The sequence below is a fragment of the Aquarana catesbeiana genome, linkage group LG03, assembly GCF_042186555.1.
Source record: "Aquarana catesbeiana isolate 2022-GZ linkage group LG03, ASM4218655v1, whole genome shotgun sequence".
Lineage (NCBI taxonomy): Eukaryota > Metazoa > Chordata > Amphibia > Anura > Ranidae > Aquarana > Aquarana catesbeiana.
Window position 1 is genome coordinate 634,358,375 of NC_133326.1, and position 144,179 is coordinate 634,502,553.

Sequence of the window (144,179 nt, forward strand, 5' to 3'; positions counted from 1 at the left end):
AAAATGAAAGTCACTCTTTCATAAGTCAGACCCATAGTACGCAGTGGTCTGAGCTTTCTGCAAATTTTGCAGAATAGGTGGTCACCCACATCAAGTTTTGGTTTAACAGTGAGAGCTAAAACATATTACAGAGACATATAAGCAGAATTCTTGTGGCTCAATAATTGTGTGTTTGGTCTGCAGAACCTCAGACAAAGAGCACAGCTGAAATCCATGTAAGTAATTAAGAAAAATTAATATATGCTTTATCAATAATTAAAAGACAATATTGGGTTCTTATATTCTAATGTTAGATTCTTAGGTTCACTTACTAGAATGTGTTATTTTCAGAAAGAGGTTTTTAGAACAAGTGCCCTTGGAAGATCTTGTTATGCAATCTTTAGAGAGAGAGTAGTCCAACTTTCTACAGTGCTCTCAGGCTGATTAGGTCTTTCAAAATAAGAGATTAATGAGTTTTGGAATTGTTGATGTGCGGCTTGTGGGAATTCTGTATAGGTGTTGATATGTAAGATGTTTAGGGAGGTCTTGCATGGCAACTGTCTTGAAAGTCCACATTTCTGTAAAGACACTAGGTTTTGGGACAATGAACTAAATCTTCTGATCTTTTACTTGTAAATGAACGTTCAAATCGTTCACTGTGGGCAAAGGTTGTTGTTTATCGTAAATGCTATGTTTCAATAGATTTGCAAGTCTATTCAGAAAATTTTGATAACTAGAGTGGCGGAATACAATTTCAAATCCTTTACCACCTAAAATAGTAAACATATACAGTATCTCACAAAAGTGAGTACACCCCTCACATTTTTGTAAATATTTTATCTTTTCATGTGACAACACTGAAGAAATGACAATTTGCTACAATGTAATGTAGTGAGTGCACAGCTTGTATAACAGTGTAAATTTGTTGTCCCCTCAAAATAACTCACACAGCCATTAATGTCTAAACCGCTGGCAACAAAAGTGAGTACACCCCTAAGTGAAAATGTCCAAACTGGGCCCAATTAGCCATTTTCCCTCCCCGTTGTCATGTTACTCGTTAGTGTTACAAGGTCTCAGGTGTGAACGGGGAGCAGGTGTTTTAAATTTGGTGTTATCACTCTCATACTGGTCACTGGAAGTTCAACATGGCACCTCATGGCAAAGAACTCTGAGGATCTGAAAAAAAAATAACTGTTGCTCTACATGAAAATGGCCTAGGCTATAAGAAGATTGCTTAGACCCTAAAACTGAGCTGCAGCACGGTGGCCAAGACCATACAGCGGTGTAACAGAACAGGTTCCACTTAGAGAAGGCCTCAGCATGGTCGACCAAAGAAGTTGAGTGCACATGCTCAGCATCATATCCAGAGGTTTGTCTTTGGGAAATAGACATATGAGTGCTGCCAGCATTGCTGCAGAGGTTGAAGGGTTGGGGGGTCAGCCTGTCATTGCTCAGACAATACACTGCACACTGCATCAAATTTGTCTACATGGCTGTCGTCCCAGAAGGAAGCCTCTTCTAAAGATGATGCACAAGAAAGCCCGCAAACAGTTTGCTAAAGACAAGCAGACCAAGGACATGGATTACTGGAACTATGTCCTGTGGACTGATGAGACCAAGATAAACTTATTTTGTTCAGATGTTGTCAAGCGTGTGTGGCGGCAACCAGGTGAGGCGTACAAAGACAAGTGTGTCTTGCCTACAGTCAAGCATGGTGGTGGAAGTGTCATGGTCTGGGGCTCCATGAGTGCTGCCAGCACTGGGGAGCTACAGTTCACTGAATGTCAACATGTATTGTGACATACTAAAATGGAGCATGCTCCCTTCCCTTCAGAGAATGGGGCGCAGGGCAGTATTCCAACATGATAACAACCCCAAACACACCTCCAAGATGACCACTGCCTTGCTAAAGAAGCTGAGGGTAAAGGTGATGGACTGGCCAAGCATGTCTCTAGACCTAAACCCTATTGAGCATCTGTGGGGCATCCTCAAATGGAAAGTGGAGGAGTGCAAGGTCTCTAACATCCACCAGCTCCGTGATGTCATCATGGAGGAGTGGAAGAGGACTCAAATGGCAACCTGTGAAGCTCTGGTGAACTCCATGCCCAAGGGGGTTAAGGCAGTGCTGGAAAATAATGATGGCCACACAGAATATTGACACTTCGGGCCCAATTTGGACATTTTCACTTAGGGGTGTACTCACTTTTGTTGCCGGTGGTTTAGACATTAATGACTGTGTTGAGTTATTTTGAGGGGACAGCATATTTACACTTTTATACAAGCTGTACACTCACTACATTGTAGCAAAGTGTCATCACATGAAAAGATATAATAAAATATTTACAAATATGTGAGGGGTGTACTCACTTTTGTGAGATACTGGATGTATATCAACTATGTAGAAGCTGTTTGCCTGCAGTTCCACATCAAATTTTACCCATTTCCACAGTGAAGGCAACCATTTGGGGAGTATTTGTGGGGAAAGGCATGCAAATCACTTTAAATAAGTAAAATTTCCCAACACAGTACTACACAAGCATGTAGGTCGTTGAACTTCTTCACACATGTGAGATTTGAATGCTATTGGTGGCTGAGAGAAATGTCTTAAACCCCTTTCACACTGAGGAGTTTTCAGGCGCTTAAAGCTAGAAATAGCCTCTGAAAAGCACCTGAAAACTGCCTCCCATTCATTTGCATGAGTACTTTCACACTCGGGCAGTGCCCTTGCGGGACGTTACAAAAAGTCATGCAAGCGCAGCATCTTTGGGGCAGGTTTGGAGCAGTGTAAAAAGCGCTCCAAAAACACCCCTGCTCATTGAAATGAATGGGTGTTTTTTGTTGGATTTTTTTTTTTTCTTTTTTAAGGTCACAACGTGAAGTTGCAGCTGAAGTTGGCCCATTATGCAAGTGTCCACCAGGACCTTGACATCAGTTCATTGGGATTTAAGATAAGTGAGGGACCGCAGATCCCTTAACCTGATCACGGATCCTGCGGACATTCCATGTCACTGGAGACCTTTAACTCAACTGTATTGTACTAGCCCCAGTAACAGCGATCCCACTCTCTCAGGAGTTTTGATGGCCTTAAAATACCCATGACATTTTTAGCATAGGAGCTTAAAATTTTGGTTGCAGTCAGGTTATGTATTCGCAGTCAACTGTCCTGGTAGGTCTGCTGGTGACTTAAGTGAATTTCTGTGCTCACCTTAGCAGGTAAAAGGTGTCCTAGGTTCACAGAACAAATGCCCATGCCCAATTTCATGTGATCTTCAGAGTTTCTCATAAGCCAAAAACCATGGATTCTCTGTTTGATCCCAGGCCAACCCTCTCTCACAGCTTTCTATTGGCTGCCAATTACAATAGGTAGCCTCACTAGCCAACAGGAACGCACAGGTGCCAGGCCAAAAATGAACCATGGAAGTAACTTCATGCAGAATACCCAGTTTTAACTTGTGCGTTCATCTGCTAATGATTGTAGTAATAAAAGTAGGGAGTATAAAGAAGCCCTCAAAGAATGGATCATTATTTTATCTTTAACTGGATTTTCATATTGCATTTTACTGATCAAAATGTGAGGATAGGGGGAGGCCCATGCTAAGTGAACACTTTATGCAGCTTGATACTAGAGCAAATCTCTTAACCTAAAAAAAAAAAAAAATGACTCACTGACCGGTTTCTCTATGAAGATTGTTGGTCTGTAGCACCCGTTTCTCCTTCAAGCTTCTGACATTATCACCATCAGGTTTCCTGTTAACTGATAAGCTTTACCTTTTGTTCCTGTTTTTGGTTGCGCAAAAAAGGGGTTTATCTCAGAAAACCAACCAAACATCTTACTTCCCCATCCATAAAGTTAAGAGCATAAGGCCAATCTGGAGTCACCAATTTATTATTCACGTTTTTTGTACTCTGCACATTTCACCCAATCTGGAGTCACCAGCTGCATCATTACAAAATGATGCTCAATATATTCATCAGACAAGAAAACACAGCACGGCTTTGCTCTTGGAATTAGAGAACTTTAGAAATGTCAAGCAGTTACAATACCAGCTTGAGTAGATAGGAAATGTGGTCATTTAAAGCGGGAGTCCGGTGACCAATTTTTTTTTTTTTTTTAGGTCATTGAGACTCTTTGCGAATCCCAAAATAATACTCACAGTTTGGGTGTAATATTTCCGCCTCTGTCTGTTTTTGTACTGAAGAATAACTTAAAAAATGTGATGCTGGCTGTTTCCATCTTGCTTGTGGGCATGTGAAGCCAACAAGCATTGATTTCCTGGATGCGGTGACAGCTTGTTCACATGCATGATCATTGTTCCCGCACTGAATCTTGGGAAGCCTGACACTAAGCTGCCAGGAGACAGTGCGGCGCCGGGGAAAGGCAATAAACACGCCTACTCCCATGGGAGGAGAGACAGTAAGTGCCACAATAAAGTACAATATAAAGGTAATTACAGCAATAAAAAAAATTTTTCGTGCGGCATTTGAACATCTATGCAATTAATTGAAGCGGGTAAGATTAAGTTAAAAAATTTGAGTGGAACCCCGCTTTAAATACCACAGCCAACTTCAGAAGCTTCAGGAATTCAACTCGACATCAATCATGTGACCCAGGCTGTGCATCCCTCCAAATCTCCAAAGAAAAGAAAAAAACAGACCTTTTTTTAAGAACCGAATTCCAAAATCGCCATAGGAAGACCCAATGAGGTCCAAGTTTCCTACTCAGTTCCTCTAAAAACACCAGGGGCCATATATAAAGCACCATCAGAAAAATGATATTCGTGCCCCCCAAGGGTACTGGAAGTATGGCACACAGCGATACAGGCATACCCCACTTTTAAGTACACAACTGGGTTTATTTACTAAAGCTGGAAAGTGCGAAATCAGGCTCAATTCTGCATAGAAACCAATGAGCTTCTAACCCCAGCTTGTTCAATTAAGCGTTGGTAATAAAACCTGGAAGCTCATTGGTTTCTATGCAGAAGTGAGCCTGATTTTACACTTTCCAGCTTTAGTAAATAAACCTCATTGTGTACTTAAAAGTGGGGTATGCCTGTATATAGTATGGAGTTGGGGTTGGATACACAGTGCAGACGTCCTTCTTAAAGCCTTCTAGAAGACAACAATCAAGGGTAGGCAACATAGAAAGCTGCATTGTTGAAGCAGGAATTAAGTTTAGCATGTGCCTGACTGTAGAGCGCTACAGGGGTGCAAAAATCACACGACTGGATTTACTAAACAGCAAACATGTAAGTATTTAAGTATGTATTTTGAGGTTTATCTGCAGTTTAACTTTTTCAGACAGCCATCAATAGCTTTCAAAGGCTTTTCTGGCACTACAAAAAAAAAAAAAATCAGCTGTGCATTTTATGACAGAAGAGGGTAGAGACTTAATGTGGACCTTGCACAAGAACAAAAAGGTCTGTTTATTTAGTGTGCCTCCCTCCAATCCAAAAGATAACCTACTTGCCTTAGCCCCGTGGCACATCAAGGATGAAATCCGGTGGAGAAGATGGTTCAACATGTGCTGTGGCATCTTTTCACCAGATTTGGGCTACTCGTCATTCCCCGGGCTCTCACTGGAAGGAGAGTACCTCACTACCAGAGTATGGAAGCCAATGGCAAAGTGACTATATTGATGCTAAACTGGATGACGGGTCAGTCGGGACCTTGGGGATTATTCTTTTGGCTGCTACCGGTGGAGACACTTTTTTTTTTTTTTTTTTATATTCCCATCTGAGGATTGACTTCTTGAGATGGAGCCTGGAGATGGATTTCAATTATATCCTCAATCACTAGTGGTGATAGAAGAAGTGATAGATATAACCATCCGGAGTTAATGTTTTATATTTTATTTGATAGCTCACCAGATTGTACAGCACTTTTTGAATTGGAGTATACCCCTTAGGTTCCATTTACTGAGGCCTTTACCTATGGCCCACAGGTGTAGAAACATCTCACAGCACCCATTATTTTTATGGATTTTACCTCCATACATCCCTGGAGGTCTCACCTCCTCCCACAAGCCAGGTATGGGGTCTTCGTAGGAGCTCCATTATCACGCCTGTAGCAGGTAGAAGGGTTGTATAAAGACTCGCTATTTTGTGGTACGATCACATAACACAAGCTGGTCATATTTAAAGTCCATTATAAAAGGCAGAGTCCTACTTTTGCATGCATGATTATGCGAGGATGATGCCCTCTAGTGTTAATTCTCAGACCATAATACAGGAATCCCTTCATACCTATGTATTTGTAACTATACTAACCCCACCACCCCCTTTTTTTTTTGCAGGCGGCGATAGTAAATAAGCAGACCTTGCTTTGAATGCTTTTAGATGCTCCCATCATTGTTTAAAGTGTATCTGAACTCAGGAATAAAATGTAATATACTGCAGCTTACCAGGCCTAGATGTGGTGGCTGCCTTTTTTTTGTCCTTTAATTTCACCTGGTGATCCTGCCAATAACACTTCCTGCCCTGGGGTGACAACACTCACTAACTTTACTGCATCAATGAAGCATTGTCTCCCAGGGACAGAACTACACAACTCTCCCCTCTCCATTACAAGAGGTGGTGATCTGTAGTTCACAGAAGATAGCTTGAACAGGAGACAACATTATTTGGTTCAATTCACAGGAAGTTACAAGGACACTGATATTATTTTAGAATCCACAATGTTCTGTACTTGCTGAAAAGTGTCTTAGCATTAAGCTCCAACAAGCAGGGCTCTCTGATTCCTCTTGTTCCAAATTATATTGTATCTGTAATGTCTGCCTTCATTTTGAAAACTGCTGCACAAACTGTTGGCGCTATATAAGGCTGGGTTCAGACCTATGCGAATTGGATGCAGATTTTTCCGCATTCGCATAGCAGGAGAATGTGACTGTCTCTCTATGGAGCCGGTTCACATAACTCCGCAGCAAGTCTGCTGCATTTTGCAGGAAAAACGCGTGCTTTTTTGGTCCATTTCAGGTCCGAATTCAGCCCAAAATTCAGGCTGAAATCGGACCTGAAAACGGTGAACTAGGACGCACCGGACGCATCCTTTGCGACGGATCCGTCTTAGGTGTGAACCCAACCTAAATCCTGTATAATCATATATTATAATAATAATACAGATAACACATCTAAAAACGGGAAAACTGCAATATATTACATTTTTATTCGTGGGTTTAGATACACTTTGTGTCCTTGTGCATAAATGTTCAAGGACTTTCATTTTGTCAGTTGTTAGGAACCAGTAAGTAACACCCAGAAACAATTGTTGGGCTGCAACTGACCGATAAAAAGTAGCGTCATTAAAGTATACCTAAAGGCAAAACTTTTTTTTAGATTTGGATAGAGTGGAGAGGGATTAGAACACCTGCCAGTTCTACCAAATTTTGAGGTGTCCCCAGAAAAGTAAGAGGGGAAATCTTCCAATGGGGACACTAGTTCTGGTGACCTGGGGGTCCCCAAGGAATTACTTTAATTTGCAGGGATTTCCTCTCACTTCCTGTTTGACTATGGGATTGGACGTGAAGGGAAATCTCTGCAATGGGACACAGATGGTGGAAAAAAATAAAATAAAAAAAAAAAAATCTGACAGGGGAGATAACCTTCCCTTGCTCGAAAATGAAAAAAAAAAAGTTTTGCTTATAGTTATACTTTAAGGGTTTAGGAACTCCACTGTTAAACTTTAGCTTCCTTACTGCAATAACTGATTGCTTAAAAAAACAAAAAAAACAAAAAACAAAAAAACAGCCACATGTGCAGGAAGACAGGGGTGCAAAAACCTGAGTGCTCAAAGTCCGGGGACACGGACACACTTTTGGGACTGCCCTCATTAAGAAACAATAAATGAGACAGGTTGGGGTTTTCTGCTGACCGTGTCAAAATCTGAGATTGAACACTGCCCTTGTGGACTGGAGCTGCACAGCACTGACCTAGGACAACCTATTTTTTTATGTTGACCTCCTGGATTTCATTCTACCCATCATGCCCCTGAACAGGAAGCTTTATTTTAGGGCTATTGCCATTTAAAGCAATTCTAAAAAAAACAGTCCTGCTGCTCTTTTCTGCATCCACAAAGATGCAGCAGATGGGGACTGTTTGCTCTTGCAATTACATAAATAATTAATTATTATTATTATTAGTATTAACCCCGACCTCATAAGAAAAAAGACCAGGCCTTCCCCAAAGATAGCTCTGCTCCCAGCTGGGCCGTTCCATGTGAAATCAGCAGAGGAGTAGTCGGTCATACAGGTGCGCATATCTGCACGTTCTTTGGTCTGTCACAAAAGGTCCCATAGCCTCACCGTTAGTAATCAAACAGCTCGCCCTGCACACAAAGCTCAGATGCTGGTTGGGATTGTGGACTTGGTGCTGAGGTCATAGCTCGTCTCGGGCGGCGCTGTCAAACGGGGAGCGGAGAGACGGGGTGTTTATGGCTTCACTGCGCAGCTTCTCCTGTTGTTGGGTCTTTTGGGACTTGGCTCTGTCCCAGTCAGTGGTCTCAGTCACGTTGTCCCACAGTACAGAAGTCTCCGTGTCACTGACATAGCCTTCGTCTCCGGTGTAGTGGGTTGGGTATAGCAGCAGAGGCTCCACAGAGAAGGCTTGCAGGTCCCGCGGTGAGAAGTGAGAGGAGTAATCCAAGCTGTATGCAGACAGAGAAATGAATGAAGAAAACCTATTATTCTCACTCCATGTTATCTTTTTAACCACTTCAATATGGATTTTGCAAAAGCATTTGACACAGTTCCCCATAAACATTTACTGTACAAAGTAAGGTCCGTAGTTACGGACCATAGGGTAAGTAGATGGATTGAAAACTGGCTACAAGGGCGAGTTCAGAGGGTGGTGATAAATGGGGAGTACTCGGAATTGTCAGGGGTGGGTAGTGGAGTTCCCCAGGGTTCTGTGCTGGGACCAATCCTATTTAAATTGTTCATAAACATCCTGGAGGATGGGATAAACAGTTCAATCTCTGTATTTGCAGACGATACTAAGCTAAACAGGGCAATGACTTCTCCGCATGATGTGGGAAACCTTGCAAAAAGATCTGAACAAATTAATGGGATGGGACTACATGGCAATAAGGTTCAATGTAGAAATATGTAAAAATGCATTTGGGTGGCAAAAATATGAATGCAATCTATACACTGGGGGGAGAACCTCTGGGGGAATCTAGGATGGAAAAGGACCTGGAGGTCCTAGTAGATGATAGGCTCAGCAAGGGCATGCCATGCCAAGCTGCTGCTAACAAAGCAAACAGACCACTGCCATGCATTAAAAAGGGGATCAACTCCAGAGATAAAACGATAATTCTCCCACTCTACAAGACTCTGGTCCGGCCGCACCTAGAGTATGCTGTCCAGTTCTGGGCACCAGTCCTCAGGAAGGATGTACTGGAAATGGAGCGAGTACAGAGAAGGGCAACTAAGCTAATAAAGGGTCAGGAGGATCTTAGTTATGAGGAAAGGTTGCGAGCACTGAACTTATTCTCTCTGGAGAAGAGACGCTTGAGAAGGAATATGATTTCAATATACAAATACCATACTGGTGACCCTACAATAGAAATTAAACTTTTTCACAGAAGAGAGTTTAACAAGACTCGTGGCCACTCATTAAAATTAGAAGAAAAGAGGTTTAACCTTAAACTACGTAGAGGGTTCTTTACTGTAAGAGCGGCAAGGATGTGGAATTCCCTTCCACAGGCTGTGGTTTCAGCGGGGAGCATCGATAGCTTCAAGAAACTATTAGATAAGCACCTGAATGAACGCAACATACAGGGATATACAATGTAATACTGACACATAATCACACATAAGTTGGACTTGTGTCTTTTTTCAACCTCACCTACTATGTAACTATGTAATAACGGACACTTTCACCCCCTTCCTGCCCAGGCCAATTTCATCTTTCAGCTGTCACATTTTGAATGACAATTGCGCCGTCATGCAACTCTGTACCCAAATGAAATTTTAATAATTTTCTTCACACAAATGGAGCTTTCTTTTGGTGTTATTTAATCACTACTGGGTTTTTTATTTTTATTTTTTTAAAAAAAGAAAAAAGACCAAAAATAGAGAAAAAAAAGTTTTTGTTTCTGTCAGTAAATTTTGTAAAGAAGTAATTTTTCTCCTTCACTGATGTGCGGTGATGAGGTGGAACTTATGGGCACTGATGAGACAGCACTTATGGGCACAGATGAGGTGGCACAGATATGTCGCACTTATTGGCACTGATAGGCGGCACTGATGGGCAGCACTGATGAGCACTGAAAGGCAGCAGTGACTGGCATCACTAATGGGCACTGCTGGCCATTTTACTGTAATCAAGGCACTGATGATCAGTGCCCTGATTACCTGTCCTATTGTCCCCTGCGAGGAGATGCTGCTCTCCTCGCCACACAATCTGACACAGCCGATCACATGGTTAAAGAGCTGCGTCATCGGCTCTTTACAGAGATCAGGGTCGGGTCATGTTCTAGGAACATAACACGGGAGCAATCAGTATGCGAGAGCGGTTGTTCTGGGGCGACGTCATACGAAATCCTCCCAGAATGAGAGCTGCACTGTTCCTCCGTCATTTGGCGGTGGGCGGGCAGCAAGTGGTTAAATTCATATAAATAAAAGAGAAAAAAAAAATTGTGTTACAAACACTTTAAGATTTGTGACCAATTTTTGTTTAGAGAACACTGCAGTGTTCTCTGCCAGCGGGGCGGAGTAACAGCCACACCCTTCAGCAAGTGTCCTCACACAGACTTATATTGCAGGGAAAAAGAAAGGGCATGTCTGAAATCACCAAGTCTAAAGCTAGCTAGTTATCCAATTTTTTTTTTTTTATTTCCTTTACCAAAATTTACCTCCAACTATATAGTGCAAGGGCCTACCTGATTGCTTACAAATGGAAAGTGACTGACCTCATATTATATGGTTTTGGTAAATCTAAAAGGAAAGGACAAGAAAATTGTATAAATGTGTAGCCAGCTTTAGGCAAGCCATAGATGAATCAATTTTCTTTCATGCAACACAGTCAGTGCCTCCCACAGAGCTATTGTGTTCTCCCAGCAGGGAGCCCTCCCTGCCAGCAGAACACAATGATTACTGCTGGTGGCTACGGCTACCCCACTAATCTAGTATGTAAAGAAATTGACAGGCTGGTTGTACCCAAGTCAATCGATGGATCAAATGTTGGCTGGTTCCTGTAGACCCAGACAAGATCCACTTATGGCTGGATTAACTCTCGTTTCAACTGGAACAGGGCTTCATTTTAGGACACCCTGCCCAAATGTTGTAACAGGGAAGTGGAGGCAAACTATGAAAATTGAGCTGGTTAGTACAATCTCCATCTGACGGAATAACAGATTGATAATATTTCTGTCAGTTCAATTCGGTTTTAAAGTATGGCAAATTGTGGTTTTCTAGATCCAGAGTGCTCTTGGAATGGTTTAAAAATATTTAAAAATTGTCATTTGTAGAGAAGAATTTTTGACGTGATTTTAGGGAATACCTGTGTAAAACTGAGGTCTATGGACCTCAACTCGCATCAAAGTCGGACCAAAGTAGTGCAGGGACTTGAAGTCGCACCGATATGAATGGTACTCATTGGAAATCATGGGGTACAACCTGTCATGTGACTCTGCAGTCCCAAGTCGCACAAGTGTAAAAGGTGCCTAAGAGGATCTAAATGCCTGGAGGTGGAGTTGAGCTTTCCAATCATGTGACCACTGTGATAGGCTGTCATGTGATTGGAAGCTTCCAATTCTAAGCGATGATCTGAAGCTGTCCATGACTGGTTATTGGAGCATACTCTCAGATCAAAAAAGTAATTCCCCGTGGATGCATACTGTATTTGTTATGGCTCGGTGTTCTAATAAAGCTCATCTGTAGGTTCAAGGAATATCTCCTAAACGTGCACCATTTAGGAGATTTTCACTACTTCTGCAGACAGTGACATCACTGGTGGCATGCGCACTGAAGGGAAGGCATGCCGTTCCTTTAAAGCTCTGCATCGCGGCAGGACACCCGTGCGCATGCGTGAGAATGACGTAATTGCGGCTCGGCCATTCAAACGACTGAGTCCGCAAACCCGGAAGGAAGATGGAAGCCCTGTCAGCGTGCCGCTGGAGGGCTTTGTTATGAAAGTACGTCTTCCATAACTCAGTTATTGGTTGAACTGGATGATCTTGTGTATTTTTTCAACCAGACTAACTATAATGCGATGCATACTAGCAGATTATGCTCTTAACTTGCAAGGGGAAGATTTTTTTTTTTTTTTTTTTTAATAAAAACGGCCTTTACTACCACTTTAAAGCCCACCCACAACATGCATGCGGCTGGCAGGAATAGATTAACGCCGACTGACTGGGGACAAGTACACAGATCAGGAATAGCTGAGCAAAGTCAAAAGTTCTTATCTGCATACTAGTTCTATGTTGGAACTTCAGAATACTGATGCAAGAAGGTCATCATGTCAGCCAGGCAACTAGCATTTTCAGAAGTAGAGGTCCACAATGGCAACCTTGGTTTCTCAACCACCAAGTGATTTTTATTGATCACAGTAAAGTCACTATAGCAGCAATAAGTTTGCAGACCATGCTGGACCCCTTCCTTTTTTGCTGTGTGACTGAGAAGTCCTGTGCATCCCCTAAATATGGTACTAGTACAGAGACTAAAAAGAAAACAAAAATCACTTGGTTAAGGTGTTCTGACAAAATATGTTCTTTCATGTGGGTGGTCTGATTGCTGATGCACCCACTGCTACAAGGTCCGAGTAAGCAAACAATTTAAGAATTCCAGGTTTAACCCCTTCCCACCAACATAACATATATGCGGCCCCACTGCACTGGGTTTTTTTCCGTGGGGCCACAAATACACGTATCTCCCTTTGTGCTGGGAGTGCGCCGCATTGAGAGCCCAGAGCCCTGTACTAACGATTGGAACCTGGAACTCCCGATTCTAGGTCACCTAAATTGCTGTGATAGCCTCTGATTGGCTACTACAGTGATCAGTCACTGTGAAGCCCGCCCTGGTGTGTCTCTTTCTGTGCATGGAGAGGAAAGATACAATGCATCTTTCTTTCGTTGCAGAGAGGAAAATGTAAAAAAAAACATAAAACAAAAATAATAATAAATAAATAATACCTAGATCAAGGTTAGTGTCAGGGTTGGTGTTTGGGTCAAAGGTCAGGGTCAGAATATTTTGAGCAGGATTTTTTTTTTTTTATTAGCATCAGTGTGTTTTAGGTAGGCCAAAAAAATAAAGCAAAAATGTGCACTATTGCTTCCAGGCTGTACTACGGTTACAAATCACAAATAACATATGTGGTATTGCTGCGATCGTCAGGAGAAGAAGCAGAAATTTATTTGGGTTGTGTAGGGTTAGTAAGTTATCTAATAACAAGAAATATACATCTAAAAAATGTATTTTTTAATATTTTGTGCCAGATTTGCTCAATAGATAAGAAAAAAAAAATCAGGAGATATCCATAACCATTTACTACTAAATAAAAGCCCAATTTGTTCTGAAAAAAAGGGGGGATAATTCACCTGGATGCACAAAGTAGCAAAGTGTCAAAGTTGCAAAATTGTGCTTAGGCGTTACGATTTGTTTTACCCTTAGGTGGGAAGGGGCTAAAGAACATTACAGTACAAAATAACTTTTGCGACAATTATATACACATTACATCAATTAAACATATAGTATAGCAAAACAAAAAAGTGTACTGCAAAGTGAAACTGCTGCACTCACATTGGATGCTTGTCATACATGACGGGCAGGAATTCATCCACAGGAAGCATCTTAGTCAGAGGTTCGGCGTTAATCAGCTTTTTTGCTCCCTGAAGAGAGATCAGGTACCCCAGTGTCCAGTATGAATAATCGGCAATGACCAGGTTGCGGACCCCTAAAACGGACTCTTCAGGTTCCTCTACCTGCATTCGTTTCCGGCCCATATAGCTGCAAGACAGACAAGAGGCTCAGATCAGTGCAATTTATGGAACAGTATTACTGCAACTTTATAGAGGAAACGGGACAGGAGAAAGAGGGGCAACTCAACACAACACAATAGCCTATGTACAAGGGGGACAAGAGGGACTGATCAGTGCATTGTGCTGAACAGCTCCAATGTAAATATACTGAGGTGAGGGGGGGGCTGCGCTGATTGAGAGATCAACTGATCGGCTCTCCTCTACTGTCAGTGCAGGTGGAGGAAACGTTGATACACGGCTCTTCCTGTTTACACTGTGATCAGACACAGCAGTTCCAGCACCTCCAGCACTGAATGTATGTAATGGCAAGGGGTGCTGGATTGTCTTACAGTGTCTATTAATGCTGGCTGCTGGGGGATCTATTGTTACTGGAGGTGCTATTTTTTTGCAGGGGTTTATTGTTGCTGGGGAGGTTTATTGTTGCTGCTGGGGGACCTATTGTCTCTGGAAGCCATTTTTGCAGGGGGGAGGTCTGTTGTTGCTGGTGGGGGATGTATTGTTGCTGGGGGGTCATTTGTTGTTGGGGGGGATTTAGTGTTGAGGGAGCAGTCTATTGTAGCTGGCTGCTGGAGGGTCTATTGATGCTGTCTGTGAGGGGGAGATCTGTTGTTGCTGCCGGGGGTCTATTGTTGCTGGAGGGGGGTATTTTTTGCAGGTGGTCCATTGTTGCTGGGGGGGGGGGGGGGGAATGGGGTCTATTGGTGGCTGCAGGGGATTTTTTTTTACTGCTTACTGCTTTTCTTATCATCATTAACAAATTCCATACAAATTACTTGGTTCCACCCCCTATCTACCTCCCAATACTGCCCCTTTTAGAAAATAGAGAACCAAGGAACGGTGCTCGGAGGTGGGTAGGAGCAGAGACAAGGGCTAACTCCGAAAGGCGGAGTTCCTGCACCTATTCTCTGAGAAAAAAAGTCCTGGTAAAGAGCCCACGTCCGAGCCTTTTTACCGAGACGGGTTTTGCGGTGCGTCAGACTGCGGGTGCTGCTTTTCCTGCTGGACATTATATGACGTCCAGTCAGGATAACTTAACCACTTTGCACATCATAATGCTCTGCAAGAAATCGTTGCAGTTTTTGGCAACATGGTGTTTGAGTTTTAAGCAATACCTGCATTCTCATTGGGTAATATTATCATTCCTCTCTTAGTGACCAATCTCAAGTAAAGGAAGGGGGGGAAACATACCTAAAGGGACAGCAGACAATAAAAACCTGGCAGAGACCCATGTCATTTCGCACTATCAGGCTATTGCCGTTCTTACTTTACATTTGGGGACCAATATTTGTACAATCTGTATTGATACTTCATGTTTCCGCACCGCTTTTACCTCTTGTTTTTTTTATTTAAAAAAATCTCAATAAATTTCAGTAAAAGAAAAACCTGGCAGAGGACTTTCTGGCTGGAGTTCAGCTTAAACAAATCAAGAGTATGAGAGCCATGAAGCAGGCTGTAGGAACATTGCACGCATTCCAACTGGAATTCCTCTATTCATGAAGGTTGGAAGACTGTTCATCGGGACGCAGAATAAAGTGACTGTATATACAGTGATGTGAAAAAGTATTTACCCCCTTCCTGATTTTTTCTTTTTTTGAATATTTGGCACACTTAAATGAGTAAGATCATCAAATGCTAAATTTACACAAAGATAACCCGAGTAAATCCAAAATGCAGTTTTTAAATGAGAATTTCATTTATTAAGAGAAAAAAGCTGTCCAAACCTGCCTGGCCCTATGTGAAAAAATAACTACCCCCTAAATGTAATAGGTTGTGCCACCCTTGGTGGCAACAACTGCAATCATATTTTTGAGATAACTGGCAATGAGTTTTTCACATCGCTGTGGAGAAATTTTAGCCAACTTATATTTGCAGAATTGTTCTAATTCAGCCACATTGGAGGGCTTTTGAGCATGAAGAGATTAAGGTCATGCCACAGCATCTCAATCGAATTTAAGTCCGGACTTTGACTAGGCCACTCCAATAATTTAGTTTTTTGAAGCATTCAGAGGCGGACTTGCTGGTGTGTTTCAGGTTGTTGTCCTGCTGCATAACCCAAGTCCGCTAGAGGTCACAAACTGATGGCCAGACATTCTCCTTCAGGATTTTCTGTTAGAGCTCAGAATTCATGGTTCCATCAATTATGGCAAGTTGTCCAGATCCTGAAGCTGCAAAGCAGTCCCCAACCGTCACAATGTTTGCCTGTTGGCATGATGTTCTTTTTATGAAATGCTGTGTTTGTTTTATACCAGCTGTAATGGAACGTACACGTTCCAACAAGTTCAACTTTTGTCTCATCAGTCCACAGAATATTTGCCAAAAAGTCTTGGGGATAATCAAGATGTTTTTGGCAAATGTGAGATGAGCCTCTGTGTTCCTTTTGGTCAGCAGAGGCTTGCGCCTTGGAACTCTCCCATGGGTGCCAATTTTGCCCAGTCTCTTTCTTAATGTTGAATCCTGAACACTGATCTTAACTGAGGCAAGTGAGGCCTGCAGTTCTTTGGATGTTGTTCTGGGTTCTTTTAGGACCTCCTGGATGAGTCACGTTGTCCTCTTATGCCCCGTACACACGGTCGGAATTTCCGACAGAAAAAGTCTGATGGGAGCTTTTCATCGTATATTACGACCGTGTGTATGCTCCATCAGACTTTTTCCTTCAAAAATTCAGACGGACTTTCTTCTATATATATATGTTCTATATTTTTGCTGACGGAAAAAATTACTATGGGAAAAAACGCTCATCTTTATGCTGTTCCGACGCACCAAAAACGAAGCATGCTCTGAAGCAAGTACAAGACGGAAGTGCTCAGTCTGGCAAAACTAGTATTCATAGTGGAGATAGCACATTCCTCACGCTGCAAATTCTGTGATCTTTTAATGCAGCGCATTCTTTTGTGCTTTATAATGCTAGAATAAAGAAGTTGTTTTGCTGCTGATATTCACACAGAGTTCTGACAAACTTATTTCTTTATTATTTCCTGTGATCTCATGAATAATCTTTTATCTTATACGATCTGAAAAGCGCAAATCGTCTCTCACCAAACTTCTAACACCAGATAAAAAACGAGATTAGTAGAAGGAGCCCAAAGGGTGGTGCACTGGGTATTGAACTTCCTTTTTCTAGTCCCGTCGTATGTGTTGTATGTCGCCGCGTTCTGGACTGTCGGAATTTGGTGTGATCGTGTGTATGCAAGACAGCTTGAGCAGAATTCCGTCGGAAAAACCTTCAGGAGTTTATTCCGACGGGAAAACCGGTTGTGTGTACAGGGCATTAGAGTAAATTTGTTAGGCTGGCCACTCCAGGGAAGAAATACCACTGTTCCAAATTTTCTCCATTTGTGGATAATGGCTCTCACTGTGGTTCCCTGGAGTCCCAAAGCCTTAGAAATTGCGTTGTAACCCTTTCCAGACTGATACATGTCAATTACTTTGTTTCTCATCTGTTCTTGAATTCCTTTAGATCATGTCATGATGTGTTACTTTTTGAGATCTTTTAGTGTGCTTCATTTTGTCAGACAGCTTCTATTTAAGTGATTTCTTGATTCAACAGGTCTGGCAGTAATCAGGGATAGGTGTGCCCCCCCCCCTTAATAAATGAAATCATAATTTAAAAACTGCATTTTGTTTTTACTCAGGTTATCTTTGTACAATATTAAAATGTATTTGATGATCTGAATCATTTAAGTGTGAGGAATATGCAAAAAATACATAAAAAAATCAGGAAGGGGCAAATACTTTCACAGCACTGTATGTGTTACTAGAAGGAAATTATAAGAGAATTCCCTACTACTGTACACATTCCAGGACAGCCATGTTTACTATATATTATGACACTACTAAATATTTACTATGTATTACGATACTACTAAATATTTACAACACAGTAAGAAAACTGCTGTTCTTTCTTGATGACTGTCCTAATTCCACTTGTAGAACTAATGAATTCATTACATAAATAACTTTCTCTGTCCCTTCCCCTCATTCTGCACTCAAACATCTCTCACATGAGGTCCCAGTCCAGCTGTGCCTTCTCCACGTCCTGCAGCAAATTCTCCAGACGCCTCTTAAAGAAGATTTCAAATCTCAGGTCATCTTCCAATACGGCAGAGATGGCGAGTGAACGTTCCACAATCTATGAGAGTGGGTGAGATTACGACGAGCATTAGGCTGGCAATTTTCAGAAAGAATTACATTTTTGTAAGATTAAGAGAAAATTGAGTACTGTCCGTGATACTTTTTCTTTATTTGCACTGAGGCACCTTTCACACTGGGGCGGGGGCATTGTCGGCGGTAAAGCGCCGCTATTGTAAGCAGCGCTTTACCGTCGATATTCGGCCGCTAGCGGGGCAGTTTTACCCCCCTGCTAGCGGCCGAGAAAGGGTTAAAACCACCGCAAAGCGCCTCTGCAGAGGCGCTTTGCTGGCAGTATAGCCGCGCCGTCCCATTGATTTCAATGGGCAGGAGCCGTGAAGGAGCGGTATACACTCCGCTCCTTCACCGCTCCGAAGATGCTGCTAGCAGGACTTTTTTTCCCTTCCTGCTAGCTAGGAATTAAAGCAGCGGCACTTTCGGGTCGGTTTGCAGGCGCTATTATTAGAGCAATAGCGCCTGCAAACCGCCCCAGTGTGAAAGGGCCCTAACATCCAATTTTTCAGGACAAGCTTGCGGGGTATGTCCCATTCAATAAAGACAACTGTAAGAGTAAGAATATATATACAGTGGGATCTTGGTTTACGAGTAATGCGGTTAACAAGCGTTTTGAAAGATGAGGAACTTTTTTTAAATGGAACTTTTCATGGAAAAAAATGCAAAAATTCACCAAAAACGCAGTGGACCACACCAAAAGCGCATCTGGAACGCATCCAGGGATGCGTTTCTATGGTGTAAAAAACCCAAAAAACCCCATACATAGCTTTTAAACTACTACACCATCACCGGCTTTCTGTTGGCTCTTTGTTGAGCTCCATCTGTTCCAAAGGGAGTTGCCTTTTGCTGCTGGAGTGATTTTGGAGCGGAACTGCATACAGCTGGGGAAGATGTGCCTGAGAAACAATGCTGCGTCCGCCGTACCTGCTACAGCTTATATTCTGGCGAGCGTGCCTTTGGTTAAAGTGTTTGTTAACCCTAAGAATACAAACACTGCCAGACCTTCTGTTAGAGCCTGGCAGACTGCAGTAGTCTTTCATAAAAACGAGCGTTGTAAATACTCATGACCGCTGTATACATCGGATGGATGACTTTTGCAGGAGGGGCTGTGATCTCCCTCTGACGTCAGCCGGGAAGATCACGCCTCTCCTGCAGTAGCCCTGTAAACCTGGCCGAGAGACACGTGACCGGCCTGAAGACAGCGCTAAAACAGTATTTACAGCGCTCATTTTTATGAAAGAATAATGCAGCGTGGTATGCTTAGATGTCATAGAGGGGCTGGCAGTGTCCATTTACAATTTTTAAATTTGCGGCGGGGGGGAGACATACAGACACAAGATGACAAGCAGGAAGGAGAGGGTGAGGGGAGAGAGAGGAGAACAGAGGACAGCGTCTGACGGAGAGACGCATTTTGATCACAGTGATCAGGGCGGAGCAGCTCTGATTTTCGTGATTTTAGAGAGGTCATACAGGAAGTGGCAGATTCGGGGTTTTTTTTTTTACAGTTTAGAGGGGGCAGATTACAGAGCACATGCACTGTGCAATCTGCTTTAAGGCCCCTTTCACACTGGGGCGGTTTGCAGGCGTTATTGCACTAAAAATAGCGCCTGCAAACAGGGCTTTCACACTGGAGCGGTGCACTGGCAGGAGAGAAAAAAAAACTCCTGCAAACAGCATCTTTGGAGCGGTGAAGGAGCGGTGTATTCACCACTCCTACCCATTGAAATCAATGGGGCAGCGCGGCTATACCGCAGGGCATAGCGCCGCTGTAGCGGCGCTATGCGAGCGGTTTTAACCCTTTTTCGGCCGCCAGCAGGGGTTAAAACCGCACCGCTGGCAGCCGAATACCGCCGCTTAAACGACGGTAAAGCTGCGTTAAAAATAGCGCAGTTTTACCGCCGACGCCCCCACCGCCCCAGTGTGAAAGGGGCCTTAGACCCCTTTCACACCAAGGTGTTTTTGCAGTGTTTTAGCGCTAAAAATAACGCTATTAAAACGCTCATAAAACGCTCCCCATGCATCTCAAAGGACCCTTTCACACTGAGGCGTTGCGCTGGCGGGGCGTTGAGAAAAGTCCTGCAAGCAGCATCTTTGGAGCAGCTTTTGGGTGTTGAACAAAGCTCTTCAAAAACGCCCCTCTCCATTGAAATGAATTGAAAACGCTGTAAAAACGCCTGAATAACGCCTATAATCCGCCCTGAGCTGTAGAAAAGTCACATGAACTCACAAAAAGGTAAACATGCAAGCAGAAATGAGAGCAACAACTACAACAACAGGACTGAAATTGTGGGAAGGTCAGAATGATTAAACAGACCATCAAAGTGCCCAAAAAACAAAATTAAGATGTCAAAAAAAGAATTAATCCCAGAAAAATGAAGATTTGAAGTAAAACAAGACACTGCTTGTTACTTTGCAAGACACTGCTTGTTCTGGTTCTGGTTTTGGGACTAGTGGGAGCGGGATTAGGGATTTGGGACTAGTGGGAGCAGGATTAGGGACTAGTGGGAGAGGGGTTAGGATTAGGGTTCTGGTTTTGGGACTAGTGGGAGCGGGATTAGGGTTGAGATTAGGGATTTGGGACTAGTGGGAGCGGGATTAGGGTTAGGGTTCTGGGACTAGTGGAAGTGGGATTAGGGATTAGTGGGAGGAGGATTAGGGTTAGGGATTTGGGACTAGTGGGAGCAGGAATTAGGGTTAGGGATTTGGGACTAGTGGGAGTGGGATTAGGGTTGGGATTAGGGATTTGGGACTAGTGGGAGTGGGATTAGGATTAGGGTTCTGGTTTTGGGACTAGAGGGAGCGGGATTAGTGGGAGCGGGATTCTGGGACTAGTGGAAGTGGGATTAGGGTTAGGGATTTGGGACTAGTGGGAGCAGGAATTAGGGTTAGGCATTTGGGACTAGTGGGAGCGGGATTAGGGTTAGGGATTTGGGACTAGTGGGAGCGGAATTAGGGTTCGGGATTTGGGACTAGTGGGAGCGGGATTAGGGTTAGGGATTTGGGACTAGTAGGAGCAGGAATTAGGGTTAGGGATTTGGGACTAGTAGGAGCAGGAATTAGGATTCTGGTTTTGGGACTAGTGGGAGCGGGATTAGGGTTGGGATTAGGAACTAGTGGGAGCGGGGTTAGGATTAGGGTTCTGGTTTTGGGACTAGTGGGAGCGGGATTAGGATTCTAGTTTTGGGACTAGTGGGAGCGGGATTAGGGTTAGGGTTCTGGTTTTGGGACTAGTGGAAGTGGGATTAGGGATTTGGGACTAGTGGGAGCAGGATTAGGGTTAGGGATTTGGGACTAGTGGGAGCAGGGTTAGGGTTCTGGTCTTTGGACTAATGGAAGTGGGATTAGGGTTAGGGATTTGGGACTAGTGGGAGCAGGATTAGGGTTAGGGATTTGGGACTAGTGGGAGCAGGAATTAGGGTTGGGATTAGGATTCTGGTTTTGGGACTAGTGGGAGCTGGATTAGGGTGGGGATTAGGGATTTGGGACTAGTGGGAGCGGGGTTAGGGTTCTGGTTTTGGGACTAGTGGAAGTGGGATTAGGGATTTGGGACTAGTGGGAGCAGGATTAGGGTTAGGGATTTGGGAATAGTGGGAGCGGGATTAGGGTTAGGGTTCTGGGACTAGTGGGAGCAGGATTAGGGATTTGGGACTAGTGGGAGCAGGAATTAGGGTTAGGGATTTGGGACTAGTGGGAGCGGTATTAGGGTTGGATTTAGGGATTTGGGACTAGTGGGAGTGGGATTAGGGTTAGGGATTTGGGACAAGTGGGAGCGGTATTAGGGTTGGATTTAGGGATTTGGGACTAGTGGGAGTGGGATTAGGGATTTGGGACTAGTGGGAGCAGGGTTAGGGATTTGGGTTAGGGATTTGGGACTAGTGGGAGCGGGATTAGGGTTAGGGATTTGGGACTAGTGGGAGCAGGAATTAGGGTTAGGGATTTGGGACTAGTGGCAGTGGGATTAGGGATTTGGGACTAGTGGAAGCGGGATTAGGATTCTGGTTTTGGGACTAGTGGGAGCGGGATTAGGGTTGGGATTAGGGACTAGTGGGAGCAGGGTTAGGATTAGGGTTCTGGTTTTGGGACTAGTGGAAGTGGGATTTGGGACTAGTGGGAGCGGGATTAGGGTTAGGGATTTGGGACTAGTGGGAGCAGGAATTAGGGTTAGGGATTTGGGACTAGTGGGAGCAGGATTAGGATTCTGGTTTTGGGACTAGTGGGAGCGGGATTAGGGTTGGGATTAGGGATTTGGGACTAGTGGGAGCATGGTTAGGATTAGGATTCTAGTTTTGGGACTAGTGGGAGCGGGATTAGGGTTCTGGTTTTGGGACTAGTGGAAGTGGGATTTGGGACTAGTGGGAGCAGGATTAGGGATTTGGGACTAGTGGGAGCAGGATTAGGGTTCTGGTCTTGGGACTAATGGAAGTGGGATTAGGGTTAGGGATTTGGGACTAGTGGGAGCAGGATTAGGGTTAGGGATTTGGGACTAGTGGGAGCAGGATTAGGGTTAGGGATTAGGGACTAGTGGGAGCGGGATTAGGGTTCTGGTTTTGGGACGAGTGGGAGTGGGATTAGGGTTCTGGTTTTGGGATTAGTGGGAGCTGGATTAGGGTGGGGATTAGGGATTTGGGACTAGTGGGAGTGGGGTTAGGGTTCTGGTTTTGGGACTAGTGGAAGTGGGATTAGGGATTTGGGACTAGTGGGAGCAGGATTAGGGATTTGGGACTAGTGGGAGCGGGATTAGGGTTAAGCAGTGTCTTGTAAAGTAACAAGCAGCGTCTTGTTTTACTTCAAATCTTCATTTTTCTGGGATTAATTCTTTTTTTTTGGCACTTTGATGGTCTGTTTATTCATTCTGACCTTCCCACAATTTCAGTCCTGTTGTTGTAGATGCTCTTTTCTGCTTGCATGTTTACCTTTTTGTGAGATCATGTGACTTTTCTACAGCTCAGGGCGGATTATAGGCGCTATTCAGGCATTTTTACAGCGTTTTCAATTCATTTCAATAGAGAGGGGCGTTTTTGAAGCGCTTTTTTCAACACTCAAAAGCTGCTCCAAAGATGCTGCTTGCAGGACTTTTCTTAATGCCCCGCCAGCGCAACGCCTCAGTGTGAAAGGGCCCATTGAGATGCATGGGAAGCGTTTTATGAGCGTTTTAATAGCGTTATTTTTAGCGCTAAAACACTGCAAAAACGCCTTGGTGTGAAAGGGGTCTAACGGACCAGGAAATCAATTTTTTTTTTTTTGGGATTAACAAACACTTTAAGGTGGCGAATATATATGGACTTTGATTTAAACGAGATTTCAGGTTTGGTACATTGAACGCCATTTACTTCTTTTTTTGCATGTTTTTGTTATATTCACTGGAGCTGAATCATTTCATGATATTACAATTTTGGGTTTCCCTTCATTTACTCTTGGTCACAATGGTCACGTGGACAAATAGGGAGGATGAAAGAGGGTCCAAGTAGTTAGGAAATTGTGGTAAAAATGTGATTCAAAGCCTTACCGACTCTAGCCAAAGCTAAAAGGTTTTGGCTATATATAAACTTTTAGCAAAAATTTTAATTCACTACATTACTTAAAGCGTTACCAAACCCAGGAGCCTGCATTCATTATATCCCCCACAGAACATGGGAATGCAATTATTTTAGGAAATATAAACCGCTAAATACCTTTTCTCATCAGCAGCGAGAGCAGTCTTGTGACTTTTATCAGTGTTCAGCCAAGCGCTGGTTAAAGCTTGTAGGAGGAGGAGTTTGCATTCTCCTCTGACTGTTCTATGAGGCTCAGTGACCCCGACCACCTGTCTGGACAGTGCTGATTGGCTCTGTGCTGATCACATGCACCCTCCCAAAAAACAAAAACAAAAAACCTCTCTAGCAATACGCACTAAACTGAGTATGTGCTCAGGGCTCTGTTGCCCAAGGCTCTGTTCAATCAGCAGATAGATTGGGGACAGTAAAAGAAGGGGAGAATCAGAGAAGACAGGATCAAAACAGCCTTTTTTACACAATGCGGAGGATTAACCCCTTAGGTTCCACAGTAAGTATAACAAACATGCTTTACTGCAAATACACACTGATTCTACTGTTGTGGGTTTAATAACACTTTAATAGTGCAGTTTTAACAATTATTTTAGCTTTGTTTTTTTGTCCAAGTCTGACACTTTAGGCTTAGTATCAGTTTAGAGGTCTGATCATTGCTGACCTGCCAACCGCCTAATCCAGCACACTGTCCCCCAGATCCTGAAAGTGCATAACAATGTCAAAGACAGAAGAAGGCCAATTTCAACCTCCTCAAGTTGAACTGCCCAGACCCATCTTTTCCCATGAGGTCCCCCTCCTCACCTCCTTCCAGATGTTGTAGTGACTGAGGAAACAGCCCATCTCTCCTCGCGTCAGGGGACGGCCGTGATAAGGATCCTTGTATCCAGGGAGCATCTTTATACCCATAGCTGTTACCTGAGACTCATTCAATGACCTAGACAGACAGAGATATGGATAGATCAAAACAGACTAACCCAGTTCTCACAGTGATCTTTACAGAGCAGGGATCCTTCACCAAGGATATACATACTACTTGGGGGTATGGGAACAAAAATGATGAGGGGTATAGGACCGGATCTCTTATAAAAAAATAAAGATACAGATATAGATATAGATATATATATACACACACACACACACACACACACACACATTATATATAAAAACAAGAATAATACATAATAATGTGTTCTCTTCACCACTACTTATCACTCTGAAACAGGATTTTCTGCATCATTGAGCTTATAATCAAAGTGGAGAAATTAATATATTAAAATAATGTGCAATATATGGAAGTAACATTGTAGTTAACTGGTCCCCCGTTCCAATGTTTTGATAGATATAATATATATTTGAGATTTTTGCTATATATAATAAAAGCTGTTTTATTACAGCTGTTCCGTTTCTAGCTAGCCATAAGTAAAGTAAAACATAGCTACTGAAATCCACAAATCATACTGGTACCAAATACAACTGGTGATGATGATGCAGATTTCAACAGTCTGGTGAAGGGGGTATGGGGGCAAACCACTGAGGGCCTTAAAAATTGTAAAAAGGTCAATGACATGCCAATGCCTGGCCAGATTATTAAAGCGGGGTTCCACCCAAAAATGGAACTTCCACTTTAAGTGATGGTTGGGGGGGGGGGGGGGGCAGATTTTTAGGAGGCATCCAGCTCCCACTTCCTCCTGGGGCTCCACGGTGCAGGAAGAAATTTCACCTCTCCCCCTCCCTCCCTGCAATCTTCTGGGACACGTCGCAGGTCCCAGAAGATTGCCCGGCCATTCACAGCGCACAGAGTGGCTCGCGCATGCGCAGTGCATGCCCGGCTGTGAAGCCACCCACAGATGGGCACCCACAGTTACAATGGCGCTGGCGCGGAGAGGAGCGGGGCTTCATTTGCCCGCATTGCTGGACCTTGGGACAGGTGAGTGGCCGATCATTAAAAAGTCAGCAGCTACACTTTTTGGAGCTGCTGACTTTTAAATGGGTGGAACGCCGCTTTAAAGACACTCTGTTTCCAGACTATTAATTTTAACAAAAATCTCAAGATTATATGTACAGTTTATGTGAAAAAGGTTCTCTTATGCAGACATCAAAAGCCCTCAGACTGATGCTGGGTGCTGCCATATTGGATAACAGCCCCAGCAAAATCAGAGCTGTCAGTCAAGTGACACTAACATTCTGCATTGCTCCTCCACTGCTGGTTACATAATAGGTTATGTAGGGAAGTGGAGGAGCTGGGCCAAAACTACCAGGAATTAAAACACTCTTTTAGAAGAGCAGAAGGCTATGATATGGCAGAAGTGGGTGGGCTGTGCCAGAAAACTGACTTGTCCTGAAGCAGATAAATATGCTAACAAGTTCAGAGGCATATTATTATTGCAAGGGAAAAAATGTTTGACACATAAAATAAAATGGACTGAACATGGATCTTACTATCAAATATTTTTATGACCATTCTCATCTCTGCGATTCTTTCCCCCTCATGTTTCTACAGTGTGGAAAAATAATAACGATTTCATCCCCTGCAAATTTTGTAAGTTTGCCCACTTACAAAGAGATGAAGGGTCTATACTTGGCATCATAGGTGTATTTTGAATGAGAGACACAGAATATCAACCAAAAATCCAGAAAAAACATATGATACAAATTTATTGGCAGTTCAGTGAGTAAAATAAGTATTTGATCCCCAAGCAAAACATGACTTAGTACTTGGTGGAGAAACCCTTGTTGGCAAGCACAGAGGTAAGACACTTCTTGCAGTTGCATGCCAGGTTTGCACACATCTCAGGTGAGATTTTGGTCCACTCTTTACAGATCTTCTATAAATCTTTAAGGTTTCTTGGCTGTCCTTTGGCAACTCAAAGTTTCAGCTCCCTCCATAAATTTTCTATAGGATTAAGGTCTGGAGACTGACTAGGCCACTTCATGACCTTAATGAGCTTCTTTTTGATCCACTCCTTTGTTGCCTTGGCAGTATGTTTTGGGTCATTGTCCTGCTGGAAGAACATATTTGGGGGGCACACCATACAATGCATTTAAATTCAAGATGGTGCTGCTGTAAGACCTATAAACAGTACAAAATATTTTACAGCGCACACATACAAGAATGACATTTCCTGCAGGGCTAGTTAAAAACACCTGAACATATTCAAAAAAATACGGGGGTTTGGTCACACTATATGGTCATATAGTGCTAAGCCCACTTACTGCGACAAAGTACCCCGAATTAGTGGGTCCTACACTAGGTGTTCAGGTGTTTTTAACTAGCCCTGCAGGAAATGTCATTCTTGTATGTGTGCGCTGTAAAATATTTTGTATTGTCCTGCTGGAAGACCCATCTTCAGTGTTCTGGCTGAGGGAAGAAGGTTCTCATCCACAATTTTACAATACATGGCCCGCCCATTGGCCCCTCAATGTGGCACAGTCAGCCTGCACCTTTAGCAGAGAAAATCGTAATGTTTCCACCTCCATGCTTGACTGTATGAATGGTGTTCTTAGGGTCATAGTCCGCATTTTTCTTATTTCAAACACGGCGGGTCGAGTTAATGCCAAAGAGCTCACTTTTGGTCTCATCTGACCACAGCACTTTCTCCCAATCCTTCTCTGAATCATTTAGATGCTCATTGTCAAACTTCAGAGAGCCTGTACATGTGCCTTCTTGAGGAGGGGGACCTTGCGGGCGCTGCAGGATTTCAATCCATGGCGGCGTATTGTGTTACCAATGGTTTGTTTGGGGTCTGTGGTCCCAACTACCTTGAGATCATTCACAAGCTCCTCCTGTGTAGTTCTGGACTGATCCCTCACTTTTCTCATGATCACCCTTACCCCATGAGGCGAAATACTGCATGGAGCTCCAGACCGAGGGCGATTGATGGTTATTTTGTATTTCTTCCATTTGCAAATAATCGCTCCAACAGTTGTCTCCTTCTCACCAAGCTTCTTGCTGATGGTCTTGCAGCCCATTCCAGCCTTGTGTAGGTCTACAATCTTGTCCCTGACAACCTTTGACAGCTCTTTGATCTTGCCCATGATGGTAGGTTTGAATGGAAGCAGGAGTCTGTGGGCAGGTGCCTTTTATACACATAACGAGTTGTAGTTAGGAGCACCTTTTTAAATTAACAGGACTAATCTGTGTACCACATGAGCACATACTGCAACCAGTCTGTGGGAGCCATAATTCTTGTTGGTTGGGAGGAGATCAAATACTTATGTTACTGCATGGTATACACTCTATATTGTTGTTACCACTATATTGTGCATTGGCTGTCTAGGTGTCCTGGCCTCCTCACTGCCCATGTTCATTCGGTGCGGGAGCTGTGATGCACACTGGGGCTTTCCTCCCTCCTGCCCTTGACGCTCGGGGGAGGGGGGAATACGCCACCACTGTGTATCGATGTCACACAAATTCCTCCCGGACGTTGGCGTCCCCACCCCCTCCCTTCCACGCGCGTGTCTGTGGTGTGGGGGGCATAGCATGTATTTATGGGCGGCAGCCCGGGTGTGGCCTGAGTTCCTCTGAGCCCTCCGTCACATTGGCCTTACACCATTACTGGACTGGTTCCCTTCTCCTTTCAACACAGGTACATCTTACACACTCACTCTTTTTTTTAAATTTCCTCCTTCACTGGGTGTTTTGGTGATGATCCCTCATATGGTCCTCCACCTTCACTCCCGGTTGGCCTCCATTTCATCTTTTTATCCCTGGACTAACCACTTTCCCCACCCAGTCCACTTTATCATTAAATTTTTATCATTATTTTACGCACATAGCCTCAATATTGTTTTACTTCACTGTTCTTATCACATTTCACCATTCCCTACATTTACACTAGGGGTGTTTGGGGGGCCCGGATCCGCCTGGATGGTTGTCTGTGATGCGTGCCACCATTGTACATGCCCTCTTTGCTCCTGACACTGATGCCCTTGGGTGGCCCACAGTCCTTTACACCATGCCTTCTAGTGCACACATATCCGTAAGTTATCTTGTCTTATCCAGTTTTTGGGGGGTATTTACCTATCCTCCCCTACCCTGACATAGTAAACTTACGTAGTTAATTCATTCTCCCATTGCAGATACCTCACATGTCTGCTCTTGAAGAGCAGTTTAAAGCCGTGAAACGCGTCGAGCTACCAGATATCGTGTACGAGCTACACACCCACCAAGATATGTGTCCATATTTTTATCGTGATAGGGATCAAATGACTATTGACCGTGCAAATGCTATTATTTTAACATATATATCCAACTATGAATACGGTGGACCCCTTTATTTTACCATGACTACAAATATTTGTAAACATGTTATTACTAATGATTGCCAGTCTAGAAATTGGCACCATGTCATGGGTGCATTTCTTTGTACATGGAATTCAATGTATGTAAACATGTTTTTATGCATTATTAAACCATTTATTTTTTCCACCACTCTATTCATTTTGTCATCATGAGCTTCATATAAAGTCCCACCTCCTTTTTTGCATCACTGCTGCTCTTTGCTGCAGTGGTATTTTTGTCGTTATTTATTTTACTCACTGAACGGTAACTCAATTTATAACATTTGTATCAAAGGACCACAGATATATTTGTTTATTTTGTTGATACTCTAAAATCGGTAGATTGACTTCTGTAGAACCACAGTGCCCATACATGAACTGAAATCCGTTCGGTCCCTGCTGAACCAGCCGAATTTCGATCCATGTATGGCCAGCTTTAAATGAAAACATTCTACTGGTGGCCCAGGATGCCTCATATCATTTGTGGCTCACATCAGCCAGGGTCTAACAATCTCAAGAAGGGCATCAAATGTAGATACCTTCAGGTGTGTATAATCAAAGAAGTTTTGAGAAAGAGTATAGAAATACCCCTTGGACATCCTCTGCGAGACTATGAAATGCAACCAATACCAGCATAACACCCTATTTTTCCGCTAGGCCATTCTTTCGATGATTATCTTGAACTGGACCAAACCAAGTGTCAAAGAGAGCAAAATATAGGAATACATCTTGCAGAGAATTCACAAAAATGCCCGGCATGACACCACAACCTAACCACACCTCAAAGCAGATCATTTCCTCTACATCACTTCCCCTTTAAGCACTTCCCTAGAGAAAAAAAAAAAAACACTTTATCTACATCCAACAAGCTTTCTTGATGCTTTTTTAACGCTTCAAAAACAACAAAATTGTGTCAAAACCACCTCATAAAACACTACGGGAGCTTTCATGAGCATTGCTTCATTCTTCATAAATCAACACGTGTGATCGAGCCGTAAGAGATGAATTTTCAAGGACTAACACAAGGCCACTGTCCTCACCTATAACTGGCCTTTGCAACAAGGAGCACATGAAAGGGTGACACATGACAAACAAAACCAATGAAAATTCCCAGCTCAACTTACCGACCAGCTTGCAACCAACCAAATTATCCTGCCTGATAGTATGCGTATTTTCAAGGACTGCCTGTATGACAGATAGATAGCCGGATGGAATGAGAAAGGAAGTTCAGATGATGGGAGAAATGTCCTGGAGTTGAGCATGGGAGGAAGCGATGAGGGAGATAGAGAGCAGGAGGTCTTGGAAGGAGCAAAGTGGATGATTTGGGTGGTATTTTGAGGTCAGGTTGGCGACATAGCTGGGGACAGAGATATGGATGGCTTTGTATGTTAGCAGTTTGAATTTCATATGCTAAACAAGAGGAAGCCGGTGGAGGGATTGGCAGAGAGGGGCTTTCGTATAGCAGGTGCCTATTAAAAAAAAACAAAAAAACAGACCCAAACCTACTTTTACATAGCTGGGGCAACTTATATCAAAACATAACCGGCAGCTCTCTTAAAAGAGCTATAAGAATAAAAGCTCTCCCTTTTCATACAAGTCCCTTTTCAGAATTTAAATCAGATTGAATTTGCACATAGATTAAACTCATTCATCCACACAAATGATTAGCATAGCAATCTGTTCATGTGTGTGGACCGATTTCATTGATGTTTGCATGGAAAGTGTGTGGCTTCCTTGGGAATTCAAGCTGCCTTAGGAATTGTCATTTCCCACTCATGGTTGACTCACTCAAAACTGAAATATTTAGAACCAAGGGTGGTAGATAGCTGTGGTTGAAAGCTGATGGAAAGCAACAAATGTGCCAAATGCATAGTCAGTGTTATGCTTGTACAACAGCAGCAAAAAAATGATATAGAACATTAACGTTAAATCATACATTTTATTTGTTTTCTATCAATTTGCATTAAGAATTTGGAAAAAAACAAAAAACATTGCTATATCAGTCCAATTTACTCTTTGCAGCATTTAAAACCTGCCTATTGCCAAGGACAAAGGAGGAGGAGGAGAAACTATGACATCACATGACCAGAGAGAAGACCACCTCCCCGCCGCCAAGAAATGTATACAGATCAAAAAAAGTTTAGGAGTTGCTCTATGATGGTGCTCATGGGGTTTAAATGTAGATGGATTGGGCTTCAAGCAATATACATTCCCATTGGCCTCTACAGGGAAGCCTGATTGATCAATAGAGCAATATGCAGGGAAGCAGAAGGGAGAGTTGATCTTTTTCACTACTAGCAGTTAAAGATACAGCTATCACAGGTAGGTTTAGGAGGCCGCCCTGATAAAGTCTCTTTAACCACTTGACCTCTGGAAGGTTTTAGCCCCTTCATGACTAGGCCATTTTTTGCCATTTGGCACTGTGCTACTTTATCTGACAATTGCGCGGTCATGCAACGCTGTATGCATATAAAACTCACACAAATAGAGCTTTCTTTTAGTGCCTTTTGATCACCACTGCGTTTTTTATTTTCCATTACATACACAAAAAAAAGACCGAAAATAATATTTTACACTTTCTGCTATAAAACATTCAATAAAAAAATCTAAAATTTCTTCAATAATTTAGGCCAACATGTATTCTGCTACATAATTTTGGTAAAAAAAAAAATCCCAATAAGCGTATATTGATTGGTTTGCGCGAAAGTTATAGAGTCTACAAACTATGAGATATATACTGGAATTTTTATTTATTTTTTTTTAATACTAGAAATGATGGAAATCAGCGACTTATAGTGGGACTGTGACAGTATGGCAGGCAATCTGACACATGTGACAGCGGGAACCATTGACACTAATCCAGTGATCTGTGCCAGTGATATACACTCTCACTCTACTAATGACACTGGCTGGAAAGGGGTTAACATCTAGGGGCGATCAAAGGGTAAACTGTATGCCCAACATTGCTTGGTGCATTCACTGTGTGCGGTTTTTACAAAGGGATGCGTCAGTTTTTAATCCTCTGCTTTGCAGGGAAAAACAAAAGCCAGCACATCCCTGCTGACAGGACAGAGCTGTGTTGTTTACATTCATTTCTCTTTACCGATCAGCGGGTCCCGGCCAGCAATCATTGGCCAGGACCCACTGATCAGCTTGCGCTGTGACTAATAACGCACGCGTGTGCCCCCTACCCGGAGGAGCTGGATCACGTATTAGATATGTGATCCAGTGCAGGAGAGCCACTCTGCCGCTGTACTACTTGAGACGGTCATAAATCCAAAAGCAAACACTTATATTGCAGCTTACCAATTCTTAGATGTGGTGGCTGCATTAGTTTTCCTTTATTTTCACCTGGTGAATTGGCCATTAAGTCGGTTGTTTTTCAAAAGAACAAGCTGTTCTGCAGATGTAAAAAGTTAGAGGGGTGCTTACAATGATCAGTTTTTGTTTACTTACAACCTTTATTTCAAAAGGAAAAAAAAAAACAGTTCGCTCTAACTGCTTATAAACTGTAAAGTATAAAGTGTTAGCTGGAGTTGAGCTTCAATTTGTTAGTGTAAATAAATCTGCTAGTACAGCTAACATTCCCCCAGACAGACAATGATGTTGTCCAACGGTGGCCCCTGTGCTCCTTCATCCAGAGTGTATGTGAATGTAGATACCACATCTAATGACTGGTAAGCTGCCATATTACATTTTTGGTGTTAGATTTAAAGCGCAACTCCACTTTTGTTGAGAAAAACACATTCCCCTCTGGGTGATCTATGTACATTACAAGGATTTTAACAAACTTTGTTGCAGACTCCTCCATTTTGTTTTTCTGAAGAAATCCGTGTGTCCATGTAGTAAGAGAATCTAATGGGAGTGGTTTCATAATTATCAATCAGCTACAGCACCTGCAGGCCTCCAATGAGGAAAGCTGCTGGGCCTGCATCCCTTTAGACGTGATTTCCTATTGGGAGTATCTCACCAAAAATGACATTTTTGTTGCAGGGGATGCCTGAAATCTGAATTGTATCTTAGTCCAGACCTCTGGGAAAATTGGTGAGCCAATCACACAAGCAGGAAATGAGGTTTCTGGGGGGGCGCTCTGTACACATTCAGTGTACAGAACACCTTCAGGTAGCCATATTGCATTTTCAGAAAATGACAGAGCTGCAGATTGAAAAGGAAAGGTCATTTTTAAGAGCATTCAATTACAATATGACTTGAGTCGCAATTGTATACGTTGTATTATTTTTTCTTTATTTTCTATTTTTTTCCCCATGAAAGTGGAGTTACCCTTTAATAACACTTTAAGTACTTCGATTTACTGACTCGGTACAATGCCAGCAAAATCACAACAGTTGATCTTCATACTGAACCCATGATGACAAATCAAAGTACTGAAAGTATTCAAAGTGGTGAAACAAGAGGATCAGCATGACAGCATCCAGAATTTTTTAAAAGGAGATCAACACTGGCAGCCTCCAAATTTCCCTGAAGGTAGATTTTTCCAAGCATGCTGTCATCCTTTGGCACACACTTGAATCTAATATCAGAACAGCATTGCAGCTTCGTAGGATGCCGATAAATGAAGCTCACTGTATGCAGTCACAGCACATTGCATACAAACAGGTGGGGTTCTTGCGAGCCACAAGTGGACCAATGCCTCTAAGGAGTAAAACAACTATATTTAAAGCAGCAAACACTTCACCACGTTTCATTCCGTGTATTTGAATATAAATAAAATCAATTGTGCTCGCGCTCAAAATGTGAATTGAAAAAAATATATGAATATATATATAAACTGAGTATAAAATATAAACTAATTGTGCAAAAATGTTAAACCATAATTAGTATGCTAATAAAAACATACATGTAAATATATATAATGTGCAATCCTTATATATAAAATTCACAAAGTGCATCCACATAAAAGTGCAATCCTTATATAAAATGCTGAAAGTGCATCATGCATGAATATAGACCTAATTAATAAGTGCAAATCCTGTGACAATCAAGTGTCCAAACAAAATACGATCAGTAGATTCAAACTGAAACAAAGAAGTGCAAGAAAACAGTGTCCATGAATGAAGTGTTCATCAAGCTTCTCCTGAAAAGTGTCCAAATCACAACAAGCTGGATGTGCTCTCCCGTGATCCCCCACTTGTGCTTGCGCTCACCTCTATTCGTGTGACACGGTAGTTAAACAGTGTCAAAACACGCATTGGGGCCACTCCTGGGCTCACTCAGGATGCAATGATGTATGTCCAATCCTCACAGGTAAAACATCATTCATAAAAGAGAAAAAGAAAGCTCCATGGTGTAATATAGTAAGGGATTTATTTAAAGTAAAAGAAGTTCCTCCAGGAGGGTACTCACAGTATGCAGGTGCTACAGTGCACCAAACTATACAGGTGTATTTCGTTTAGCAGCGGCTCGTATGGCGTGCGGTGTGGTGTATATTCCTCTGCTTCCCTGCTGACAGCTCCGTCCTACCCCTCCCCGACGCGTATTCAGCACAGGGATCACGTGCCTTCCTCTGGGGGATATCCCCCAGAGGAAGGTGTATATTCCTCTGCTTCCCTGCTGACAGCTCCGTCCTACCCCTCCCCGACGCGTATTCGGCACAGGGATCACGTGCCTTCCTCTGGGGGATATCCCCCAGAGGAAGGTGTATATTCCTCTGCTTCCCTGCTGACAGCTCCGTCCTACCCCTCCCCGACGCGTATTCGGCACAGGGATCACGTGCCTTCCTCTGGGGGATATCCCCCAGAGGAAGGTGTATATTCCTCTGCTTCCCTGCTGACCGCTCCGTCCTACCCCTCCCCGACGCGTATTCGGCACAGGGATCACGTGCCTTCCTCTGGGGGATATCCCCCAGAGGAAGGTGTATATTCCTCTGCTTCCCTGCTGACAGCTCCGTCCTACCCCTCCCCGACGCGTATTCGCCACAGGGATCACGTGCCTTCCTCTGGGGGATATCCCCCAGAGGAAGGCACGTGATCCCTGTGCCGAATACGCGTCGGGGAGGGGTAGGACGGAGCTGTCAGCAGGGAAGCAGAGGAATATACACCACACCGCACGCCATACGAGCCGCTGCTAAACGAAATACACCTGTATAGTTTGGTGCACTGTAGCACCTGCATACTGTGAGTACCCTCCTGGAGGAACTTCTTTTACTTTAAATAAATCCCTTACTATATTACACCATGGAGCTTTCTTTTTCTCTTTTATGAATGATGTTTTACCTGTGAGGATTGGACATACATCATTGCATCCTGAGTGAGCCCAGGAGTGGCCCCAATGCGTGTTTTGACACTGTTTAACTACCGTGTCACACGAATAGAGGTGAGCGCAAGCACAAGTGGGGGATCACGGGAGAGCACATCCAGCTTGCTGTGATTTGGACACTTTTCAGGAGAAGCTTGATGAACACTTCATTCATGGACACTGTTTTCTTGCACTTCTTTGTTTCAGTTTGAATCTACTGATCGTATTTTGTTTGGACACTTGATTGTCACAGGATTTGCACTTATTAATTAGGTCTATATTCATGCATGATGCACTTTCAGCATTTTATATAAGGATTGCACTTTTATGTGGATGCACTTTGTGAATTTTATATATAAGGATTGCACATTATATATATTTACATGTATGTTTTTATTAGCATACTAATTATGGTTTAACATTTTTGCACAATTAGTTTATATTTTATACTCCGTTTATATATATTCATATATTTTTTTCAATTCACATTTTGAGCGACAGCACATTGCATGTCTTGACACATATGGTGGATGTTGGAAAGGTGGTGGGCCGTCTCCGCAGAAAAACTCAAAGCAGAACCGTGAACCATAAAAAGCCACTTCCCCGGAGATGCTGAGCAGATGGAGATCTGGAAGGTTGCACACTTGGAGGAGTTCAATACAGCTGGACATAAGCAGAGCAAGATTTCCCCAAATGCAGCCAGTCACTGCCATGGGAAGTTATAAGGAAACAAATATGAGCACATCGACATAAAATCTGCGGTGAGGACAGAATTTCCTGGCTGATGTCCAGAACATCTTGTGCTGAGGGATTTCTACAGAGAAGTCACAAGAACACTAAGAGGAACCTGGCCTGCCTTGTTCTTTTCTAGAAGAGTAAATCCAAATTACACACGCCCAGGTTCCCTTAATCAAAACGTATTATCAGATGCAGCAATAGCCAACGCCATGGAGAATTCAGAGGGCAACCTACCAGCTGAGCTTTTAGGGCCCTTTTTTTTTTAAGGCTGCGTTCCACCAAGAACTGTAAAAAAAATGGTATTTGTTTCATTATAACCAAGATAGTTATAATGCTCTATGCCAAGAGTAAGAAAAAAAATAAAAAACACACACACAGGAAAAGAAAAAAAAAAAAAAAAAAAATGCAGTCAAGCCTACCACCACCCACACTTCACCACCCATACTTCAGCCAAAGGCTTTGGAGTGACAGACGGTTGAGAATTTACTCTCCATTTACCATACTGGGAGGTTAGTGTGGGAACAGTTACTTTTTTTTAGTTTTGGAAAGTCCTTCGAAATATGAAAAGGAACACTATTAAGGCAAAAGTGAATCAAGCCATTTTTACGAACATGCCACTTTAAGGCTATGGTATCACATAGTGCAGGTCAAAATATTCCATGAACTTTAAATAACCCCCCCCCCCCCAAAAAAAAAAATAATAACTGTGTCCCTCTATAACCCTTTCCCTAGCAGAGACATTTTTGCGTTTTAAAAATATAAATTTTACTGAAGATTAGCTATAACCCCAAAACCATATGTATTTTTTCCAAAAGCAGAGACCTGGGAGAATTAAAGGGTGGTATATGTTACACGGTATTTTTGCAATTGTTTTATCAAGTGCAAAATTTCATTTAAAAAATGGAAGTACATTTTTTGGGCACAAAAATGCAATATACTGTATTACTCAATATATGGGGGGGGGCACATTCCAGTGGTAATGAAAAGCCTGCCTGCAAGCGGTAAATCCTGTACTGACTCCGCCTCCCAAAACTCCTCCTCTTAGCACCTCTGAAGTTCAGAAGGCAGGCTCTGTGAAATGTGTGACACAGCGGAGCCTATTCACAGGGCATAGTCATACCTACCAATCATTCCAGATTGCGCAGGACTGCTCTGGGATTTCACCAAAAATCCCGTCATCGTGCAAATCCAGGCTGCAATCCGGCTGGTTGTCACTTTCTGGTCCAGGCAAAGGTAAACGAGGCACTGATCTGCTTCTGGCACTGTGTTGCAGAAGGCACGTCTGGTGTGGAATTCTCTTGCATTGCCTGGATGACAAAGTGCAGTAGAGAGCCCAGATCACCTTTGAGGGATGGGAGAGGGGTGACAGGAGTGATGCTCTGCAGAAATGCAAGAGGAGTAACAGGACAGATGAATATACGATTTGACATTTTGACCAAAGATATACTATTTTATTTTTTAAGCAACAATAAGCCTCAAACCAAAAATGTAATGTAATCGCAGCTTGCCACTCATTAGACGTGTTGGCTCCGTGAGTTTTCTTAGATTAGGTTTTTTACCAGTTTTCCTCCTGGTGATCTGGCCAATAACACACCTGTATTATGCCCCGTACACACGACCGGACATTCCGACAACAAAATCCATGTTTTTTTCCCAAACAGATGTTGGCTCAAACTTGTCTTGCATACACACGGTCACACAAAGTTGGTCGGAAATTCTGAACGTCAAGAACGCGGTGACGTACAACACGTACGATGAGCCGAGAAAAATGAAGTTCAATAGCCAGTGTTGCTCTTCTGCTTGATTCCAAGCATGCGTGGCACTTTGTGCGTCGGAATTGTGTACACACGATCAGAATTTACGCGAACGGATTGTCAGAAAATTTGAGAACCAGATCTCAAATTTTGTGCAACGGAAATTCCGATGGAAACTGTCCGATGGAGCCCACACACGGTCGGAATATCCAACAAAAGGCTGTCGGAAAATTCGGCCGTGTGTATGGGGCATTAGAGTGTCTCCGATCTGGATGGAGGAGCACATAGGGCACCTTTGGACATCAGCATTGTCAGCCTGGGGGGAGTGTTATATGTACTAGCAGATTAAAAAATTGAAGCCAAACTCAAGCTCACACTTTATAAGCAATTACAGCAAACAGTTTTTTTTTCTTTTGGAATATTTTAAAGTAAATAAAAGCGGATCATTGTAAGCACCTCTGCTAGTGTTAAATTGTTTGTCTCATCTCTGTAACTGATACAGTCTGATAGGGAGCTTGTTATTTTGAAAAAGACATGTATACGTGACAGAAAGATCACTCCAAATCAGTTTCTCGTTAAAGCCAAATATTCTCACAATAGTAAGCAAAAAAAGTCTTAACGGACGTTCAGAGAACTATTTTCAGAATTACACAATCATCCAACGTCCTCTCATAAGGGTAAACACACCAACATCTACGGCCTTTGCAAGCTTGAAATTCATAAGAGTGGCCTTGTGAGCGCCCTCTAGAGGAATTGCTGCAGAGCCAAAGCTGTACAAAAAACAACCAAATAATTGAAAAGGGTTTTCAAGAAGGATAGCTAGATTTCTGGTCTGAAATACAGTATTACTTCGTTCAACGCTAACATTTCAAGAACACCCTCCTCACTACTTCTATCTAAGACCCCACTGTGGAAAAATCCTCTGACCCTGTCCTTCTACTTCAATTACTGTTCCACTTGGCTTCAGGCCTAGAGGGGTCAGTGGGCCCTCAGATGAACTTCTCATTCATTGCAAGGCCTGCTGGTGAATGGAACTACAGTCCGTACTGCATGCACCTGGCTTCATTCACAGCACTGTTATTTGTCTGCTTTCCCTAAAGGTTTAAAGGATAGCAAAAAAAAAAAAAAATTATATATTTTTTCAATTAATGGACCGCATTCACATGTGAACACGTGGCAGCAAATGTACCATGGACATAACTACAAGTATGGAAAATACTGAGATAAAGTTAGAGAACTGCTATAATTTCAGGCATGTTATTAGATACTGTACATGCCTTGGCTGCCCCTCTCTAAACAGCTCGATTATTATACTGCAGACATAAGTTTAAAATTGTTAAAAACTTAAAGCAGTACTAACAAAAACTATAAAAAAAAAATTTGTGGTTGAAGTGGAAAAAGTCAACCTCTGCCAGATTTTTCAGCTGTGTCTTCATTGGAGGGTATAAACCCCACTTCCTGCCCTACAGATACCAATAATGATGGAAAGTAGACAGTTGTCACTAGAACAGTGGTCCAGAATAGACGTTCACCCACAACTCCTTTTTTAGTGACAGAGCCTTCTCCCATAATGCAAAACAAAAAAAAAAATATATATATTTTTGTGCTCATGGTTTCTTGGAGTGAACTGAGGGGCACAGGACATTTTATCTTCAGGTTATACTACCACCTACAAGAGAATTAGACACTGGCAAAATAGACAATGGCAAAAAAAAGCAAAAAAAAAAAAAAAAAAAAAAAAAAAAACTGTAGGCCAGCCCAGGATAACCTATCCTACTACCGGTATGTCTCAGCTTTGTAGTAAAGCAGTACGGAGAGCATAATTATAAAACACAAAGGGGTGGGACCTGTGTCCCCCGACTCCAAGAAAATAGGAATTTTGACTTACCTCATCTTTGAGTATAGTACAGGGACACACAGCTTGTATTCATAGACCCCAAGTTACATGCAGGCTACCTTCAGATGACTGGACACTGGCAAAGAAACTTGCTAGGACTGCCCCTAATGTACGCTGGTATGACCCCACTTTGGGGTTTGGGAACAGTGGACAAAATGGAGTATAACCCCTGAAAATGTACTACCACAGAAACATGGTTCAGAAGTACAGAGAGAGCTACCCAAAGATCAGCTAATCTGTGATGATAAAATAAGGTTGGAAGTGAGAAAATGAGGAGGGTAAAGCCCTTGGAGACCAAACCCTGTGTACCCCAAGTATCCGAGATTAAAGCAGTTCAAATGTCCATACAAACACTCCACCCCCACTCTGAAAAGTGGGGGCGTATCTTCATTCTGAGAAAGGTTTGTCTCAGGATTTTGCAGACTGAGATCCAAACCATGCTGGTGGACTGGGAGCCAAGCCAAGGGGTGGTCTAAAAAACATGTTTGGCACGTGTGTAAAGAAATTAAAAGGGTATTTTTTTTATTGGCTTGCAAAGGAGGGACTTTGCAGACCGTTCCTTAGGATTTTTCCACTGAGAAAGATGGGTACTCTTGCCAGAAGTAGATCTGAAGAGATGTTGTCTATGAAAGCCATGTGAATCTGGCATTTTCTTAAAAGCAAGTTCAGCAGTACAGCACTTTTTAACAAATGTCCTCCACATGTGTATGGACAAGGGAAATATGCCGGAGAGGAGATGGGAAATCTAAGCAGTCCATCAAAATTGTAGCTTACAGATACATTGCTCCAAAAAAGTTCTATACAAAAGGGATCAACCACATCAATGGAAAGACCTCTTTTAAGGGACTTTAGTCAGCCAAGGTTTGGCAAATCAAGGTCACAAGATGGAGCAGAGAGCAGGGCCTTCCAGCAAGAACAATGAAACCCAAACGATAAATTGCCTTATGGCTCTAAAGAACCCAAGACTGGGAATAACACTCGTAGAAGCAACAAGCTGATCTACTTTCACAATGGTGTGTACCACATCAATAAAATAAAAAACAGTCTCTTAAAGCGGACCTGCAGTCATTTTTAAACTTCCATCTATTACATTTTCTGCCCTTATTGTTTTAACTTTGGATATTAAAACATTTTTTTTCTGCAAGTAAATACCTTATACAGCCCACTTCCTGTTTCTGGTCTGGTAGAAAGCCTAGGCTTATGACATCATGCACAGCTCTCTCTCTCTCTCTACTACTCTAGTGAGTGTTTGCCAGGAAGGGAGGGGGATGAGTCATAGGAGGACCAATCAGAGCTGCAGAGCTGAAGGTGTGCCTCTGTGTGTCTGTGTAAATCCAGGAAGTGAACGGGCAGCAGCTTCAGCTGCCCACAGTTAAAAATGGATGCAGCCAGACTCAGTGGAGAGAGATTTCTGCAGCATATTTGGCAAGTACAGAATATATAAAGTCCCAGTATATATAAAATAATATGCAAAGTGGTTGGAGGGAAGCTTCAGAATGGAAAAGATGTTTTTATTACAAATTATGCAAGCAGACTGCAATTCCTCTTCAATTTAAAAGTAATGGCAGAAGGCTGACTCCTCGGAGGCAAGCTTATCAGACAAAGATTGGAGTGGCTCAGAATCAGACAGTCTGCACGGCTGATGGCTCAGAGGCTGCAAGTAGATCAGATACAAAATCTGGGGGAGAAGGTGTGGGAGCATGCTTATGGCCTCTGCAATCACTGTCAGCATATACCCAGTGATTTGGGATAATGTCTTGCTTGACTGTAGTAAAAACCTCAGCCAAGATGGCAGAAGAACCAGCCACAGCCAAAGGAGCTAAGATAGATTCCTAAGAAAGAACACCAGGATTTAAGGCTATGGACAATGCCCACATCAGCAAGCAGCACTAGAGCTGTTAGTAGATGTGAGCTTACGGCACCCAGTACAACGGTATGGTCTCTCTCAGTCCCTCCCTGATGCCCAGCGACCCACATACTTGAGGTAGCTGCTCCCAGTGCTCGGCCCAATCACAGTGAGCCTTCAGAGACCGTGCAAACAATGCGACAATGCCAATAGCTCTGGACCCAAAAATTGTTCTGCAGCAACTTTCTATCAAAACGTATTCTGGAAAGCACCCTTCAAGGAACCCAGTGTCCAACAGTCATTTCCAGGCTTTACCCGCAATGTTCCAGTCTAGCAGGTCCATATACGGCACTCCAAAAGCCAGGCTGACAACAGCTGTGGCGGATATCTGCAATTATAGCAACAGTGTAGAGAATAGTCTTCATCAAATAAAAAAAAAAGGTCCACCTTCCTGCTAGCAAAAAACCGAAGTATGCTGGTAGTAGGATGGCTCATCCTGGACTAGCCTACAGGTTTGTTTGCCAGCATGCAATCCTCCTGTAGACGGCAGTACAACCCGAAAGTGAGACTTCCTGTGTCCTTCAATGGACAAGAAAAAAAAAAAAAAAAAAAACATTTTGGCTGGAGTATCACTATAACAGAGACAGGTTAGGTCATGAGTAGTTCCAGACAGGATTTTCAACACAAAGGAAGCCAAACTCTTTGCTGAGCTCAAAAGCAGGCAAAATCGAGGATCAGCCTGAAACATTAAAAATATTATTCCAAAAAGTCAGGCAGTGAAAAGAAGCAGCTCCAAGTATGGCCAGGTACAGTTAAGCTTTTCTGTCCTTTCCTGAATCCCAAGAGAAGATCAGCCCCAGCTGTGTAAGGACACAGAAGTCAATGATATGTACATATTTCCTACTGTTACATATGTGAAGCAGAATGTTTGCGTGCTGAGGATACCAAGCAGAATCTTGAACTATTAACAACTTATAGATAAAATGTACTATTTTTTTCCTTTTCCTTTTTGAGGACTGATGTATCCTTAGAACACATTTCAGCTTGAAAGTCGCACATTTTACTCACCCTGACTGCCCTGTAGTTTTTATGGAGCTTTGAGCACGGGAAAGCCTAGTGCACCCCTACCTTTGTTGCATTTCAGAAGTTACAGACAACTGGTTAAGTCATTTAAACGAAAATCAAGATAGGGATGAAAAATGAACCCTACTGAGCCTCCAGTGTCCATAAATAGATGTTCTGACAATTCCTCCACACCTAGCTAAAAATGTTCTGTCAGTTCCTTCACACTTAGCTAAAATAAGCGATACAAAGACTGGAAGGGGCATCAACCTACCCTCAGCAAAGATGTGTTGGGCCAAAGCATTTTCACAGGAGCTCTGAACCCATCACAATTATTTTTATAAAGGGAACCTGTCATGATAGATTTATAGGAGCTACCACTTGTGACTTAGTTTACAAACCACAAGTTTCTGGGATGTTCTCCAAATCCTTTGAGTCACAGGATTAGCATAACTGTCTGGGAACTTACATCTATCTTGTAAGAGAAAAAAAAAAAAAAACTCTGCTGTTATAGATCCACCTAAAGACACCGAGGTTGATTTACTAAACCTGGAGTACAAAATTTGGTGCAGCTCTGCATAGAAACCAATCAGCTTCCAGGTGTTTTGTCAAAGCTTGATTGAACAAGCTGAAGTTAGAAGCTGATTGGCTACCATGCACAGCTGCACCATATTTTGCACTCTCCAGTTCTAGGAGGGCCCCTTTCACATGGGGCGGACTCCGTAAAGCAGATCAGCAGGGGATCTGTCCGCTGAGCAGCCCGCTCTTCTCTATGGGGTGGTCGGATAGAAACAAAATGCCTGTAGAGTTCTATCCAACGGTCATCCGATCCGATTCGCCAAATGGATGGGGAATAGATCCCCCATCCATCTTTTTGAATGACAGGGGTTCGAAACGGATGTCGACGAATGTCAGAGGATCTGCTGTTTCATGGGTGAGACTGGAGGGTCCAATCAGGTCCACCTGAAACATGGACAGGTGGACCTGATCCAATCGCCCGTGTGAAAGGGGCCTAAATCAACCCAACTGTCACTGGTAGGAAGGGGAAAAACTGCTGCAGGCCCCTAGAGGTATACATATCCTGCAACAGATTCTTACACCATCCGACAGGCAAAGCCTCAACATCTCCCCACCTGCTCAAGCTTTCCTGCACCTTCCTCCACCATTCCCATTCCCTGTGCAGGCTGCTATCATAGTGATCTGCCAATAGGAATGCATGTGGGGTGGGGGGTTAGCTGCAAGCTCCAACATTACCAGGAAGTGCTCCTCCAGGAGAGTTTGAGGCCACTGCATGTTTGTGACCTTCATTTTATATCTGTAGCAGTTTGTCACCAACTTTCCAGTCTCTCTAAACCTTTTTACTGTTGTAACAATTTCCACACTTGCACAGACGTGCTAAACTGCATATATTTGGCATGAACGTTAAAGTGGTTGTAAACTTCTGACATGAAATAAAGCATACCCCTCTATAGTGTGTACTTGTCTCAGTTAAGAGCACTACGTGTCATTTTTGGCTGTCAGCATCACTTCTGACAAGTTTTCCTGACACCAAGAGAAAAAAAGGTAACAGGAGAGGGAGCTCCAACACTAGGGATGAGCTCCGGCATGTTCGCATGGCGCACGTGCCGAGCCCGCCAGGAAGTCGGCACGGGGCAGCGCTAATCACAAGCAGTGAGACATTTCCCGATGTGCGGCTGCAGAGATCGGGAAATGTCTCCCTGCCTGTGATTAGCGCTGCGCCGTGCCGACTTCCTGGCGGGCTCGGCACGTGCGCCATGCGAACACGCCGGAGCTCATCCTTATCCAACACACAGCCTGTGATTAACAGCCTCAGCTGTGTGCGGTGTGGAGGGGAGAGTGTCCCTCCTCTCTAATCAGCTCTCCTGATCGAGTTCTGCAGTGTGTAATTTCAGCTCTCCACCCTGTTTTCTGAAAGCTCAGACAAGCTGTTTAAATTCTGGACTTTGAACAGCTGTAGAGAAAAAACTGCAGATAAACAGGTATAATTTATTTTGGGGGATTGGTTTCATCTCTGTGTATCACCTGAGGTCAGTCACTTCACTGGATATATGCAAGGATTTACAACCACTTTAAACCCTCTGAAACTAAACAGTTTTCTGAAAGTAGAGGAACCATAGAATAAAAGGATGGTTGTTTCACAATAATAGAATTAAAAAAAAAAAAAAAAAAAAAAAAAAGTATGTTGCGCGAGATCGATTTGCTAAACCATTTTTCAAACCAATATTTTTTCACGTAAAAAAACTTAAATTAATTTTAGTGAACATAAAACACATCTCCAATATCCAAAGGTTTTGCAAAATATAAAAAGATGCCGCTGTGTCGAGGTAATAGATACCAAATATGTCAAGCTTCAAAACTGCATGCGTCTGATAAATTAGGAAGAGCGAGTAATGCCACCAGCACACCAAGATCTCCAAAAATGAGTCCAAACCTTTAATCAGCCATCGCATCATTACAGCAGAAAGCAACGTTTTGGAGCCACGCAGGACCCCTTCATCAGGCATGTGCATGGCTCCGAAACGTTGTTTTCTGCTGTAATGATGTAAATAAAGCTTTGAAGATCTTGGTGTGCTGGGGACTTTACGCTCTCTGACTACACACGTGTCCAGCCGATGGTCACTTCAGCACCCACTTACAAATACAGCCATCTCTACAGGAATGTGTGCGTTGGGAATAGTGCATTGATAATTTGGGAAAATACAATGGCCAAACTGCTAAAAAAATAAAAAAAGTCAATTTAGAGTTAACCATAAATACTGACATGCATTGCGTAAAAGGGCACTTTTACCCTCTTCCTGCCCAGACCAATTTTCAGATTTCAGCGCTGTCACACTTTGAATGACAATTACGCAGTTATGCAACACTGTACCCAAATGACATTAAGCTTTTTTTTTTTTTTTTTTTTTAGACAGATAGAGCTTTCTTTTGGTGGTATTTAATCACCACTGGGTTTTTATTTTTTGCTAGACAGCCTTAACTACTTCCCACCCAGCCACTGCACATAAACGGCCGGATGGTCCTTCTTCTCGTTCTGAGTGGACATTCAGGAACGTCCCTCAGAACAAGTGCTTGCAGCGCGGCCATGATGCGCTCTGCAGCTTGATCCTGTGATCAATCTGATCACAGGATCCAGCTGAGCAGAGATTGGGATATGGGCGCTGTGATTGGCCCTCCCAATCACCTGACGGCTGTGTCCAATCACAGCCGTCACAATGTAAACAGAGACACATGTCTCTGTGACAGGTCTCCCCGCCGAGCTCAGTGAGAGCTCAGTGGGGGGGGGGGAATCTGCAGATCTGTGACAGCTCTCTGTGTGAGGATGATTTTACACAGAGAACTGTTACAGATCACCATACAAAAGTACACCAAGCACCACTGATATACCCCTGTCCCTATACACATTTATTGTCCCAATAAAAAAAAAAATCTGTCTGTCCCCCATCACTGCCAACACCAAATAAACACTCATTTGGGTTATTTTTACCAAAGAAATGTAGCAGCATCATTTTTGGTCAAAATTCATCAAGAGAAATTACTTATTTGCAAAATTTTATAACAGAAACTAACAAAAATGCTTTTCTTTGGAAAATTTTCGTTCTTTTTTTATTTGTAGCGTAAGAAATAAAAACCCCAGCGGTGATTAAAGCAGAGCTTCACCCAAAAGTGGAACTTCCGCTCATCGGATTCCTCCCCCCCTCCGGTGTCACAGTTGGCACCTTTCAGGGGGGGGGGGGGAGGGGGGGTTGCAGATACCTGTCTAAGACAGGTATCTGCACCCACTTCCGGGAATAGACTCCCATGGGAGTCATGCCCCCTCCCGCACTCCCCTGCTGTCTCCTGGGAAAGACACAGGTCCCAGGAGATAGCGGGGACCATTGAGAAAGCGCAGCGCGACTCGCGCATGTGTAGTAGGGAATTGGGAAGTGAAGCCGCAACGCTTCACTTCCTGATTCCCTCACTGAGAATGGCCGCGGCAGCACCCGAGGATCGAGGGACGGTTCGGTCTCGGGTGCCGACATCGCTGGACCCTGGGACAGGTGAGTGACCTTATTTTAAAAGTCAGCAGCTGCAGTATCCCGCTTTAAATACCACCAAAAAAAAAAGCTCTATTTGTGTGAAAAAAAAATGATAAAAATTTCATTTGAGTGCAGTGTTACATGACCGCGCAATTGTCATTTAAAGTGTGACAGCGCTGAAAGCTAAGTATTGGTCTGGGAAGGAAGGGGGTGAAAGTGCCCAGTATTGAAGTAGTTAAGACCAAAAATTTTGAAAAAAAAAAAAAAAGTTTCTAGTTTGTAACATTTTCTAAATAAGTAATTTTTCTACTTCGATTATGTGCGCTGACGAGGCTGCACTGATAGGCTGCACTAATGGGCACCGATGGTACCACCTCAGTGCCCATTAGTGCAGCCCCGTAGGTGCCCCTTTGGGCAGCCGCCAGTGCCTGATGGGCATAGATTGGCAGCACTGATCATCAGGACTGATGATCAGTGTCCCGATTATCAGTGTAGATGTCCCCTGTGTGGATTTGCTGGTTATCGGCTCTCCTGACAGCGTGTGAGGAGAGGACTGTTGATAACCGGTTTCCACTATGATCAGCTGTGATTGGACAGAGCTAGTCACATGGTAAAGAGCTGCTGTGATTGTTTTTTTTTACCCCAATCTGTGATCAGCTGTGTGTGGAGGACACAGCAATCACAGATGCCCTCCCAGCAATGTGAACCCGCATTGTAGCCATCTTTCGGTTATAGCGCGGGTGGGAGGTGGTTAAAAAAGGTTTATTATTTTTTAAAACACCTTTTTTTAATTTTTTTCAGTTAACTTTGTTGATACCACAAGGGGTATTCGACCCCTAATGCCTCCTTTGTACTGAGGGCAAACAGATCTGGGATTAGCAGTCCCCATACACTCCCACCAGGCCACAGCACCTGGGAACGCAAAAACACTGAAAGCTGATGAAGTGAGAGGCACATTTGTACTTTACAGCCACCCAAATCTCTTCTCCATTAAACAGCAGAGCCAGAACATTCATTTCAAAATAAAAGCTTGTTTAACCCCTTGACTGCCATAAGATGGTTGACATATCCTTGGCAGTCAAAGGGTTGAATGTATTTTACACGCAGACATCCTTTTGGAAAAGATAAGAAGTCTGTGCTCACCCAATTTACATTAAAGATTGTTAAATGATGCTAAAAAAATCACCAACCAGGGACCATCACTTTCCAATCTGCACTAAAACAGTGACAGCTGATAGCTCAATACTGTGAATACATTCATTTGAGCTCTAGCTGTCAAAATGCAGGTTCAATAATCCGCACTTGTTCCTTTCATATCCAAGAACTCACTTGCCATCCACAGCGTCTGATAGCTTGTAGTCAATCTGCAGCTCGTGCAGCACCCACTTCATACGCTCTCTCCTATCCGGACGACGCTTCAGATTAATGAGAAAAATCTGAGAAGAGACAAATGGCGGATGAAATAAATGAGAACTCCGCTCTTGAAACCATGGCTAGTTTGGAGATATATACAACTCTCCCATAAGAGGTTATGGGAAGCCTAGAAACATGAAAATTAGCCAGAATAATTTGTTTTATGTGCTTGCTTTAAATCCAAACTCCGGAAAATCAACAAAGCACATAGTTGGAATACATACAAAGGGAGCAGTTTTACCTGCCAAAAGGTTTGTATTTTTACCTATCTAGTCCTGAGATTTACATAGCTCTGCCAGATAACCAGGTCAATGAACCGATGTTTCTCTGCATCAGTTAAAGTGTTACTAAACCCAGAACTTGAATTCACTATATCTTGTCTCTCACAGTAAACAGAACATGGAAATGCAATTATTTTAGTAAATATAAACTGCTAAATACCCTTACCAGTATATAGCAGTCTTGTGACTTATATCAGTTCTTAGTAAAGCTTATAGGAGAAGTTTTCATTCTCCCCTGACCTCCTGTCTGGACAGTGCTGATTGGCCCTGTGCTGATCACATGCACTCTCCCAAGAAAAAAAAAAAAAGGAAAACTGTCTCGCAATAAACACCAAACTGAGCATGTGCAGCCTGACTCCTAATTTTCTGTTCTATTACGAAATGGGTTGGAGTCAGTTAAAGAAGAGGAGCATCAGAGACAGGATCACACAGCCTTTATACACAATGCAGAGGATTAACCCCTTAGGTTCCACAGCAAGTATAACAAGCATGCTTTACTGCAAATACACATTGATTTTACTGGTGTGGGTTTAGTAACACTTTAAACCAATACAGCTTGGATTGTGATTGGACAGTGACAGAGCAGCAGCAATTCATGAGCTCACCTCTCTGCTCTCTTCTCCAATCAGCATATTCCATGTCAACATATGTAGAGTAGACCCGATTGGTTCATACTGCTATATCATTCTCTCCCAACCTAAGCTTTGCTGTAGAGGGGATTACAAAAGGTTGATACTGAGACAAATTACAGGAGTTCTTTTTAATCTCTTTAATGTATGTGTCCACTACCACTGCTTCCAGACATGGTCTGCTGACTTGAGGCTTAGTCATAGAAGTGCTCAGCCCAATGCAGAGTGTTTACTTTTTGTACTAGCGCTGAGCTGTGTGCGCATAGTCTAAATAAAGTGAATGGACACAGATTGTCTGTACGGACTTTCGGTAGGGGCATGTAGAGGTGTGTTTTTCAGGCTAAAAAGAGCACCTGTAAAGCGACTAAAAAACGGCTCCCCTGCAGTCTCAGTGTGAAAGCCCGAGTGCTTTCACACTGAGGTGATGCGCTGGCAGGACGTTAAAAAAAACTCCTGCAAGCAGCATCTTTGGAGCGGTGAAAGGAATGGGCAGCGCCACGGAAAAAGTGCCGCTGCAGTGGTGCTTTGCGGGTCCTTTTAACCCTTTTTTTGGCTGCTAGCGGGGGTTAAAAGCCCCCTGCTAGTGGACGAAAACCTCAGCAAAAACGACGGTAAAGTGCTGCTAAAAATAGCGGTGCTTTACCGCCGACGTCCCCGTGTGAAAGCAGCCTAATGCCAGTGATAGAGGGTAGGAGGGGGTGAATGTGAACTCAGAGTTGGACTTTAAAGTTAATTTAATGGATCATGCTCGTGATACAGTGCATGTATGAACAAAAAAAATGTAAAAGAAAATTATTCATATATAAACAGCACTTGCAGGATGAATGTGCGAACCCACACGATGTGAATAAACACGAACAGTGGTATAAAATAAATGTAAAAAAATCTATGCGGTACAAATAAATACCAATGTGGCACAAATGAATAAATGGATAAATGAATAACACAATCTATTTAAAAGATTCAAAGTGCTGAGTGCGTCAAAAATAAAGTGCATAGGTGCTCCAAAAACAGCTGGTGTCGAGTGGCACGCTCCCCTCTGTTTTTGGAGCACCTATGCACTTTATTTTTGAAGCACTCGGCACTTTGAATCTTTTAAATAGATTGAGTTATTCTTTTATCCATTTATGCCACATTGGTATTTATTTGTACCGCATAGATTTTTAAATTTTATTTTATACCACTGTTGGTGTTTATTCACATTGTGTGGGTTCGCACATTCATCCTGCAAGCGCCGTTTATATATTAATTTCAACACTGTATGTATGGCTAGTAGCTGCAGCACTGAGCCAGTCTCCTGCTTTGCCAATCCTGATAATGTATACAGCCAAGGGGTCAGCAGTCAATGCTTACCTCGTCCAGTGTCATCTTATCCGCTACTTTTGGGGGGAGGGACAGGAAAGCCGATGGCTCAACAGGGGGACCCTTCACTGCAGGCAGAGGAGAACACAGTAACTAGATGGATCAGCAATTACATACAATAGTCTTTTATTATGATCTATCCTATCATCGATAATAACCTGGACACGATTTACATTAACTACATTAAAAACTACAAAATCCAATACAAATGGGAAAGTTAGTTCACCCTTGTCTACCCGGTGCATGTGGCAACACAGTTTAGAAGAAAAGAAGCAAAATATGAATTCTGAGCCAAAGCCCCCTTTCCACACAGCAACATGTCATTGCAAATAATGCAATTCCATCCAGCAGTAAAGCCCCCCTATATAAACAATTTGACTTCTTCTAAATCAGGGGTCTCCAAACTAAATCAGGCGGCCCAGACTGTGGCCAGTGGGAGTAGAAAAGGACCTCTTCCCGACAACCCTGGCCGGTTGTTGTCGGGGTGTGTGGGCGGGGGGGGCTTATCGGAATGTGGAAGCCGGCTCCCAGATCCCCCCCCCCCCCCCCAATATGAATGGGTATCGGGTTTATCATACCCCTACCCATTCACCCCAAAAAGCAGTGAGATGTAAAAAAAGAAGAGAAAAAACAAGAGACGGTTTTTGACAAGAAGACAGCGGCGGCGTGGGAGAAGACGGCTCGGAGCTATTTTTTTAATAAAAGACTTGTCAAAAACCGGCTCTTTTTTTTTTTTAACATTTCACTGCTTTTTGGGGTGAATGGGTAGGGGTACGATGCCCATTCCCATAGGGTGGGGGGGGGGTTTGTGGGCCTTCTTAAAGGGGGCTTCCAGATTCCTTTAAGCCCCCACCCGCAGACTCAGACAACCACTGGCCAGGGTTGTCAGGAAGAGGCCCTGGTCCCCATCAACACAGGGGCAAGGTGATTTGGGGAGGGACAGAACTCCCCCAAAGCACCCATGTCCCCCCATGTTGAGGGCATGCAGCCTGGTATGGTTGGGGGGGGAGGGTTGTTTGCTCATCCCCCTCCCTTTTCTGACCTGCCGGGCTGCATGCTTGGGACAGGCCTGGTATGGACCTGGGGGGGGGGGGACCCCACGCCATTTTTGCCGCAATTTTTTTTTTTTTACATTCAGCCGACAGCTGAGGACTCATCGGTTGTTAAGGACATGGCAACCGGCTTCCTGGCCCCCTCCTTAGCAACCAGCTAATATACAGCGAGGGAAAAAAAAAAAAGGGGGGGTTTAAAAACGGATGTCAGCAGGTCGGATGTAAGCGGATGTCGTCCACTAACATTCGTTTAGGGCTTTCATCCGTTCAGAAAAAACGAATGTTGATGGAAGCACATGAAAATGAATGATCGTTCGTTTTTCCATAGGAATGCATTAATGTACATTTTTCATCCATCAATGCCTGAGTGGTATGTTCACAAAGCTATCCAACTGGGCTCCTCGGATGTCCGTAACAGGACCGGCTAGCTGCCACAGGATCCTCCCTGGTCTGTCTGGGTAGTTCTGAAACTAAATGTGGCAAACCTGCCAGGAACTAATGCCAGGTACGGACAATGATCTGTAAATGGAAAACCACTTTCTTTCCATTTAGCTGTAACAAGAGCCAACTGATAATCTACAGATTTTCTTACATTGGGAAAAAAGCCATTTCCTAGCAAACCTTCCAACAGTGCTCCTCTTGAAGAACATCTTCCCAGAATTCTCATGTAAAGGCTTTTCTCGGAAGTTTGCACAGGGCTGGAGGTAAAATGTAATATATTCTCTGCAATATGCTTTGTGTTTTCTGCTGTATGCTTCTCACCTCTAGTGAAAAAACTTGCACAGGTGAATACTGGTAATACATAAATCCCTGGTATGACATAAACCCCCCACACCGCATTGCACTAAAGCGCAATTTAGCAAGAAGTGCCCAAAATTCAAGCCATTGGTGATCCTGTAAGCACCACCCAAATTTAGATTCATAAATCAACCTCACCTGGGTGGATAATTATCAGCCGAACGGTGACTGGCTATCAATGACGTGACAAGGTCATCTAGAGCCCAGGGCGAACACAGAACACACCCATGCCAACCAACCCCCCCCCCAGATGTATGAGCATTATGTGTCAGTGAAAAAAAAAAAAAAAAAAAACCACACAAAATCAAGCATATGCTCATCCCAAGCATAAATCCCCCCCCCCCCCCCCCCCCAGTACAAATCTGCCCCCTGCTGAAATCCCCCTACAACACAAAATGTTTGCCTGTCAAACCCCCCCGCTCCCTGCTCAAATCCTCTCTCTCTGCATATGCCCCCAGCACAAATCCCCCCCCCAAAAAAAAAAAAAAAAATCACCTCCTAGCACAAATCCTCTCACCCTACTCCAAATCCACCCCTGCCAACAAAAATTCCCCTCCCCCATCAAATTTCCCCTCCTGGCAGAAATATACCCCCCCCCCAATCATCCCTATTAGCACAAATCCCCTCTCACCCCAAAAAATATTTCCCCTCTACCATATTACTTTAAGGGCCGGTTCACACCACATGCAGTCCAGTGCATTTTTTTTCTGCATCAAAAACGCATGGAAAGTAGGTTTTATGGTTTTCAATGACATAGTTCACACCAGTGCTTGTAGTTCCAGAAAAAAAAAAAAAGTAGAACATGCTGCATTTTTTCTGCACTGAACTGTACTGGAACGCTGTAAAACGCATCAAAAACGCACTGCAACACACTTGTCCTTATTTAAGGTTAAGAAAAAAAAAAAAAAAAAAAAGGGGTGGGGGGGTGGGGGAGAACTGGACTGCATCAAAAACGCACTGGAACGCATCAAAAATGTGCATGCAGAAAAGTACCTGGAACGCATCTGGACTGCGTTTCTATGGTGGGAACTGGCCCTTATAGCACACACCCCTAGTCCCTCCCTTCTAGCACAGATCTCCCCCCCCCAAACTACCACTCCTAGCACATCTCCCCAAATTTGCCCTCCTAGAACAATTCTTAATTTCTTACCCCCTGCTGCTCCCCAGATTCCACTTTCCAACACAAATCCTCCCCACTCTCCTTGTTGTGCCCCCCCTACACCTCACATGATACCACAGTGCCAAGGATAGCCAGCCCTCTTGCCCACCACTTGTCCCAGCCCTGCTGGTTATCCTTCAGTTCATAATCAGGGACAGAAACATGTAAAGCTAGCCTAACACAGGTAGGAGTTTCTCATTTAGCCTGCGGGCTGAACAGGAAAAAGTTACCCGATTCCCTCATTCATGCTAAAGGGTGTGAGTGGAGGAAATCAAACCTGCCGGCTTCTCTATTTAGGCAGCCGGCACCCACAGCTGCCCAAATACCCAAACAGGGACCACATCTCCTAGAACACGTGTGCAGTACCTGCACTGCCATTCTGATGATGCTCAAGTACAGAGTGACCATACCCAGCAATACTCATTATAACCTTCATTAGAAGAATAATTCCACACACCACGGTCACCAGCCTGGTCAGATCAATGTGCAGACCTGAAGAAGGTGTTCCTTTTCAGACCTTCCTCTTAGTTCCTGGATGGGCACTCACCCGCAACCTCCAGTTTTGTGTGCAGAAAGTTGTCCACTTCATCAACCAGAGTGCTGTGTAATCGCAGAGGGACTGGGAGGTGCCCGTAAGCCTCTTTATTGCAGATGAACATCTGAACTTCTGATGGAGACACAGAAAGCATCTTAAATGTAGCAATCAATCTGAAAACAAGCCAAGTGAGATCCCAAAAGGGACTGGTGTTCAACAGGACCCATTACTTTACAATAAAAAAAATAATTAAAATTCCATTAATAGGTTGGGAACAAAAAAAAGTGATACAATAGTATGAGCAAGAAATAGCTGCACACCCCAATGAAAACATATGAAGCATGGAAATTTCTCTAGCGGGTTTTGTACTGCAGCAAAATAAGTCCAAAGAATTTTATGAAAAAAGTTTACAAAAGATAATAAATACAAACACAGCTGTCCAGCAAGACAAGAGCTCTAAAACCAAATACTAGAAGGCGTAAAAAAAAATGCATAATTATACAATGGTACAATAGACATATGAATGGCATAATAACTGTAAAAAGTCATACAGAAAAACTCCAACGCGTTTCGACCATAATATAGTAGCGGTCTTCTTCAGGGGGGAAAGATATGGACTTCTAAGGGATACAATATATCAATCAGTATGTTGAAAACCAAACAATGACATCGATTAACAAAAATTACAAAATAGGTAATGAGATTTATATTTACCAAAGAACAGCTTTATTTTTGGCCTTTTGTCATAAACTTTTTTCATAAAATTCTTTGGACTTATTTTGCTGCAATACAAAACCCCCTATGGAAATTCCATTAATATGAATTCAGCATATACTGCACCTCGCTAAAAGCTTGTACAAACCTATAGTCAAAGTAGCATTAAACCCGCAGCGTTTTTTAGTCTAACACATTCAGCACAATAAAATAAACATTCCCCGGTGAACTAAAACTATCTCTCCAGCACTTGGTTTACAACTTTCAATGCTGATGGCTCCTGCTCTCTTAGTGCCGCTTCCCTCAACTCCCAGTCTTCACAAGTAAGAGCAGTGCAGCCTCCGGTCAGTCTATTAGCTTGGAGAAGGGAGGAAGGGAGGAAGGGAGGAAGGGAGGAAGGGAGGAAGGGAGGAAGGGAGGAGCAGGCGATTGCCATCCTAGGCTATTGGGCTGTGTGTTTCTATTGATGCACAGTGTAGGGAGATACAACTCGAGTCCCTGCATGCAAGGATGACTTTATAGCACACAAAAGAAAGAAGCCACCCTGAAACAGGAAATCTGGGGGAGTGATATAGCACCAAAACTAAACTGGAACATAGACAAGGAATAAAAGATGAAGAAGCTGCATACTCAGTAATGATTACATCAGCTACTAAAAGTAATTAAAAAAAATAAATAAAAAAATTAGGGTTTAATATCGCTTACAGCGGTTGTATTGTCCGCTTGGTCATTTTTACCTACAGGTAAGCCTATAATAAGACTTACCTTTAGGTAAAATGAATATAACCCTGCATGCAGCCGCTGACTTCAGCGGAGCATGCGCAGTGAAGGTCCAGCGTATCGTGCTAGGAACAGAGGGCTCCCATGCGCATGGCTCTGGCCACTCATAGCACCGGAGCCGCGAACCCGAAAGAAACGCAGAGGAAACATGTCAGCTCCCTCAGTGGTGACTGGGCAGCCCTGTGGAAGCTTCGTTCTAAGGCAGGTATTTCATAATTCTTTGGTGCGGCACAGTGGTGTAGTGGGTAGCACTCTCACCTAGCAGCAATAGGGTCGCTGGTTCAAATCCCAACCACAACACCATCTGCCTGGAGTTTGCATGTTTTCCCTGTGCCTGCGTGGGTTTCATCCGGGTACTCTGGCTTCCTACCACACTCCAAAGACATGCTGGTAGGTTAATCAGATCCTGTCTATAAATTGGCCCTAGTATGTGTATATGTGTATGTGCTTGTAAGTGCGTCGGGACCCTGCGGGGTAAAGGACCGCGCTATATCAAGATGCAACTCAACTCATAATGCCACTGCATACTAGCTCATTATGCCTTTGCCTTAGTTTTTTTGGGCATACAACCGCATTAAGGACTTTCATTAATATGTATTCAGCTTGATAAAAGCTTGTATAAAACGCTATGTGTAACACTTTAAGGGCTTGATAAAAAAAAAAAAATAATAATAATAATAATAATAGAAAAAAAAAAAAAAAACTCCGAAAACCCCCAAAAAACAAATATTCGTCTCCGGAGCAGGTCAAAAATCATTAAGTGGGGACTCCTGTTTCGGAGTTTGCTCTCAATTCCTGTTGTGTCTCTGGGCCAGGAAGTGAAGGGAAATCAATTCAATCAGATAACACAGAAAACTACAAAAAGTTATAGTTTTAGTAAAAAAAACAAACAAAAAAAAAAAAACCCATCATCTTGCACTAAGGATTTAACCACTGGTTGGCAATCTGCATTACTCAGATTCTGTAAAAATAAGCCAGCATGCTGCCTGACTCGCCAACAGCCATCCAAAACTAAATTAGCAGTTTTTGGGGTAGTTTCCCTCAAACCATCAACCTAATACTCTACACTTCCAGTGTCACCTGACTTACCAGCTTGCCGGCAGGAGAAGGCAAACACTATGATGTCATCATAGGCCCAGGTGTAGTCTGGATGGGGTGGGTAGAAGTCCAGGTGTCGGCTGGATTCCTTCCGCAGGTCAATAAGGAAGGTGGAGTGAACCATGGGGACAGCAAAGCAGCCACGGCGTTCTCTCCGTCGGATAGGCATGTAGGCTGGGGTACGTCTATAATATCCCTAAATGTAGACATAGAGCAACGTTTAAAAATATGATCAACACTGGGGCGACAAAAATATTAGAGCAATCCAAAGCCCTTCCATGCTGGGTATACACACATATAACACAGACAGAGAGGGAGATTTTGTGTGTACTATGTAAATCTTGTGCCTAAACGTCCTCTCCCCCTTCACTACATTCACTTAAATTATTTGTGTATACATAGTTACTTACTCAGTTCTCCAGTCTCATGGTGTAATAATTTTTATATTTACTCATCTTTTAAAAATAGAAGATCTAGGTCTATTGAGCAGGGTATACATGCATTTTTTTTTTGGTCAACCAACGGGTTGAAAGAAAGAAGAAAAAACAAAAAAAACAAAAAAAAAAACCTTCACAGATCCCCACATCAACGCAAGTGATGTGGATGCAGGGATCTCCCCCATTTTGTCTTTTTATTCTGACTGCAGGGATTCCTTCCCTGTCCGAATACAAGATCAGCACTGCAGCCTTTGCAGCCTTTGGGTGCAAAGCAGATCTAATGCCGGTTTTCCAGCATTACCATTCAACAGAAGACTGTCATTAGACTGGTTTCCGTTGAACAGACAGCGGCACGCATGGACCGAAATTTGTCCGAGTCCTGCTGAACCGGCTGATTTTCAGTCCGTGTATACCATGCTTTACTCCCATAGGAATAAAATTGTTCTCCAAAGTAGTGGCTAGCTTTTTTAGAATATGCATTTTGAAATTGTTATTGTCAATTTTTAAAAATTCCACGATTTAATGTTTTGTCCTTCTAAAAAAAAAAAAAAAAAAAAAAAAAAGTTTTTAACATTTTTAATTCTATTGTGGCAGCTTTGGCATGGCTTTATCCATAGTACTCATATGGGATTCTTTTACACCTAATAAGTAGCACATCCTTGGATGTACTTTGCACCTGAATTTTGCTAATCTACAGTGCATTGAAAAAGTATTCATACCCCTTGAAATTTTCGACATTTTGTTACTGTAGCAAAGTCTTTAGCCTCTTCCAGTCTAATGAGGACCTCCAAGGCCAAAGATAGCCGACATCCTTTAATATGTAGTGGGTTGTGAGACATAGTGGGTGCAAAGATGGTGAAAGTTATTGGGCACCAGACACTTCTTGGATGTAAAAGAGGTTTTATTTCTTTTAACAGTCCTTTTTATAGTTTTGGGGGAAAGGGGGTTAGGGCCATGACACCCTTAACTAGTTGTAAATTCAATTGGCAGAATCTGAGACTTCCCCAGCAAGGCGCCACATCTGCACATGCAGGAATGCTGTCCCCTTTGGCATCAGTCTAACAGTTCCTAACACAAACGTAACAGTTCCTTCAGCTTCACTACAACTGCTCCTTGTAGTTCTTCAACACTGAGCTCCCGGTCTCTCACTAGACCCACAGATTCACTGACTCGGAATACCTTGAGCTCCTCCAATCTCTGCAGTGGTATCTCCCTCTGCAATAGGGTCGCTGGTTCAAAAAAAGCGTGGAATATTTTTTTAAAGCCCAACCCTGCTATAAACTTTCTACAACTTTATCCCTGACCTCTCTGGTGTGTTCCTTGGCCTTTATGATGCCGTTTGTTTGCGAAGGTTCTCTAACAAACCTCCGAGGGATTCTCAGAACAGCTGTATTTATACTGAGATTAAATTACATACAGGTGGACTCTATTTACTAATTGAAGGCAATTACTGTAGTTCCACTAGATTTTATTTAGAGGTATCGGAGTAAAGGGGGCTGAATACAAATGCACGCCACACTTTTCAGATATTAAAGCGGGGGTCCACCTATCTATCGTTTTTTTTTTTTTTTTTAGTTCATTCAAACTTTTCTTCTCAGCATTACATACTCACATATTGTGTGTGATATGTTCGCCTGTGTCATATTTCGTCGGAAAGAATAACTTATATTATTCACTGCAGGCGGTTTCCATCTTCATTGTGGGCATTTGAAGCCCACAAGCATTTATTTCCTGGATGTGGTGAATGCTGTGCTCCCAGAATTCACCGCTCGTTCCCGCACATGCTCAGTGGCATCCTGGGAAGCCTGAGACTAGCTCCCAGGAGTCTGGGAGAGGCTAGAAACACGCCTACTCCCACGGGAGGAGAACCAGGAAGTGCAAAGAAGAATAGAAAAATAAAAAAGGTAATTACGGCGATTTAAATTTTTTTAAATGGCATGTCAGCATGTAGGCAAGGAAGAGAATACATACAGATATTGTTCAAAATTTGGGTGGAACCCCGCTTTAATTTTTAAAAAGTTTTGAAAACCATTTATCATTTTCCTTCCACTTCACAATTATGTGCCACTTTGTGTTGGTCTATCACATAAAATCCCAATGAAATACATTTACGTTCTTGGTTGTAACCTGACAAAATGTGGAAAATTTCAAGAGGTATTAATACTTTTTCAAGGCACTGTATCTACTGGTTTAAAGCCATCACTGAGCATACATATAAGATGATCTTACAAAATCTTACATTAAAAAGTTAGTTTTGACCTTCTAAGTGGGGCTAATAGAAAATGTGAATAAAGGTTGAGCTTTAAATCTGATCCATTTCCACAACGCTCTGCTCACCTGGGTGGTCATTCCGCACCAGAAATTGGAGTAGGCTGCCCTGGACTCCAACATGGGGGCCACCACTGTCTTGTTCTCCGCAATCAGCAGATTAAGGGTGTCTGGGTTAATCAGCAAGTTGTCAGCATCTATAAACTGAAAAAAAAAAAATGATATGTCCATAAAAAAGCTGCAAAAAGACAGAACATACTAAAACAATATAGACCATAACATACAAAACAGTGGGTGCCCTTTGCCTGTATTTGCTAAGGTAATATACGCAGACCTCCCTCTAAAAACACGAGCTCTGGCCTTTGGGTTCAAAACAAGCATGCAGCTAGTCAAGTCAGAATTTCTGATCCACATACCTGCTCCAGGTTAGTGGCTCAGAAATGACTGAAGTCAGAGAATCGGAATGACAAGTAGGCAACTAGCATTTTGAAATACATCAGCAAAAGTAGCCTACATAGATTTCTCACGCTACAGGTTTTCTTTAAAGTGCACGTGCATTCATAGGCTAAGTTCACATGTCCACCTTGAGGCCGCTGCTACACAAATGATCCCCTGATCCCCTCAGACCAAATAATTCCTTCTGTCTAAAGCAAGGTACCCCAGAATACCAGCAGCCTTACTATTCTATTTGTATCTGGATGAAGCCAAGCAGCTGGTTGGTTGTTCAGACAAAGAACTAAAAATAAATAAAAATGGTAAATTTTATCTGAACCTCCAACCCAATAAAGGGGCTTAGCCATAATGAATAGATCCATATCACACTAGCTAGAGCACACAGAATACCGCAAGACATTGTTCACCATCTGACCAAACCAGCAAAACGTCACCCCTTGCTTCCTTGTTGACGAGTCCATCAACAAAAGCGTGAGTCTGTTAAGAGCAGGTGAGTCGTCTTTAGCGATCTGGTTAGTGAGCATTTGCCACTAGCGTCTAGTGTATTAACATGGTCTGCAGACAGAGGAAATGAGGCAGCTTCTGGCAACCGTGGAGGGGGATTTGCTTCAAGGACACAACCAAGTATTTGGATCAGGGGCCACTTTATGAAATGGTAGGTGGAGAAACCCTAAAGTTTTTTTTTTACCAGTCTACTTTAAAAGGGAACCTGACACCAACTTAAATGCAGGTAAAAGCACAGAATAATAAGTATTTAAAAATGCAAACTTGCTGAGTTTCTTCCCATAAAGGATTTTTTTTATTCTCTTGCAATCGGCCTCAAAACTCGCTGCCAAAAAGTAACTACTCCATAAAGAGCCAATTCCTTAGCACAGTCCCCTTCTCTCTGCCACGTCATAGCCCTCTCCTCTTCCAGAAGTGTCTATTTACTGTGTGTGCTGGCCCAGCATCTCTGTACTTCCCCAAATGACCTTCTACTTAGCTATAGGAGCACGCGTCATCAACCTTTTTACCCTGGAGTAATCTTAAAAATCGTAATCCTAAAAATACGATTTTTGAGGTCATGGGAATCTCCTCCTAAAAATGATTACACATACAACTCATGTTACATTAGCACGATCAGCAAGTTGTAAAGGTGTAAATACAGTATTTTACACCCAGAGCAGACTTTTTTTTTTTTTTTTTAAACACTTCTCCCTGCTCTGTACAACAAAATTTTACAAATAATTTTGAAATGAAATTAACTTAAAAATTACAGAAAGAAAACATTAAAACTGTGGTAACCCTTAACATTAATGGTTGGTGTAGAAACGATCCCTTACTTTGGTGGTAAAACCATATTAAGCATTGGTGGTCAGTGAAGGGTAGAAATCCACTTGCTACGGATCATTGCCCAGGGAACTCCTAGCAACCTCAGATGGAACCCTTACAGGATTCCAGGGAACTCTGGTTGGGAAAGGCTGCCATAGAATGTCACATGAGTGACAGCTCAAAGTCTGTTTGGCTGCTGACATCACATCCAAGATGGCGGTGTCCAGCAGCAGTCTTAGGGGTTTTGGATGTCTACGCAAGGGGGCTTGTACAGCTAATTAACAAGCACAAAATACCTTAAATCAGGGATCCTCAAACTACGGCCCTCCAGCTGTTACGGAACTACATATTCCATGAGGCATTGTAAAACTCTGACATTCACAGACATGACTGGGCATGATGGGAATTGTAGTTCCTGAACAGCTGGAGGGCCATAGTTTGAAGACCCCTTCCTTAAATGTACAGGTACTCTTATGGGGAGATTGCTGTTGAAATGAATGGTCTGACGACATGATCCCTAAATATGACCAAGTGTTATGATATACGAGAATATTTCCCCATTGGAGTCCAGATAACTATAAGAAGCCAGCACGTGATGCAGCTTGCTAACAACCATACAAGATTGAGTTCTGGGAAGAGTTGGCATTGAACCACATTAGGCTCCATTGTAATAAATCAGAGCTTCACAAAGTCTGAATTTTCCAGCAAGCAAGGTACCAGATGTCTCTCCTGAAAACAAACTGGAACAATTACAAGCAAACGATGAGGGAAAATCTAGATGAAGATCGTCTGATTACTGTTTCTTTATTCCTCCTGAAGTCATTGTAATGTCAGTGAAACCAGAACTTCTATTAACAGGATCAGCTTTCAAAATCACTTGCGAGGCCTCAAGAGGCTGAATCACAATCTGCAGCAACCATCCGTGAACAAAGCAAACACACGGTGTCCTCACAATATTATCGGATACGGTTACCATATTATAAAGTGTACAGAGCCGTCTACAAAATATTTGGCTGAAGGAAGATACGAAATGCAAGCCAAAATGGGAGCTTTGCCACTTTTCAAAACATAACGGAAAATTGAATAGAAGCTTCCATTACCAGTAAACACATACTACCAGCCTCTGGTCTACAGCCAACCTGAGTAACTTGGAAAATAGAACTCAGCTGTATTTAAGGGGCGATACAAATATCTAAAACCTTAAAGCTTAACTTCAGGATTATGACCAGTTTTCAACCTTAGACCCGATCTCCGAGGTCAAAATAAATGATCCTAAATGATCCAAAATTATAGCTTACTTCTATGTTGCGACTAGGAATGCAACAATATAACAGCCGAAAATAGGGTTATCAGAATTTTGCAGACAGAAAAAAATGTTTTTACGTTTTTTGGATAGCTTAGGGAAGGGTTAACATCCCTGTAATGTTTGTTTTGCTGTCCGTGTCCCTGTTCAGAAGATTGCATCTCACTTTCTGTCCCTGTGACAATTGGATTTTGAAAATGTTGGGCTGTGGTGGAAACAAGCCTTGGTGGTAAACCTTCAGACTGGGTTCACACATGTCCGGTTGCGGGTTGCAGTCCGGAGTGTTTGCATTTACCGGTTCGGGTGTGATTCAGGACCGAATTTTTCCCTGAATTCGCACCTGAACCGGACACAAATACATACAGGACCCTTTTCAAAACGGCACCACGGCTACCTCAGACATGTGTGAAACTGCTCCATAGAGAGCTGGACACATTTACATGTCATGTGAATTGTAATGCTGTCTAAAACGCATACAAATTTGCATATATGTGAACCCAGCCTTTGTGGAGACACTTTTTAACCCCATGATAACTATTACAGGAGTGAATTTCCCTTCCTAGGGGTAGATTTCCTCTCACTTCCTGTTGTCGCCCTCCGTTTGCAAGTATGAGTTGTATGCAAGTCAAAAGGTTTTTAACTCGGGGACTGCCTGTATCTTTTAAAAACTGTCCATTTTGGTGCTAGTTGTGACATTACAGTTTCCTAGGATTCCATGGGAATACATTGTTCTGCTGGCCATTGTTTGATTCTTCTTTGGAGGTAAATGCTCACATAGCCAGCCAATCAACAGCTGTGGACAGGTTGGCCTCTGGTGCTGTGGAGATTGAACCAACTCAAAGAAGGAAGCATGGCATGAGCACGTTACTGCTTTATTCTATAATCCACATGTGTCAAACACAAGGCCCGTGGGCCGAATCTGGCCCATCAGGCCATTTCATGTGGACCTCGCCTCTCTCCTGCAGCTGCGGCACCACCCCTAATCTCAGCCCCCACTCTGTTTCAGAAGAGCTCCTCCTACAGATCCTACACCCTTCTGTGCAGCAGCAGCACCCACCCACCCCATCTCCGTCTCCCCTGGTCTCAGCATTCAGCAGAATCTGGCAGCTGCCTCCAGCCCTACTCCGAACCTCCTCCAGACCCTGCACTTACTGCTTCCCAGATCCACCCCCAGCTTCTTCCCTTCAGCAGCACAAGAGTGGGGTGCACTGTAATGTATGGGTGGGGAACTCGACTTCTGATATTGGGGGCACTCTTGAACATCTGATGTAAGGAGGGTTGGGGTGCTCTGGACATCTAGTTCGGCCTCTTGAGGGCAACAATAATGCTGATGCGGGCCACGATGAAATTGAGTTTGACACCCCTGCTATAATCTACTGGAGGAGACGTGACCAGGAATGGTTTCGCCATAGGGAGAAAACAGCAGCACCTAGTCGCACACACTGTGGAAAAGCAGAGAAACAGCGGGAATAAGTGGCATGTTTGGGGGAACACAAGAGAGGGAAAGGATGAACTTTAAAAATATATAGAGTTTTTTTCTACCAAAACAGCATCTGAAGTCTGCAACTGAAATCTAGGTGGGCATAGCCCACCCCAGCAACCCCTTAGATCTGGCCATGCAGCACTTACTTGGCCGGCGCTAGCTAGCGGGAGTCCCTGAATGTGCCACCAGTGCTACTGCAAACACGGCATCCCAGACATCCTTTCAGTCCATTCCTTGTCTGTGCCGACCAGTGCTGCGGGTGCTATGCCAACATGGCATCCCTCCAGACGTAACCATTCATAGCTGCAAGTTTACAATTTTGTGTTGGGCTGAATGCTTAGCCCTCTTGGGCCACGAGATAGACACCCCTGGTCTAAAATGTTTTTGCATGCTGCAGAATTAACAGTATCCTTTACTGAGGTCAGTTGTATAGAGAGGTGTTCTCATTTATACTGGCAACTTTTGGAGGTCAGTAAATGAGGTAAACCTCCGATGATTGGGTCCTTGAGATGATCACAGAAGAACTTTTCATAAACATTTAGGCTTCATGCACACAGGATGTTTTTTTTTTTTTTTTTTTTTTTTTAACTCTCCTAGAAGCCAGAAGCGTTTTTGCTGAAAAAATGGCTGACACTTGTAAAAAAGGACGTATAACTTTTACAAGCTTTTACAGGCGTCAAGCTCTTGGGTGTTAATTTCACTGGCCAGAATAAATAATTTATTCTGGTCATTGAAATAAATTAATGCTCAAGCACTAGCGTTTAGGCACGTTTAGCAGATTTAAGTAGCATCAAGCGTTTTTTTTCTGCCCTAACGCTGCTGCTCTTGGACGCACTGGCTTTTTTTCCTGCCTCTAAAAGCTGTTAAAAGCCTGTGTGTGCGCGCATGGATACAAAAGCGAACATGGAGGTGCATTTAGAGGCTGGAAAAAGAAAAAAAAAAAAAAAAGCCAGACGTCTCTAGAAGCAGCTGTAAAAATGTGCATGAGGCCTTAAAGGATAAGTGCACCCTAACACTAAAATCTCTACATCTACAGACATCCATGATCTAACACTAACCTATCTAGCCCTGTAAAGGAGAAATGACTATACATACCTTTTTTGAAGCCGATCTGACCTGATCCCATGCTGAGCTGTCAGGAGCGGCTTCGCTGTGGAGACAGGTGCAGAGGACACAGCCGACAACGGAAGCCCCATAGTAAGTCAATGGGTGACGTCACTTCCTGTTCATTTCACAGCCATTGTGGCTGTGTCCTCTGCAGAGCTTCTGCCGCTGGAGACCAGAATGGATCAGCTTAAAATAAAAAGGCATGTATACGGATTTCTTCCTTACAGGGCTAGATAGGTTAGTGTTAGATCATGGATGTCTGTAGATGTAGTGATTTTAATGTTAGGGTGGACTTCTACTTTAAGCCTTGGCATGGTATTCCTACAACTGTGCTGCATATCATTATAGCCAACAGCCTCAGTGCGACTGCCATCACTACTCTGCCATTAACTAAGGAGGAAAATCAAACAACACTCTTGGTTTGGCTTTACTTGTTTTGGGGAGCCAAAAGCAACAAAATGTCTCTACTGCACTCTTTTGGCAGCCACAATCATATAAAAGTAACAGTCCACGTTCAGAAACGTGCAGCAACCAGCCACCCTTCATTACTTTAACTGCTCTATGCTGATACAAGGTGAAAGGTTACTAGTTAGAAGTAAATGTACTTTGTACACGATGTATCACGCACAGGTTTGACCAAGAACCTCTAAACAGGTCAGTTTAGAGGTTCTTGGCCAAAACCTGGCCAAACATTAGCTAATATTTTGCAGACAAGAGACCACATAAGTCAATGGATTGTTTTTTCTGCATTCTTATTTCTACATATATAGTGCAGCGCTACTGTATCCTTAAATCTTATAGATTTAGAATAAATCCTTAAAGTGGATGTAAACCCAAAATTTTTTTTTTTTTTTTTATGTCATATTGTAGAGTATAAGATTTGCTATCATTTGAGCCCAGTCTTGCCACACAGAGTTAATCCATCTCTGAGCAATCCCCTTTTATTGTTCAGTGAGAGAAATCTTGACAAACTGAGAAAAACTTTGTCAAATCCTCCCCCTTGCTGTGAGTGACAGGTGATTTACATCTCATGCACTAGCCTAAGTAAGACACAGGCACTAGTTAATTGTCTCCCACTCATTTCTTCAGCAGCTCTGCCAGGATTGGCTGTTCCACATAATCTCAGCCCTGGCTGCAGACACTCCACTGGTCTGATTGGGGGTGGGGGGGGTGGGGGGTTTGCTGCTGGACACAGCTATATTACACTTACATTTATATATATTTACATACTGTATATAGCTGTGTCCAGCAGCACTCCGCAGCCCCCCCCGTAAATGACATGTATCGCGTTTCCGTCCTTTCCTCCGCTCTCCATCCTGACAGAGCCCACTGGATGGAGGGTTGGAGGGGAGTCGGCAGACACAGCGGGCGGATAAGGACAGGAGGGGGGGTCATAGAAGAAGGGGAGGTGGTGGTGGTGGAGAGAACATGTCAGGCGCTGGAGGAGGAGGACACAAGGAACAGTCTGGGGTGATCGGTGCAGCGGAGGGACAGCCGTGAGCACTGATCTCCCTGCATGGCGTTTGATCAGCTGCTTCTCCTTCTCTGCCTCCTCAGGGGGATCTGTGCTCACAGCTGTCCCCTCCGCACCGATCATACCCGACTGTCACTGGACAGTGATAGGAGCCATGAGCGCGCTCCTCTTCTTCTGTGCGCGCACTCTTCACTCCGGCCAGGTGCGAGTAGAGGTGGGCAGGGAGTCTGGTGATGTCATGACTCCACCCACCGAGCGCCGTACAAGGGACCCGCCCACTGAACCCGGCATTTTTGGGGGCTCCAAAACAGCTAAAGGGGAGACATTTGAAAGGTAAGGATACATGCAGGAGGCATGTATATCCTTATAGATCACCCCTATGGCAGTACTTTAAAAAAGATGGGAGTGGGTTTACATCCACTTTAATAGGCAAAAAATATATAAATAAAAAGTTCTCATAAATCCATATAAAATGCAAGTCCATAAAACGTGTCTATTCCCCCACCATGTTCTTCCGTCCTCAGTCTGTTAATAACACCCAAAAGTGCACGCCGCCACCAGCCAAAAAACCTGTTCACCTCAAGGATGAATGTAATGGGCACTGACTAGAATCACTCCAGTGATAAACTCCACCACGATCTCTTTCCTCCACTCCTGGGATTCAGCTCAGTGTCACGTCTCTTATGTTCAGCGGGCAACATGTAATCACAAATACAGACTACATATTGCTCTCCATTTTACAAGTTTATTAAAATTGCCCCATAAAAGTACACATACAAGATAAATCACATAAAAACGCCTGTATAAATCCTGTGAAGACTGAAGAAGCCCAATGAGCATGGGCGTCCACAGAACTTTTTTCAGGGGGGGGGGGGGGGGGGGCGGCATAATTTTATGGACACCCATGCTCAGTCCCTTTTTGACAATGGTGCTGGGGGGCAGGGCCAAGCCATACACTTGGCGTCTATGGACGCCGAATGAATGAATCAGGAGCGAGCCCGCAAGGTAACCCCCTCGGGAGAGCGCTTCTCCTAGGGGGTTATCTGATGAGAGGGAGGAGCCGCGAGAGCCGCCGAGGGATGCCCAGAAGAGGATGTTCGGGGCCACTCTGTGCAAAACAAGCTGCGCAGTGGAGGCAAGTACGATATGTTTGTTATTTTTTAAACAAACCTTTAGTATCACTTTAAGGGCTCGTTTATACCAGAAGGTGGTGCAGGAAAGCCATGTTCCGTGTGCGTATGTGATCTCCTGCAGGTGTATATATATTTTTCTAAGGACACCTCAAACACAGATCACAATTGCAGTGCTTTTGCCTGTCCCAGATCTCATGGTACCATAGTACCATGCAATTTGGTGCAGTACGCTTTTGAAAAACTAGTGTGTGCATTACATTTTTGTGCGATCCAATGTGATTTCATCCCAGTTAAATGAATGAGCTGAAAATTGCACCTTATGGAGTTGCACAGGAATCCGAGCTGCGCCGCTCGGGTGGAGAATAGTAACAGGCCTGGTGCGGCAGAGCAGCAGTGGTGGGAGGAGCGAGGAGGAAAACATAGACCAGACCATTGCTGCCGCAGCGCAGGGGCCGATCAGAGAGAGCTCAGAGCAGCCAGCAGAGAAACAGATGTAGGAAAAAAAAAAAAGTCAGCAGCGGCCACGGCAGACATTTCAACACACAGTCTGCAAGCCAACAACACCTGATGATTCCAGGGGAGGGGCAATTGCCCTGCCTTGCCCCCATTTGTGGACGCCCATGCCAATGAGAGGACGATATGAGTATGGGATGGAGGAGCCGAGGCTGTGACTTCACGCAGCCACCGCAATCCGTGTGGAGTGGTGAGTGAGCAGACATAGGATTTATACAGGCGTTTTTATGTGATTATCTTGTAAGTGTACTTTATTTGGGCAATTTTAATAAACTTGTAAAATGGAGAGCACTATGTAGTCTGTGTTTGTGATTACATGTTGCCCGTTGAACTTAAAGTTTTACTAAAACCACAACAGTAAAATCAGTCTATATATGCAGTAAAGCATGCTTGTTATACTCACTGTGGAACCTAAGGGGTTAATCCTTTGTGTATAAAGGATGTTTGACCCTGTCTCTCTGATCCTCCTCATCTTCTACTGTCTCCAAAAAATAACCTGATATTTACAGAGCCAGGGGATGGGCTGCACATGTTTGGTGTCTATTGCTACAGTTTTTTTATTTCTCTTGGGAGGGTGCATGTGATCAGCACAGGGCCAATCAGCACTGTCCAAACAGATGGTCAGGGGAGAATGAAAACTCCTCCTACAAGCTTTGCTAGGAACCAATAGAAGCCACAAGACTGCCATATACTGCTGATAAGAAAAGATATCTATCAGTATAAATTTACTAAAATAATTGCATTTCCATGTTCTCTGTACTTACTGTGGGGGATCAGATATAGTGAATGCAGATTCTGGGTTTAGTAACACTTTAAAAAAGAGAAGTATGGGAATCTGTTTTTTTCCCTAATCATACTTACCTCGGTGGATGCAGCATCAGACCGATACTGCATCTGTCCCCCGGCGTCTCTGCACTGAGAGCCGAGCCATCAAATACAGCTGATGGCCCGGTTCTCTCACCTTTTCGAGCAGAGAGCTGCTGACTGTCAGTCAGCATCTCTCCTCTCTGCTCCTCCACGCTCATTGGAGCGCTGAGCTGTGGAGGGGCGGGGAGCAGCGGCTTGCTGAGAGGCTGAGACTGCAATCAGTCCAGGCACCTGGCGGATCCAGACTTCTGAAGTCAGATGACGCGCTGCCTCAACTGATCCTGGTGACGTCAGCGGAGACCGGACTTCAGACCGCTCTCCGCTGAAAACGGGTCACAGGAGTGCAAAACTAATTGCACTCCTGTGACCCAGAGGAGAAGCCCAGCCTAAAAAGCTCAGGTTGGACTTCTCCTTTAAGCCTAGGTTCACACTACTGCAATCACAGACATCACATGTGATTCACACCCACATCTGTGAGATGCGAGTTCAGCCATACAGTTGTATAGGTGAACTCGCATTAGATTTGCAGGAAAAAAGTGCAGGGACCCCCCCCCCCGCACTGAAATCGGATCGCATGGGTGTTCTCACCTATGCGATCCAATTTCTGTGCGAGTTCACACCGCGATCTGTGAACCGATCTGGGAGGTGTCATTAACAATGTAATGACACCCGCAGCGGTTCGCAGAAGGCAGTGTGAACTGCCTGCGGGAGAGGAACGATGCGGGAACCCGCGCTGTAATCGCACTGGTTCCTGCATCGCATTAGTGTGAACCTAGGCTGAGAGACGTGACCCTGAGCTGAATCCCAGAAGTGGAGGAAGGAGATCGTAGTGGAGTTTATCACTGGAGTGATTCTAATCAGTGCCCATTACATTCATCCTTGAGGTGAACGGGTTTTTCACCTGGTGGCGGCGTGCACTTTTGGGTGTTAACAAGTTGAGGACGGAAGAACACGGTGGGGGAATAGACATGTTTTATGGACTTGTGTTTATATGGATTTATGAGAACGTTCTATTTATATATTTCTTGCCTATTAAGGATTTATTTTAAATATATAAGATTTAAGGATACAGTAGCACTGCACTATATGGGTTAATTTATGCATGGTTTGGTGTAGTGAAATCACAGAGTGTACAGCAGCAACTAAACATATTTTATAATTTATATTTTGGATTTGTTTATTTTTTGATTTTTGGTCACAGAATTTTGTAGTACTGTACCGTATGTAACATTTTACACGTTTTACCAGTAGCGCTGATTGTAACATATACATTGGCAGCGAAAACAAATATACAGGTATACCCCACTTTTAAGTACACATTTTATTTACTAAAGCTGGAAAGTGCACAATCAGGCTCACTGCTGCATAGAAACCTATGAGCTTCCAGGTTTTATTACTAAAGCTTAATTGAACAATCTGGGGTTAGAAGCTCATTGGTTTCTATGCAGAAGTGAGCCTGATTTTGCACTTTCCAGCTTTAGTAAATAAACCTCATTGTGTACTTAAAAGTGGGGTATGTCTGTATTACACTTTAGTCACTATGGCAAGGAAACATACATGGACTGTCAGTCAGGGTCCTACCTCTTAGCAATGGAAGGTACAGAATACAGCCTGTACACATGCCTAATGTACTGACTACTAAAAAGCCATAGCTCCCAACCGTCCCTGATTTCGAGGGACTGTCCCTGATTTGTAACAAACTCTCTGTCTCTTTCCTCCTTATTTTGGTCTCATCTATATAGTTGTATACAAAATGCTAAATATTTCAAAAAGTGTTTCCCAGTGCTAAACCTTTCATCCAATTTCTGAATTGCTGTCTCTATAAAATGCCAATATAAAGCAATAGTAGTGGTTAAAAAAAAAAATAAATAAATAATAAAGAAAAAGTACTTGGTTGTTTACATAATCATTTTTTTGTATACCTCTCCTTTAAAGGGGGCGTGACAGGGGTGTGTGTCCTATGCCTACATACTTTTGCTAATAGGTGTCCCTCATTCCTATCTCAGAATGTTGGGAGGTATGAAACAGCCGCCATCCTATTCCTACTATTATAAAACTGAATACCTGTGTGACCATAGACGCCACTGTAGGACTGAGAAATTGTCTGATCTACAATATATATAATTAGTTCCCAGTTAATAACCACACAGAAGTACTAAACAGGATGGAGATTGTGAGTCAGATAATGGCAGACTCCATCAGAAAAGGTATTTAGCGAGATGACAGATTCCTGGTAACGCGAACGAACGTATATTTTGGTAACCCACACATTTCCGCAACCCAATATTACAATATCAAAATGCGGCACTTCAGCCAGAATAACACTGATAACAAATACATGGTCTTCCTGGGGGGGATCCTGAGGGGGTCTCAGGCCATTAGGCTGCATTTACAAGAGTGATTAGCAAAAACTGCTATTTCCAGCAACAAGAATCTTCGATTTATTGAAGCTAGAATAAGTGTGTGCAAATAGCTGCAGCCTCTCAGACCATACAAAACAATGATGGGCTGGTGGCAGCCGCAGCTATTGGTGACTGTTCACATGGCCAGCAATTATCTGCAGGGATCATGGCTGGACACACTGGAGGGGGGAGGATTTGCTAAAACTGGTGCACACAGAATCTGGTGCAGCTCTGCATAGTAACCAATCGGCTTCTAAGTTTTATTGTCAAAGCTTAATTGAAGTTAGAAGCTGATTGTTTACTATGCACAGCAGCACCAGATTCTGTTCCAGTTTTAGTAAATCGCCCCCACTTTGTCACAATCAGTATAGGTAATCACTGGCCGTGTGAACAGTCACAAATAGCTGCCACCACCAATCAGCCCGTCATCGCTTTGTATGAGCTGAGCAGCCGCAGGTATTGGCACACACTGGGTGTGCTAATCGCCTGTGTGACTGTAACCTAGGGAGAAATAATGCATAGATTTCTGGACCTACTCTGAAAAACTTCAGATCAGTGTGACTGTATACATTGCAATAGGAATCTCCCAGAGGAACCTTCTAAGATGCTCAAACCTCAACTGGTTTCAGTGGAAATCATATGAGCAAATCACTACTTAGACCCCTTGCATCAGCTAAGTGGCAGCGACAGTGCAGTATCCATTGAGATTAATGTAGACCATCACATCTGCCCGGAAGCTCCTTTCAGCTGTATCTTGAGATGTAAACCAATGAACCGTGACTGGCTCCTAAAAAGGACCAGACGGGAATGTCATTGGGTTTATTCTACCAGGCACAGCATGCCTAATAACTGCATGAAAAGCGTATCTTCCAAGAATTTGACACACAACAAAGCACACTCGAAATTTATGGGCTAGTCTGGGACAAAATCATTGACGTGGCTTTTTGTTTTCAATGATGCGGAGAGATCAAACTACCCTGTTATTAGTCTGGACTATATTTTTCATGAAATTGTTCACAACGTGTTCATGAAACCTTATATCCATTTACCGCAGTCATGATCCCATCCTTTTTAGCGATCACCTGTAGCTCATGGCTAGTGAATTTATGGAAATAAACCATTTGTGGTCAGGTGGAAACCCTAGTAGCCAGGTACATATTGTTGAACCTTCCAGTTCCAGTTAAAAGTCTTCCAGACTTTTAAAGTGACACTGGGGGAAAGAAGGAGCAAACTACTGCAGGTAAGAATTGTAGGTACCCGGGAGTAAACATCTTTAACAGCATCCCAAACCTTCCTGCCATGGAAGAAAGTCAGGTTGCTCTTGTAGGCAAAGCTCTTGACACTTCCAATCCCATTGGCACCTCACTTTGAATGACAGGCTCACTAGACAATAGAAATATGCAAGAGGCAGGAAAATGCAGGCAAGATGTAGCCTTAAAGTGTAATGCCAGCTTTCAGTCCCTTCCTTCTCCCCTTTCTAACACCTATGCTAACTAAACTGTAGGAAAGATCTATATACTTGTGCAGGCCAGTCAAGTTTCTCCACCCCAAACTCTAGCATACATGTCATTATGGACTTTGCTTTGTGCACTGGTGCGCAGTTATGTTGGAACAGGAAGGGGCCATCCCCAAACTGTTCCCACAAAGTTGGAAGCATGAAATTGTCCAAAATGTCTTGGTATGCTGATGACTTAAGGAGTTCCCATCACTGGGACTAAGGGGCCAATCCCAACCCCTGAAAAATAACCCCACACCATAATCCCCCTTCCACCAAATGATTTGTACTAGTGCACAAAGCAAGGTCCATAAAGACATGTATGAGCGAGTTTAGGGTGGAGGAACTTGACTGGCCTGCACAGAGTCCTGACTTAACCCCAATAGAACACCTTTGGAATTAATTAGAGCAGAGACCACAAGCCAGGCATTCTCGTCCAACATCAGTGCCTGACCTCAAAAATGTGCTTCTGGAAGAATGGTCAAACAGTCCCATAGACAGTCCTAAACCTTGTGGACAGCCTTCCCAGAAGAGTTGAATCTGTTATAGCTGCAAAGGGTGGGCCAACTCAATATTGAACCCTACGGACTAAGACTGGGATGCCAATAAAGTTTATGTGCGTGTAAAGGCAGGCGTCCCAATAATTTTGGTAAATATAGTGTACATCTTTCTTACACAGGTTAGTTGGCAGAGGTGTTAGGAGGCGGAAGAGGAGAGTTATTTTTGTAATTCCTTTATTTATCCAAAAGGCCACAATACAAAGATGTACAAAACATTGTTGGAACATGTACAGGGTGCAATCACATAATCCAAGTTATTATGAGCTTGCAAGATCTAAGGCACTTATGCTGGCCATACACTATACGAAAAATCATCCGAAATTCAGTCATTTAGACCATTTGTTCGTTTTTTTGGCCAGTTAATGGGCACAAATTGCAAATGCAATGCAAAGTACAAATGCAGCACACTGCGACAAAAGGCGATATCCTCAGGTTTTCTTACATCCACCTGATAGAATTTGGTGAATGTATGGACTGAAGACCAAGTTGCGGCCTTGCAGATTTCAGCTATGGAGGCCCGGTGATGCACTGTCCATGAAGCACTAACAGCCCTAGTGGAGTGCTCTTTGATTTGAAAAGGTGGAACTTTCCTCTTCAAACCATAAGCTTGAACAATTACTTGCCGAATCCACTTAGCAATAGTAGATTTCGAAGCTGCCTGTCGTTTTCTAGGACCTTCAGGCAACACAAACAAAACATCCGTTTTCCGAACCTGAGCAGTCACCTCCAAATAGATTTTGACCGCTCTTACTACATCCAGAGAATGTAGTGACTTTTCTTCCGTAGAACAGGGTTCTGGAAAAAATGAAGGCAGAACAATATCCTGGTTTAGATGAAAACCTGAAACCACCTTCGGTAGAAAACTAGGGTGAGGACGCAATACTACTCTATCCTTGTGAATGATTAAATATGGCTCTTTACAAGAAAAAGCCGCCAACCCTGATACCCTTCTTGCAGAAGAAATGGCCACCAGAAAAACTAGCTTTCTTGTCAAAAGGACCAAGGGAATATGTTGTATCGGCTCAAAAGGCTGTTTCTGTAATGCCAACAGAACTAAATCAAGTCCCAAGGGTTCAGGGATGCTCTAACCGGTGGATTAAGCTGCGGACTAAAGAAAGCGAAGCAAGCGGACGTTGAAACAATACTGATAAAGCCCGTGACCTGGCCCTTGATAGTACTCAAGGCCAGCTTAATCTCCAACCCCATTTTTGTAGAAAAGCAAGGATTCTACCTATGACATACTTTCTGGGATGCCAACCCCTGGATTCACACCAGGAAACATATGCCTTCCAGATTCTATAATAAATGACTCTGGAAGCTGGCTTCCTTGCATTATTCAAGGTAGATATGCTACTGCAGCCTGGTAGCAATAGAGGACTTTTAGGGCAAAGTGGAGGACCTTCTTTTGTAGGACTGGAAGTTGGGTACCAGGTCCAACACCCATATCAGCAGGAAAGATGGGGTACAGTCAAGTTTTTGCCAGACTAGAAAGGCATTAATGATGATGAAGAGACAGTGGAGTATCGGTTCTCCCTTGTGGAATATTTTCCCAAGCTCTGTGAGAGGGCATGTAATGCCCTTCTGCTTAGAAAGTGTGTGAAGTCGCAAAGCTAGAAACTACTCCAGAAGTCCAAGGGGGGTTCCGCTTATTGGGTTACATCGTTTAAGAGAAGGCAGCCATCTCACGTCAGGAAATCCATTAGGTGGGAATACCCACAAGACCGGTGGTCTCCAAACTGCGGCCAAAGGGCTGAATATAGCACTCATTGAGCCTTTGGGGCACTATTCCCTCCCACTGACACCAATGATGAGGTACTATTCATCTCCTTGACACCAATGATGGGGCACGATTCCTCCTAGTGACACCAATGATGGGGCACTATTTCTCACACGGATGCCAGGGCATTATCTAATCCCACTAGCCACAGTCCAGCCCTTCTAAAGTATAAAAAGGCAGTAAACTGGCCCTTTGTTTAGAAATTTTGAAGAATGCTGCACTAGACAGAAGACATTGAAAATGTTTATTATGTAGACCGAGGAGGGAACTCTGGGTTGCCGAGAATGAGTACGAAGGGTAATGGGAGGGGTGAAACTTGGGTGCAGCGGAAAATTTCTCTGGAAATGGGGAAGGGGATACTTTTATAAATTTTTTACTAGAGTCAACTTTAAAAAAAAAAAAAATTAAAAACAAACATGTTGTACTCACCTGTTCTGTGCAGTGGTATTGCAGAGCGGCCCTGATACTCCTCTTCTTGGGTCTCCTGGCAGTAATCCTGACTCCTATTCTTCTTAGTGTGTCCTCATAGCAAGCTGTTTGCTATGGGGGCCCACGGTGTCCCCTCACTTCCAAGCTGTGTGTGCATGGAACCATGCTCCATAGACAAAACTAAACCCCGCCCCTCCACTTCCTCCTGACTGAAAATTTGATTGACAGCAGCAGGAACCAATGGCTCCTGCTTCTGCTTGAGTCCTGTGTGAAGAGGAATAGATTCCCTTCACACAGGGAAGGGGGAGGACAGCGGATTAAAAAAAACACTTTTTATCTTAATGCAAGAAATGCATTAGAAGTAAAAAACATTTTTAGCTTTAGTAGCACTTTAACCACTTCCCGCCCAACTACGTCATATGACATCGTTGACTGAGTGGTGATATCTGAATGATGGGTGCAGCTACAGGCATCATTCAGATATCTTCTTTGAGAGCCGGCGATTCCCTGCACCCGTAAGAACAATCATAGCGGCTGCTCAGCCGCTTGATCGTTCTTACAGGCAGCAGGAGGGGATGTCCCCCCCTCCCGCCGCGTCTTCTGGCTTGCTTGTACGATCGGCGAGAGGGAAAAGGAATCGTCCATGCCGGAAATTTACCATAGACAATCCAGCGGGTCAGATGGCCCCCGGATGTCTCTATGATCTTTCGGAGGCCGGGTGCGATGTTATGACGTTTGAAAAAAAAATACTGCACAAATACCATGCAAGATAAAAAGTTGCAACGACCACCATTTTATCCCCCACCCCCCCCCCCCCCCCCCCAGTGAGTCTCCTATCCGAAAACTGCACTAACTTCCCCATGTACTTTACAGGAACATACGCAGGCCATTGCACACGCCTCTTACAAAAACCAAGCTCCTAGTTCCTCTCCAGAGACCGGCACAAAGCCCAGGAAGACTCTTGTATGAGTGACTGTCACATACCATGATGTAGTCAGCCCACATTTCCCGCGCTGAGTTTAGAGCCGCCTGGCGAAGTTTCATGACATATTCATAGCGAGAGTGAGACCAGTGCTTGGGACCTTCCTCGTCCTGAAACCACCTGAGGAGACAAAATGATTGGTGGAATCGTCAGATCCATCACGGGAGACACACTATGACCTATATGGAAGAGAAGCATAGCAGTGCAAGCGTTAATATTTAATAAAATGCTGAACAAAGGGTATTTCCTAAGACAAGAGGATGTGTGTTGTGTCACACTGAATACATGCTGTGTGTGCATAAGAGGAAAAAGAGGAACAAAACCCAAGGGATTATGTATAACTCGATGCTCCTTCGTACTTGGAGGGGATTTCTCATGAACAGCTGAATCCTGTGTTTGCTCAGGAGAGAGTTTGGCCAGGACAGCTGCATGGGGATTATCTGCATAACTTTGATGGAGAGACAAAAGAAAGACATCGCATTACTGTAATAGGCTGGCAAATTGCATGCACATACCATACAGGGTTAAAAAAATACCTTTCCTGGCTGTCTATAGCATCAATTTCAGACCAAGCAAAAAGGATGGAGAAGGCAAAGGCAGAAATAAAGCCGATCACAAGGAACAAAAACTTTATATTTCAAAAGTCAGAAAGCATACAAATCCATTGTGTGTGCACCAAGTGCCTTTGCACACCCAGATATTACCTTGTAAATGTAACAGTGACATCATCATTGTGCTTGTACATAGCCTAGCAAGCTTGGAAACTAGACCATGATGTGTCTGGAAATGGTTTCATTCTTTGGTAAGTATAGCTTCAGATCAGAGGAGAGAGGAGTTCACTTAAAGCTTAGAAGCCCTTTCATGTATTATTTTTTGTATTTTATTGCTGTTTGACTATTTTCACCAGGACTGAAAGTGAGGGAAAATCTAAGACTTAAAAATTGACACCAGAAGGGGGAAGCCTCCAATGAGGACACACATTCTGGTTACAACCCTCTGAAAGAGATTTCTCTCACTTTGGTCAGGGAATGGACAGCTCACTGCCACTAGAAAGCTCAGATCACATTTAGAAGTAAAGAACCAACCGGAGTGGCTCTGTACCTTGCGATCACTGAACCAGTCACACACTGTTTGTAAGCCCCTGTAGAATTGATGAGGCAGGGATTGGCAGTGTGTGTTGTATAAACTACTGGTCCGTCTGATCCAATAAAAAAAAAACAAAAAAAAAAAAAAAACACACCAGGGTATTTAATTATAAACATACAATAAAATTGCAAATAGCAAGAAAAGTACAGTTACATAAAAAATGTGTGTAACAAATATACTCAGATAAACATTGGTATGGAACTCAGCTATCTTGTAGACAAAGTTTGGCTAGTGAGAGCACATCGTTCATATCAGCTTGCATTCTTATAATATTTTAGAAGTACCTTTTCTTCTTACACCCCGATTTTGTTCATCTCTTTCTCTTTTACATATACAAAGAACCATATAGAGCAATTTCCTGCTGCACATATCGAGACTCCATCTGTTTTTGGCCAGGATCTTGTGAGTTTTTTTACTCCACACGCCTGAAGTCCTTGCAGTTGGGACGGTTGCCGCCTCTCTGCTCTCTCGCCCTCCTGTGCATGCCCATCTCTTTCCATCCGCTATATATCTGAGGCCTTGACTTTGCGTTCACCCTGTGGGAATCTAGTCTTACCCCCTGGTCGCTTTTATCAGCAATTTGTTCATCTATGTAAGTATAGTCTCTCTTGCTGTTATGTTGATAACAAATGTGATTGGAGGTGCATGTCTGTTTTGACTTATAGATAGAACTGTTATACCAACTTATTATCCTACTAATGCATTATTATATCTATATTCTGGAATACTCGTGATTTTACCATCTAAAAATGACATAAGCCTCCGAAGGACTACAAGGTCCGAAACATGTTAGGCGTCATTTGCAGTATGTGCTCTCGCTAGCCCAACTTTGTCTACAGGACAGCCGAGTTCCGTACCAATGTTTATCTGAGTAGATTTGTTACACGCTTTTTTTTATGTAACTGTACTTTTCTTGCTATTTGCAATTTTATTGTATGTTTATAATAAAATACCCTTTTTTTACTGCATTACCTGGTCTGTCTATAAAGTCCAAATGGGTATTACCGTGTTCAGCACTAGGTTTTCCTTTTTTTGTCCCCTGTAGATTGTACACAGAGCTGCGCATGTACAGCTCAGTTTACATTCTGGCATACTGCCTGTGTGCCAAGATGGCTGCACTCCTGTGCATGTGCAAGAGTGACATCATACCGCTCTGGCCAATCAATATAGCTGAAGACTGGAACTAGCTGAGGAGAAGATGCCTGCACCGGCCAGGGACCTTGCAGGTGTCAGACCGTTGGAATTAAAAAAAAAAAAAAAAAAAAAAAAAAAAAGAGTCAGCAAAAGACTTGAGACTGGGGAGGAGGTTCACCTTCCAGCAGGACAACTACCCTAAACATACAGCCAGAGCTACAATGGAATGGTTTAGATTAAAGCATATTCATGTGTTAGAATGGCCCAGTCAAAGTCCAGACCTAAATCCAATTGAGAATCTGTGGCAAGGCTTGAAAATTGCTGTTCACAGACACGCTCCATCCAATCCGACAGAGTTATCTTGCAAAGAAGAATGGGCAAAAAAATGTCACCCTCTAGATGTGCAAAGCAGGTAGAGACATACCCAAAAAGACCTGCGGCTGCATGTGCAGAGAAAGGTGATTCTACAAAGTACTGACTCAGGGGGGCTGAATACAAATGCATGCCACACTTTTCAGATTTTTATTTGTAAAAAAAAATCTTGAAAACAATTTATCTTTTCCTTCCGCTTGACAAATATGTGCCACTTTGTGTTGGTCTATCACATAAAATCCTGATAAAATACATTTACATTTTTGGTTGTAACCTGACAAAATGTGGAAAATTTCAAGGGGTGTGAATACTTTAAGGCACTGTGTTCGGTAGGTGACATGCCATGTTAGTTCCAGGTCCTGTGACTATAACATCAGCAACGTCTGCAACCAATGTGAATGCTGATGTCTAAGATACCATCTTTCTGCAAGTCTCCGTCACATGAACTGCAGTACTGTGGGACCACTGACAGGTAAGTCTGTATGTTTTTAACAGTCTGTCTCTGTAGGTGGACCCAAACTCAGAGTTAGAGCAAACTTCAAACAAAATTTGTCCATAATTCTATCCGCAACCTATTGGGAAATTTCCTTCCATTCCTGTTAACAGGAAGTGATGGTAAATCCCACCAGTGGGTACACAGTCTGCAACAACACACTTTTTTTTAACAAAATGGGGAAAGGAGTAGGATGTCTGTCATGCAGTTATTAGAAAGTGGCAAGCATTCCCCTCAAATCTTTTACTGGATTTACAAGGTGAGGTAATGAGGTTCAAACCTCTCAATAGGGTTAAAAACGACAATAAAAAAAACAAAACAAAAAAAAAAAAAACACAACACTTCACACACAGAAAAAGATGGTATCGTAGGCATCAGCAGAGTCTGCATTCACATTGGCTGAAGACGTTGCTGATGTCATAGTCACATGACCTAGAACCAACATGGCATGTCACCTACCGAATACAGTGCCTTGAAAAAAGTATTCATGCCCCTTGAAATTTTCCACATTTTGCCATGTTACAACCAAAAAACGTAAATGTATCTAATTTTTAAAACTAAAAAAAGTGTTTAGGCTTTGAGGTCAGAGGTAAAAAAAAAAAAAGTTCCTAAATAAAACCGTGCAAAGAGCATGGTAGAATGTGCAGTAACCCGATACAGTCAAAGGTTATACTGCCTCAATAGGTGAAGATATTGACTAGGAAATCCGGAATCTTCTCGGATCGGCATGACGGAGTCAGGTAAGCAGTCTTTGCGAAAGCAGATGCAAAATTATCTACTGCGATAATAAGGGGATAACTAGAGAAGTTTCCATTTACTTTTACTGCAATAGCATTATATAACTAAATAAGTTAGCAGACCATAGGATCTTTCTTTATATTATAATAACTTGTCATTTAATAAAACATTTTTAATGACAAAACCTACTCGCCCAACGTGGGGCTCGAACCCACGACCCTGAGATTAAGAGTCTCATGCTCTACCGACTGAGCTAGCCGGGCTGTTAGACCACCACCTGCATGTCTAAATGGAAGGTTCCTTCAGAGTTCATGGACCAGGTCTTCTTACAAAAGAGGCTGTCCTGGTCTCCTGCGGTGCTCCTGAGGTGAAATCCATTTCAATGTAAAAGGGACACAGCAGGATCGTAGAGCAGTCTTTGAACCACACACAATCTGTGTAAGTCCCAATATACACAGTACGTACAGCACTACTTTTTCACTTTTTGTCTATATATTAACTGGTATTTTCTTCTGTATACTTTGTAACAAGCAATCTTTTTATGAGCTTACATTCTACTCCCTATTTTTAATTATGTCGCAGCGTGAATTTTCTTTTTCATAAGGTTAGTTTTGGGGAGAGGACTGTTGAAGTCCTTTAGGGGTATTTAAAATTAAAATTATAGAATATACCATTCAGTGCAGACCCAGGTAGTAGTTGGGGGACCCTGATTTTTTTTCTTTTGTCAGATGTTAGTTAACTTTTCTTTTAATAACTTGTAATTTAACAACATGTTTTAAATGATATAAAAAAAAACACACGCCCAACGTGGGGCTCGAACCCACGACCCTGAGATTAAGAGTCTCATGCTCTACCGACTGAGCTAGCCGGGCAGTTGTAGATGTTTAATGGTTTATTTTTGTGTTGCCAACCTGGGTCTTCAGAAAAAATATAAGAGACTGTTCTGGTACCTGGGGTGCTCCTGGGGCCTCCACTCCACGTGATGGTACTGGCTCTGGACATTGACGAGCCATTCTCGTAGTATGCTGCTTGTATTATCCAAATTGTGATCGGTGGCCACCCTGTAGAAGAGCAAACAAATAGAAAACAGACCCAATCAGATATTCTGGTATAATATAACAAAAGCCATCCATCTGAAACAACAACTTTCAGAAAAATCTATCCAGCTCAATTGCATACGGTGAGAGGACTGGGAACCATCTAGGTCAATAGTCGCCAAACTGTGGCCCTTTGCTTGCCTTTATCTGGCCCTTGGGGCACTTTTCCTGCCACTGAATCAATATACAAATTCCTACCACTGACACCAAAGGGGACATATTTCCTGTTACTAACATCAACAACGGGGCACTGTTTCTTCCATTGACACCAATGATGAGGCACTATTCCTAACACTGAAAACAATGGGGTACTATTCCTCACCCTAATGCCAAAGATGCATTGTTTACTCCCACTGACGCTAGTACAATTTCCACTCCCGATGGCCACAGTCTGGGCCTCCTAAAGTCTGAAGGACAGTAAACTGGCCCTTTGTTTAGAAAGACCATGGATCTAGGTTAACAAGTTTGGCTATGCCTTCAAGTGAATCTGTAACTGTGTAAACCAAAAGGAAAACCATGGGAAAGTAGGCTCTAACTTTTTTTGTAGGAGCCTGAAAAGCATTGCACCAGCGATCAGCAGATTGCGAGCGCAATGATGCAGGACTCCTGCAGAGTGCCACTGTAAGCTGTCTGCTCATACACCATATGGATAGGCAGTTTCACACCGACAGGTAGAATCAATGAACTACCAGAGCCCTTAACAGCGCCATGGTAGTTCATTGAGAACTACAAGCTGACATCTGCATGAGGCCATGTGGGCGGTGCCCTGCATGGACACGCTCTTTTCAAAAAGGTCAGTTGGCATTGACCATAGGGTGAGTACATGGATTGAAAACTGTCTACAAGGACGAGTTCAGAGGGTGGTGATAAATGGGAAATACTCGGAATGGTCAGGGGTGGGAAGTGGGGTCCCCCAGGGTTCTGTGCTGGGACCAATCCTATTCAATTTATTCATAAACGACCTGGAGGATGGAGTGAACAGCTCAATCTCTGTATTTGCGGACGGCACTAAGCTAAGCAGGGCAATAACTTCTCCGCAGGATGTGGAAACCTTGCAAGTAGATCTGAACAAATTAATGGGGTGGGCAAATGCATGGCAAATGTGGAAAAATGTAAAATAATGCATTTGGGTGGCAAAAATATGAATGCAATCTACTCACCGGGGAGAGAACCTCTGTGGGAATCTAGGATGGGAAAGGACCTGGGGGTCCTAGTAGATGATAGGCTCAGCAATGGCACGCAATGCCAAGCTGCTGCTAACAAAGCAAACAGAATATTGGCATGCATTAAAAAGGGGATCAACTCCAGAGATAAAGCGGTAATTCTCCCACTCTACAAGACTCTGGTCCGGCCACACCTGGAGTATGCTGTCCAGTTCTGGGCACCAGTCCTCAGGAAGGATGTGCTGGAAACGGAGTGAGTACAGAGAAGGGCAACAAAGCTTATAAAGGGTCTGGACAATATTAAATATAAAGAAAGGTTACGAGTACTGAACTTATTCTCTCTGGAGAAGAGACGCTTGAGAGGGGATATGATTTCAAATACCATACTGGTGACCCCACAATAGGGATAAAACTTTTTGGACGACGGGAGTTTAATAAGACACGTGGTCATTCATTAATATTAGTAGAAAAGAGGTTTAACCTTAAACTGTGTAGAGGGTTCTTTACTGTAAGAGTGGCAAGGATGTGGCATTCCCTGCCACAGGCGGTGGTTTCAGTGGGGAGCATCGATAATTTCAAGAAACTTGAATTAGATAAGCACCCGAACGACCAAAACATACAGGGATATACAACGTATTACTGACATAAAACCAAACAAATAGGTTGGACTTGATGGACTTGTGTCTTTTTTCAACCTCACCTACTATGCAACTATGTATGGTGGAACTTCCCCCCGTACTTCTGTCACAAAGAGGGAATATGTTACATGTTCCACCCTAAAAACAGGTGGAACATGTAACATGTTCTAGAAGGTGAACTTGTCCTTTAAGTATAAAAAGATATCTTAAAGACATGCATTATCTCTACTCTGATAAAACAACATCGCAATCTTCTACTGAATGTACACTGATGTAGCTTAGCACATCTCAGCGCAGGTTCTGAGTGCCAGGATGATTGACAGGCACCCGCAGTACACATGGTACCCACTGGTCAATCAAGACAACGAAAGACCAGCCTCCAGAAGAAACAGTGGCATCACTAGAACTAGAACATAAGCGAATATCTGCGGGCTTCAGTTCTGCTTTAGGTTGTACCATTAAACTTCCATCCCTTTGTATAAGCTAGTTACATGAGAAGCTCTAGGAATGGATAAGATAGATGTTGAATATGCAATGGCAGCCTCCAAATTTCTCTCCTGACAGGTCTCTTCTAACATGAAACTACCATAAGCAAAACAGCCATCATGCAGGCTCGTCAGCCAGACTAATCTAGGATTCACTACAAACAAGCATGCAACAAGTGAAACTCAAACTTCTAGCCTGCATACTTATAACAAGTAACAGTGACTTGCCAGGCGGTGAAGTCAGAGGACTGGCAATGTCTGAAGGAATCAGCAAATAAAGAGAGTGTCATTACAGTCTACTTTCAAAACACACTTCTCAAATACACTACAAAACTTCATCTACTCCAAAGATGAATTGTATGGTGTCCTGGTGAGCAAAACATACAACCCTACAGATTTGACAATTGTTCCAGAATGGCAGTACTGATGTATTGTGTGTAACAGAATAACGGAGAAGGCTCACGTTTCCTTCAAATGACCACAAGAAAGCCGTCATTTGGTTGAGATCATCAGAGACCAGTGAGGTCAGCCAAGGGTATGCCAACCTTTTGCTCTGCAAGACAAATCCTGAGAAGATGGAAAACAAAGAACTTCAGAGTTTTGTGCTTCAGTTTCCAGGTGTACATCTGCTGTGACCATTATGAGCGAGTGCCTTTCCTCTGATCCAATTTATCATTTAATTCACATTATGAGACAGTCTTCGGTTACATTGACATGGGTGTTTGTGTACGGATAGTTTGCTGTATTCAAAGGCAGGTGTCATTTGAGGGGACGGGTCATATTGTTCTGGCATTTTTATAACATAGCAAGAAAAGACACGTTTTTATGTTTGGTCTTTTTTTCTTAATATAGTTTTAAGTAAAAACTCAATGGCTAGTACATACCACCGAATGTTCCACCTGCAAGTGCAAGTTTCCCTTAAGTGCCAAATATGCTCACCAAAATCAGCAATCACATGATGTGTTGGGTGCAGAGTTTCTTCCTCGCTACACAGTGAGAGGGGCCTTCAGGTGCCTACGTCACTGCCTAGTGACATGTACACCCCTCATTGGCAGTCTATAAGTGGGGTCATCACTGTCTTGAAGACTCCAATGGCAGTTTAATATCACGGCAAGGGGCAGCAACAGAACTGGTAAGCAGCAGATCCAGATTGCCCCGTTGGATCATGGCTCTCAACAAGTGGAAGAGATGCAGCAGTGGGTCACATGGACCAGACAAGTTGAATATGGTTTAGGAGGGCTTTTTCCAAAATAGAAATAAAAGCCCAACCCCACCTGAGATGGGCTTTAAGAACAAACTTCCATGAAGTCTTGATAGCCTATATAAAAACTAAAGCTAAACAGAGCTGTGTCCATCTTATGCTATATTACACTGATCACACAAATCCTTTGTCTACACTGCCTGATGTTCTGAAAATACTTTATTTGTGAAAATTTGTAAAAGAAAAAAAAAAAAAAAGAAAAAAAGGAGGATATATAGATAAAATAAATAAACAGTGTTTTGTAGCACAACCCTGTGTGGGACGAGGGGCCTCAGCAGGACGAGCTGTATATGGGAATAAACAATTCATCTTACAAAGTTGCAGAGGCACATGCTACTTGCTCCATCCTACACACTGCCCTGATGATAGAATACAGCAAAACTCTGATTATTGTAAATATTTTAACAGATTCTCTGGCGTCCCAACAAACCATAATTGTAAACTTGTGTGACCTGGTCAGACAGCTTCCTATTGGTTCATACAGGACAGCTTTTTCCGCTAGAGTTAAAGCTTCTGCCTCACCCTAGCCAAAGATGTGTCCACACCCAACCATGAGAGAAGTTCTGGTTGACACGGCACAGCTTTTTCCACTGGAGTGAAAGTTCTTATTTCACCGCAACAAAGGATGTGCCTACTCTCAACCATCAGTGACGTTCTGGTTGATACAGCACAGCTTTCTCCAGTAGAGTGAAAGTTTCCACCTTATGTTAACCAAGGATACGTCCACACCTAACCATGACTGAGGTGTTGGTTGATACACCTCGGCTTTCTCCAGTAGAGTGAACGTTTTCTTCTCACCTTAACCAAGGATGTGTCTACTCTCAAAAATGAAAGAAGCTCTGGTTGATACAGCACAGATTTCTCAGGCAGAGTATAAGTTTCCAGCTCACTCTGACCAAGGATGCATCCATACCCAAACATAACTGAAGTTTTGGTTGATACAGCACTGCTTTCTCCACTAGAGTGAAAGGTTCCACCTCACTTTAACCAAGTATACGTCCGTAGCAAACAATGACAGAAGTTCTGGTGGAACAGCACAGCTTTTTCCAGTAGAGTGAAAGTTTCCACCTCACCTGAACCAAGGATGTGTCCACACCCAACCATGAGTGATGTTCTGGTTAATACAGCACAGCTTTGTCCAGTAGAGTGAAAGTTTTGACCTCACCTTAACCAAGGATACATCCACACCCAACCATGACTGAAGTTCTGGTTGATACAGCTTGGCTTTCTCCAAAAGAGTGAAAGTTTCCTCCTCACCTTAACCAAGGATGTGTCCGCACCCATTCATGGGTGAAGTTCTGGTTGATACAGTTCGGCTTTCTCCAGTAGAGTGAAAGTTTCCACCTCAACCAAAAACATAACCATGAGGAGTCTCATTATTAAATATGCGTGAAAAGATCTCATCAACCAGAATGATTTCTAAGTGAATAGACTGGGGACAAAAAGTCAGCCTAAAAAAACTCTGGTCTCCCCACAATCTGCTTTTTAGATGTCAGACTGCATCTAAAGCCAACCCTTCTTTTTATGTCTCTGTTCCATTCCATTTCTCTCCTGGAGACATGGCAGTGAGGGTATCTCTCTAAAGTGAGAAGATATCCTTTTAGGCAGTTTTTACTAGAACAATAGTCCTCACTGGATGATCTCCCCTTTGCTCCTGTTGTAGTGACAACTGTAAAAATATGGATTTCCCAACTAGATCTGTCCCAAGGACAAATCACCTGGACATATAAAGAGGGTGAATCTCCCAGGACATATAGCAATAAAATATAAGGTTTCAACACAATTTCACTCTCCTGATAACTAGAAAAAAGTTGATAGATAAGCTTCAACTGAAAGGAACTGAGAATCTCTGAAAGTAGCTAACAGTCAGCGGAAAGTAAAACAGCCCAATCTGATACTTGTTCTGGGTCAATGGAAATATCGAAAAACATTGGATCAACATAACCAGGCAACAAGTGTTTTCAAAAAGAGAACTCACCAATTAAGCCAACATATTTCTTCATCACTTCTATTCACGGAAGTATCCCTAGCCCACACACAAGCCTAGGTGGAAGGGTAAAGTCGAAGTTCACTTTTTTCCATTTCCAGGAAATAGCCTATGCAGTGAAGGGGCACCAGTAGACATTAAACTGTGTAGTTTGTAAATCTTTTACATTTTATTGTCATACATGTAAGCCATTTGGGTCCCCCTGGAAGCCTGGCTGAAAAGAGAAAAAAAAAAAAAAACTCCCTTTTAGCAATCCTCTGCCTTTGATGCTACAATGCGAAAATTGTTGGGTTTCACTCCAGTAATGCTGGACGAGACTGTCCAACGGTTTTCACATCCTAGCAACAATGCAGGACATGGGGATTGCCAACTGGAAGGTAGTCTTCCAGAGAAGGTCAAAATGGGATGTTGAATATTTTACAAAGCTGATCAGTTTTTAATATTTACTGGGGCCCCTTGACTACATAGGCTATTTTCTGCAAGAGGTGAACTTAGCCTTTTATGTGTTGATCCCAGAATACTGTTCCTGCTGGTTCTCTCACCAAGCTCATTTTTCTATTCAAATTTCCCTGACCACATTCTTACTATGGCATCCCACACAGCTGCCTTTGTAGCACTACTGTTGAAACGTACCAGCCCATCCCAAAGAACCATCCCGGGCTGACCTTAGTTGTAGTGAGCACTTTTCCAACCACAATTGGCACCTATAAACTTTATTCCCTATAAATTTGACAGCAGATTTCACCTATATGATCCCATTACATCACAAAATGTGATGCCCTTTACCCCAATGATGCAACACCTATGATCCCAACCCATACCTGATCACAGATGTAACACCTATGACCCTCTCTGACCAGCAATGCAACAGACATGATCCTAATCGCTAACCGACAAGCCATGAGACACCTATGACCTTAACCCCTATTTGACCACAGATGCGACACCTATAACCTCATCTTCTTCCAGACTAAAAGAAGACACCTATGACCCTCACCCCTATCTGACCACAGTTGTGACACCTATGACCCCAACCAATATCTGGCCACAGATGCAACATCCGTGATCCTCACTCTTATCTGACCACATATTTGATACTTTTGAACCTTTCCCTCTGCCAGATCACAGAGAACACCTATGACCTCATCCCCTGCCAGACTAACAACGACACCTATGCCACAATCCCCCACCAGACCACGAAGATCCCTATGCTCCCATCCCCTACTAGATGAAAGAGGACACAGATGACTCCATCCGCTGCCTGACCAAAGATGTCATCAATGACTCCATCCTCTGCCTAACCACAGATGACCCCTAAGACACGGTCTCCTGCAAGACCACACCTAGGACCTTGCCTGCTGCCAGACCACCAATGATCTATGGCCCCATCCCCTGCAAAACCACAGATGTCACCTATGCCCTCATCCCCTGCCAGAAAATAGAAGACTACTATGCCCCCAGATGTCACCTATGCCCCCATTTCATATCTGACTGCAGAGGACATCTCTGCCTCCATTCCCTTCTGGGCCACAGAAGACATTTATGCCCCCCAACACCTACTGGAAAGCAAAGAACACATATGACCTCGCCCCTAACAAACCACCAATTAACCCTATGGCCCCATCCCCTACCAAACCACAAATGACCCTACGCCCCATCCCATATCTGATGACAGATGTCCCCTATGCCTTCATTCTCTGCTGGATCGTGGATATGCCCCATGCACCCATTTCATATATGAGCACAGATGTCCCCTATGCCCCTGCCCATATATTATAACAGATGTCCACATCCCATATCTGAGCACAGACGTCTGCTATGCCACCATCTTCTGCTGGACCACAGATGTCCCCCTATGCCCCCATCTCATATATGACCACAAATGTGCCCATCCCATATCTGACCACAGATGTCTGAATCCTCTGCTGGACAACAGATGTCCACAGTGCCACCAGCTCATACCTCAAGACAGATGTCCTCATCCCTTGCTGGACCCCAGATGTCCCCATCTCATATCTGAACACGGGTTTTCCCTATGCCCTCATACCATATTTGACTCCAGATGCCCCCATCCCATCTCCATTCTGGACCACAGATGTCCCCTATCCCACACCTGACCAAAAATATCTTCTATGCCCCCATCTTCTGCTGGACCACAGATGTTACCAGCTCATTTGACCCCAGATATTAACTGGCATCTGGGGTCAGAAATGTCCCCAACCCATTTCTGACCCCAGATGCCCCCAATACCCAAAACAATTTCTAAGCCCAGATGTCACCCATGTCCCTATCCCATGCCTGACCACAAATGTCTGCTATGCGCACCCCCCCCCCCCCCCCCCCCGAACCCCAGATGTTCCAAGCTCATATTTGACCCTCAGATGTTCTAACGTCCTCATCCCCATCCTATACCATAGAAGTCCCCTATGCTCCCATTCAATATCTGACCACAGGGGTCCCCTATGTCTCCATCCAATACATCACACATCTGCTATACCCCCAAACAATTTCTGACCCCAGATGTGACCCATGTCCTTATCCCATGCCTGACCACAAATGTCTGCCATGCGCTCCCCCTTCTCTGCTGGACCCCAGATGTCCCCAGCTCATATTTGGCCCCAGATGTCCTCATCCCCATCCTGGACCCCAGATGTCCCCAGTCTGGATTGGACCCCACATGGCCCCTATGTACACAGGGGTCCCCAGCCAGCTGCCAGGACCCCAGCCTGTCCTCACCATAGTGAGATCCGGTCCTTGGGGTAGCGGAGCCGGTCCAGCGCCCCCAGCACCTCCGGCAGGGACCCCTCGGCGTTCCTGGCCAGCAGGGAGAGGAGGACGGTGGGCGGCCGTAGCGGGGACTCGGGGTTGTAGCGTTCCTCCGGGAAGTAGGCGGCACTCAGTCCGGCCAGTACGGCGGAGAGCAGCCACAGCCGCCGCACACACTCCCAGCACCTCCGGTACATCGCTGCCGGTCCGGTCACTTTCTGTCCTCCGACTACAAATGCCTGGCCAGAGAGGAGGCTTAAAGGAGAGGCGGTGTCAGCGGTGCCCGAGAGCTGCGATTGGCGGCCACAGAGGCGCTCCCTTTAAGCCGGCCAATATTTCTCCGCCGACTCCCAGGTTTAAAGGGGAGGTGTGCTGTCATTTGGGAGAACTCTTAAAGGGGTGGGCTCACTGCCAACTCAAAGCCGTAATACACGTTGTAGCGGCGAATCATCCAGCGTGTGGGAGGAGGAGGGGGCATGAAGGACCCCATTCACTAATCACACACTGACAGCTTCCCATTGGTCAGGAAGTGACACGTGGCTAAAACTGCCCATACACTATGCAATCAGTCCTCTGAAGAGCGATCTGCATTTGGATCACTTATCAAAGGTTCAGATTCTACTTTTGGTGACCCTGTTTGATCAAATGGTTTGCCCTCCACTGATATTTACATGTCAGGCAGAAAGAAAGCAAAAAAAATCCTGCAGTTCTGCTTGGGGGGGGGGGGGGGGGTTATTGTTAAAGCAGAATGACTTCCTTTTGGGAGTTTAGCCCTGATTTATATACCACCCTTTAAAAATGGCGGAGCGCTTGACCAAATTAGTATATGATGAACAGATTTTATATATATATATATATATATATATAACACAGAACCAAAGAAAAAACATCTAATTAACAATATCTATCTATATGTAATTTTTTTCAATTTTTTATAATTATTTTTTATTGAGTTTTAAGATATAACAAAAATAAATAAATATATATTACATTTATTTTTGCTATATTCAATTTTCATTAACCCCCCTTAAAAATGGCAGAGGGTTTGTACCAGATCAACATATAATGGACTAAAGCATAATCATTTCCTGGGTCTAAAGCTGGTCAGACACTAAACAATCTGTTTGTACAATCTGCTTTGGATCCACCATCAGCTCTGTAGTGCAAGGGACTGCCTTGCTGGATACAAATGCAATGGATTGATTTGTTTTTGTCTGTAGGTTACATCGTTTTGGTAATACTTAAGAAGATTGTATGGAAATAGTTCATTCTGATTGTATAGTGTATGGCCAGCTTTGGCAATAAAAGTAAAAGGTGCCCGTGAATGTTAAGATTTCCCATTTCAATAAAGTTTTCTAATCCTATCATTAGATGATTGGGTATGAAAATCTTCAATTCGAATTTTGGATCACACAAAAAAAAAGAGAAATAAAATATCTGATGGCATTGAATTGTGTGTGGTGTGCCAACATTGAGGCACAGCGAGGCCAAGAATCCATACCAGACGCACCCCCCACAGCTCAGCACAGTATTGTTCCCCTGTACACACAGCACAGTGTTATTGAGCTGGTTGCTAGGATGCTGGCAGCCGGGCCTCACAGTCTCATTGGTTGTTATAGAAAGGAGGGAGGTGTCGTCCCAATAGGCACTGTATATTTCTAGAGGTGAGCCCCCATCCCAATTTTTTACCAAACACAAGCACCCCCTAGGGGAGTGCAATTCCTCTAACGGGACTTTTTAACTTGGTTACCTCTAATAAAGTAGAAAGTAGTAGAAATTTTTAGTTTTTGTAAAAAAGTATTGTAGTTTATTGATTTAACATCTAAAAATCATTACACATGACCTAACCATATATACAATAAAATGGATGCATGTAAATGGGAAGAAATAATTCTATGAATAAATGACCAAATGCAATGATACGGGTAAGTAAAAAACCAATGATCATAGAAACCCGACGTTTCGAGGTAACCAAAGGGGTTGACCTCTTCTTCAGGGGTAACGACAATTGGTCAAAGTGGGTATTTCATCTAAAGAGTTAACAAAAAGCAGGGCAAATGGTTGTTATGGTGCTGACAGCCCAGCTGCGTGCATCCTAGCAACTAATGACCTTGTGTGGCCGGGCTGCCAGCTTCCTAGCAACCAGTGTTGTTGGTTGCTATGATGCTGGTGGCTGGGCAACATCATCATTTGTAGAGTGGGTGTCCTACAACCAGAAACATTTAAAAGCTGGTATACGATCCCCAGAGGGGATCCCTGTTACCATGGCCACCCACAATCCAGCAAACAAGGGTCAGAAACGATGCTTTTGCTTCTCAGTGGATTGTGGGTAAGTTGCCATGGTAACAGGGATGCCCGCCAGAGCAAGTATTGGCTCGGGAAGGTCGGGGGGGAGACTTGCAAGACATGGCAGGTCCCATCAACGTGGGGACAAGATGCTTTGGGGTAGGGGGGCCCCCCTGCCATAAAGCACCCCCCCATCTTGAGGGCATGTGGCCTGGTATGGTTTAGGGGGGCTCACTTGTGGCCTGCTTGGGCCCTTTTCTGGCCTACCAGGCTGAATGCTAAGGCAAGGGTCTGGTATTAGAGTTGCCACCTCATCCCTTTAAATCCGAACACATTTGAATTACACAGGTTCTGGGGCTAATTAAATGCAGATAAGGCAATAAGTGAGTTTAATTACCACCTTAATCAGCCACAGAACCTGTGTAATTCATATGGGTTGGGGTTTAAAGGGATGAGGTGGCAACCCTATCTGGTATGGATTCTGGGGGGACCCCACGCCTTTTCCTTTTTTTGGCATGGGGTTCTCTTAAAATCCACACCAGACCCAAAGGGCCTGGTATGGATTGGAAGGGGACCCCCACGCCGTTTTTTGTTCTCAAATTTTTCTATTGCCGGCAATGTTTTATTTCTATTCAGCTGTCAGTGGGGAAGCTGTTTGGGTCCGAACCGATGCTCGGCCCGCACAGTTCGCCCACCTCTAGCGGTTAGTATAGCCGGTAGCAATAATCGCTGTCTTTGTGGGCTCGGCGGAAGGGATTCCCCTGTCTGTTCTTTCCTGCAACCACACTGTCTGTGGTTACAGGAAAGAAATTTACTCAATGCATGGGCTGCTGGCCATACATGGGTCAGTTGATAGAAAAAACTGAACAGATTCCTCCATCCACACAATCGAGGTGGATAGAATAATCCTTCCCTTGTACCATTGTATTCTGACAGCGGGAACTCCTCCACTGTCAGAATACACAGATCAGCGCCTCAGCACCGATTGAACAAACATTTTCCAACAAGCCTGCTTGTGAGAAGTGGAATATGAACGGGAACGGCCATAGATGGATCGAAATTCATCCAGTCCCTGCTAAACCGGCTGGATCCATCTAGGGCCAGCTTTAGTAAAGCAGCCGCACTGACTGCAGATGTCACGTTAACCTTAGTAGTAACGGATAGGTCCTCTATCAGGAGCAGTGACCTCCACTAAATGGATTTTGTAGTTACTGATTGAACAGGCACATTTAGGAGGAATTTTATGGCGACACTTATCAAATAGTTTCAGTTCATTGACATTTCATTGGATTATTCTGACATGAACTGTTTTCTATAGGACATGCCTCGTCATTTCAATTAGCTTGAGGTCAGGACTCATCCTACAGTACAGATTTTCTTCGCCTTAATGTGAGCCTGTGTGAAATTCGCTTGATTGCTCATATGGCAATTCAGAAAAATCGCTCAGCAGAGCGTATGGAGATAGCATTATAAGCTTGACAAATTTCATATGAAAACCCTGAAAACTTTTGTTTTATTGCCATGCTGACGTTTTTAATTCTATGCTTTATTTTGGGATGCACATGTGCAGTACAATAAGTACAATTTTTCCCAAAAACGAAAACCCCATCCACAGTTTTCCATCCTACTAAAATTTTCTACATCACTATGGTTGAAAATGATTGTCAATTTGATCCCATTAAATTAGAATTCCAGGAATTCATCCACTTTATAAAAAGTGAAGGCACATTATGAGTTAAGTCCAAGGAGCTGCATGACATTTACTGGGCTTATCTCTAATATTTATATCTGATAGGTTTATTGCTCTGCCCGAAATACACTGGAGACACTCGGGGCTGTGAAAGAGGAGGCACACAGAGCAGATATACACTCTTCCCCTCTGCTGCCTATTCACAGAAGCCTTTGTATTTTGTCAAAGTGTTTCCATACTACAAAGGCTTCTGTGAATGGGCAGGAGGAGGGGAGGGGGGGGAGCTGGTATAGCAGCTGTCGGACTCTCCTGTTTAGGATTCATAGCTCACTAGGATCAGCGCTAGGCGCTAGGCAGATCTACAGCAATAGCCGTTGTCCAGGAGTACTATAAAGCTGTCAGATATAGATATTAGTGCTAAACCCAGGAGGTGTCACTGGACTTTACTCATGATGTGCCTTCATTTTTTTTTTTTACAAAGCAGCTGAATTCCTGGAATTCAGTTTTAAATATTAGAGAATCAAACAAATGTTCAGAAAACAAACTTTCCCTTCTAACCATGCTGTCCTATGAAACGATTCACTGGACAGTTTCTTACTCCTACTGAATGGAGCAGAGAAGTGAAGGAAAGGTCCTGCATAGGCAAAGCATTGATTTGCATTAAGCCAATTTATTGTTATTTTACCCCTGTGTTTTAGGGTATCGTCTTGTTGCATCACCCGGATATACTAAGCTGCAGGCAATGATCCACTAGCATGGATTACATTTCATGATAGGCCTTATTCCCAGCTCTTCTAAACGGCCTTCTTTTGGCAGGAGAAAAGCAGTGTCAAAAATGCACACAAAGCTGCAGTTTTTCACACAAGCAGGAAATTATATTTCTGGGGGGCGTTCTGTATACCATTTGTGTACAGAACGCCTCAATTTTTCTATAGTGCATTGAATTTTACATAAACTTACAGAGCTGCAGATTGAAAAGGAAAAGTAATCTATATTAACATTCAGGTAAAATATGACTTGTGTCGCAATTGTATATGATATATATATATATATATATATATATATATATATATATATATATTGCTATTTTTTCCCCCACAAAAGTGGAGTGATCCTTTAACCACTTCAGCCCCGGAAGGATTTACCCACTTCTTAACCAGGCCATTTTTTGCGATTTGGCACTGCGTCACTTTAACTGACAATTGCATGGTCGTGTGACGTGGCTCCCAAACAAAATTGATGTCCTTTTTTTCCCACAAATAGAGCTTTCTTTTGGTGGTATTTGATCACCTCTGTGTTTTTAATTTTTTGCGCTATAAACAAAAAAATGAGCGACGATTTAAAAAAAAAAAAAAAAAAAAAAAAGTGTTTTACTTTCTCCTTTAAAACATTTCCCAAAAAAAAAAAAAACAAATTTCTTCATCAGTTTAGGCCGATATGTACATATTTTTTGAAAAAAAAAAAAAAAAAACCCAGTAAGCGTATAGTGATTGGTTTGCGCAAAAGTTATCAAGTCTACAAAATGGGGGATAGATTTATAGCATTTTTATTATTATTATTTTTTTTTTTTTTTACTAGTGATGTGGCAGCAATCAGTGATTTTTAGCAGGACTGTAATGTTGCGGCGGAACAAATCGGACACCTAACTGACATTTTGACACTTTTTTGGGAACCAGTGACATTATTACAATGACCAGTGCTAAAAATATACACTGTTATTGTACTAATGACAAAGGCAGGGAAGGGGTTAACCACCTCTGGCTCAGACCCTGGGGGGGAGGGGGGTGCTCACCACAATCACTTGTAAACACAGAAGTCTGGTTTCTGTGTTTACAAGCGATGGCTCTGCACTCTGTGTGTAACCCCCCTGAACTCTGCACTCTGTTATTAATGCAATCCTGGTATTTAATGCCCCTTTAAGACCCTCCTACTGTTTGTGAAATTTGACTGACCACACCCACTATTTGATGTAAATGGAGGGTGTGTTTGTGTGGGGGGGGAGGGGATTTGAGGGGTCGTGGTTGAGTTCCAGCACTATTGTTTGAAAAAAAAAAATCCCTGGTTAAATGTGTTTCCACACTGTTTGCTCTAACTGTATGGGGGACTGTGTGACTTTCTGCATAGCAGAAAGAGAGGATCTGTGTGATCTCCCCTTGTCAAAACGGACATGTGCCTTGTTTACACAGGCAGATCCCCATTCTGTCACTGCGGGGAACGATCGTGGGTGGTCGGCGAACATAGAGTCTCCCATGTTCAACATCAACTCCCACAGGGCTGTTAAAAAAAATGTCAAAAAGATGAACAAAAAATATTTGGAAAATTGTAAAAAATAATTAAAAAAACACATAATCAAGGGGTCATCCTCACAGGTATTCTGGTTGCATGAATGAGTGGTTTGTTAGGGGCTAGCTCACAGAACAGTGAACCAAGCCCAACAGGTGGCTCCAGCCACATTAACAATCCACTCTACCTAGGGACAAAAGATCAGCCCCTGAGAAAGAAGATCCTCCTGGATAGGCAGAATCCAGGGAGGTTCCACAGCCAGGTCCTTCAAGATGGAGAACCATGGACTCCTGGGCCAGTGTGGCGCCATTAGAATGAGAGTTATGTTTTCCGACTGAAATTTTCTCTGCTGGTATCAGTACAGGAGGGGGTAAGGCAAAACACCTGGAGAACTACCAGCTCTGAGCCAATGCATCCACTCCGATCGCCCCGTCCCATCTGCTCAGGGAGAAGAAGAGGTGCGCCTTTGTATTCTCCCTCGAAGCGAAGAGGTCCACACATGGCACCCCCCCACTTTCGAGTCACCATCTCGAAGATGTCCTGGTTCAAAACCCATTCACCCTCCCTCAGCATTTTCCTGCTGAGAAAGTCTGCTACCTGGTCCTGTTCCCCCTTCAAATGTACCGCCGAGAGGGATAGAACGTTGGCTTCAGCCTACTTGATGGTTTCCGCCAGGACCCACAGGGATCTGCTTCTGGTAGCCCCTTGCCTGTTGATATAGGCCACCGCTGAGGAGTTGTCGGATGCGGACCTGCACATGCTGTCCCTGGAATTCTCTCTGAAAGGCTCTGAGTGCCAAGGCTTTTGCTCTCAGCTCCCTCCAGTTTGAGGACTTCTTTGCGTCCTCTCTCACCCAAGTACCTTGCACCATTCGGGAATCTAGGTGCGCCCCCCAACCTGTGCCGCTCGCATCGGTCGCGACAGTCCTGGAGACCAGTAGGACCCACTCCAGGCCTTGTGACAAATTTGCCACCTTTCTCCACCACCAAAGGGACCTCCTGACTTGACTCGGCACAAATATCAGGGAGCTCTGGTCCCAAACCCCCAGAATGAACAGTTGCAAAGGGAAAAATGCAGCCCTGCCCACTGCACTGCTGGGAGTGTGGATGTTAGTAAACCCAAAGCTAACATGGCTTGTCTTGCTGAGACCTGACAGCTGCAATGGAGCAACAACATTGCCCTCTCCACCTTCTGGATCTTCTCTAAGGGAAGGAAGACCTTCTGCTTTGTTGAATCCAACAGGTAGCCCAAGAAGGTGACCTTTTGGGATGGAACCAAGTTGGATTTCTCCAGGTTCAAGAGCCACCCCAAGCTTTCTAGGATGCCTCTTGCCACCTGTAGATCCTGGGACAACTGCTCCGGGGAAGAGACAAACAGGAGTAGATCGTCCAAGTATGCGACTACCAAGATGCCTCTGAGCCGCAGAAAAGCCAGGAACTCCACCATGACTTTGGCGAAGTTGCGGGGGGAATGGATAGACCAAAGGAGAGGGCCCTGAACTGTAGATGGAACGTCCCTTCTCTGTTTTTACCGCCAACCTGAGGAACTTCTGATAGCCTTCTGCGATGGGGATGTGCAGAAAGGCGTCTTTTAAATCTATCGATGCCATGAAGCAGTTCGGGGGAAGAGGTGCCTTCCCAAGTAGACCGAGTCCATTCGGAACCTCCTGTAGGTTACTGAGACATTCAGAGGCTTCGGGTTCAGGATAAGCCTGAACTTTCCCGAAGGCTTGCGGACCACAAAGATGTGGGAATAGAAGCCTCTGCCGGTCTCTCCTGTTGGGACACATACCACCACCTCCTGTTCCTCCAACTCCTGTAGGGAGGATAGAAGAGCTGACAACTTTTCTGCGCACTTTGGCAGCTCAGTGACCAGAAGTCTGAGCAGGGGGAGGTTTTGAAAACTCCAGCCGGTATCCTCTTCTTATGATCCCTAACAGAAACTGGTTGGAGGTGATCATCTCCCACTGTGGGAGGAAAGCCCCCAATCTTCCTCACACCTTGGTTAATCCGTCATTGGGTCTTTTTGGGCTGTTCAGGAGGGCGAAAAATCGTGCCCCCACGCCCTTTGCCCTTCTTCCCCCAAACCTTCTGATCAGGTTTTGGGGCTTCAAACTTCCTCTGAGGGTGAAACTTTCTTTTAGTCTGCTCTCCATATTTCCTTCTAATGGGAAAGGCCTTTTTCTTGTCGGCCGTCCGATCTAAGACAACCTCCAAACCTGGCCCAAACAACAAATCCCCTGTGAGTGGAATCCCACAGAGCTTGACCTTGGACGCACTCTCCCTGCCACGTCTTAAGCCATAGGGCCCTCCTTGCTGAATTGGTCAGGGCTGTGGATCTTGTGGACATGCGCACTGATTTACCTGAGGCGTCTGCAATGTATGCCACCCTTTTAAGGAGCATGGGGAAAGAAGTCATGATCGTTTCTTTTGGCATTCCTGCTTCAATGTGCGCCCTAATCTGTGTCAACCAATATTCCATGTTGCAGGCCCCCACTGTGGCCGCCATGGCGGGCTTGAGGTTTCCCAGTGACGAGTCCCAGGATTTCTTCAAGAGCGAGTCCGTCCACTTGTCCATGGGGTCCAAAAACGCCCCCATGTCCTCAAAGGCCAGGTCAGTATGTCTGGAGACCTGTGAAAAGGCTGCGTCTAGTTTAGGCAAATTTATTCCAGACTAGCGCCACCTCTTCCACAAAGGGAAACCTGCTTCTCAGAGCCCTTGAAAAGAAAGGTTTCCTTATGGGGTCTTGCCACTCCCTCTTGATGACATCGACCAAAACGTCATGGACTGGAAACACTCTGTGCTCCCCAAGGCCCTTGTACATCTGGTCGTGGAGCGACAGCTCCTCTTTTCCTCCTGGATTCCTAAAGTAGTATGAATAGTTTCTAAGAGCTCCTCCGCTTCCTCTAGGGAAAGTTTGTAGCGAGAGGATCGTGTGGATTCCCCATCCACCCCTCTCCCTCTGATTCCCCTTGGGAGACTGAAGAGTCGCTGTCTGGCTTTTCCTCATTTTCCTCTCTGGAGCCCCCTGGTCTCTCTGCTCACGGAGGGAGCATCCGCTGAGCTTGGTGCAATGCTCTGCTGTGCTGGTGGAGGATTAACCTGGGACTGCAGCATCTCGAAGCGAGAAAAGAGTGTCTTAAAAGACTGGAAGGTGCTAGAAAGCTCCTTGACAGACGCTGCTAGGTCCGTACATTGTTCTGCTGACTGCTCCCTCACTAACCCCTCAATGCACTCTTTTCAGAGTGCCTTGGTCCAAGATTCCCCCATCGTGGCTCTGCATGATGGACATTTCTTCTTGGAATTGTGGGGAGCCTTGACTTTATCCGCAGCCTTGCCCTTAAAAATACAAACCCAACAGAGAGAGCAGCTATAAATGCCTGCACTGCCCACCAGTGCTGAACACAGAGGGCCACTAGGGGTGCCCTCCCCAGGACCGACCACCACCAGAGTCCCAGATGCACGCCCCCACCCCCCCCCCCCACGACTACCAAGGGGGACAAACATCCGTGGAGCTTCCAGGACAGGGTAACGGAACACCACCCCAGGGTTCCTCTTACCTTCGAGTGGCTGGTGTTGGAGTCTCCATGAGCTGCTTGTGAAGCCTCCGCTTCCAACATTTCCCACTGAGGATCGGTGGTTTCTGCTGTCCCCACAGCAGAAACAAGATTCCGTGGCCGGAACTGACATCACCCGTCTCCATCATTGGCTGCAAAGTGCAGGGCAGCCTTGGTGCACTTCCCGCAATGCCTCCACCTGGGCAGAAGAAAGCGGACCCCCCCCAGACTTTCTGCTTCCCCAAGAGAAGCTGGGGTGCGCGCAAGATGCAGTCATCCAGGTACCTCCCTAGCCTACCAGACTGTGGTAGTATTTAATTACTGCTGGGTTTTTCTATTTTTTGATAAAAAACAAAAAAAGACCGAAAATTTTGAAAAAATAAAACAGTTTCATAGTTATACAATGGTAATTTTTCTCTTTCATTGATGTGCGCTGATGAGGCTGCACTAACGGGCACTGATAAGGTGGCACTGATGAGGCCCTAATGGGCATTGATAGGTGGCAATGGTAGGTGGCACTGGTGGGCACTGCATAACAGCATTGCCTCTCCATGTGAGAGACTGATGTCCCTCTGACAGAAGCCAGTGATCGGCTTTTTTTTCAATAGCGTGAGGGAAAAAAAAAAAACGATTACCGATCTTCTGTAACAGTGAAGGAAAAAAGTATTTGATCCCCTGCTGATTTTGTACATTTGCCCACTGATGAAATGATCAGTCTATAATTTTATTAGTAGGTTCATTTTACCAGTGAGAGACAGAATAACAACAAAAAAATCCAGAAAAATGCATTTCAAAAAAGTCATGAATTGATTTGCATTTTAATTAGTGAAATAATTATTTGTCCGCTTCGAAAAACATGACTTAGTACTTGGTGGCAAAACCCTTGTTATCAGTCACAGAGGTCAGACTTTTCTTGTAGTTGGCCACCAGGCTTGCACACATCTCAGGAGGGATTTTGTCCCACTCCACTTTGCAGATCCTCTTCAAGTCATTAGGGTTTCAAGGCTGACGTTTAGTAACTCGAACCTTGAGCTCCCTCCACATATTTTCTATGGGATTAAGGTCTGGAGACTGGCTAGGCCACTCTAGGACCATAATGTGCTTCTTCTTGAGACACTCCTTTGTTGCCTTGGCCGTGTTTTGTGTTATTGTCATGCTGGAATACCCATCCACAACCATTTTCAATGACCTGGCTGAGGGAAGGAGGTTCTCACCCAAGATTTGACGGTACATGGCCCGTCCATTGTTCCTTTGATGCGGTGAAGTTGTCCTGTCCCCTTAGCAGAAAAACACCCCCAAAGCATAATGTTTCCACCTCCATGTTTGACGGTGGGGATGGTGTTCTTGTGGTCAAAGGCAGCATTCCTCCTCCTCCAAACATGGCGAGTTGAGTTGATGCCAAAGAGCTTGATTTTGGTCTCATCTGACCACAACACTTTCACCTAGTTCTCCTCTGAATCATTCAGATGTTCATTAGCAAACTTCAGATGGGCCTGTTTTTTTTCGAGCAGGGGGACCTTGTGGGCGCTGTAGAATTTCAGTCCTTCACGGCGTAGTGTGTTACCAATTGTTTTCTTGGTTTCTTCCATTTGCAAAAAACAACTGTTGTCACCCTCTTACCAAGCTGCTTGGCGATGGTCTTTTAGCCCATTCCAGCCTTGTGTAGGTCTACAATCTTGTCCCTGACTTCCTTGGACAACTCTTTGCCATGGTGGAGAGATTGGAATCCGATCGATTGCTTCTGTGGACAGGTGTCTTTTATACAGGTAAGTTGAGATAAGGAGCACTCCCTTTAAGGCCCCTTTCACACGAGGCAGACTCTGTTTCTACAGAGCCCGCCTCGGTCCGCCGGCTCAGCGGGAGATCTGTCCGTTAATCTCCACTGAGCCGGTGGATGACAGGTCCCTCTCTGCTCACTGATCGGAGGAAAATGGACAGCATGTACGTTTTCATCAGATCTCACCCGATCCGATCCGCCAGCGACGGACCTGGACGTAGAGCCATCCGTCTGCTTTTAGCGGATCGGACGGGGTCGGATGTCAGCGGACATGTCTCCGCTGACATCCAACGCTCCATAGACTAACATGGAGCGCCCGTTCAGGTCCGCCGTCAAAACTGACAGGCGGACCTGAACGGTACGATCGTGTGAAAGGGGCCTAAGAGAGTGCTCCCAATCTCAGCTCGTTACCTGTATAGAAACACCTGGGAGCCATAAATCTTGCCGATTGATAGGGGATCAAATACTTATTTCACTAATTAAAATGCAAATCAATTTATAACTTTTTTTTAAATGCATTTTTCTGATTTTTTTTTGTTATTCTGTCTCTGTGTTAAAGAAAAAAACCTACCATTAAAATTATATACTGATCATTTCTTTGTCAGTGGGCAAACGTACAAAATCAGCAGGGGATCAAATACTTTTTCCCCTCACACTACATCAAGTGATCAGCTGTCATTGGCTGACAGCTGATCACATGGTAAAGGGTCGGGATCGGCCCCTTACTCCAATCTGTGATCAGCCGAGTCTCATAGACTTGGTTATCACAGAACGTGCCGCGCGCGCCCTACAGGGACACACTGACAGCGCATGCTCGGGAGGACATCTATGGACACCCTCCCAGCAATTAAGGCCCATTCTGTAGACGTCTTTCGGCTATAGTGCAGGCGGGAGGAGGTTAGCAAACTTTGTTGCAGATTCCTACCTTTTGGAATTCTGAAGAAATAGCTGTCTGTGCCCAGGTAAATGTAAATGGGAGGGACTTTGATCATTATCAATCAGCTGCCACACCTGCAGGCCTCTGAGGAAACTGGTAGGGTCTGCATCCCTTTAGATGTGATATACCCTTTGATATTGCTGTTGCAGGGGATGCCAAAAATCTGACTTGTATCTTAGTGCAGACTTCTGGGAAAATCAGTGAGCCAATCACACAAGCAGAAAACAACATTTCTGGGGGCCTTCTGTACACCACCTGTGTACAGAACGCCTTCAGGTAGCCATATTGCATAGAATTTTACAAAAAAAAAAATCAGTGCTGCCGAATTAAAATGAAAGGGATTTTTTAATAACATTCAATTACAATATTACTTGTATCGCAATTATATATGCTAGATTTTTTATTTTTTGCTATTTTTTTTCCCACAAAAGTGGAGTTATCCTTTAGATGACACCTGTATTAAAATAAAGTCAACTGTACCCACCCATCCTTCAATACATATACCCCATTCTAGTCCATAGCGACCTACCCGTTTTCTGTTTAAAAATACGTTTCCTGACAGTCTATTCAAGAACATTAAAAAATATTGAAAATATTTACCTCATCAACAGGATTTCATTTAAGGTATTTAACCTCTTACGCACGTATATGCGGCTGCTCGGCAGGTGGGCCTTAATGTCGAGCAGCCGAATATATGTGGCCCTGCTAAAACAACTTACCACGCTGAGAGTGCACTCCCTGCACAGTAGCCGGTAGGGATCGGTAAGCTCCAAACGCATACTTGAGATCAGGAGCTTTCCGATCATGTAACAACCAATCACAGTGGTTACATGACCTGAAGGCCCACCTCCACCTCCAACCTTTTAGAACTCTTAAAGGGCCTGGAGGTGGTTGGCGTGAAACGGTTAAAAAAAACTGAAATCATGTTTTCGCCTGCTTAAAGTAGGAACTTCACTTTACTTAAGCCCCCCAAAAAATAAAGGTCTCCAACACTTGCCAAAGAAATAAAAATAAATACTTTCCCGTGGTCCCTCTTCCTCAGCGCTGCAATCCTTAACTGAGATCTGGCACGTGTACAGACATGCCATGAAGCTGTAACATCTATGGGACTTGGCAGAGATGCCCATGGCATGTGTACACATGCATCAGATCCCCTGCGTTTGCTGCATACACACATCAAAGATAACTCCTAGAGACTCTGAAATGTTTATGCACATGCACATCTTGCAAATGGCTCCTGGGATGGCTACATCGCACATCCCAGGAGGCAGTTTGTGAGCTGCGTGTGCGCACATGTGTCGGGGTCTCTTCCAGAGAACTGGCAAAGACTAGCAGCATGTCTGCGGATGACGGGGAAGTTGTGGTGATGTCATCCTGGCCTATGCCAGGATTTAGGAAGTGAAAAATAAAAAGAAATAAGCCCACGTGAACGAGGCCAAAAAGTGAAATTGGATTGACTGCAATGGGTCAACCCATCTCTACACCCACACCGCTTTGTGTAGCTTATACAGTTGCAACAAGAAAACACACAATGTGAACCAATTGGCATTTTATTTTCTGTGTAGCCATGTGATCTTGTTTTGAATGTGCAAATCTTCTGGAAGTTGTGGCTCCTCGGGCAGTAAGGAGCAGATCCTAGCAGGAGGCAGATGTGAGAGGGGGACAGATCGTTAAGGGTACAGTGGGCAGAGTCAAGAATATGGATGGTGAGGATGCAGGGCAGATCTTCAAGCTACATGTTCTGCTCATGATGTGGTCTTCTGGTTGAGGAAAAGTCTGAGGTTCTGTTGATGGTCCTGTGGCGTCATCTCTGGCTACATATCTCTACTTCTGTGGTCCTCTTTTTTTGGTGCTCATCCCATCGTTATTTGTGGCTTTGGTGGTTGAGTCTATGCATCCGTGGCTTTAACTTTTTGGTCCAGGAAGTCACTGCACCCATGTCCATCAATATGCTGAGTACAGTCACTGCTTGTAGTTTTTGTATTGTGTGACACTGGCTGACCTTTGCTTGTCTTGGCTTGACTTTGACCTGTATCTCTGCTCTGTCCGGCTCTCTACTTCTGCCTGTGGCCCTGGCAGCACCAGGGATGACGTGTGGGGAGATCCGGACTGTGGTTCTGAACCCGCTCCGGATTATGGAGCTCTAAGTGCAGTGCTACAGGACAGAGTGCTTCTCCACGGGGCATGTTAGATCCCGGGCAGCAGGCTCATCAAGGAACCAAAGGAGCTTACCATTCACTGGGGAGACCCGTGCAGCCGGCAAAGGATCAGACTCTTCTTCCTGAAGGATACGCTAAGAGACACAAGCAAATGTCAATTGCAAAAGCTTTGGCTGGCAGCAAGTAAAGTCAAATAGGGAACAAAAATTCCTATAAAGCATACACTAAAGCCAAAAATGCAGTTCATTTTCTTTCAATCTGATTTTTTATTTTTTTCCAAATCCAACACATTTAGATTTAACAGGGTTATCTCAGAACATTTGGGCAGAACTGAGAATTTCTGTTAAGATACCTACCATTTATGCCCTAAGAGAGGAGCTAATCTATACACTATTTCTCAGATTCCAGTGCCTTGCATTGGTTTAAATTGAAAATGTTGATTTAAAAAAGAAAAAAAAAAGAAAAAAAAACATAAGAATACCACTCTAAGGCTCCTTTAACACGGCATCTTCCATTCAGATCAGCAGGGGATCTGTCCGCTGATTGGAGCAGAGTGGATGACAGGTCTGTGTCTGCTCAGTTTATGCAGAGCGGACATGGACAGTGCCTACTTTGCTCTACGGGACGGCAGGTGTAAACAGACTTCACTGTTAGTTTACACCCAAGCGGCCACTGATATAGTAAAACAAAAACAAAACAAACAATTGGCAACCACCCCAACCTGGCCTTTGCAGCAAGGAGCACATGGAAGGGAGACACATTTAAAAAAAAAAAAAATACCCAGCTTACTTACCAGCCAGCCTGCAGCAAACCAAATAATCCTGTCTAACACATTTGCAAATGCATGTGTAAGCTGCAGAGGCCATGTCACGGCACCTCAGTGTACTGCAAGCCTAACTCTATAATTGAGAGTCTCCAAAGTCGGTGCACATTTATAAAAATAGATAGTTTAAAGGCAGGTATGCCTGGAGGGAGCCCACCCCTCAAAGATTTAGGGACGCACTGGACACCCAGCAATAGGACAATGGCAGCAAAAGTATCCAGTGCATCCCCTCACCAAATAACCAACAGTACAAACAAATGACAACCACCCCAACCTATAACTTAGCCATTGCAGCAAGGAACACATGGAAGGGCAACGCATGTCAAAAAAACAACAAAGAAAAATTCCCAGCTCACTTACCAGCCAGCCTGCAACAAACCGAATTACCCTGTCCAACAGTTCACGTTAAGACCAACGGGTTTTGTTTGCGCACAAAGGCCAGTTATAGGTCGGGGTGGTTGCCATTTGTCTGTACCATTGGTGAATTGGTGAGGGGACGCACTGGATACCTTCGCTGGGTGTCCAGTGCCTTCCTATACCTTTAAGAAGGGGTGGGCTCCCTCCAGGAATACCTGCCCTTAATCTATCCATTATTATATATGTGTTCCAACTCCGCAAACTCTCAAAATGTATGAGTTAGAACTGTAGTACACTGGGGTATCGTGACATGGCCTCTGCAGCTTACACATGTATTTGCAAATGTGTGCATTTAAATATATATGCTTTGATCTAAACCAATCCATTGTAGCTCTGGCTGTACGTTTAGGGTCGTTGTCCTGCTGGAAGGTGAACCTCTGCCCAGCCCCCAAGAAAAGCATCCCCACAACATGATGCTGCCACCACCGTGCTTCACGGTGGGGATGGTGTGTTCAGGGCGATGTGCAGTGTTAGTTCTCCGCCACACATAACGTTTTGCTTTTAGGCCAAAAAATTCAATTTTGGTCTCATTTGACCAACCATGGTATGGCTTTCTTTCAACAATGGCTTTCTTCTTGCCACTCTTCCATAAAGGCCAGATTTGTGGAGTGCACGACTAATAGTTGTCCTGTGGACAGATTCTCCCACCTGAGCTGTGGATCTCAGCAGCTCCTCCAGTGTTACCATGGGTCTCTTGGCTGCTTCTCCGATTAATGCTCTCCTTGCCCGGCCTGTAAGTTTAGGTGGTAGGTGTGCAATTGTGCCATACTCTGTACATTTTCGGATGATGGATTGAACAGTGCTCTGTGAGAGGTTCAAAGCTTGGGATATTTTTTTTAAACCTAACCTTGCTTTAAACTTCTCCACAACCCTTTCCCTGACCTGTCTGGTGTGTTCCTTGGCTTTCATGATGCTGTTTGTTCACTAAGCTTCTCTAACAAACCGGTAAGGGCTTCGCAGAACAGCTGTATTTATACTGAAATTTACCTACACACAGGTGGACTCTATTTACTAATTAGGTGACTTCTGAAGGCAATTGGTTCCACTAGATTTTAGTTAGGGGTATCAGAGTAAAGGGGGCTGAATACAAATGCACGCCACACTTTTCAGATTTTTTTTTTTTTTTTTATTTGGAAAACCATTTATCATTTTCCTTCCTTATGTGTCACTTTGTGTTGGTCAATCACACAAAATTCCAATAAAAAAGTTTTTTTACGTTTTTGGTTGCAACATAACAAAATGTGCAAAATTTCAAGGTGTATGAATACTTTTTCAAGGCACTGTACCTCCACCTGTGCTGTAAAGCGTGGATGGGGAGTTCTGTTAGATTATTTTTGTTCAGCCTGTGGGATTAACGAAAATAATCCATGTGTGTATACCCAGCTGGAATAGAAAAACTCCTGATAAAGGAGTCAATCACATGAGCAGGAAATATCATTGCAAGGAAGTGATCTTTGCAAAACTGCTTTTAAGCAGTTTTGAACAGTAGCTTGTTGCAAACTGAAATGAAAGATTTTTTTAAGCAACTCTGTTGCCATTTTTTGAAAATCTGAAAAGCAGTGATGCACACAAAGTAATCATTACTTACTTTTCCCACTGCCCATAGCGCTAAGAACCTCAAGCTTGCACAAAGATCTTTCGATGTCTGTGTCTCCCGTATCGCTCTGCCAGTCCTACGCCATTACAGTCCAAGACAATATCCCTAAAGCCGGGACCACACTATTCGTTTTTTTTTTTCTCATTCAACCCGTTGGGTTGAACGGAAAAAAAACTGTTAGCTCCAATTGGAGCTGCTATACTAACGATGTGAGGTTAGTTCAGCGATCTCCCCTGCTGAGCTGTTGTGTTCTGACAGGGGGAAGGCCCCCCGCCAGAACACTCCGATCAGCGCTCTCTGCCATTGGCTGAGAGCGCTGATCGGGAGTCGGTCGGATGCTGGTTTTCCAGCATGCACGGCCGGCTTCCATCGAACAGACTGACATACACACGGGCAGAATGTCTGTGTTTTTTGTTTTTTTTTAACCCGCAAATGTCTCCCGATATTCTGCCCGTGTGTGTGGGGCTTAACGCATACAGTGCATCTGGAAAGTATTCACAGCGCTTGACGTTTTCCACATCTTGTTATGTTACAGCCTTATTCCAAAATCGATTACATTTATTATTTTTCCTCAAAATTCTACACATAGTACCCCCATAATGACAACATGAAAGAAGTTTGATTGAAATCTTTGCAAATATTAAAAAAAAATAAATCACATGTACATAAGTATTCACAGCCTTTGCAGTGACGCTCAAGATTGAGCTCAGGTGACAGGATTGTATCAAGGAACAGATTTGGGAAAGAGTACAGAAACATTTCTGCAGCATTGAAGGTTCCAATGAGCACAGTGGCCTCCATCATCTGTAAATAGAAGAAGTTTGGAACTGCCAGAACTCTTCCTAAAGCATGCCGCCAAGCCAAACTGAGCGATTGGGGGAGAAGGACCTTAGTCAGGGAGGTGACCAAGAACCTGATGGTCACTCTGATAGTTTCAGCGTTTCTCAGATGGAGAGAGAAGAACCTTCCAGAAGAACAACCATGTCTGCAGCACTCCACCAATCAGCCTGTATGGTAGAGTGGCTAGACAGAAGCCACTCCTCAGTAAAAGGCACATGACAGCCCACCTGGAGTTTGCCAAAAGGCACCTGAAGGACTCGAAGAGCATGAGAAACAAAATTCTCTGGTCTGATGAAACAAAGATTGAACTCTTGTTGCTGAATGACAAGCATCATGTCTGGAGGAAACCAGGCACTGCTCATCACCTGGCCAATGCCATGCCTACAGTGAAGCATGGTGGTGGCAGCATCATGCTGTGGGGATGTTTTTCAGAGGCAGGAAATGGGAGACTAGTCAGGATCGAGGAAAAGATTAATGCAGCAATGTACATAGACATCCTTGATGAAAGCCTCCTCCAGAGTGCTGTGGACCTCAGAAACTGGGGCGAAGGTTCATCTTCCAACAGGACAACGACCCTAAGCACAACTCTGAATGTCTTTGAGTGGCCCAAACAGAGCCCAGACTTGAACCCGATTGAACATCTCTGGAGAGATCTGAAAATGGCTGTACACCGATGCTCTCCATCCAACCTTATGGAGCTTGAGAGGTTCTGCAAAGAAGAATGGGAGAAACTGTCCAAAAATAGGTGTGCCAAGCTTGTAGCATTATACTCAAAAAGACTTGAGGCTATGATCGGCGCCAAAGGTGCTTCAACCAAGCATTGAGCAAAGGCTGTGAATACTTATGTACATGTGATTTTTTTTCATTTATAATAAATTTGCAAAGATTTCAAACATACTTCTTTCATGTTGTCATTATGGGATATGGTTTGTAGAATTTTGAGGAAAATAATGAATTTAATCCATTTCGCAATAAAGCTGTAACGTAACAAAATGTGGAAAAAGTGATGCGCTGTGAATACTTTCCGGATGCAGTGCATGTTTCTGAAAATTTAAAACGTCAGTTTTGCCGCGCTTACATGCGGCGTTTGCGTTTAGAAGCGTTTTGAAAAAAATTTTTTTTTTTCAAAATAGCCAAAAACGAAAAAACGCCTGTAAACGAAATGCAAGTTACCGCATTTAGCCGCGTTTAGAAGCGTTTGGCGCTTGAAATGCCTCTAAACTCAGTGTCTGAACTCATTTTTTTGCTTTTCAAAAAAGGCCTCTAAACTCAACTGCCTAAAAACGACATTAAACGAACCTGTTTACATGTACTGATAAGATAACATTGGATGAGTTCAGGGGCAGCTGAAAAAAGCATCCAACTGCCTCTGAACGTCCGTTTACCAGCAGCAGTGTACATGATAATGCTGACTACACAGGAGCTATGAGTAAGCACTCGTCATGAGTGCGAAACGCGTCAGTGATCCCTGTACACTTCTGCTGTAGTGTTTTGTATTCTTCTATGATCCAGCTTTTTATTAATAAAAGCACTTATCATTAGACCGGTGTGCGGCTTCCAGTTTTCCTCGGTTTCTCTGCTACACAGGATGTGGTATAGGGGCATGAGTGATTTTTTTCTGCATGATCACAGGTATGGAAAATGATCCAGCAGACAGACTTTGAAAAGAGTTGGGAATTCTTGTCCTGTAGAATATTAGGCTCATGTTTAGGTGTTCCCATAAGAAGTGTGCTCTTTATCTTTGTGATGACGATAACATTAATAATTTTTCACTGAATTATCTATATGGACCATGTATATATTTATTACAGTGATCACATCCCCCTAAGGGTTAAATCACACTTGTGTGTTGTGGTAATATGCACATTACTGCAAAGCAAGGTACAGCAACATGTATGTGCTTATTTTAGATGGCAACTCAGCATACTAAAGCAACAACCCTGCATTTCAGTGCATCGCAACGCAGGGTAACGCACTACTGTGAACTGTTTTGTGCTGAATCAGCAAAAATATTGCTGGTGTGGTTTTTTTTTTTTGGTTCATGCTGGTGTTTTGGCTGTACATTCATAATGCATGTGCTGCCTTAAAGCAAAGTGTGTGTTAGCCACTTCAATACTGGACACTTTCACCCCCTTGCTATCTACCCAGGCCAATTTTCAGCGCCGTCACACTTTTAATGATTATTACTCACTCCTGCAACACTATACTCAAATAAAACATTTTTATATATATTATATATATATTTTTAAGAACTTTATTTTGGTGGTATTTAATCACCACTGGGTTTTTTCGTTTTTTGCTAAACAAAAGGAAAATAGACTGAAACTTTTTTTTTTGTTTCGGTCATAAAATTTTACAAATTGCACAACAAAAGGTGTGGGGTGGCATTAATTACTACTCTCAAGAAAGAATACATTTAGTCCAGTTAAAATTTTTCCATGCCCCTTATTATTTTAGTTGTCCTCTGCAAACATTCCAGTTCCAGGACCTCCTTTTCATGAACTAGTGTATATTCAACATGCGTTCCTCCTAACAATTTCTACTGAAAAACCCCTTGTGTTTATTCCTTTTTGAATACATTAACTAGAATTGTATTACTTTTAGAAACTAAAAGGCAAAACCTTTTCTTAGTTCTAGATAGAGTGGAGATGGATTAGAACCCCTGTCAGTTTTTATTGCTGTCTGTGCCCCTGTTAGAGAGATTCACCCTCTCTATTTGGTGAAAGTAAAAGAAAATCCCAAATTTTGGGTTGTCCCCTGAAAAGTAATAGAGGAGAAATCTTCTAAAATGGGGAAACTAGTTCTGGTGACCTGGGGGTCTCCAAGGAAGTCCCTCAATTTGCAGGGATTTCCTTTCACTTCCTGTTTGGCTATGGGACAGGACATGAAGGGAAATATCTGCAAAGGGACACAGATAGGAGATAAAAATCTGACTGGGGTTATAAACTTCCCTTACCGCATCCAACAGGATTTTTGGGTGAGTAAAAAAAAACTGTTTCAGTCTCATCCACAGGAAGTCTTAAACCTTCATGACAACAAAGCAATCCAACTGGGGGGTGGACAACACAGCAAACAACCGTTAACAGGCCCAATGAAAATGATAAGAACCGGCTACTTCCTGTAGCCCAAAGAGCCACCTGAAGGCACTTACACCCAAAGCTGGCATAACATGAGGCTGCAAGGTGCACATGGTAGAACTTAAAGAGCATGTAAACAGATGGCCAGGCCTTGGAAACCTGGCTTCTCATTCCAGCACCTAGACAAGGATGAATGAGAAAGCAGGGTGAGCTTTCTTGGCCCATCTGGGATAACAAAAAGGAAATCAGTCTTTGTGAAAGAAACAGTGGCTAAGGGATCAACTTACACAGTCTAAACCACATCCAAACCATGAAAGTAAATTTTTCTTAGATGAACTGAACCAGAGAGATGGGAGAAGAATGTCCTGATTAGGGTAGAAAGCAGATACTATCTTGGGAAGAAAAGAAGTCCTGGTCTGCGATACCACCTTGTCCTTGTGCAATACTTTAAAGGGTTCCTTGCGCGATAAAGCCCCCAAAGTGGACACTCACCTAGCTAGGCTGATGGAACAAGAAAAAATATATTTTTGCGTCAGTAGAGAGAGGAACAGCTCTGTGAGGTTCAAATGGGAGCGTCTGATGGTAACCCCTCTTGAAGACGTCATTACGACGAAACGTACATTGGGGTGGAGCTACAGGAAGCAGCGTTGTTCCATTCTGTTGGGGAGACCCGGAAGCGGTGAGGTATTGGGGACAGACAGCGCTCGCACTCAGGTGTAGTGGAGCCAGCCGGCAACAACGTAAGGCTGTGATACACAGGTGCAGAGCAGAATGCACAATATAATGTAAGCGCATTAACAGATGTTTTTAGCTGCAATGAATTGGCATAATAAAAGGTTTTACACTATTGGAGTCTATCTCCCCTCTGATTTTATGGTACTCCTGGTAACGCTGTGAGAAAGAAGAAGTGATGTCCTGGATGTTTCTAACCCCTCAGGGGACAAAGGGTATATATAGACCTTACTCTTAAGTGAGAGGTCATGGTCATTTGGTGAGTTTTCCAGTGTCAAGGATTCACGGTGGTGGATTGAAGCACGGAAGAAATTATTATAATAAAGAACCATTTAAGAGAGCTATTTACATGTTGCACTTTATATAGTGAATTTAATATTTTAAAAAGGACTATTTTTGAAATGTGCATCTTGAATGGAGCACTAATTTTGTAGTACACATTTGAATAGTAATATTGTGTTGTGGTTAATGCACTCTGCAACTAATTTAGATATGTGTTGGAATCAATGCACTGTATTTAAACATGAGTTTTATGTGATTTATAACAAGCAGCGCTGTATCTTGAGAGTACTGGCAGTTTTTTAAGGGGGCAGCACTACACTTTCTAGTTATTTGGTTCTATTAGGTGTAGGAAAACATTTCCGTGATTAGCAGCAAGCCCATTATATATTTTGGCAATCATTTTTTTTTTTATACATATGGTTTTATTATCACAATAGTAACGCGGTAATATTTGCACATAATATGTATCCAGGGCTCGACAAATCCCATCAGTGCAGCCTCAGCAGTGCCCCATCAGTGCAGCCTCACCAGTGCCCCATCAGTGCAGCCTCACCAGTGCCCCATCTGTGCAGCCATACCAGTGCCCCATCAGTGCAGCCATACCAGTGCCCCATCAGTGCAGCCATACCAGTGCAGCCTCACCAGTGCCCCATCAGTGCAGCCTCACCAGTGCCCCATCAGTGCAGCCTCACCAGTGCCCCATCTGTGCAGCCTTACCAGTGCCCCATCAGTGCAGCCTTACCAGTGCCCCATCAGTGCAGCCTCAGCAGTGCCCCATCAGTGCAGCCTCAGCAGTGCCCCATCAGTGCAGCCTCAGCAGTGCCCCATCAGTGCAGCCTCAGCAGTGCCCCATCAGTGCAGCCTCAGCAGTGCCCCATCAGTGCAGCCTCAGCAGTGTCCCATCAGTGCAGCCTCAGCAGTGTCCCATCAGTGCAGCCTCAGCAGTGTCCCATCAGTGCAGCCTCAGCAGTGTCCCATCAGTGCAGCCTCAGCAGTGTCCCATCAGTGCAGCCTCAGCAGTGTCCCATCAGTGCAGCCTCAGCAGTGTCCCATCAGTGCAGCCTCAGCAGTGTCTGTCAGGAAGGGCATGCCAGCAACCAAGATGGTAGCCGCAGAAGACATCCTGAACCTTCAATTTCTGTTAGGAGAATGCCGCAGGTGCACCTGCGCGTGCCGGTGCACACACCTTTTAACAGTTCATGGCGCCAAAATAGGCTATTTAAACTGGGTCAGCACCCAGACTCAATGCTGTCTGCTCTACAGCGTTCCCCGCGTGTCCCTGTTAACCAGTATCTGATATCTGTTCCTGTTGTTTGACCCAGCTTGTTCCTGACGTTCCTGCCTTCTGCCTGCATCAGACCCCGGCTTGTCTTTGACTCTGCACCTGCCTGCTCCTTCTGCTACTTTGCTGCCAGCACGTTACCGATCCGGCCTGTACCCTGACCCTGAGTCAGCCTCTGCATCAGTTCCTGACTTGTCCATCTTTGTATGACCCGGCCTGCCTGTACCTGCCTTCTCTCCAGCCCTTTGGGAGCATTCATCCCACCTGCAGCTGCTCCTCAGCCTGTGGTGTTCCAGTACTAGTCTGTTCCAGCTTCCTGCTTACCGCTGTTCATAGTCTTCCACTGTGTCGGTGTTCCTCCAAAGTCCCACTAGGAGTTCCAGTCCAGCTCTGCTGTCAGCGATCCTGCCAGGCACTTGTGCGATTCTGCACTCCCGCGCCTCCTGTCTGCTCCACCAGGGGCCTCGAGTCAGAGGTGTAAGAGAGGCCGTCCTCTGCATATCAGGCTCTACCACCAGGTACGTGACAGTGTCCCGTCAGCGCAGCCTCACCAGTGCCCCGTCAGCGCAGCCTCACCAGTGCCCCGTCAGCGCAGCCTCACCAGTGCCCCGTCAGCGCAGCCTCACCAGTGCCCCGTCAGCGCAGCCTCACCAGTGCCCCGTCAGCGCAGCCTCACCAGTGTCCCGTCAGCGCAGCCTCACCAGTGTCCCGTCAGCGCAGCCTCACCAGTGTCCCGTCAGCGCAGCCTCACCAGTGTCCCGTCAGCGCAGCCTCACCAGTGTCCCGTCAGCGCAGCCTCACCAGTGTCCCGTCAGCGCAGCCTCACCAGTGTCCCGTCGGTGCAGCCTTTAGCAGTCTCATCAGTGAAAGTGCAGCTACATCAGTGCCTATCAGCACAGCATCATCATCACACATTAGTGTAGAAGAAAAATTATTTATTTGCAAAATTTTATAAGAGAAATAAAAGAAAAAGTTTTTTTTTTTTTTTTTTTGGTCTTTTTTAATGCATTTAGCAAAAAATAAGAACCCAGTTGTGATTAAATGCCACCAGAAGAAAGCTCTATCTGTCTGAAAAAAAATACTAAAAATGTCATATGGGCACAGTGTAGCATGACCGCACAATTGTCATTCAAAGTGTGATAGCGCTTAAAGCTGAAAATTGGTCTGGGCAGGAAGGGGGTGATAGTAATCAGTAGGCAAAAAAAAAAAAACTGGCTCCTAACTTTTTTTTAGCTGGCTCCTACATTCAAAGCAAATTTGTCAAGCCCTGTATGTACCGAAAGTAATGCAAAAGTGGGCATAACATTTTTATTAACTTTCATAGGTCGTTCAGATTTCACAGTAACGCCTCTTTTTTTCATTGCAGATAAAAAATGTATTCCAAGCAGAAGCAATGTGCCGTCATTTAGTTCTTGAGGTAGGAGGGATGCAGACTGTCTGACATCTACAGAAGGCTACAGAATGTTTACAGAGATGACACCATTGACAGGGGCAATGTACACAGATGGATGAAGACATTTAAATGGTGCCATCTCTGTAAACATTCTGTAGGTTTCTGCAGATGTCTGACAGCCTGCAACCCCCTCCTGTTTCAAGAGACAGCACATTGCTTCCGCTTGGAATCCATTATTTATCTTAAATGAAAAAGAAGGGTTACTATAGAGGAAGAGAAAAATGTATAGAAAAAAAAGGGCAAAGAGGGAAAAAAGGGGAAAAGAATGTAACCCCAATTGGTGTATGTTCCCCCATGGGGTCCCATTCTGTACCCCCCCCCCCCCCCGCCTTTCTTTCCATTTTTTAATAATTTAATTTTTTTTTTTTTCCATCTGTGCATCATATCTATACACATTTTTTGTGCCTGCTGTAGGATAAATGGATAGTATTTTGTGCATATTTTTTGCATATATTGTATTGTTCATTGATTCCATATGTTATTCTGGATTTGAATATTCCTCATATATTTCAGCCGGTCATCATCAAGCGTGGACCTGAAGAAGCAATTTGTTGCGACGTGTCAGTTCGATACGCTTATCTGCACAGTATTTTGTGTGCTACCTGTTTGATGTAACCAGTATATTATCCTGTCAATTTGCTTTTAAAAGATACCACTATGGTTTTAAAGAATTTAATAATAAAATCTATTTTTTATTGAGGTTAGTTTATATTTCCTGTCTTGACTTCCCGTTGTTTTGGAACATTTAAAGTCCCTTTATTTGTTGGCGGGAGGAAGGGGATTTGTTAGCCCACCCCCTTTTTGGGGGATTTAGGGTTACATGCCTTTCCCCTTTTTCCTTCCTCCCCACTTTTTCTTTCATAATAATAATTAAAAAAAAGTTATGCCAAACTTTTGCATTACTTTCGGTACAGCCCTTTAACAAGGAAAAAGTGTAACGGTGAGCAGGCTCTGCTACATTGCACGATTGCTGATAGGAATCATGCTGTCAAGAGGATTGAGTAGAGTGAGCAGAGGGAGGATCTTATCAGTGTGGAGGAACAGGAGCATGATAGACAAAATTCCAGGAGAAAGGCAGCAAATGAGGGTCAAGCATGCTACAAAGAAGAGGAAAATAACACGCAACGTGGCAGCTAACGAAAGTTTTGAGAAACTTAACTCACCATTGAACAATAGAACTTAATACGAGAAGTACAGCCAAATGAGCTTTGTTTCCTTCTCCTATGGATCACAAAAGTGCAGTTTGTTCTGCACTCCTGTGACCCATTTTCAGCAGACAGCAGGCTGAAGCCCCCTGTCGGCTGACGTCACAGAGCCAGTCCAGGCTCCTCAGGCAAGATCATAACAATGAAGTCGGGATCTGCCCACATGCCGGGACCGGAACCCGCTGAGAGCCTGAGCTGGCCGCTCCTGAACCCTCCACAGCCCGGCACTCCAATGAGCGCGGGCGGGCAGAGCAGAGAGCTGGTGACTGACAGTTACCAGCTCTCTGCTCGGGGAGCCCTGAGAACCAAGCGATCGGCCATGTTTGATCACTCGGTTCTCAGCCTTAGAGCCGGTGGGGGACAGATTCAGCATCGGGCTGATGCTGCATCCATCTAGGCAAGAATGGTTCTGAAAAAAAAAATAACCCAGCCTTCTCTTTAAATTTTCTGCTGTACTTGTAAAGCTGCAGCTAGGCCGTGCGCCATACAAGTACTTTCATAAGAGAAAATGGTAAAATAGTTCAACAAACAACTTACTTTCAGGACAGCAGCTTTGCTCTCTCCAGTGGCTACAAACACCACAGTTTTGGCTGCATTGATAACCGGGAGAGTGAGAGTAATTCTCTGCGGAGGAGGCTTGGGAGAGTCGTGGATCGGAGCTACAATCTGATCTGTTACCTGCAGGGAGACAAGAAATGAGAAAGGTGCACCAGTCATCCAGAAAGTGATGAAAACTTCTGAAATACTTGTTCCTGTACTGAGGAAGTATGAAAACTACAATTACCAACTATTTTGAAATTGCTAGTTGCCTGGCTGTCAGACTGATGCGTTTTTTTCCGGAATTTTTGAGGCACTGACCCAAAAGAATGCACCAGGATTTCTGACTTTCTTATGACTTTGGTTGCTGTAAGGCAGTGAGGCAAACTGCTGAAGCCAAGGTAAGACAATCAACAAGGTGATTCGTTAACCCTTTCCCAGCAAATGAGCTTACACTCTAATGACTATACAAATGAGTCACGTGAGCTGACCTAGTACACACCTGAAGCTTGCACTTGTCAGTCATGTCTGTTCTCAGATGATTTCTACCTGGTATTTTCCTCTACCCTGCCACCCAGACAAAAACCCACCCGGATACAAGGAGAAGAAGGAGATGCACAGTCTTTGGGGGAATGCAACCAATCCCATCACGGGGCCCTTGCTATAGCAACACAATGTTGAAACTTACTTGTAATAAGGGGTGTCCTGGAAACAGGGACGCTGTGTGACCATCTGGGCCCAGTCCTAAAATCAGCATGTCAAAGGCAGGAAGGTCATTGCCTGGGAAGATCTAGAAGAAACAAAGAATATCCAGAAAACACAAAATACGCTGAGGAAGAATACCATACCATACCATACCATACAAACCCGCAGATCTGAGAAGACAACAATGCTATAGAAGAGCATCAGCATGTACCACTTAGTATATGAGCAAACATTTTTGTCTACACTGGATCTATCGTAATAATATATACATATATACCCGTATGATTGATTTAGTGTAGACAGAAAACGGGTGTTCACATACTGAGTGGCTCTCTGGAGAATATATACACACATACATATATCTATCTATACAGAGAGAGAGAGATCTCCATCTCATATTATATATATATATATATATATATATATATATATATATATATATATATATATATATATATATATAGAGATAGATAGATAGAGATCTCCCTATCTATCCCAAAACCGAGCTTATAATATTTCCTCCCCCACCTGCCTCTTCCCCTGACTTCTCTGTCAAGAGCAATGGCAAAACCATTCACCCGTCCCCACATGTCAGGGTACTAGGTGTTAACCTGGATTCTGAACTCTCCTTTCAGCCCCACATCCAATCACTTTCCAAAGCTTGCCGCCTCAACCTCCGCAATATCTCTAAACTACGTCCCTTTCTAACCAAGGAAACCACAAAGCTCCTGATTCACTCCCTGGTTATCTCTCGCCTCGACTACTGCAACTCCCTCCTCATTGGCTTACCTTTAAACAGACTATCCCCCCTTCAGTCCATCATGAATGCTGCTGCCAGACTCATCCACCTTACAAACTGCTCAGTGTCTGCTACTCCTCTCTGCCAATCCCTCCATTGGCTACCACTCGCCCAACGAATTAAATTCAAAATACTAACAATAAGTTACAAAGCCATCCACAACTCTGCCCCCAGCTACATCACTAACCTAGTCTCAAAATATCAACCTAATCACCCTCTTCGTTCCTCCCAAGACCTCCTGCTCTCTAGCTCCCTCATTACCTCCTCCAGGACTCCTCCCGAGCCTCACCCATCCTCTGGAATTCCCTACCCCAATCTGTCAGACTGTCTCCAAATGTATCCACTTTTAGGCGATCCCTGAAAACTATCCTCTTCAGAGAAGCCTATCCTGCCTCCATCTAACAACTGCACTATTTTCTCCATTAGCTCATCCCCCACAGCTATTACCCTTTTGTATAACTTGACCCTCCCTCCTAGATTGTAAGCTCTAACGAGCAGGGCCCTCTGATTCCTCCTGTATTGAATTGTATTGTAATTGTACTGTCTGCCCTAATGTTGTAAAGCGATGCGTAAACTGTCGGCGCTATATAAATCCTGTATAATAAATAATAATTATAACCTGTATGGTGCCTGTATTGTAGGTTATACCTGATGCATGTGTACAAAACTGTAAGGAAGGCTCCACATACATACTGGAATATAGAGACCTATAATACATGACTGCATACATCATATAAGGCATTAGATACCACATATATGGAATATATATACCTCTAACTCAGAGTCCCCTATACTCCACATAATACCCTATATAAAGTATAGAAAATCTTAAACTGGTATTAAAGGCAAGTTTTTTGGATTCTTTATAACAAACATGTTACCCTTACCTGCTCTGTACAGTGGTTTTGCATAGAGCAGTCCAGATTCTCCTCTTCTCGGGTCCTCTGCTGGTGTTCCTGGCCCCTCCCTCTGCCAAGTGCCCCCACAGCAAACAGCTTGCTGTGGGGGCACCCGAGTAGGCTCGCTCCTGAGCCGCTGCTCTGCGTGTCCATGCAGACACAGAGCCATGGCTCGGTCCCGCCCCCTCTCTCTTCTCACTGGCTCACTGCCTGTGATTGACACCAGCGGGAGCCAATGACTCCCACTGCTGTCTCAGCGAGTGAGGAGGGAGAGACCTCAGAGACCCGAGGTTCTCGTGCACATCGCTGGATAGCGATGTGGCTCAGGTAAGTATTAGGGGGGGGGCTGCTGCACACAGAAGGTTTTTTTACCTTCATGCAAAGAATGCATGAAAGTAAAATGCCTTGTGCCTTTAGAGCCTCTTTAACGTTCATGTCATATGCAGAACTGTCACTGCACAGCGCCCTCACATACAGCCAGCAATATAAACCCTACACATGGAATACAGAGACACAAACCCATATTGCACAGCTGGATTCTCACCTCTCTCAGTTTCTTGGTATAGTCAGATGCTGCCTCATCCACAGACAGAGACGGGTCAATGGTGATGAACTGAGACTCTGAAAGTACTCCATGTGGAACAAGCTGACGCTGGGACAAAAAAAAAAAAAAAAGGAAACTGAATATGGTTATGTTGTTCCTAAAGAAATGATACTAGAGAACCACTAACGGCTCCAAATTCTGGTACCTGATGGCCAATGTTCTTCCTTTCTTGCTGTGGTCTAAGCCAACAACACAAGCCGGCAATAACTAAACCACGAGAGGAGGAAGATGATGGCCAAGAGCCTCTATGATTGTGGTTGGCTGTGGCTGTGCTCTAGGAAACGGCTTGTTCTATCCCCTGCCTGACATTGGCAACCTTTCATCTGCTTCAAGCACAGATGACAATTAAACATGTGGCTACAAACCCGGAATGTGAGGATACACGCGTCAATCTGCTTATTACATATACATCAATCTGCATGCTTCCTTATGGAGCTGGCCTTGCTCTGTGCTTTGTTATAGCAACCCTTTATTAAAACACGGCGTACACCAAAGGAAACCAAAATTACATATACACAAAACTACAGTATATGATTTGTTACCCAAGAAGGAACTCCAGGTACACAACTAACATACAACAAATACATATTTTGCTTGCTAAAGAGTTTTATATCATTCTTGAGTATGAACAGAACGGATTTTTATACTACTTAGCAGCGATCCAAACATGGGATTTAAGTCATTCAGGAATTTTTTTACATTTTTTTTTCTTTTTTATTAATTTTGATTAATTTAATTAGAAAATACATTACATAACATTACATTCATATTCAATATATACATGTAGTACTGCTTGAGTATGCAAACCATAAAACATTTAAAATACCCTTTATGGAAACTTTTTTGTACACATGTGATTTATAAAAGATAAGGTTGGGCCGAGTACATAGATACCCAACATGCCAAGTTTTAAAATTTCCGCACGCCCCCAAACGTCAACGAACTTTGGTGCTCTATATTTTCATAGGCAACGCTTTAACCCCTCGATGTCAGCTGCACACATATGTGGCCGCTCGGGGGGGGTGGGGGGGGGTGGGGGTGGTCTTTAATGCTGAGCGGCCCAGTTAAAACAGCTTACCATACTGAGAGCGCGCTCCCAGCATGGTAGTTGGTGGGTATCGGAAATGCCCCCCGATGCATACTAGCAATCTCAAGCTTTCCAATCATGTGACAGCCAATCACAGCGGTCCCATGACCCAGATGCCTGCCCCTGCCTGCAGGCTTTTAAGAACTCTTAAAAGGGCAAGAAGGAGGTCGCTGTGAAGAATTTAAATGCCCCCACCGGTCATTAGTTTAGAAATAGCTGTGAATAATGGGCCTAGATTACTTAAAATACTTAAAATTACTTAGAACCCCCAAACATTATATATATTTTTTTGAACACCCTAAAGAATAAAATGGCGGTCGTTGCAATACTTTCTGCCACACCATTTTTGCGCAGAGGTCTTACAAGCGCACTTTTTTTTTTGGAAAAAATACACTTTTTTGAATTAAAAATAAATAAGACAACAGTAATGTTAACCCATTTTTTTTTATATTATGAAAGATAATGTTACACTGAGTAAATTGATACCCAACATGTTGTGCTTCAAAATTGTGCCCGTGGAATGGCGACAAAATTTTACCCTTAAAAATCTCCATAGGCGATGTTTAAAAATTTCTACAGGTTACCAGTTTTGAGTTACAGAGGAGGCCTAGGGCTAGAATTATTGCTCTCACTCTAACGATCGCGGCGATACCTCACATGTGTGGTTTGAACACCGTTTTCATATGCGGGCGCTACTCACGTATGCTCGTCGGGAGGGGGCTTTAAAAAAAACAAAAAAAAAAAAAAATTGGGTCACTTTTATTCCTATTAAAAGGAATGTAAACATCCCTTGTAATAGAAAAAAAGCATGACAGGACCTCTTAAATATGAGATCTGGGGTCAAAAAGACCTCAGATCTCAAATTTACACAAAAATGCAATAAGAAAAAAAAATAAATAAAAAAAAAAAAATTAAAAAAAAAAAAACAAACGTTCTACTTTAAGCGATATGGGCAGAAGTGACGTTTGACCATCTTCCCCTCAGTTGGCAGCCAGACATCCACGGGAGAGGATGCGATCGTCTCTGCCGCTACCGGCGGGTCCGGTAAGCGTCGGAGACGACTGGAGCGCGGCGGGAGGGGGGGTGGGCACCTCTCTAGCCGCTGATAAAAGTGATCTCGCGGCAAATCCACCGTGGAGACCACTTTTATCTTAAAGAGAAACGCATGTCGTTCCCGAAAATACCGGGATTACGGCAACTAGCTGCTGCCATAACCCCGGTATTTAGCACAAAGTACAGACATATGGGTACGTCGTTTTGCGTGAAGTGGTTAAAGTACAGCCAAAGTTTGGCTGACGTCGTGGAGCCGGTCCAGACTCGAGCAAGACTGCAACAATAAAGTCGGGATCCGCCCACATGCCTGGACCGGCACCCGGCTCAGCCTCTCAGCGAGCAGCCGAGAGGCTGAGCCTGCTGTTCCCGCCCCCTCCACAGCCCAGCGCTCCAGTGACCGAGGGGAGGGGCAGAGCAGACAGCAGTGACTGACAGTCAGAAGCTCTCTGCTCAAGGAGCTGTGAGAATTGAGCAATCAGCGGTGTTTGATCACTCAGTTCTCAGTGTTAGAGGCATTGGGGGACAGATGCAGCATCGGACCGAGGTACCGAGGCACCTAGGCAATTACGATTCATAAAAAAACAAAAAAGACAAAACAAAAAAAAAAAAACCAAACAAACATACTTCTCTTTTAAGATGAAAAGTTAAAAAAAAAATTTAAAAAGGGTCTACTTTTAGTTGCACTTTAAAGCGGAACTTCACTCTCACAATCAAAATGGACTGTTTTTAATCCTCATGCTGCCAGTAAATATAGGAAATTATATTATATTTACTTGTTTTAACTTTTTTATTTATTTATTTTTACATTTCTTTAGTTACTTTCTGGTTTCCATATCCAGCCAAATGATGTCATACATCCCAGGAATCTTCAGGAGGTGAGGAGGAAGTTTCTCAGCTAAGCACACCCTCCTGCCTGCATGCCTGAGTTAAGGGCAGATGGATTCCAGATTCAAGGAAGTGAATTCATCTGCGCTTACTTAAAGTGGTTGTAAACCCTTACAGACCACTTTGACCTACAGGTAAGCCTAGATTAAGGCTTACCTGTAGGTCCAAGAAATATCTCCTAAACCTACATGGTTTAGGAGATATTTGCAAAAAGACAGGCAGAGGTGCGCAGGCGCACTGAGCATGCCGCTGCTAGCGGCGATATGCCGTTAGTGGCGGTTCCCCTGCGCATGCACGGGAGTGACGTCATCGCGGCTCCGGCCAATCACAGCGCCAGAGCCACGATACCCCGAAAGAAGATGGACGCTCCGTAGCAGAGGGGACAGCGGTGACATCGCAGGCTTCTGTGTCAGGTGAGTGACACATAATGCGATGCATAGTAGCCCATTATGCTTTACCTTTGCAGGGAAACAGAGGAAGTAAACTCATCAGGGTTTACTTCCTCTTTAAGATGGCAGCAGCCAGAAATGCTACAGGGGGCGTTTTTCAAAAGTGATTTCTTAGCAAAATAAAGCATGGAGATATGGATGGATGAGTCAGTTTGCTGTGAATATTAAAAATGAATTAAATGGTGCTTTTGGTTTGTGCAGCTCAGATATAGTTTAGTTCCACTTTAAATCTTTTGTTGCCACCAACATATGTCATAGGTCGGCAGCAGTGGTGGGTTGTACACAGAATCTGTGCAAGTAAATACCCATGCGATCCGATTCTGGAGCGGACCAAAAAAAAAAAGGGGGTCCTGCATGACTTTGGTCCGAATTCGATGTAAATTCAGCCATACAAGCATCGCACAGACATCGCATGTGATTTGCACAGCAGTGTGGTGCGAATCACATGCGTTGTCTGACATTGCAGCAGTGGGAACTGGCCCTTAATCTGACAAGCTGACTGATGGAAGTGCTCTATACAGCTGCTGGATTTCTTCGGCACACCCTATCAACATTGTGCCCCTGCCCCTCACCCCCGCCATGTTTCCCGAGCTCCCATTGGTGGACCTGGGAAAGGCATTTCGGGTGCTGCTGGGTAGAGGGGAGGGAGATCAGGTAACATTCACTGATCTCCCCTTCCTACTAAGAACCACAGTTTCACAGGCGCACACAATTTTAAGATTTGACATGTTGGGTATCTATTTACTCTGCACCATTTTTTTTTTGCCAAAAATGGGGTAATATATTGTGTTTTAGTGCCCTAAAATTAACTTTAGTCTCAGATCACACTGCCGCGACCTGAAAGTCATGCGATTTACAGTGCGACTTTGCCAGGCGACTTCCTGGCAATTCGCTGACCACTTGAGTACTACTTGATATGACTTTGAAGCAACTTTCTGGGAATGCCTGGGTAATTTTCCTATAATGTCGGATCCAAATCACATCAATATAGATGAGGATCTGACTTGGAGGCAACTTCCTTCCATTCAGGGTGGATAAAAATCAAGGATTTAAAAAAATAAATAAATAAATAAATCTGATTTTTTTAATTTTTATTTAAATCAGATTTTTTTGATTTTTATCAAATTTATTTTAATAAAATGCTTTTGAAGTAAAAATCTTTCTAAGGATAGTTTTCTATTGAAGATACATTAATAAGTTAATTTATTCAGCATGAAATGAAGCTTAGTTATGTAGCATGACGCTGTAAATTCTGCAATATTTACATTTTTGGTAAACTCATTCAATAAATCCAAGCTCTGCAAGCTGAGATAACATGCACTGCATTGATGCATTCACACAATTTCACAGTAACCGTGAGATAAAACAAAGTTCAGGAATATTCCTTTAGCCCAGGGGTCTCCAAACTGCAGCCCTAGGGCCAGATGCGGCCCTTTGCTTGCCTTTATCCGGCTCTTGGGGCACTATTCATCCCACTGATATGAGACACTATTCCGCCCTCTGACACCAAAAATGGGGCATAATTCCTGCCACTGACATCAACAATGGAGTGATATTCCTCCGCCTAATACAAAAGATTGGGCACTGTTTACTCCCCCTGATACCAGAAAAATGTTCTATTGCCACTGGCCACAGTCCGGCCCCCTCTAAAGTCTGAAGGACAGTAAACTGGCCCTTTGTTTACAAAGTCTGGAGACCCTTGCTTTAGCCCATTGCTTTGCAAACCTATGTACACTACAAATTGTATGACTGACTCGGTTCTGATATCGCTGTTTTACTAAACCTGACAGCCTATTATTCCAAATAGGAAACCTTCATTTTGTTTGCAAATATTAAAGATTCCAAGTACCAGCAAGAATGAGTCCTTATATTTAAAGAGCACCTGTCATTTCAGATCCATCATGGCGGGGCCTGTTAGCGGGCATCCACTCACCTGCTGCCGCCACGTCCCTCACCTTGTTGTGTCACTGCTGCATCACCAGCCGTCCCATTAAAGTGAATGGGACTGTCGGCGAGTCAACAGCGGGTCAGAGGAGGAGCCACTGCGGGACAGAGATGACAGCTGCTCTTTAAAAATTATGATATAAATCCAGTCGATTTAAATCAAGCCCTTTTTACTAGTAATCTAAATCAAATCCACTCAGCTTCCATTAAAATCTATGGGCACAAGTCAGATAGAAGTCGCCTTGAAGAACCTTTTCTAAAGTCGGACTGATTTCAGTAGTGCTAAGGCAGCCATCAATGACCAACATGGGATTTCACATGTCACATGACTTGGGGTCTCGCAAGTCGCATCCCAAGTCGCAGCAGTGTGCACCAAGCCTCTGTGTATCTGTTACGGAAATATTGCGATCGATAAACTGTCGGGCTAATATCATGTGACATAAAGATCTGGAACTACCACTAAATTTACTCTTTAGAAAATATGTTTTGGGGGTTTTAAGTAATCTTCAGGCCTAAAATAATTGTTTTAAACGTTAAAAAAAAAAAAAAATGCAAAAAAGGCTCTGGTAGCAAAAGGGTTAAAATTTAACAGAAGAATACAATTCACATTCTGTACAAGCTTTCTGCAACTTCCTGCATTGCAAAGCCGGTCTTGTTTCTGTAAGGTTCTAATTATGAAATATCATGTTCATGCCGCAGTGTGAGGTCACCTATCAGCCTGCCTACTGGTATGTTAAATGGACCTCTAATCCAACGTTAATGTAAAGCCATAAAAATGGATTTGCAGAGATTGATAAATAAATAATGATAGATGAGCTGCATGACTTCCTAATCTTCGAGAAAAGACGCTGAGCTCCATTTGTGCCGGCCACATCTGTAAAAACCTAAACACTGGGTCATGTGATTGCCAACGAATGGCAAGATCTGATTGGCTCATTTACCCGCTCAGCAAAGATCATGTGACCAAAACTGACAGGACTGTTGCATTATGTTACAGTAGAGGTAAATCTCAAATGATATTTTCAAATGCATTATGTATTATAAGCAATTGCCAGTTTGTCTTTTATCTTAAAATACAGTTTTCACCTTTTTTTTTTTTTTTTTTTATCTTTTATTGCACATTGGCACTGTTGATCTCCCGCAGCCTCTTTACAGCTACATCTTGCCCTCCAGCATGTGGCACTAAAATTTCTCAGGGCAGGTCTATTGCTGAATCATGCCTGTGTAATGTGTGTGGGTATGGCTGTTTGTAGCCCCCATTAGGAGAGCATGTGACATGATAACCACGCAGGTGTACAATAGGAAGCCAGGGACAGAACGTAATCACCCTAGAACAGAAAGTACCTGAACAAGGACCTTCAGGCTCCATTCACATCAATGCGTTTTTCATGCTTTTTTGCCATAACGCAGGACATTATTTTTAGCATGGGCTCCTATGGAACACATTAACATCAATGCATGTTTGTGCATTTTTGGAAAGAGTCAGGGACTTTTTTTTTTAAATGCACAACACTGCTTTTTTTTTTTTTTGCTTTTTTGGTTCAACAGACTTCAACGGAGGAGCTGCAGAAAAGCAGATTTTTTTGTTTTTGCTTTTACTACATTATTGCCGCTATTTGCATTTTTAAATCTGCCCAACAACAAATTTGCCTTTGTTGTTGGGCATTGCATTTTGCCGCATTTGCCCTTTGCTTTTTCACATGGCAAAAGTAGTAATTTTAGGTGTATAAAGGTGGCCATATACTATACAACACACATTTTGCCTGTGAAAAAACGAGGGGCAAAATGCTGCAAAACGCACAGTAAAAAAAACATGCACCCCACAAAATGCCAAAATGTCCCATAAGCCACATGTAGTGCAGCCAATTGAAATCAACGGGCTGCCCTATGCGTGTCACAGGAAAAAACAGCCACAAAACGTTCGCTCCCACTATGTTCGATGTGATTGCGCTCTGAAAGTGAAATTGGTGCCGTAACACAAGAACAATGAGGCTCCACTGACATCTGTGAGTTTCCTTGCATTTCAGAAATGGGCTACACCAAAAATCGTAGTAAAAACGCACCAAGCTCCACTCTATAAAAAAAAGTTGCGAAGCTTCTTTGGGGCGATTTCTGTGTGTAGAGCAGCCCATTCAGGTGGATGGGCCGCAATATGTGTGATAAGTGAAAATGCTCCAAAACGCCTCCCCACCTCGCAAAAAAAAAAAAAGGACGCATGTGGGAATGCGAGTTCCCGCAATGCAGAGTTGTGAACGGGGCTTGACAGCTGAGTGTTTCTGTCCACTCCCTTCTATGTACTTGTATAAAGATGGCCATACACTATGCAATCTGATTGTATATTATCTATTTAGTGAGAAGGGTGAGCACTGATTGATTGCATTTCATTTAAAAAAGGTGCAGCTGGGAATAGGAGGGTGGATGATGCAGGGTGTATGCTAATGAGGTCAGCTGGTCAACTCCTTCCTGTGTCATGACCTAAAGTCTGTCCAGGAAGTAAGACATTACTAATGGATACGTCTGGAAACATGGATGTGGACAAGTAAAGTAAGTGTATGCAGAATTAATGTAAATAGATTTTTGTCCAGAATGTATAATTTCCAATGTGATTAGAGTGATAAAAGATGGTAGTAGTGACAGTCCCAGTAGCACATCCCTTGAGTGTACATCCACCACCGATACGGGTACTGTGCTTACTGGAACAAGTGGACTCAGATACCATGGTATTGAGTCAATAAGGCGTGTGTAATCCAAACAATGGTTACATAGGTTATTCAGTAGGTATCGCGTGTCACCGCCTTCCGTCAGGGTTGCCACTCACTTGATTATATTAAGCATTCCGATGAACCATGTAAACATAAAAGAGCCTCCACCTACTGAAAAACGGTATTGGTAACTTTATGTAAAAATGGTTGAAAACTTACATCACCTCCAAAAGCCTGTCATATTAGCCAGCAGGAAACAACAGCATATACAACACAACTTCCGGGATAGAGCATGGACCCGACGCGTTTCGTCTGTTAATCCTGGACTTGAGCTGACAGCAAACTTTAATCCGCTGTCAGCTGAAAAGAGGTCACGGGGTGCAGAAACAAAATGCACTCCTGTGCCCTACAGAAGTATAGCTAAAATAGCTTTGACTGCACTTCTCTTTTAAGGCATATAAGAGATTTTATAAATACAGTATATGTATGCTCCAAGACCCCTTTCACACGGGGGCACGGGCCGCGTTACCGGTAAAGTGCCCCTAGTTTTACAGCTGTTATAGCTGCGCTTTTCGTCCACTAGCGGGGCGCTTTTAACCGCGCTAGCGGCCGAGGAAAGGGTTAAAACCGCCTGCAAAGCGCCGCTGCCGAAGCGCTATGCAGGCGCTTCAGCAGCGCTGCCTATTGATTTCAATGGCAGGAGCGGTGTATACACCACTCCCGTGCCCCCCAAAGACGCTGCTTGCAGGACTCCAGCTCCAGTGTGAAAGCACTGTGGCTTTCACACTGGGGAGGCTTGAGATGCACTTTTCAGGTGCTATTTTTAGCGCTAAAATGCCCGAAAAGTGCCTTCAGTGTGAAAGGGGTCTAAGGCTCACTTCTTTTTTTGCTTCTGCACATAATGAATTGATAATGGGGTTATATAGTGACAAAACCGGGTTGATAGAAAAGCAGAATAGGCACCCTCCATGGGCGCCAAGCTGCTGAAGGCACTGAGGACAGCTCAGTCCTGCAGATTACAGCTCTCCCCTTGTAAGCTGTACCAATCTGCTCTGCTGGCGCTGAGTGACAGTCGCCTCCTCAATTTCAGGAGAACCCAATAAACAGAGCACAATGCCTAGCTGCCAGTGAGCTCTGACGATTACGCAGGGAGAGTCGCGTTCTTCCTGTGTAATCTGCAGGACTAAGCTGATCCCTCTGGTCTTGCTCTGTATCCATTTATGAATGAAAGCTACTACTAGTCAGCTCACCAGGTGAAAACAGAGGGAAAAAGACTAAAAAAAGAAAACTAATGCAGCCACCACATCTAATGATTGGTAAGCTGCAATATATTCCATTTTCAATTTTGGGTTTAATACGGTTTTAAAAACAAAAATTGTGAGCAGGTTGCTCTGTATTGCACTACTTTAATCAAGCTTCTTCACCTTGAGTGTCAGAGGTGCTACAGTTTTGATGCAAATAAAAGGAAAAAAATAAATAAATAAAAAGCACATTTTGGTAGCAGTTATTGAATCAATTATGTTAATTCATGCTGAGAAGTCATTTCCAGCATGGGGAATTTACTGAAAACTGACACCCACGTTATCACACAAGTTAAACGCAAACAGAAGGGCACTCCCTATCAAAACACTATTATGCCATCTGGCATTCTGTGTATGCCTTGGCCTTACCGTGACCCGCGCTGAACGAGCAGATTACCGTACTGAGCCACAGAAAGGCCAATTCAGCGTCACACTGCAAACAGACATCTGAGCCTAATGAATGATAAATCAGGGCCGGGCAAATCACAGGGACCAGACAGCACTATTCCTGCTGATGTAATTTCATCCCCTTTAAGTACACCTGTCTTCAGAGAACCATGGAAAGTGCCGCTGCTAACCTTGCCTTCTGAAAGTAATAGTTCCCCAACTATCATGGTGATGCTTCCACTTACTCGCTGACCTCAAACAAACCTACAGATAAGCAATTCTGACACTCTACTGGCACCCTTTACAACATTCTTTCTTCAAGATCTGTAGTATTAAAGCCAGACAACTAGCATTTTCAGAAAAGGGCCAGCGAGAGGAAGCCCCATACTTTTCTAATTAAAAAGGGAACCTATTAGTATGAAAATACTGAAACGGCCATTACAGACTTATTCTTAAAGGTGCAGGCTGGAGCTAGGATCTGAACCCTTAAGTCACTACCTGGTGAGTCACTCACCTGGAACAAGCAGGCAGCCAGTGAAGTTTGAAATTTCGAAAGTCCCTTCCTGGAAGTTTGTTCAAAGTCAGTGACTCAATAGTCGTGATTGTTTGGACTTAAATCCACATTTGTTCTGCTTTAAGGCCCTCATAGACAGTTCAAATTTTGTCTGATTCCTGCAGAATTGGCCAAAATTCAAGAAATGGTTGGCTCTGGAAGCACCACCCAGCGAGACAAAAGTCACAAATTTTGTTTTGACTTAAAGTAGAGTTCCACTCAAAAGTGGAACCTCCACTTACCTGTCTCCTTCCCCCCCTCCGGTGCTACATTTGGCCCCCTTTCGGGGGGTACTTGTTTTTGACAGGTACTGTTAGCCACTTCCGGCATACGGGGCCGCGGCCCAGTCTCTCGGAAGCTCAGCCCCCTCCTCTTTGCTCCGCCGACGGACCAATTAGAAAGCACAGCGTGCTTCGCGCATGAGCAGTAGGGAACCAGCTGTGAAGCCGAAAGGCTTCACTGCCGGGTTCTTATACCAGGAAGGCGGCGGCTGCACCCAACAGTCGATACGAAGATCGGCTGGGGTGCCGACATCACAGGCTCCCTGGACAGGTAAGTGTCCATATATTAAAAGTCAGAAGCTGCAATATTTGTAGCTGCTGAATTAAAATTTTTCATGGGGGGTGGAACTTTGCTTTAAGCAGGCCACAGATTACTCCATTTTCTTTCCTTCCATCACAGGTGGAAGAAAAGAAAAATGTTTGATTTCCCCATGAACACAGTCAGTGTTGATTAGAGAACCCCTTTCGCAGCTCTATGTTGTTCTCCCGGGTGGCAGAAGACACTGATAACTGATAGTGGCTCTAGCCGTTGGCTGTAATTGCATGCCAAAAATCAGACAGGATGGTTTACGCAAGTCAATAGATGAACTGACTTGGGTACAATCAGCCTGCCCACACGCAGAACGAAATTCGTCTGGTCCCTGCTGAACCGGCCAAATTTCGATCCATGTACGGCCGGCTTAAGCCAGGTAGAATATTATTGGACGAAGAGTGACTGCACCCTATCAGATCTCAGATTCCAGTGTGACTGCATCCTGCGCCATTGAACTCAGGCAGCCATGGGTGTTGTGACTGCCTGACTACAATAGTCAACTTTGTGGGAACAGTTTGGGGATGGCCCCTTCCTGTTCCAACATTACCGCGCACCAGTGCACAAATCAAGGTTCATAAAGACATGGATAAGCAAGTTTGGGGTGGAGGAACTTGACTGGCCTGCACAGAGTCGTGACCTCAACCCAATAGAACACCTTTGGAATGAATTAGAGCAGAGACTGTGAAACAGGCCTTCTCATCCACATAAGTGCCTGACGTCACAAATGCACTTCTGGAAGAATGTATTGGGACTCCTAAACCTTGTGGACAGCCTTCCCAGAAGCGTTGAAGTTGTTATAGCTGCAAAGGGTGGGCCAACTCAATTTTGAACCCTATGGACTAAGACGCCATTAAAGCGCATGTGCGCGTAAAGGCAGGCGTCCCAATACTTTTGGCAACATAGTGTTCATGGCAGATTTAAAGCAAACCTGCCATGAGATTAAAATATGCAGGACACACCTGCCGGTCCTTCCTTCTGAGAATGCTAACTGCAGACTGTACTTGTCTTTGTTATTTTCAGAGTTACTGACCTTCATTTAGGGTTTGGCTTTGTCCTCTCCCATCCCATCTACTGGTCAGTAAGGTCACCCCTCACAATAATTGACCGCTAGTGAGGGACAGGGAGGAAAGGGTCAAATGTGAACGTCGAGGGAGGAAGTTGATAGTTGCATAATGGTGCACCCTGAAATTTAAGGCTCCTGGAGACCTCACAGTGTGCATTTCATTCCCATTATCAGTGTAGATGACTATAGATTGTTTTTTTAGCATTCAAATTTCATATTGACAGCTGTAACCACACTACTTGCTATAGTGAACACATTAGCAAAGTCTCTCCCCAGCCAGCTACATACCAGATACTCTCCATACGTGCTCTCAGGATCCGTGAAGGGAACAAGCCTCTCGTCGCACATGGCCACCTTCCAGCCCTCTGTATTGAGCCCGGCTGTTTTGGGCAATTCCCGGCTGAGCAGCTGTACCAGACTCCCTCCAGACAGTCCCAGGCTGAAGTTACTCTTCCCCCGGGATTCATGGACCAGGAGCTGTGACAAAGAAAGCGCAAGCTCTGCCGGAGAGGGGAACTCGCGGATCTGACGACTGGAAGACATCACGGATCTGGAGAAAAGAAACCACCAATAATACATTATACAGAGATATTCAAATACTAAAAGCCTAAATCTGATAACACACTATATAATGGAATTGTACATCTTCTTTAGATCTACCAACAACTACATAAGGTCTGTTTTATTGGAAGCAAATTGAATGGATTGTTTAAATTTGTGTTCAAATTACATAGTTTTGGTAAATCTAAAGCTGGCTATGTATGTTACCATCTATTTGTACAATCTCCTTCAGATCTACTACACAACTACATAATGTGAGGGTCTATATCAGGGTTTCTCAACCAGGGATTCTCCAGAGGTTGCTAGGGGTTCCTTGATCAATGAGCAATTTTTTCATCTCAGATAAGTTCCCATTGACCCTTTTAGCCATCTGTAAGGTGGTAATTCTTCCCAATGACCACAAGTGTAGGGCGCATTCTTCCCACTGACCATACAACTAATGTAGCACGAGTTGTAGATTTAGTCAATTTTAGGAGGTGTTCCCTGATACCGTAACGTTATTTTAAGGGTTCCCGTGTTGATAAATTTGGAAAAGACTGGTCTATAGTTTCTAATTAAATCTAATCAGTAAGGCCCTCACACTACATCGTTTTTGGTAGATCTTAAGGAAATTGTACAATTATATCACAAGGTGTGCATGGTCAGTTTAAAAAGACACGGTCACCTGTCCATTACAAGCAAAGTGACGGTACCTCCAAATTGCCCAGTCCTCGTCAGCAAGGATATTTATCCATCCACATTCCTTTACTGCCTCCCCACTGCAAGAGTCAACCCTGGGTAGAGTCAACCCTGGACAGGCATAAGTGTGTTTTAAAAATCTTGACCCGATAGCACGTAAAGTACGGGGTGTCATGTACTATGTTCCCATCCATCCCAAACATGTGCTGGAGGTGCAATTCAGACTCAGATAACATCTTACATATCTCCTGGTCTTGCCCCATTATCCAGCCCTTCTGGATTGCTGTTCAAAATCTATATTACCCTCTCCTACATGACCCAGTCTTTTTCTTATTGCATCATAACAATATTCCTAAATTAATACACAGGAGATCAATTCATCCTCATTTGATCAATGTGGCCAAAAGTAGCCTCCCTGGGTCTTAGAAACAATCTCACGCACCTTCCGTTGCCATGTGGGTGACAAAAAAAAAAATCAATGTAATTTAACAAATGAAAAACCGAATAGCCTCTGACAAAAGTATACATGACAAATTAAAAAAACCTTGTACTACTTTATATTCACTTCCAAATACAAAGCATTGTTACAGGATGACTCTACCGTAGGCGTTCTGCCCCCCCCCCACCCCCCTCCCCTCACTGATTCATACAGTGGCCTTCCTTCTACCAGACCAGAACAAGCATAGCTGTACATAAAAAAATTAAAATTTTGCTAATACGTTTTATAGAAGCATTACTTTGGTCTTATTGAAGTCATGTACTACTACACATGAATATTTGTTGAGACTTGGCCTATACTAAAGTTATGTTCTATGAATGTTATAATACTTTGGTTACAAATGTCAATGACAATATGTTGTTAATCAAAAATAAATAAAGAAAAATGGTTATAAGAGATCAATTAGGTAGGACACTGACCGTGCATATATTCCAAAATTCAGACGGCCAATGAGACACACTAGACTTCCCAAAAAAAGGTAACGGAAGATCTGCATCATATTTGGTATCTAACAAATTGTAATTTCATTCTGCTAAATATGCTGTTTATCAGATTATGAAAAGGTATATTTAAGATAGTTGGCTCTCACCAGTTGGGGGACTTTACCCACATATTTTGGTCCTGCTATCACTCAATATTGGGAGGAGGTTGTCTGCGTTATTCATCTGGTCTCAAGAATCACATTTCCACCCCTCCCTACGTGTCTGCCTACTAGGTTTAGTGGAAGATTTCGCCCCTACAGTGGCTGAACAAACACTCTTGGGGCTGCTATTATTTTACGCCAGGAAGTCCATTACCCTTACTTGGAAAAATTCTAATTCTCTAATGGTCAACTTATGGAAACAGCTGGTCAATGCAGCTTTACTATTATATAAAGACCCACATTCTAACAAAACGCGTTGGTTGGAGTCCATGTCCATGAGGTACCACGCACATCAATCCTGTATACTGGTCGATCAACTTCAAGGGTGTCTTGGATCTATTAATGCTCATTTTGTACCCGGTTTCTGTAAGTGTTTAGCACTGATTTCTTTTAATAAACTGTCAAGCAGTTTTACACTATGTGGCTGTTTTATCTTTTCTGCATGGGCCCTACTAAGGAGTAAACTTTACCATCAGCCATGACAGTACCACCACCTGCAATATAATAGAGGAAGCCGATTGGCTCTTCTATACTTGCAAATCACACCTGTCTAGACTCTTATACAGGCATACCCCACGTTTAAGTACACAATTGGGTTTATTTACTAAAGATGGAAAGTGCAAAATCAGGCTCACTTCTACATAGAAACCAATGAGCTTCCACGTTTTATTACCAAAGCCTAATTGAACAAGCTGGGGTTAGAAGCTCATCGGTTTCTATGCAGAAGTGAGCCTGATTTTGCACTTTCCATCTTTAGTAAATAAACCCAATTGTGTACTTAAAAGTGGGGTATACCTGTAATTTGGAGTCTAGACCTCTGGTAAGGAGGCATTTTATATTGATATCGGTGAAGGTGCACTTGGGTGATCAAAACGCACATCAATTATACTTACTGTTACTGGATCTCCATCCAGGAATTCATCTGCACTATTTAGAACAGCACTAGTTGTTCACACTTTATGGACACTTGTTTATTCATTATCTACAGTATGTTTAGTCTGCAACATTTTTATTGTCTCATTATATAAAGACGCCTATAGCAATAGGGGCTGCCCTAAAAAGTTTGACATGGTGTGGTACAAATTGCACCTTGGTTTGTGCACTGGTGAGCAGTCATGTTGGAACAGGAAGGGGCCATTCCAAACTGTTCCCACAAAGTTGTGAGCATGAAATTGTCCAAAATGTCTTGGTATGCCGATGCCGTAAGAGTTCCCTCCATCGGAGCTAAGGGGCCAAGCCCAACCCCTGAAAAACAACCCCACACCATAATCCCCCCTCCACCAAATGATTTGGACCAGTGCACAAGGCAAGGTCCATAAAGACATGGATGAGCGAGTTTGGGGTGGAGGAACTTGACTGGCCTGCACAGAGTCCTGACCTCAACCTGATAGAACACCTGTGGGATGAATTAGAGCGGAGACTGCAAGCCAGGCCTTCTCGTCCAACATCAGTGCCTGACCTCACAAATGTGCCTCTGGAAGAATGGTCAAACATTCCAATAAACACACTCCTAAACCTTGTGGACAGCCTTCCCAGAAGAGTTGAAGCTGTTATAGCTGCAAAGGGTGGGCCAACTCAATACTGATCCCTACGGACGAAAAACAAAGTTCATGTAAAGGCAGGGGTCCCAAAACTTTTGACAATTTAGTGTATGTTTGTTGGTGAATTATATGCAGGGTATTTCACATAAAGCAGATATGATATGACCAGAACGCTAACCTGACGTGACATTCTGTACCAACAAATAAGTCATGCCCTGCTCATTAATAAAGTGATACGAAACCCTCCCATTGCTTTCAGCCAAGGAATCTGCCATTTTAAGCCTCTGTTTCAAGTGTAACTGCCATGGTGTTGCACATGTGATCGGTTATGACACCAGCCATTTGATAAATTGACAGTTTGGTTGAGAGCACAAACAAATGTGACAGTTATGATTCCTGGCATGCTTTTTTTAAACCATTAAATGAAGACCCCTTTCACACTGAGCCGTGGCAGCGCTAAAGCGTCACTCATTTTAGCAGCTTTTAAGCGGCGATTTACGGCCGCTAGCGGGGAGCTTTTAATCCCTGCCGAAGAAAGGGTTAAAAGCGCTTCCGAATCGCTGCCCATTTCAATTAGCAGGGCATTTTGGGAGCGCTGTATACAATCGCTCCCAAACCGCCCCACAAATGCTGATTGCAGGACTTTTTCTAACGTCCCGCAAGCGCACCGCCCCAGTTTTCAGGCACTTTACAGGCGCTATTTCTAGCACCAAAACGCCTGAAAACTGCCTCAGAGTGAAAGGGGTCTAATGGGTTTGATTCAGCTTATTACTTAAGGTTCAGAAAAAAGAGGAGGGGAAAAAAAGCACTGGACTGCTTAAAAGATGCACTGGAACACATCAAAAACGCGCATGCAGAAAAGCACCTGGAACACATCCGGACTGCATTTCTATGGTGTGAACTGGCCATTAATAAGGACAAGTGTGTTGCAGTGCGTTTTTGGTGGATTTAGGTGTGTTTTTGATGCGTTTTACAGCGTTCCAATACAGTCCAATGCAGAAAAAATGCAGCATGTTCTACTTTTTTTTCTGGAACTGGAACGCACTGGAACTGCAAGCACTGGTGTGAACTATGCCGTTGAAAATCACATAACCTACTTTCTATGCGTTTTTGATGTAGAAAAAAAACGCACTGGACTGCATGTGGTGTGAACTGGCCCTAAGGGCTGGGTCACACCACAAAAACACACTCTAGATCCGTTCTGGATGAGTTTCTACATGCATTTTTTTTAACATCCTGGAACTGATCGCGCTGGTGTGAACTATGCCATTGGAAACCATATGACCTACTTTTTTTTTTTTCTGCATCAAAAAAGCATGAAATCACTGGACTGCATATGGTGTGAACTGGCCCTAAAAAAACGAAATACATTCCAGTGGCATCAAAACAAAAGGCGTTCAATATCTTACAGTTTGTTTACTTTAAAAAGCTGCCTGCATAAAAAAGCCTGTCTCCTGCCAGCATTCAGCAGAGAACAACCTAAAATACTCCCTGCTGAGTCACAGCTACAATTGTAAAATCAGTGGGGAACACGCGCTTTGCAAAATGCAGAGCTAAAAGGTCTGACTCTGTAAGGGGCATGCTGGACCTCTGCAGAGAGACCACTGCACCCCCACAGAGTGCAGAGGTTCCCTTGTACACCATGCTGGCAGAGGACGGACTTTTCTACAAAGGCTGTGCCTGCTTACTAACCACTTCCGGACCGGCTCACGCCGATATATACGTCGGCACTTTGAAGAGGAAGATCATTCTTATGGCAGCAGCTAGCTACCATAACCCCGGTATCCTCTTCTTCAGTGAGCGGACTGGTTTCCGCTAAAAGTGGTCTCTGCGGCGGATTCGCTGCTAATTCACTTTTGTCGATGGCGGGAGAGGCCCCCCCCCTCCTGCCGCTCTCCCGTGCCCTCCAACTCTTACCGGAGCCATCGGTAGCGGCGGAGACGATCGGGTCCTCTCCCTTGCTTGGTATGGAGACGAGTGAGGGGAAGATGGCCCCACATGTCTCCACACCATTGCAGGGTGGAAGTGATGTAAAAATGTCACTTTCGCCCATAGCTCTTAAAGAGATTTTTTTTTTTTAATGTAAATATGAGATCTGAGGTCTTTTTGACCCCAGATCTCATATTTAAGAGGTCCTGTCATGCTTTTTTTTTCTATTACAAGGGATGTTTACATTCCTTGTAATAGGAATAAAAGTGATTTTTTTTTTTTTTAAACTGTGTAAAAAAAAAAAAAAAAAAAAAAAAAAGGTAAATTAAAAATAAATAATAATTTTTCAACGTGCCCCGTCCCGCCAAGCTCACGTGCAGAAGCGAACACATACATAAGCAGCGCCCGCATATGAAAACAGTATTCAAACCACAAATGTGAGTTATCTCCACGATCAGTAGAGCGAGAGCAATAATTCTAGCCCTAGACCTCCTCTGTAACTTGAAACATGCAACCTGTAGAATTTTTTTAAACGTTGCCTATGGAGATTTTTAAGGGTAAAAAGTTTGTCGCCATTTAACGAGCGGGCGCAATTTTGAAGTGTGACATGTTGGGTATCAATTTGCTTGGCGTAACATTATCTTTCACAATATCAACAAAAAAAAAAAAAAATGGGCTACTTTTACTGTTGTCTTATTTTTTAATTAAAAAAAAGTGCATCTTCTCCAAAAAAAAGTGCGCTTGTAAGACCGCTGCGCAAATACGGTGGGACAGAAAGTATTGCAACGACCACCATTTTATTCTCTAGGATGTTAGAAAAAAATATTATATATTTATTGTTTGGGGGTTCTAAGTAATTTTCTAGCATAAAAAAAATGTTTTTAACTTGTAATCTCAGAAAGAGGCCCGGGTCGTTAAGTGGCTAAAGAACACCAACTGCAATCACATGTCCACAAAGGAAGTGCACTGTGCAATCTATGCTTCCTGCATTACCAAACTCAAACGTCCAAGGCAGAGTTGAATTTGATTAATAGCTGTGAGAATCTTTTTAGTACTTCTTATTAGTATATTTAAGTGTTTTGTGAGAGGCAGTTGGGGGTTACAGCATCTCCAGCAGACCTCATCCAGGATCACCAGATAATGGATACAATGCAGAGGGTGGACTGATGAAGCACAGAACTGTTTGAATAAAATACTGAACTACTATCTATGCTCCTTATGTGTATCTCAATTATGACTAGCGTGCACATGCAGTATCGTAGTGGAGAAGGGATTTGTGGTGCCTTTTGGTGCATATCACCATAATGACTGGTTACCCATTCTTTAAGAGGAACTCCAGCCCTCTGCGGAAAAAAAAAAATGTTAGAAGCTACAAATATTGTAGCTGCCAACTTTTAATAAACAGGTACTTACCAACCTAGAGATCCAGCGCTGTCATCACCTGGGCTGGTTCTTCGCCAGTCCTTGGGTCCATCTTGAGTGTGGGAAGCCAGCTTTGACTTACTACTGGCTCAAAGTCAACTCCCCACTGTGCATGCGCAAGTCGCGTTGTCCCAGGAGGTGAAGGATCGTCGGAAAGGGGAGTATTAACCACTTTAGTTTTGTTTTAATGCATTAACACACTAGGGGGGTCCTATGTGGCCGCTGTCTTCTCCTGAAGACTCTAGGGTTTGGCACGCTCAACTATGTCTTATAAATCCCAGATCTCTTCAGAATACCTGGCACAAGGATGTTTACAACCCTTATGACAGCAATTAAAGTGATCGAAAAAAAATCTAAATTAAAACAACTGAAATGGGTGAAGGATGTGGGTGATATAGACGGGGACCAGTGGTCGGAGGCCCTGGAATCGGTCTGCGGCTGTTCTTTAAATGTACCCCAAACACTGTCCCAACTATATATATTATTGCGGGTTCATCACACCCCACTTCAATTGTTTGCTCTTGGACTTCACCCAAATTCATTGTGTGTTAGATAGGGTGATTGGCTTCCCTAGGCAAAAAGAGAGCAGTGCCACATCCAATAACTACATATGTATGAGAAAAAAAGACAATTCCCCTGGGTGGACTTTACCGGCACTTGCTAATAAATTCTGAATTTTGAATAGTGAGTACATATAACAGAGTGTAAAGAGTAAAAAAGATTTTTATTTTAACATAACATAGATTAAAAATATATTATATCATATATTCGACGGAACATATTACAGGAACAAAAAATAACAGTTTTGTTACCAAGCAATTAATTGTACGAGGGCTCTTGTTCACACCCAACGCGTTTCGAAATAAATACTGTTTTTATCCTTCTTCAGGGATGTAGCACAAAAGAGCGCTTCGTCTAAAGTGGTTAAAATATAACACAATGAGTGGATTGTTATGACATATGAGTATGGGTATGTTTAGTCAATCTATGTTTAGGTAATGGGTCACTCACTTCTTATATGTTTCGTTGAATTACTTTAAAACTTCCGAATTGGAATAGCATTGGACATTTTTTTTTTTTTTTTATTTAATTTTATTTTATTTTTTTAATAATAATAATATTCACTATTGTTTAAATTATGTATTCATATATGCATATATGTTATTACCAATAATATTATAAATATTCTATGATATCACCATGCCATATGTGAATGGCTTACTATAACCATAATCAAGTAATATCACATAAATTAAAGTTGCCTTTATTCCTAAATTTCAAGATCATGTACATGTATTCTAAACACATAGATACACTATCAATTACATATACAGTATATATCCTTTCCTTAAATTGCAGATACATGATCTCCTCATAGTAATAAACATTATTTCCCCCTTTTTTTTTTTTGATATTCTGTATACCTAATTTGTGAATTTTCATTTAAATTATACGTATAAATACTCACTCTGTCTACATTACTTTACCTCTAGGGGTTTCCTCTCCTCTTGCCTCAGTACATTGCTCTGGTCTGCACGCGCCCGGGAGGGACGGGGGTTGGTGAGATTTTATGTCCCAGTAAAGGGGACTTCCAACAAATAATACCAACTAGTGATAACCATTATGTTTCTATGATAATAACTATACCAGCAACAATGTCCAATGCTATTCCAATTCGGAAGTTTTAAAGTAATTCAACGAAACATATTAGAAGTGAGTGACCCATTACCTAAACATAGATTGACTAAACATACCCATACCCATATGTCATAACAATCCACTCATTGTGTTATATTTTAACCACTTTAGACGAAGCGCTCTTTTGTGCTACATCCCTGAAGAAGGATAAAAATAGTATTTACTCCGAAAAGCGTTGGGTGTGAACAAGAGCCCTCGTACAATTAATTGCTTGGTAACAATACTGTTATTTTTTGTTCCTGTAATATGGTCCATCGAATATATGATATAATATGTTTTTTTAATCTATGTTATGTTAAAATAAAAATCATTTTTACTCTTTACACTCTGTTATATGTACTCACTATTCAAAATTTATTAGCAAGTGCCGGTAAAGTCCACCCAGGGGAATTGTCTTTTTTCTCAATCCATTGTGTGTGAGATGCAAGGGAGCCAATGGGGACCGGATACATCTCCTTTGGCAGTGACAAAGTTGCATCGGTTTTGGACTGGCTTAGTAAACACCATCAACAATACTTTTCAAGTAACCATCTCCCTTGACCGTAAACCGTGTTTATTGGTTATTGCTTATTGTCAGAGAGGCGGTGTCCAGAGCACTGTTCCAAGCTCGAAAGCTGATCTTGCAACCTTTCCAACTTTAGAGATGTGGTTAGCCAATAAGGGATTAACTTTGCGATATGAGCACTTGATACATCAGCATAGAGGCAGCCCGAGCCGGTTCAATAAGATCTGATGATGCTGGCTAGCTACCCCTAGCTTGGCTCCGTTAGACCTAATTCTTGACAGACTATTGACTTAACAAGGGAACTCAACTGCTCAGTGTGTCCACACCCTTGGAGTGAGTTTAATTTAAAGTACTGGGGAAGAGATATGATGAGAATGTCTTCTTAAAACATATTAAGGGATGCATACACTGTCATGCCCCGTACACACGATCGGACTTTCCGACAACAAAAACATGGAATTTTGTTCGAAGGGTGTTGGCTCCAACTTGTCTTGCATACACACGGTCACACAAATGTTGGCCAACAATTATGAACATAGTGACGTACAAGACGTACGGAGAGCCGATGTGTTATCGTCATTACGAACGCTAGTTTTACAAGACCGAGCGCTTCCGGCTAGTACTTGATTCCGAGCATTCGTTGACTTTTGTGCGACGGACTTGGATACACACGATTGGAAAGTCCAACAATAAACATTTGTTGGAGGAAAATTTGAGAACCTGCTAGCCAACCTTTGTTGGTGGAAAGTCCAACAAATGTCCAATAGAGCATACACACCGTCGGAATTACCGCCAACAAGCTCACATCCAACATTTCCCGTCGGAAAATTCGACTGTGTGTACACGGCATCAGATATAACGACTAATGACATCTCAGGTTCAATCGGTTTTATAAACCTGCTTTGGCTATGTACAAGAACATTATTTTACTTTGTATTCTTTGAAGGTATTGTATAAATGTAATACTTCGGAATGTTTGTTGTACTGTTGCTTGTAAAGTTAAACTTTATTCTGATTTAAAAAAAAAAAAAAAGTAAAAATAAAAATATTAAAGTGCCCCTGTCCCCCCTGTGCTCATGCGCAAAGGCAAACGCGCGCCAGTCCCGTACACAAGCAAACGTCCAACACATGTAAGGTATCTCTACAAATGTCAGCTCAACCAGACCTCCTCTGTAAATCTAAAGTGGTAACCTGTAAAGGTTTTTAAAGCATCGCCTATTGACAGTAAAATTTTGGATTTTTGCCGTTACATGGGCGTGCACAACTTCAAAGCGTGACATGTTAGGTATCTATTTATTCAGCGTCACATCATACTTTTTATTTTACCAAAAAATGGGTTATGTATTGTGATTTTTTGCATTGAAGAAGAAAACATTTTTGTCAAAAGAATTGCTTTTAAAAAAGCACTGCCCAAATACTGTGCCATAAAAAAAATTGCAAAACCAACAAATTTATTCTCTGGGGTCTCTGCTTTAAAAAGAATAATAATAAAATAATGTTATATATAACGTTTGGGGGTTCTAAGAAATTTCATAGCAAAAAATACTGATACGTGTAAACAAAATGTGCCAGAAAAGGCCTGGTCTTCAAGTGGATATAAACGTTTAAAGCTGTTCACCGTGAGCAGAGGCTGTGGATTCCTTTATCAAAGCTTCTGTAAGCTCTAACCAGCAGGGCCCTCTGATCCCACCTGTATTGAATTGTATTGTCACTGTACTGTCCCCCCCCCCCCCCCCCCCCATGTTATAAAGTGCTGCGCAAACTGTTGGAGCTATATAAACCCTGTATTATAATAATAATAATAATAATAATAATAATAAGAGCGAACTTGACATTTTAATGATTGGGTTTACAGACTTTAAGATTCACATCTTCCAACATTTAACCACTTCCCGATCGTAATACATACATATACGTTACGGTTTGCAAGTGATTTACCAGGATTATGGCTAAAGATATCAGCCATAACCCCGGTACCATTTTTTTCACCAGACGACCGGCTTTCTCATGAAACCCGTCCGAGCGGCTCACCAGTGCTTTCAGGGCTTATCGTTGTAGCCGGTTTGCCAGAGAAACGATCCGACAGTGCAGCTGTCTGCTCCCATAGGTGATCAAAAAAGTTAACACTCTTTGATCGACTCTATGGCCTTGGAAGACTGGAGTGATGTCATGACGTCACTTCCGGTCCAGGCTGGAAAATTTTTTTTTTTTTTTTTTTGATCTTTTGCTTTTAAAAGAAAAAGAAAGAGATTTGGGGTATTTTTGACCCCATATCTCTCCATAAAGAGGATCAGTAATCCTTTTTTCTATACAAGGGATGTTTTCTGTGACAGGAGTCACTTTTGGGCACAGGGTGACTGAGAAAATATATATTGGATTACTTAAAATGAGACAGTAATATTTATCCACAATATCTCCCAGGATATATGTAAAGACTATTCTTGGTTTGTTTGATTCTGAACTCAACATGTTAGTTGAGAGAGCTGATCACATTGGCCTCTAGAACTGGGTAGGAGTCGGACAGTCTACTCATACTATAGTTTGTTGCCTCGGGGGAGATCACGGTTTGTATTGTTAATTGTAATTAGCTCCTGCTATTGTGAGAAGGTGTCCTGTGTTTATACTAATGTGTGAGGCTCAGTGACAACAAGTCTGACCTGTAGTGAAATCCTGATTAAACATACAATGCCCACGAGGGCACGGAGTCATATCAGCTGCTTTAAGAGGTTAGTTAATTTGTTCATGTTAATTCTGTTGCTGGTTACAGTTGTATTGTTAGAGTAATATGAGCAGGAGGGGGGACCTCCTCTTCTACTGTATATAAGACTGTATTCTGGTTCTAAATAAAAAAAAAGAGTCTGATTCCCGTTTGACCCTCCGTACAGAGCCTTGTCTCGTACTTGGGGGGGAAAGAATTATTCATATGGGTTTCTTGTTCGATTGCTTGCTGATTAGAGTGTTCGGTAACTGCCTTTGTGTTCGGAAATGGAATGTCCTAAACGGCTTTAACCCATTTCATACTCGGGGTGTCGTTACATTTTCATCCCTTGTAATAGGAATAAAAGTGATAAAAAACAAAATGTAAAAACGGACAGTATAAAAAAAGAAAAAATGTAAAGCGCCCCTATCCCTCTGTTC

General features: G+C 43.4%; 2 protein-coding genes across 4 annotated transcripts in view; both read right to left on the bottom strand.

Annotated features, from left to right (window-relative positions):
* Positions 1-4,980: 4,980 nt before the first annotated feature.
* COLGALT1 (collagen beta(1-O)galactosyltransferase 1) lies at positions 4,981-89,957 on the bottom strand. Its single transcript, XM_073622501.1, has 12 exons — positions 89,577-89,957; positions 81,160-81,270; positions 76,329-76,446; positions 59,107-59,241; positions 56,324-56,528; positions 53,753-53,872; positions 50,188-50,264; positions 47,841-47,947; positions 24,444-24,576; positions 17,955-18,082; positions 13,715-13,921; positions 4,981-8,616 (listed from the first exon to the last, which is right to left on the bottom strand). The coding sequence occupies exons 1-12, from the start codon at positions 89,801-89,803 to the stop codon at positions 8,349-8,351; spliced, it is 1,836 nt and encodes a 611-aa protein (XP_073478602.1). The 5' UTR covers positions 89,804-89,957; the 3' UTR covers positions 4,981-8,348.
* A 13,713-nt stretch (positions 89,958-103,670) lies between these two features.
* Positions 103,671-144,179, bottom strand: part of PGLS (6-phosphogluconolactonase) — a 45,110-nt gene continuing 4,601 nt past the window's right edge. For all 3 annotated transcript variants that reach the window (XM_073622502.1, XM_073622503.1, XM_073622504.1), the window contains exons 2-6: positions 131,854-132,115; positions 119,488-119,595; positions 117,229-117,330; positions 116,541-116,681; positions 103,671-104,429 (exon numbers count right to left, since the gene is read on the bottom strand). In XM_073622502.1, the coding sequence (XP_073478603.1) occupies positions 104,292-104,429; positions 116,541-116,681; positions 117,229-117,330; positions 119,488-119,595; positions 131,854-132,108 (744 nt within the window). In that variant the 5' untranslated portion in view covers positions 132,109-132,115 and the 3' untranslated portion in view covers positions 103,671-104,291. The remainder of the gene's footprint in view (positions 104,430-116,540; positions 116,682-117,228; positions 117,331-119,487; positions 119,596-131,853; positions 132,116-144,179) is intronic.

What these genes read in the sequence shown, in the direction of transcription:
- COLGALT1 (XM_073622501.1), bottom strand. Translation starts at nt 89,803, where the DNA reads ATGTACCGGAGGTGCTGGGAGTGTGTGCGGCGGCTGTGGCTGCTCTCC. An exon ending in AAGGACCGGATCTCACTATG is followed by an intron (nt 81,271 to 89,576) that starts GTGAGGACAGGC and finishes GCTCTTCTACAG; the next exon opens with GGTGGCCACCGATCACAATT. An exon ending in TGTGGGCTGACTACATCATG is followed by an intron (nt 59,242 to 76,328) that starts GTATGTGACAGT and finishes TTTTTTTTTCAG; the next exon opens with TTTATAGATGCTGACAACTT.